This window comes from Bos indicus x Bos taurus, chromosome 6 (assembly GCF_003369695.1).
Source record: "Bos indicus x Bos taurus breed Angus x Brahman F1 hybrid chromosome 6, Bos_hybrid_MaternalHap_v2.0, whole genome shotgun sequence".
Taxonomy (NCBI): Eukaryota; Metazoa; Chordata; class Mammalia; order Artiodactyla; family Bovidae; genus Bos; species Bos indicus x Bos taurus.
Genome location: NC_040081.1, coordinates 110,949,513 through 111,093,691, shown reverse-complemented (window position 1 = coordinate 111,093,691; position 144,179 = coordinate 110,949,513). Strand labels below are relative to the sequence as shown.

At 44.8% G+C, this 144,179-nt stretch overlaps 1 protein-coding gene across 1 annotated transcript; it reads left to right on the top strand.

Moving 5' to 3' along the window:
* Positions 1–83,438: 83,438 nt before the first annotated feature.
* On the top strand, positions 83,439–143,818 carry TAPT1 (transmembrane anterior posterior transformation 1). Its single transcript, XM_027545082.1, has 14 exons — positions 83,439–83,657; positions 96,726–96,856; positions 111,600–111,718; positions 122,270–122,432; positions 125,173–125,308; positions 127,131–127,228; positions 127,413–127,482; positions 131,116–131,196; positions 132,521–132,630; positions 134,034–134,093; positions 134,626–134,694; positions 137,686–137,762; positions 139,687–139,847; positions 142,008–143,818. The coding sequence occupies exons 1-14, from the start codon at positions 83,471–83,473 to the stop codon at positions 142,223–142,225; spliced, it is 1,680 nt and encodes a 559-aa protein (XP_027400883.1). The 5' UTR covers positions 83,439–83,470; the 3' UTR covers positions 142,226–143,818.
* The last annotated feature ends 361 nt before the right edge of the window (positions 143,819–144,179 follow it).

Genomic DNA, 144,179 nt, shown 5'->3' with positions numbered 1-144,179 from the left:
ATAGTATCTCTAGAGCCTTCTTCACCAAATACACTCTGTGTAACTCCTAAGGTCTGATCTTTGCTTTCTCATTGTATATGCAGTGGTTCCTCACCTTTCATCGGTGACATAACCTACAGAGAACAAGTGGTCAGCCATGGACTGTGGTCCTTCTTTCCAGAAAAAAGACACTCATATGACCATCTCCTTCACACACATACTCTCTCTCCTACAAATACACACACACACACTCACACTCACACATTAGTCACTCAGTCGTGTCCGACTCTGTGCGACCCCATGGACTGTAGCCTGCCAGGTTCCTCCGTCCATGGGATTTTCCAGGCAAGAGTACTGAAGTGGGTTGCCATTTCTTCCTCCTATGGGAGCAGCCAAATTCACTTCACAATTCAAAATTCACTGCATATGCTACCAACTCTGGGAAGCCAACCATAATTAGAGAGAATCAAAATTTCCATTTTGTGATCTCTTAAGTCAATTTTTTATTTTTTACCTAAAATATTTCAGACCTCCCACAGTTTTTAACTGACTGTGGGTGTGAGCATGCTAAGCTGCTTCAGTTGCATCCGACTCTTTGTGACCCCATGGACTGTAGCCCTTCAGGCTCCTCTGTCCATGGGATTCTCCAGGCAAGAATACTGGAAGGGGTTGCCATGCCCTCCTCCAGGGGATCTTCCTGACCCAGGGATTGAACCTGTGTCTCCTGCATTGACAGGCAAGTTCTTTACCACTAGCGCCACCTGGGAAGCCCTATAACTGACCCTGTGTGTGTTAGTCCTTTAGTTGTATCTGACTCTTTTGCGACCCCGAGGGCTCTATCCATGGAATTCTCCAGGCAAGATTACTTGAGTAGGTTGCCATTCCCTTCTTCAGGGGATCTTCCCACCCCAGGGATCAAACTCAGGTCTCCCACATCACAGGCAGTCTTGACTGTCTGAGCTACCAGGGAAGATGCTAATTCTTGAGGAAAGAAAGCATGGCCTATTTACTTTTGCAAGCTCCACAAGGATAGAGGGAAGGCAGTTAAGCTTCCCAAGCCTTGGTGCTTCCATACACAGGAATCTGACAACTTCTATAAGTGGGTCTTTGGGAGGGGACTCAACAAGGAGATACATGTGATGCACTTGGCACATTTCCTGGCACACAGTTGGTCAAATATGTTTCTTGAATAAAAGGATTCTTGATTTTGGAAACAAGTAGACTGTCCCTTCTTTCTGTTAAAGTGATTAAGTCCCTAAATGTCAGGAACTGAGCCAGGGACTAAGGATGCAGAGGTGAATCCACATGTTGCTCCAATAGGTCTGATCTTTCAACCTTCTCAGTCAGTACTGAGACACCTCCCTCTGAAGCGCTGCTATATTAGCCATATTTATGAAAGTCAATTATAAAGCATTATTTTGTTTAAGACTGTGCACCTGGCTTTTCACTCCAAGCTGAAAATGAGCATGGGTCATCTGCTGTGGCTGGCTTCAGTCTCATGGCAACAATGGTCTTAACAGCACCTGCAAGTTGTCCCTGATAGAGCAGAAAGAGCACTCAAGTTGGAGGTGGTGGGTCTAACGCCACAAGGCATGTCCTTCTCCTCCAGACCACATTGCCCAGAGAACAATGAACCCACCTTCTGTATTCCTCAAGGCACCTCAACTGTTGATATCCTTCAGTATGTGTGTGCACAGTCACTCAGTCATGTCTGACTCTTTGCACCCCCCTGGACTGTAGCCCACCAGGCTCCTCTGTCCACAGAATTTCCCAGGCAAGAGTGCTGGAGTGGGTTGCCATTTCCTCTTCTAAAGGATCTTCCCGACCCAGGGATAGAAGCCACGTCTCTTGCACCTCCTGCATTGGCAGGCAGATTCTTTGCCACTGTGCCACCTGGAAATCTATTTAGAAGTTCATGTTTCTAATTAAAAGTCTGTTTACAGCCTAAAAAATAATATCTTCCTGAGTTCTGCCATCTTTCCTGCCAGATCACTTCCCAGAATGTTGATCCACTCCCACCTGTTTCTCCACACCCTTGCCATACTTGTCAGACTTCATATTCTGTAACAATCTGATTCTAATCCACCCAACAGGTGCAATGTGGCATCTCATTACCGCTTATTTTTTATTGAAGTATTGTTGATTTTCAATGTTGTGTTCATTACTGCTGTTCAACAAACTGATTCAGTTATACACACATACATATATACGCCTATATATACATTTATTTTTTACATTCTTTTCCATTATGGTTTATCATAAGATATTAAATATAGTTCTTTGTGCTATACAGTAGGAAAGTGAAAGTGAAGTCGTGTCTGACTCTTTGTGACCCCATAGACTGTAGCCCAGGCTCCTCCATCCATGGGATTCTCCAGGCAAGAATACTGCAGTGGGTTGCCATTTCTTGTTGTTTATCCATTCTACATATAAAAGCTTATACTTGCTAACCCCAAGTTCCCGCTCCACCCCTCCTCCAACCCTTTTCCCCTTGGCAACCGCAAATCTAATCCCTATGTCTTGTTTGTTTTGTTTTTGTTCATCTGTGTCATATTTCGCATGTGAGTGATGCCATATGGTAATTTTCTTTCTGTCTGATTGACTTCACTTAGTATGATCATCTCTAGTTGCATCCATGTTGCTGCAAATGGCATTGTTTTGCTCTTTTTTATGGCTGAGTAGTATCCATTGTACATGTACCACATCTTCTTTATCCATTCCTCTACCGGCGGACATTTAGCTTGTTTCCATGTCTCACTGCTGTTTAAATTGGGCGTGTCTATGATGAAGAGTGAGTCTGAACTCTTTTCCATACTTGTGAGCCACTCGAGGTGTCTATTCTGAATCCCTACTCTTTGACCACTGCGTTAGTATTTGTGTCTTTTTGTTGTTCTTGATTTGCCAGAGCACTTTGTGTATACTCGATACTAATTCCATTCAAAAATTCTCCTATTGTTTCATTACCTTGCACGTCTATGTTTCTACATTTCAGTCTCAAACTGTCTAAAAGCTCTCCCTTTGTATATGGTGTGAGGCAGAGATCCCACTCTACTTTTCTCTCTAGTATTAATCCATTTCCCAATATCACCATCTTAAGAACTGGCCCTTTCCCTTTGATATGTCTGTCATTTCTTTCATACATCAAATTCCTAGATATATATGCTGCTGCTGCTGCTGCTGCTAAATTGCTTCGGTTGCGTCCAACTCTGTGTGACCCCATAGATGGAAGCCCACGAGGCTCCCCCATCCCTGGGATTCTCCAGGCAAGAACACCGGAGTGGGTGGCCATTTCCTTCTCCAGTGCATGAAAGTGAAAAGTGAAAGTGAAGTCCATTGTTGAAGTTGGTTATTCCTGCACCAACTCTTTTTGTTACCATATCATGGCTGTATGTCTTCATATTTGCCAAAGAATTCCCCCTTATTTGCTCTTCTTTTAAAAACTTGACTTCCCTGGCAGTCTGGTGGTGAAGATTCCACACTTCCAATGCAGAGGGCAAATGTTCGATTCCTGGTTAGGGAACTAAGATCCCACATGCTATGTGGCATGGCCAAAAATCCAGTTAATTAATTTTTTAAATGGACTTGGCTACTCATAGACTTTTAATAACACCCTCAAGTTTGAGAGACTGCTAACTTGATCAAAAAAAAAATAATAATGCTGAAATTTTAATTGTGTTTAATTCATAGACTGATTTTAGGAGTTTTGACTCCGTTATAATTTCAAGGCATCCCACTTGTGAACATAAGGTCCAGTCACGTTTTCAGGTGTTTAGCTATCTTTTAATAAAAGCTTTAAATTACTCTCTAGTGTTTTGTGCATTCTCTAATAAATTCTTAGAGATGTTACAGATTTATCACTGTTGTGAAAATTGTATTATTTTCCACTATGTTTTCTGGCTTTTATTCCTGGTATAGAGGGACACCGAAATTTGAATAGTCTCTGCTAACATTCCCACTCTCACTAGTTCTAGTGGTTGGTGACTCTGAGGTGCTATGTGGATGCTCACCCCATCCTCCCCATGCCATCTGTACAGGAGGACAGGCTGCAGTCCAGACTCAGGTTGCCTCCTATGCCTCCTAGTGAGGTGAAGGAGGAGAGGGGATGATGCCTCAGGATGCTGAGCCTCTGGTGTTACACGGTCTTCTTAGTCTCCCCCATCAGCCTCCCCACCAGGCAATGCTGGCCTCGGCATTACTAAAACTCTCTTGGGGTTGCCTCAACAAAGGACCACAGTGGGGTGGACTAAGCAACAGAAACATATTGTCTCAGAAATCTGGAGGCTTGAAGTCTGGGATCAAACTATCAACATGGTGGATTCCCTCAAAGACTTGTGAGGGAGAATCTGTCCTGTGCCTCTCCCTGAGCTCCTGGGGGCTAGCTGGCCATCTTTGATGGGTCTCGGCTTGCAGAAGCCTCACCCGCATCTCCGCCTTCACCTTCACGTGGCTTTCTCTTTGTGTGTGTGCCTGTCCCCAGCGTCCCCTCTTTGTGTGGACGGTCGCCATATTGGATTAGGGCTCACTTGCTCCATCCATCTTGACTAATTGCATCTTCAATGACCTTATTTTCAAATAAGGTCACACTCTGAGGTACTAGGGATGAGGACTTCAACATATGAATTTTAAGAAATTCAACCTTTTTACAAAGTCAGCCGATTCTCAAATTTGAGGCTGTTATTAAAAGTCCATGAGTAGGCAAGTCCCTTTAAAAAATTAATCAAGTTGTTTCTTGGACCATGCCACACAGCATGTGGGATCTTAGTTCCCCAAGCAGGGATCGAACACGTCAGCCTTCAAGAACCTTCCTGAGCCCTGAGCTCATCTCCTCCTTGGTATGCAGAGAGGAAAGAAGGTTCGCCCCCACCTCTCATTTTCTCCCCACTCCAGCTATGTGTGGGTGACATTCTTAGTTGTCTCCGGCCAGGGCTGTGCTTGTGCTGCTGGGTTTCTGGTTCCCACTGGCATAAAGCAGAGAAGAGAAAAAGATACACAAGAGAGTATCCTTAGGGCTTCCCTGGTGGCTCACTGGTTAAGAATCCGCCTGCCAATGCAGGGGACGTGGGGTCTATCCCTGGTCTGGGAAGATTCCACATGCCTCGGGGCAACCAAACCCATGAGCCACAACTACTGAGCCCTGGAGCCCTAGAGCATTTGCTGCACAACGAGAGAACCCACTGCAGTGAGAAGCCTGTGCACCATAGCCAGAGGGTGGCCCCTACTCACCACAACTAGAGAAAGCCTGTGGGCAACAGTGAAGAGCCAGCACAGCCAAAAATACATAAATGAAAGAGAGAGACAGAAAGAGAGGATCCTCCATCTAAAGGGCCCCCCCCCCCCATTCTGAGCTGTCGGTTTTCTTCCACAACGTGGCCCAGTCACTGTTTTGTCTGCGGGAGCTGATCAGTTTCCTTCACATTCTCAGGTCCACCACCCTCTTGCTTGCTTCATCCTTGTCAAAGACCACTTTCAAGGCAGGGAGACACAGTCTATGTTAATTTGCCATCTAGTCAGAACCATTTTTTTCTGGGCTCCAAAATCACTGCAGATGGTGATTGCGGCCATGAAATTAAAAGACGCTTACTCCTTGGAAGGAAAGTTAAGACCAACCTAGACAGCATATTAAAAAGCAGAGACATTACTTTGCCAACAAAGGTCTGTCTAGTCAAGGCTATGGTTTTTCCAGTGGTCATGTATGGATGTGAGAGTTGGACCATAAAGAAAACTGAGTGCCTAAGAATTGATGCTTTTGAACTGTGGTGTTGGAGAAGACTCTTGAGAGTCCCTTGGACTGCAAGGACATCCAACCAGTCCGTCCTAAAGGAGATCAGTCCTGGGTTCATTGGAAGGATTGATGTTGAAGCTGAAACTCCAATACTTTGGCCACCTGATGCGAAGAGCTGACTCATCTGAAAAGACCCTGATGCTGGGAAAGATTGAAGGCAGGAGGAGAAGGGGACGACAGAGGATGAGATGGTTGGATGGCATCACCAACTTGATGGCCATGGGTTTGGGTGGACTCCGGGAGTTGGTGATGGACAGGGAGGCCTGGCGTGCTGCGGTTCATGGGGTTGCAAAGAGTCAGACATGACTGAGCGACTGAACTGAACTGAACTGAGTCAGAACCATTCTTTACCTGGAGCTGTTCTCTTGAGACCTGAGTAGACAGCCCAGCCCAGCTGTTCGTTCACCAGTGATTTCCGATTTAGGAAAGGAAAAAAAAAAAAAAAATGGAGCTTTCACAATTCCCACAATAGAAGCACATGGATAGGTAATTAAAGCTAAAGCAAAGTTTTAAACCACATCTTAAAGATTTTTGCTCAAGAAAGACTAAGCATCTATAGAAAAGTTAGGACATTGATAAATGATAGTTTTCCAGGCAGGGTTATTGCTGCAAACAAAAGGATGCTGGGTAAAAGGCCATCAATAGGTTGGTTTTTCTTTCAGCCCTTATTCAGTGGATACTCTGGTTCCTCCTCCTGTTCTCTTGCTGTCCACAGTTGCTGGAACGACAGGGGCCCTGGGGTGGGAGGTAAGATGCTCAGAGCTTCACCTTTGTCACTGAGTCATCTTGAGAGGGTCCTCATCCAGCAACGGGTCAGATTATCAAAGTTCTCACCAAATTTAACATGAAATAGTGTGTTTGTTACGGAGTAAAGATGAGAATGCATTGTGTTTTTGTTAGTTTCTCTGAGAGCTTAAAAAAGCTAAAGCTCCAAGAAATTTTGCTTCAAGTTTCTCTCACCTTTCTGTAGCTCACAGAGAGCTACACAGACCTATTTAAAATGATCTGAAATCAGATTGGTTTTATATAGCCGATGGTAACATGAGATTGGCGTGCCGCGGTCCACGGAGTTGCAAAGAGTCAGACATAACTCGGCCACTGAGCAACAACAACATGAGATTAATAAGGACACCATTTGACTCTAACATCAGGGCTTCCCTGGTGGCTCAAATGGTAAAGAATCTGCCTGCAATGCAGGAGACCTGGGTTCGATCCCTGGGTCGGGAAGATCCCTTGGAGAAGGGAATGGTTACCCACTCCAGTATTCTTTCCTGGAGAATTCCTTGGATAGAGGAGCCCTGTGACTGCCACAGCCCATGGGGTCACAAAGAGTCAGACATGACTGAGCAACTAGCACTGTACATTTCTACTTGGATAAAGAACGAACGTGTTCTGAAAACATCTGAAAGAATGCAAGAAAAAACAAGCACTCTTTTGATTTAAGGAATTGACTTCCAAAATGAAGTGGTTACAGACTCACAAATAAAGAGAAGAAACTAGTGGCTACCAGTGGGGAGAGGGAGGTGGGGGGCAGAAAATAGGGTAAGAATTAAGAGGTGCAAGCTATTATGTATAAGATAAGCTATAAGGAAGGATATGTTGTACAACACAGGGAATACAGCCAGTATTTTCTAGTAACTAAGTGGGGTCTAACCTTTAAAAATTGTGAATCACTATATTGTAGAGCTGCAACTTATCTAATGTTGCACATCAACTATAATTGAAAAAAATGAAGGGATTATAAAATCTTCAAAATGGGTTCTATCTATCCCCCAAGGGCTCAGAGAAGCACTGTGTTCTCTTTTCATGGAAAAATGCCATGTCTCAGAAAACAGACACTAAGAACCCCAGTCCCTTCCGAAGACAGATCATCCACCTCCAATGAGGAAAGTATGCGTATAATGCTATTAACAGTCCTTTTAGATTGGGACTTATGCCTGCCTGGATGCTGTTGTTGTTTCTAATGGACTTTATTTTTAAGAAAAGTTTTAGGTTCACAGAAAAACTGAGCAAAAAGTAGAGAGCTTCCATATGCCCACAGCCTCCCCAATTCTTAACATCCCCCACAAAGGAGCACGTTTGTGAAAATCCATGAACCTTCATGAACTCATCATTATCACCCAAAGTTCGTAACTGAAATCAAAGTTCACTCTAGGTGTTGCACATTCTGTGGATTTAGACACACGTGGGCTTCCGAGGTAGCGCTAGTGGTTAAGAACCAGCCTGCCAATGCAGGAGACTTAAGAGACTCTGGTTCGATCCCTGGGTCAGGAAGATCCCCTGGAGGAGGGAATGGCAACCCCCTCCAGTATTCTTGCCTGGAGAATCCCATGGGGAGAAGAGCCCGGCAGGCTATAGTCCATGGGGTCACAAAGAGTCATACACAACTGAAGCAACTTAGCATGCATGCATAATGACATGTATCCATCATTATAACATCATACAGTCTTCTCCAGTGGCTCAGAGGTAAAGAATCCACCTGCAATGCAGAAAACGCAGGAGATCTAGTTCGATCCCTGGGTTGGGAAGAGCCCCTGGAGGAGGGCATGGCTACTCCGGTACTCTTGCTTGGAGAATCTCATGGACAGAAGAGGCTGGCGGGCTACAGTCCATGGGGTCACAAAGAGGCAGACACAACTGAAGTGACCGAGCGTGCGTGTAGTATTATACAGGGTAGTTTCACGGCTCTAAAAATCCTCTGTGCTCCTCCTGTCCGTCACCCCTCCCCTTCTAATGCTTGTATCTTTTAAATATCAATCAACATTCTTATTTTGCAATAGTTTTAGAGTTTCAGACAAGTTGCAAAGATGTTACACAGAGCTCCTGTACACCCCTCAGCCAGTGTCACTCACTGGAAACGTCTTACATTTTACGCTTGTCAAAACCAAGACCCTGACATTTAACCAAGCTCCAGACTTTATTTGATTTCATCATTAGTTTTTGCTACTATCCTTTATAGTCCCAGATCCGGCTCAGGTGCCGCATTGCATTTAGTTGTCATGTCTTCCTGGTCTCCTCTGGTCTGGGACTTGGTAGCTGTGACCTTGAGAGTCGTAAAAATGTTGATCAAATACCCTATAGAATATCACATAACCTGGGTTTGCCTGTTTGTTTGTTCATTTGTTTTTGTTTTTGTTTTTTTTTTCATTATTAGCCTGAGGCTGTGAGGTGTTTGAACAAACATACGGGTATGAATTAATCTTCTCATTACATCCAATTAAGGGGTGCAGGACACCCAGGTGGCATCGTATCACATGATGTAACTTTTGTTTATTTACAGGTTTCTCCACGGTAAAGGTGCTCTTATTCCCTTGCCCTGTGCTATTCTTTGCCAAGTGTCACTGAGTGTAACCCACTGTCAGTGGTGGGGGAGGTGGGAGAGGAGTGTTTGGCAATTAAACCTTAACTCTCGAAAGGGGGACCATCTACTCATATTATTTGGAACTCTCCTTTATCGCCTGCTCTTTCGATGAGTATGTTCCCTTCTGGCGTGTAGTTCGTCTGTCTTTGCTGTGTGCCAGTCATGTGGGACAGCCAGCTCACACCAACGTGGGAGGGCCTTATTGTCACGTTTTCAGGACTTTCGCAAGCTGGTTGACATACCAGTCTGCAGTCAGTGTGCTGGGGGTATTTACACCACAGACATTGGCCAACACTACAAATCAAGACCCCACCCCACCCCTAGAACTGGTTGTTAAACACCAGCACCCTCCTTTATCATCTGTGTGATCAGATATTATTACGGGCCCTTTATTTCTTTGCTGATTGAAACAGAAAGTGGAGTCGGAAGATGTCCTCATTCTGCCATCCCCCTCCTGCATCAGACACTAGCCCATCGTGTATAGAAAGGCCCAGCTGTACATCTAGGTGACCCATCCACTGTTTGCCTCCATCAATGCATGAAATACACCACTCTTAAGGCTCCCAGCTGGGAAGTTTTTAATACTTGTATTTTTATATACTGTCCTGAATGCACACATGAAGTTTCCAGTCAAAGCAATCCTTATTCTTTACCTACAAAAATAACTGCACCATTCCTCATGCCCCCGTTCTTCCCCCTTCTGGGGTGGTGCAAAATGAGCCTCACAGGCACAAAGGGAGGTGCCCAACCACAGGGGCGGGACGCTGAAAATATATATCTGGGAGTGCATATGCATATTGTTCCCTGTGCTCCAGAGAGAGGGAGAAAAACCTCATTTCTTTAAGGTATATGCTTTTCTTTGGGGGAAACAAGGAGAAAATTCCAGAATTTTTACACTTTGGAATTTAAATAACTATCTCTAGGGTATAGAGAAGACAAACTGAAGTTATAACTAAAAGTCTTCTCCCCCTTTGACGAGTACATACATGGAGAGATAAGCCTCCTAAGGTTCTTCAATCAGTCTTTAACTCCTCAAATTGGTCCTTCAATCCAAGTCCTACATTTCTTTGCTCAGAAAGCCCTAACTAGTAAAAACATAAAGGTATTTTCTCTACTGGCTCACACCATCATCTAGGAGAAGGAAAAGACAGTACAGATTCTAGGTTTATTTAACAAGGACTAAAACAATGGCAGAACTCCTTGGCTGAGCTCAGTCTCTGAAGTCTCACATTTTCTTGTGTTATTATCCAAAACACCATCATTATAGCTTCACCAAAAGAGGCAGCCCCGATTTGTAGAAATCTAAAGATGAACACCTGGGGCTTTCCAGGTGGCGCTAGCGGTAAAGCACCTGCTTGCCAATGCAGGAGACTTTAGAGACACAGGTTCGATCCCTGGGTCGGGAAGATCCCGTAGAGGAGGGCATGGGAATCCACTCCAGTCTTCTTGCCTGGAGAACCCCATGGACAGAAGAGCCTGGTGGGCTGCAGTCCACGGGGTCACAAAGAGTCGGACACGACTGAGCACGCACACCACACATACTGTGTGCCTCTTTGTCTTCAGTCTTGGATCCAAATCACTGACCATAGAGAGTAAAGTCCCAGTAAGTTCTCTGTTACACAATCACATCCCCAAGAGGTTGACTATAGGAAAGATGTCAAACCCTGTGGTCAAATCCCACAGTTGCATTTCCCATGTTTAATAGGATGACTGACTGTGATGTTGCAGCTTCTGTTGCTGTTCTGTTCAGTTGCTCAGTAGTGTCCAGCTCTTTGTGACCACAAGGACTGCAGCACATCAGGCCTCCCTGTCCTTACCTATCTCCCAGAGTTTGCTCAAACTCATGTCCATTGAGTCAGTGAAGCCATCCAACCATCTCATCTTCTGTTGCCTCCTTCTCCTCCTCCCCTCAATCTTTCCCAGCATCAGGGTCTTTTCCAATGAGTCTGCTCTAGAGTGACATTTCAGGCACTCAGTAGCTCTTGAATGAATGAATCAATGGAATCAGTGACAGACTTTATTTTGGGGGGCTCCAAAATCACTGTAAATGATGACTGAAGCCATGAAATTAAAAGACGCCTGCTGCTTGGAAGAAAAGCTTTGACCAACCTAGATAGTTATTAAAAAGCAGAGACATTACTTTGCCAAAAAAGGTCCATCTAGTCAAAGCTATGGTATTTCCAGTAGTCATGTATGGATGTGAGAGTTGAACTATAAAGAAAGCTGAGCACTGAAGTATTGATGCTTTTGAACTGTAGTGTAGGAGAAGACTTTTGAGAGTCCCTTGGACAGCAGGGAGATCCAACCAGTCCATCCTAAAAGAAATCAGTCCTGAATATTCACTGGAAGGACTGATGCTAAAGCTGAAACTCCAATACTTTAGCCACCTGATATGAAGAGCTGAGTCATTAGAAAAGACCCTGATGCTGGGAAAGATTGAAGGCTGCAGAAGAAGATGACAGAGGATGAGATGGTTGGATGGCATCACCGACTCAATGGACATGAATTTGAGTAAACTCCAGGAATTGGTGATGGACAGGGAAGCCTGGTGTGCTGCACTCCATGGGGTCACAAAGAATTGGACATGACTGAGTGACTGAACTGAACTGAACTGAATGAATCAATAAATCAGTCAATCAATCAATCAATTTGACTCTATGTTGGGAACCAAATTAGAGACTGGATTCTGTCTTTTCCTTACATTGGTACTTAATGGATTTTGTAAGGAGGCATTAGTCACCTCTCATCTAGCGCTGATAATAAAGATAAAAAAACAGGCACCCACTAAATACTGGGTAGGGATTATGGTTTAAAACCCTTTAACAGCCCTGTGAAGTAAGTATTATTGTCCTTGTTTTGTAAATGAGGAAATTGAGGCTCAGATACTTTAGTAAAATGACCAAGAACTCTCAGGATATATCTGATTAGTATCCAAGATTTCTCTCTGTATGTTTCTTGACCGAGAACGTGCAGGTTTTAGCTTTTGACTCCAATGTAGGGATGGCATCTGGGTGTGGTTTCACAGAACAACATTTAGGTGGTAGTTTTTGCCTGGAGCGCCATATCAAGGTCAGTGCTGTGATCCCAGGCCAATCGATAGATTATGTCTGCTGTGCCTACCTAAGGGGGAAAGTGGTGGACACATGTACCAGCCCTGATCTAGGCAACTGTTGATACTTTTTCCAGCCAAATTAGAAACTGAGAAAGTCTGTCTTTGGTCTCTCCAGTCTCCCTGCTTCTGCGGCCTCATCCCCTCCTCTTCCTTAGACTGGGTGTCCGGTCTCTCCCTCACTCTGGCTTCGATATGGATCACTTTCATTTGTCTGTAATGACTCTCCCTGTGTGTGTTTGCACTTGGTCTTTAGAGTCTCGGGCTGTTCTACTGAGTGCGAAGTGTGCCTGCCCTAGAATCACAGGGCATTCCTTCCTCCCCCTAGCTGCCTGTGTGATGCTGTAAAACTGACTTAATTTTACTCAGACGATCATAACTCCTGCCAGACCTACTTCTAGCCTTGCCTTGGGAATTAAACAAATTTAATTAATTAAAAGACAATATAAAGTCTTACTATCGGGATGTGACAGCATTTGTCTACTGTGGAAGGAAGTTCCAGACTTCCTGGAGGAGATAGTCTCCCTGACAAGTCCAGTTTCTCAGACCCTCTGCCACTATCCCATGTGGGCTTTGGCTAGTAAATAGCTCTGTGCTTGCATGCTCAGTCATGTAAGAAGACTCTCTGCGATCCCATGGACTGTGGCCCACCAGACTCCTCTAGCCATGGAATTCTCCAGGCCAGAATACTGGATGAATAGCCATTCCCCTCTTCAGGGGATCCCCCCAACCCAGGGATTGAACCCAGGACTCCTGCATTGCAGGTGGATTCTATACCAGCTGAGCCAGAAGGGAAGCCCATGATGTTCAATAAATGTTAAACATTGGAGACGAACTCTTTGCCTTCCCTCTCACTTCTTCCCCATCAGTTGCTTCCAAGACAGCAATTACTTCAGCCACCAAGGTTCTTCAGTCTTGTTCTTTCCCAGAAATTGTTCCAGCAACAGGAAGTGGTGTTGCAGAGTAGGCAAGAGTGTAGTCTTTGGGTTCAAAACCCAGGTCTGCCACTTGTGAGCTCTGTGACCTTGGGCAGGGTTTTGGTTTTTTTTGTTTGTTTGTTTTTGCCACTTTTGAGCCTTGATTTCCTCCTCTGTCAGATAGTATTGTCATCACAGTGTGGTAAGAAATATTATGAACATAATTTGTTCATGTAGTGCCTTGCACATGGTAAGTCGTAAGGATAGTTGATGGTTGCTTATACTCACTAGTCTGTAAGTGCCAAGAAGGCTGGGACTGTGGCTGGCTTTTTCTCCTCTGAACTTCTGATCCTGGGGAAGACTAGCCATCCAAAGTGAATAAATAGCCCCATGAGTGAATAAATGAGACACGATGTATTGGGAAAGTAAGTCCCCCTGCTCCCGAATCATGTTTGCTGTTGTATCTCCACGTTGCTTGTTCCCAGCAAACTGTGGGAAATGAATACATATTTGTTGAATGAATTACTGGCCTTTAATCAAAATGAGTCTCCAATTACATAATGGAGAGCACTGAAAATGAGATTCAATGTAAGAAATTTCATCTTATGGGCCTTTCCGAGATAACCTAGTTCATTAATCTGGATATACTCAATCTTGATGCCCCCTCCATTTGGAAATTATATGCAAATGAAAAACAATGGAAAGTGTGTTAGTTACTCAGTCGTGTCTGACTCTTTGAGACCCCATGGACTATTCAGCCTTCCAGGTTCCTCTCTCCATGGAATTCTCTAGACAAGAATACTGGAGTGAGTAGCCATTCTCTTCTCCAGGGTATCTTCCTGACCCAGGGATCAAACCCGGCTCTCTGCATTGCAGGTGGATTCTTTACCAACTGAGTCACCAGGGAAGCCCACTGTAAATGCAATGCATGTATATTATTTCTTCCTTGCAATAAAAGCATCCTGATGGTAAAATTGTCTTAATAAGTCAAGCTACACTTTCCCCCTCCTTTGGCTTAAATGAACATCTCTGTGATCGCCCCCAAATTTTTATACCTGTATTCAAAAACTTTTCTTTTTACCATCTAATGACATCACTTGCTGTATTTTGTGAAGTTCTCAATCCATGGGGTCGCAAAGAGTCAGACACGGGTGAGTGACTGAGCACAGCACACACAATCTTACCTGAAAGATTTTTTAGATTCATTGCTTATTTCTTCTTTTTATTTGTTTCTCCAGGCCAGAATATTGGGGAGGGTAGCCAGTTTCCTTCTCCAGGGGATCTTCCCAACTCAGGGATCAAACCCAGGTCTCCTACATTTCAGCTGGATTCTTTATCAGCTGGGCCACCAGGGAAGCCCAATATATACATATCCTTTTTTAGATCCTTCTAGGAGAAGGCAATGGCACCCCGCTCCAGTACTCTTGCCTGGAGAATCCCAGGGACGGGGGAGCCTGGTGGGCTTCCGTCTGTGGAGTCACACAGAGTCGGACACGACTGAAGTGACTTAGCAGAGTAGATATTTTTATATCTGAAACATTAGCAAGACAATATATGAAGGGTGATATGACCTGTCACCAACTTTATTATTCATCAATTGAATTGAATTACTGCCAATGGCTTTTTAAATATATTGTTTTTCCTAATATCTAATTTTCTACTATTACTTCTCTTGCTCTAACATAACTGATTTTTCTTTCTCTTTAACTTTCCAGAATCTAGCCCAGTATTTTTCATTGTCTTTCAATTGTTCTGAATTAAAAATAATATTAGTGGTTCTCTTGAATATTTCATGAGAATAGAAAGGAATAATTTATTTATAGTCTCCAATGATCACATTTTGGCTGAAGAGGCAGTCTTTTTTTTTTTGTTTAGGGAAGATTGTTGTCATCATTACCCCTCTGTAATACTTCAAGATGCTTATTATTAATAGACATAAAATTAAATTAAACTTAGCACTCACTGTTCATGCCAAGAACTTTACAATAATCAATGTTATCATCATAACTCATACATGCATATATTTTTTAAGTTTACTAAAGCATTTTCACATTCATGATCAAGTCTACTCAATCTTATAGCTCTGTGAAGTGGGAATCATTTTATTAATTTGGAGATAAGGAACCTGAGGCTCAGAGAAGTTATCCAAGACACAAACAGAGAAGAGCCAATTCTGAGAGCAATTCTAGAACCCACTCCAGTGTTATTCTGTAGGAATACCATGGAAACCGAAGAATGAAGGGAATGTAGAGATTAGCTGATAGAGAAAAAAGCAGCAGCAAACAGACTGGAGTTGTTCATATGCGTTCCACAGGATTTAGCCAGCGCCTACCGAGCTCTATGCCACGTGTGCGCATTGTTGGGATGAAACGGTGAACAAGGCACAGGGTGTCTCTGTTTCCCATGAACTGACTCTCTAATGAAGAAGAGAAACAAATGGGTATTGAGTATTGGAAAGGACCTCTGAGGGCTTCGTATGCAGCTCATTCAATCTGCAGGTAAAGAAACTGAGGTCTTGGGAAGCTAAAAGACTTGTCCAAGATCACAAGGCAAGTTGTCAGAATTCCAGCACAGTAAGCCAAGATTCCTGGTACAGTTCAGTTGCTCAGTCATGTCCAACTCTTTGTGACCCCATGGACTGCAGCATGCCAGACTTCACTGTCCATCACCAATTCCTGGAACTTGCTCAAATTCATGTCCATCGAGTCTGTGATGCCATCCAACCATCTAATCCTCTGTCATCCCCTTCTCCTTCCTTCAATCTTTCCCAGCATCAGGGTCTTTTCCAGTGAGTCAGTTCTTCTCATCAGGTGGCCCGAGTATTGGAGTTTCAGCCTTAGCATCAGTCCTTCCAATGAACACCCAGGACTGATCTCCTTTAGGAATGACTGGTTGGATCTCCTTGCAGTCCAAGGGACTCTCAAGAGTCTTCTCCAACACCACAGTTCAAAAGCATCAATTCTTTGGTGCTCAGTTTTCTTTATGGTCCAACTCTCACATCCATACCTAACTTCCAGTCTAATGGAATATATAGAAATATCATTTTCAAAATTATTGTTGAATAATAGGTCAAAGAAATCAAGGAGATTTGGAAATGGAATTCTGAATTCATCTTCACCATATCTATGGATTATAGCGCATCCATTATCTGCATACTGTTTTGGCTGTTGTCACTGCAACAGCAGAGTTGAGTAGTGGCAGCAGAAACCTAAGGCTTACAAATCTGAAGTACTTACTATTTAGAACTTTATATGAACTCTTGCCCACTCCTGTGGTAGTGGAAAGAACTCCAAGTGGGGGTCAGAAATAATTGCAATGCCATTTCTACCACCTGCTAACTTTGTTATAAAGATAGTCTGGCTTTTCACCTGCCCCACAGCCATTCCTTACTTCTAGTAAATCATCCAGGTAAGGATTTCCCCAGATAAAATCTCTGTGATGGAAGAGTTGCATCACTTAGGAAGGGTTTAACTGTAAATATCTGAGGACCAAACTCAACTGCTTTAGGTAAGAAGGAAAGATACATAGAGGCCCATGGACAGGCAAAGATTCAGGCAGGAGCACATTCAGTGACTCAGTGATGCCATCGAGGACCAAGGATCTTACCATGTCTCCATTCTATGACTCCATTTCACAGATTTCAGCAAGTTCTTCTTAATACTTATCCCCTTTGTGTTTATGTTTTGGTCAGTCGATCAGTTGACCAGCTGTGTCCAACTCTTTGCAACCCCATGGACTGCAGCATGCCAGGCTTCCCCATCGTTCACCATCTCCCAGAGCTTGCTCAGACTCATATCTATTGAATCAGTGATGCCATCCAACCATTTCACTCTCTGTTGTCCTCTTCTCCTCCTGCCCTCAGCCATTTCACTCTCTGTTGTCCTCTTCTCCTCCTGCCCTCAGTCTTTCCCAGCATCAGGGTCTTTTCTAGTGAGTCAGTTCTTTGTATCTCAGGTGACCAAAGTATTGGAGTTTCAGCATCAGTCCTTCCAATGAATATTCAGGACTGATCTCCTTTAGAATGGACTGGTTTGATCTCCTTGCAGACCAAGGGACTCTCAAGAGTCTTCTCCAACACCACAGCTCAAAAGCATCAATTCCTTGGCACTCAGCTTTCTTTATGGTCCAATTCTCACATCCATACATGACTAATGGGAAAACCATAGCTTTGACTAGATGGATCATTGTGTTTATGAGACACAGCCATTTTTTCTTGTAGGAATCACCTCTCTTGACTGACACACTATATCCAGAAGTGTTTTGTAAACTGTTAGGTGCTATACATAGATAAGGAGTTGGATTATTATTGTTGTGTTATTTTATGAGCTCCCTGAAAAAACAAACAAGAAACAGCATTAGGAATAATGAATACAAGCAATGCCTTGACTCTTGAGTGCTTAGGGAAGGAACCCTTCTTGACGTGTAGTGGGGGCTGCTAATTTTCCCACTGGACTCATCTTACAAAACCAAAATTCTCTTCCTGTTAAAAATGCCCCATTTCCCTTCCTTCCAGCTCCCAGCAACCTCCATTCTATTTTCTATTTCTATGATTTTGACTGTCCTACGACTGAGCGACTGAACTGAACTGAAGTAACTCATGTAAGTGGAGTCATACAGTACTTTTTTTCTTTTTGTGACTGATAATTCATTTAGCATAATGTCCTCAACGTTTCTCAATTCTGTAGACCTACCTACAGGTTAAGTAGGTCAGAATGACCTACCTTTTCAAAGCTGAATAATATCCACTGTGTGTATTCACTATGTTTTGTTTATCCATTCACTTGTCTGTGGACGCTGGGGTTACTTCCACATTCTGGCTATTATGATGAGGCTGTTAGAAATATGGGTGTGCAAGGGGCTTTATGATTTGTGAATGTGGACTGTTCCAGTATTGTGATCTCATTTAATTTTCCTGGTTGCCATGTGAGGTGGGGTGGCAAACTGCTCGTCATGCCCCAGTATCCAGTCTCGCTCCTTCCTTAGTAGCAGAACCCTCTCTAGTTTCAAGTGAGCGCGTGGACAACCAAAGTGAAGATGAAAATGTCCCACTCCCCTTGCAGCCAGATGGGGCTGCTTAGGTAACTAAGTTCTCCCCAGTAAGTGTGAACAGAGGTGATTGTGCAGCTTCCAGATAGGCTGTTAAAAGCTAGGGGCCCACCCTCACCTTCCCTTTTTCCTTCTCCTACAGGCTGGAATGCAGATGTGGTGGTGAGCTGCCCTGGATCTTGTGGACACACAGGAATGGGGAGCAGCAGGGAGCCTCAGTCACTGACTTTGGCTGTCCTGTGGAAGGCATAGCCTCCCTGTCTTATGTAAGGCACAGTCTTGGGAGTTTCTGCGAAGGTTGTCAGTGTGCATGGTCAGTCGTGTCCAACTCTGTGCGACCCCATGGACTGCAGCCCTCCAGGCTCCTCTGTCCATGGAATTTTCCAGGCAAGAATAATGCAGTGAGTTGCCATTTCCTCTTCCAGGGCATCTTCCTGACCCAGGGATCGAACCTGGGACTCTTGGGTCTCCTGCATTGGCTGGCAGATTCTTAACCCCTGGGCCACCTGGGAAACCCAAGGTGTTCACCCTGTATCCCAGCTAATACCAATAGGTTACTGTTAGAGCTCTTTCCCAGATGAGGAAACCACTGCTCAAGCAGAATGACTTCCATGCAATCACAGCCAGGAGTGGACCAGAGCTGCCTGGCTCCTCACCTGCTTTCTTTCCCCTGTACCATCCTGTCCCAGATAAACTTTAGGTGATGTGCACGCGTCTGCGACTGTGCTTGTGTTCGCATGAGTGTTGTGTGTGTGTGCATCAATTTAGACTTTTTGTTGAACTAATTTCTAAAAACAGTAAAGCTCTAGACATTAAATAATATTTGTGTGGCTGCATCAGGTCTTTAGTCGCACCGTGAGGGGTCTCTCAGTGCAGCACCTGGACTCACTAGTTGTGGCGTGTGAGACACCAGTTGCAGCACAAAGACTCAGGAGTTGTGATGTGGTGGCTTGGTTTCTGCACCGAGTGTGGAATGTTAGTTCTCTGCACAGGAATTGAACCCATGTCCTCTGCATTACAAGGCAGATTCTTTACCCTGGACCTCCAGAATGAGGGATGAATGAAGTCCCTCAACTGTATCCCGACTCTTTGAGACCCCATAGACTGCAGCTTACCAGGCTTCTCCATCCACGGGATTTTCCAGGCAAGAGTATCAGAGTGGTTTGCCATTTCCTTCTCCAGGGGATCTTCCCGACCCAGGGATCGAACTCAGGTCTCCTGCATTGCAGGCAGACGCTTTACCCTCTGAGCCACTAGGGAAGCTAATTGTTAGGGACCTCCAGGGAAGTCCCTAAGTAATATTTTGATTGCACCCAGGACACTGTGTGGTTCAAAGACATTTTTAAATACAATACTTTTGTAAGGTGAAGTCTAAGTCCCAGTTTTGTTTGGTTTTATTAAGCAAACTCAGATTCTCCTATGCTACATTTGGTTAGGGCAAAGTACACACACAAACACACACCCAGACACATGCACACACACCCAGATACGTAAGCCTCAATTGTCTTGATAGCCCGTCATATTTGCTTGCAGGCTCTGTTGATAATAATGGAGGAGGGAGAGACAGTGGAGAAGACAAGATGCATAATTTGCACTACTGAATTTTTCTATTTTTTTCACTCTATTTTTTTTTAATTAAAAAATTTTTTTTAGTTTATACAATGTTATTTTGGTTTCTCCCGTAAAGCAATGCAAATCAGCCATTATTATACACACATCCCTTTCCTAGCCTCCCTTCCTCCCCTCCCCTCCCCCACGCCACCCTTCCAGGTAATCACAGAACACCAAACTGCACTACTGAATTTTTAAATAAAAGCTCCCCAGACCAATCACATTTGCAACTTAAGTTGTTTTTCTGTTGCTTGAGTGGTTTAGAAACTAAAACACATTTCTCTGATAATGAGTGATGTTGAGCATCTTTTCATGTGTTTGTTAGCCATCTGTATGTCTTTTTTGGAGAAATGTCTATTTAGTTCTTTGGCCCATTTTTTGATTGGGTCGTTTATTTTTCTGGAGTTGAGCTGTAGGAGTTGCTTGTATATTTTTGAGATTAGTTGTTTATCCGTTGCTTCATTTGCTATTATTTTCTCCCATTCTGAAGGCTGTCTTTTCACCTTGCTAATAGTTTCCTTTGATGTGCAGAAGCTTTTAAGGTTAATTAGGTCCCATTTGTTTATTTTTGCTTTTATTTCCAATATTCTGGGAGGTGGGTCATAGAGGATCCTGCTGTGATGTATGTCGGAGAGTGTTTTGCCTATGTTCTCCTCTAGGAGTTTTATAGTTTCTGGTCTTACGTTTAGATCTTTAATCCATTTTGAGTTTATTTTTGTGTATGGTGTTAGAAAGTGGTCCAGTCTGGAAATAGAACTGCCTTATGATCCAGCAACCCCACTGCTGGGCATACACACTGAGGAAACCAGAAGGGAAAGAGACACGTGTACCCCAATGTTCATCGCAGCACTGTTTATAATAGCCAAGACATGGAAGCAACCTAGATGTCCATCAGCAGATGAATGGATAAGAAAGCTGTGGTACATATACACAATGGAGTATTACTCAGCCATTAAAAAGAATACATTTGAATCAGTTCTAATTAGGTGGATGAAACTGGAGCCTATTATACAGAGTGAAGTAAGCCAGAAGGAAAAACATAAATACAGTATACTAACGCATATATATGGAATTTAGAAAGATGGTAACAATAACCCGGTGTACGAGACAGCAAAAGAGACACTGATGTATAGAACAGTCTTATGGACTCTGTGGGAGAGGGAGAGGGTGGGAAGATTTGGGAGAATGGCAATGAAACATGTAAAATATCATGTAGGAAACGAGTTGCCAGTCCAGGTTCGATGCATGATGCTGGATGCTGGGGGCTGGTGCACTGGGACGGCCCAGAGGGATGGTATAGGGAGGGAGGAGGGAGGAGGGTTCAGGATGGGGAGCACATGTATACCTGTGGCGGATTCATTTTGATATTTGGCAAAACTAATACAATTATGTAAAGTTTAAAAATAAAAAAAAAATAAAATAAAATAAAATAAAATTAGAGAAAAGAAACTAAAACACATTTGAAGGAAGATGGGGGAGCAGACTGAAACATTGGTTTCGAACCTCAAATGACCATGAGTTTAGTGGGAGTATATTACTATACTTGCTTAATTCTGCCATCTGGTAAGGTTTTCCATGTGATTAATGAGAGACCATCATACAACATTACCAGAAGGGAAACAATCTCACTCACCAATATAGCTAAACTGTAATTACTATGCAAATGATTTCAGTAAATGTAATAGAAAGGAATCTCTGGTCATTACAGGGCAGACAATTCACAATGCTAATTGGGGTTAGTCTGTTTTCTGAAAGTAAATAATATTAACAGTCAAATAAATCCAAACTAATATTAAGTTTGATTTTGCTTATAATCAAGGAGAATGGCTTGCTTCCAAAATTACATTTCTATTCAGAAGATAAACTATACTTGCTGCAATCTCTAGTAAAAGTACAATGAGTTGGGATTGAAAATACTGGGGAACAAAATCATATGAAGATGAGATTTAGGACTTGAGAAAAATGGTCCTCAGCTGAAAATTTTCAGGCCAGAAGACAGACATGGAAGTGTTATTGTTGTTTGGTCACTAAGTTCTTTTGCGACCCCTACCAGGTTCCTCTGTCGATGGGATTTCCCAGGCAAGAATGCTGGAGTGGGTTGTCATTTCCTCCCCCAGGGAATCTTCCCAACATTGGGGCAGAACCCCCGTCTCCTGCATTGCAAGAGGATTCTTTACCACTGAGCCACCAGGGAGGCCCCAGATGTGGAAATATACAAGCTTTAACTCTCAGAGTTGCTTATATATACTTGGGGTCAGAGAAAATGTCTCAGAACGTGAAGAAAAAAGGGCAAAGAGGAAGAACACTGCTGCTGTCATCCTCTTAGATCTTGTAGTTTCTCCTCAGTCTCTCTCCTGTTACCCAAGTTTAAGTCTTACATCACCACTTACTTGTTCTATGATAATCGTTTTCAGATCTGTCTCTTCCTCTGCCCATTCTCACTTAGTCTTGCCCATCCCATGCTCTGGAAGGGCAGAAGTTCCTTTTCCCCCACAGCTAAAGCCCCACATTTTCTACCTTAGGAGGAGATATCCAAAGGCTCCCTCCATCACAACCTTTCTCTCCCCATCCTGTACGCCCACTGGGACACGGAACCTGAGCTTGGACAATGGGCTCCTTTTCCCGTTGGAGCTCATAGCAATGGAGCCCATCCTTCCAGCTCCAGGCCCCTGTTGCTTGCGCTCCACCACACACAAGGTTTCTGTTTGTAGCCCCTCTCGTTCTGTTTTTAGGGCAGATCCTCCAGCCTCCCTCCCTCTCCCTGATCCACACAACATCCCTCTAACAAATTCTCCTTTTTATATGATCTTAGCCAAAAAAAGAATCCTAACAGATACACTTATCCTAAGAAATTTAAGTCAGATCATCAGAGCATCCAGTGGGGCTCAGGGGCAGGAAGAAGGCAATGATTAGACAGTAAATTAGGGCTGTTTCTTAAGGTTGCTTGTGGTCAGCTTAAATTCAGAAATATCCTGTAAGCAGATGACATCATCAGAAGCAGTGGAGGTCGTGGTTAGGAACCAACCTCCAAACTCAGACCCAGTTGGTTTGAACCTCACTTCCTCCACTTCAGAGCTGCATGACCTTGGACAAGTTGCTTACAAGTAAAAGGCAGGGTGCAGGAATCCATTCCTCCCAGGATTGTTAGGAAAATGGATGAGTTATATGTGTGGAATGCATAGAGCAGAGTCTGATGCCAGCAAGCATGGTAAGCATGTAAAATGTTATTATTAAGGTTTCTGAAAAACAGCTTTGAAAAATAAGATTCAATACACTGACTTGACATCTGTGTACAGAGAGTTAGGTAGCATCCAAAGTCATCCCCCTGGGGCTACAAATATTCCCATGGTATTGCCATGATTCAAGCCTGGGATTTTTCCCTTCAGAATTTCTCCTTTAAAGCCTGCCAAACATAGAAGCCTTGGACTGCAAGGAGATCAGACCAGTCAATCCTAAAGGAAATCAACCCTGAGTATTCACTGGAAGAACTGATGCTGAAGCTCCAATATTTGGGCACCTGATGAGAAGAGCCAACTCTTTGGAAAAGACTCTGATGCTGGGAAAGATTGAAGGCAAAAGGATAAAGGGGGTGGCAAGAGATGAGATGGTTAGATAGCATCACCAACACAGTGGACATTAATCTGACCAAACTCCAGGAGAGAGCGAAAGACAGGGGAAAGACTGGTGTGCTGCAGTCCATGGGGTCGCAAAATCAGACGCAACTTAGCGGCTGAACAATGACAGCATGCATAGATAGGTTTGGTTGCCTTTGTGCCACTTAGAAAGGGATTCCGTTACTAAATACCAAGATAGTAACCGTGAGAATATCCAGCCTATGCCTGACCGTTCTCCCCAGTGGTCACTCATGCCCTGCCAAAAATGTAAATTGCAGAAGTGAGGAATTACGAGTCTTTGTTCTCACAGACCCCTCTGGTTCACGAAAGTGAGTCCTGGGAAACAAGCAGGTGCTTGCCTGACAGCAAAGTATCCAGTCCATGATCACCAAACTCCTTGGTCCCTGATGACCTTCTTAGATAGTTTCTAAGGCACCTGGGTCCCAGGAGATGTCCCTGCCCCTCCCCATTGTTTCACTTCTCCCAGAAGCCCTTGATCAGCACCTGTGTCCTCTGCTTTACCTCCCGGTCCTTCCCCCCAGGCTGGGGTGGGATTACTCTCCAGCCCTGTCCAAAGCGCTCTCAGGCTTTCCAAAGGGAGCTAATCTGATGCACCTTCACTTGAACAAGTTCCCAGGAGCCAGAGCCACCGAGCATTTGAGAGTCCACCAGGGCCTTACTAAGTCCAACCCTCTATACATTTCTGGAATTGAAGGCAGTGGGACACCCTGTACTCTGAACGAGATACTTGAGTTTTCAGCTGCCTGTAAGTCATTGGAAAAGACCCTGATGCTGGGAAAGACTGAAGGCAGGAGGAGAAGGAGACCACAGAGGGTGAGATGGTTGAATAGCATCATTGACTCAATGGACATGAGTTTGAGCAAACTCCAGGAAATACTGAAGGACAGGGAAGCCTTGTGTGCTACAGTCCAGGGGGTCACAGAATCAGACACAACGTAGTCACTGAACAGCAATAAGAGCAGGACATCAAAAAGTCTGTGGACCTCAGTCCCAGACTCCATCGTACACGTGTTTTGCATCCATCTTCCTGCTCAGGATGTCTTGCTTGAGCTGAGGTGGTGGTGGATAGATTCAAGGCACAGGCATATTTCAAGGCAGATCTGAGTCAGACACCAGGGCTTGCCAGGCAGCCCTAGTGGTAAAGAATCTGCCTGCCAGTGCAAGAGATGCAAGAGACTCAGGTTCGATCCCTGGGTAGGGAAGATCCCCTGGAGTAGGAACTGACACCCCACTCCAGTATTCTTGCCTGGAAAATTCCAGGGACAGAGGAACCTGGTGGGCTACAGTCCATGGGGTCCCAGAGTCAGACACGACTGAATGCACACACACACACACACACACTGAGAGAAACAGTGGCCAGTGAGCTGAGGCTGCACTTGCCCGCTCGCATTCTGATCCCCAAAGGTGGTCAGGTTACCAGGTCCTGTCGTGGACACAGTGGTGCTGTCCTTCCCCGGAAGTCCCTACTCTCAGGTGGGCTGCTGGCTCACCAGCAATGCAGGCCTTAAAGACTTTTTCACCCAACTTGTCAGGTTCTTAGATAAAAGTTCATTTGATTCCGTAGAGCTTTAGAGGTAATTACTGTCTCTAATGCCAGCCAGTGCCATGGGTTCCAATTACAGCACCCTAAGTGACAAGTCAAGGCTATGGTTTTTCCAGTAGTCATGTATGGATGTGAGAGTTCAACTATAAAGAAAGCTGAGTGCTGAAGAATTGATGCTTTTGAACTGTGGTGTTGGAGAAGACTCTTGAGAGTCCCTTGGGCTGCAAGGAGATCAAACTAGTCAATTCTAAAAGGAATCAAGCCTGAATATTCATTAGAAGGACTGATGCTGAGGCTGAAACTCCAATACTTTGGCCACCTGATGCAAAGAACTGACTCACTGGAAAAGACCCTGATGCTGGGAAAGATTAAAGGCAGGAGGAAAAGGGGACGACAGAGGATGAGATGGTTGGATAGCATCACCAACTCGATGGACATGAGTTTGAGTAAGCTCTGGGAGTTGGTGATGGACAGGGAGGCCTGGCATGCTGCAGTCCATGGGGTCCCAAAGAGTCAGACATGACTGAGTGACTGAACTAACTAACTAAAATAATGAGAGGCTTGGGAATAAGGGATAGTGACCCCCTCAGTGTAGCCAGGGATGCTTAGAAATAGGGCTACCATAGGACTCATGACAAGCTTCAGGGGAGAAATCTCTGGTGCATAGGAGCAGTCTCTGAAATCAAGGCAGACATGCATGGAGGAGGCCCTCTGACAAGGAAGTTCTGGATTACAGGCCCCCATCACAAGGCTCTGGAGAGGCTTGGCAGCACTTCCTAGGCTGTGCCCAGTGGGTTTCCATGGCGACAGGTTGGCATGGATCTTCCTACATGATTATGGCACAGAGCACCTCATACCTTGCCAGCAAAAGGTGCCAAGTAGTCAACATTCTGAGTTCTGAGTACTGTCGGGTAACAGGATAATGACCTCTCTCCTTAAAATGCTTACTGAGCAGGGTTATTTCAACAGAATGAAACCACCATCCCAAGCCACATGCCAATAGGGATGGGGCAGAGGTTAAATTTTAACTATTTTCCTAATGGCTCAGTGGTCAAGAATCTGCCTGCCAAAGCAGGAGATTTAAGTTTGATCCCTGGGTCAGGAAGCGCCCATGAAGAAGGAAATGGTAACTCACTGCAGTATTCTTGCCTGGAGAACTCCATGGACAGAGGAACCTGGCGGGCTTTAGTGCATAGGGTCACAAAGAGTTGGGCACGACTTAGCGACTAAACAACAATAACAAAAGAGATTAATTTAGGGCTTGAGTAGGAGGAAATTGAGACATTATAAGATACCAGCCTGGCCTCCCTCCTCCTGAAGACAGGGACAAAGTCTCCAACTCACCACTCTGGCTCTAGTACCCAGGACATTTTGGCCCTCGTCTAATGTGGTTGCTCTTCAGTCCCTGTCTTGTCCAGCTCTTTGTGACCCCATGGACTGCAGCATGCCAGTGTCCTCTGTCCTTCGCTGTCTCCCAAAGTTTGCTCAAATTCATGTCCATTGAGTCGGTGATGCCATCCAACCATCTCATCCTCTGTCTTCCCCTTCTCCTCCTGCCTTCAGTCTTTCCCAGCATCAGGGTCTTTTCCAGTGAGTCAGTTCTTCGCATCAAGTGGCCAAAGTATTGGAGTTTCAGCTTCAGCATCAATCCTTCTGATGAACATTCAGGGCTGATTTTCTTTAGGATGGACTGGATGGGTGCCCTTGCCGACAAAGGGACTCATCCAATAGGAGCTAGATAAATACTTGTTCAGGAAGAGCTCTAAAAATGTCTTCAGTGGGAGACTATAGGAGACAGACGTTTTTCCTTCAGTCACTCTGTCTGCTTTTAAGTTGGAACACAGCCACAATCATGATCCTCCTTCCCTCTTATTTTCCTTCCGTAATTTTTTTCTAATCTATTCACAGAGATAATATGTATAGTTAAAAATGAACCAAAATACAAAAGGATTAGATGGTTAGTGACCTCCACTCAAAACAAACCTTGTCAAGTTCAGAATTAAGCAGGAACATGTAGCCACGGTGATCTGTTATCTACTCTGTGTATCTAATCTAAAAAAGCCCATGTCCAACAAGGCTCATTCCAAGATTTTCCGCATGTCTGCTTATCCCCAGAGTAAAATCTGTCCCTATCTGAATCACCAAATCCCCAATGCGGGGGATACAGGTTTGATCCCTGGTCTGGGAGGAGCCCACATGTCACAGAGCAACTAGCAGAGCTCAAGAGCTTAGAGCCTGTGCAGTGTCGGACATGACTGAGCAACTGAACTGAACTGAACTGAAGCTTTCTCACCATTAGCAGAAATATACCCATTTCTCCTTAAAATTCTTTCAGTGTTTTAGAATGTATTTTGAAAACCATGCTGTTAGGTGCAGATGAGTTCAGAACTGTTCGAGTTTCCTGGGGGGGGGGTTGTTTATGGTTACGATCGTCTTTATCTCTACCATTGATTTTACTGCTATGAAAAAGCTAGTACCAATTATTAACACAGCCAGTAATAATTAGATAGTTTTTGTTGTTGTTCAGTCACTCAGCCATGTCCGACTGTTTGTGACCCCATGGACTGCAGCATGCCAGGCTCCTCTGTCTTCCACCATCTCCCAGAGTTTGCTCAGATTCACGTTCATTGAGTCGGTGATGCCATCCAACCACCTCATCCTCTGCCATCACCTTCTCCTCCTGCCTTCAATCTTGCCCAGCATCAGGATCTTTTCCAATGAGTTGGCTCTTTGCCTCAGGTGGCCAAAGTATTGGAGGTTCAGCTTCAGCATCAGTCCTTCCAGGGAATGCTCAGTGTTGATCTCTTTCAGGATTGACTAGCTTGATCTCCTTGCAGTCCAAGGGACTCTCAAGAGTCTTCTTCCACATCGCAATTTGAAAGCATCAATTCTTCGGCACTCAGCCCTTTTTATGGTCCAACTCTCAAATCTGTATGTGACTATTGGAAAAACCATAGTATACTAGTATACTAAATATTAACATGGAATTAAACTAATATAGGCAATTAACAATTACTAGTAACAAAAAGTAGTTATATAATTTTAATAATTAATTGTATGAAATTAATAACTGATCATTAATGGTTAGTAATAGTATAAGACTATGGATATAGTAGTTTTTCTTTTTCTTGGCTTATATAGAAAAAGGTGTTTGGGGAGTCAAAGAGGATGGTGCAGGCTCAACCCCATCAAGCCAGCTGCCAACTGTAGCTCAGCATCTCTCAGCTCCGGACAGCATCTCTGAATAGGAAGGGTAGCTGCTGCTGCTGCTGCTAAGGCGCTTCAGTCGTGTCCGACTCTGTGCAACCCCATAGACAGCAGCCCACCAGGCTCCTCTGTCCCTGGGATTCTCCAGGCAAGAATACTGGAGTGGGTTGCCATTTCCTTCTCCAATGCACGCATGCATGCTAAGTCGCTTCAGTTGTGTACGACTCTATGCGACCCTATGGACAGCAGCCCACCAGACTCCCCTGTCCACAAGATTCTCTAGGCAAGAATACTAGAGTGGGTTGTCATTTCCTTCTCCAAGGAAGGGCAGACACACACCTTTTCCTTGCCTTGCATGACCTGAACAGATGCAGGGTGAGTCCCCACAGGCCGGGTGAAGAAGAGTTTGCTGATAAACACTTCTTCCTTGGCTGCAGACCACCCCAGTGCTCCAGAGCTGAGGTTCCTTCTTCTGACCAGGGTCCTCCTGCCCCTCTGATGGAGCGACATCTCCTCCCCAGCCCAGCTCAGCCCCAGCAAGCTCTCTTATCAAGTCCTGGTGTCCTGATGGCCATCAAGACACTTCAGCCTCATCCCAGCACTGCTGTGAAGACGCTCTGGGGCCAGAGAAAGCCACAGGGCCCATCTAAGTGATGCTTCTTCTCTAAAAAGAGAAAAGTACATGTTTTTAAAGTCTGAGGTCATTTCTAGCAGAGGAGATGCTATGAATCTATGAATGATTGCAATAGGTCACCTGCTTGTCACATATTGGAAACTTCAGATATAAAGTACTTTGCTGAGAAATTAAAGCCCTAGAACTGGGGACCAAATGGTGGGGAGACTGGGAATGATGGGGGGAAGTAGGAACATAAGAATTTACTTACTAGGGTGCAGGCTGGTGCAGCAGGAACACTTTGCTTTAAAGAAACACTCAAAAGAATGATGACTTGTTTTCCCAGGAAATTTCCCTGTTTTTGTGAACCTCCACATCTCTAAAAAATGAAACATGACAATTTTGAAAACAAAGCAAGCTATATGTAAGGCTAAAAGATTGCAAAGATATAACATGCCTTTGAATTTTTTCAAGATTTTGCTTTTTTTGTATTGGGGTATAGCTGATTAACAATGAGGTAGTGTCAGGTAAACAGCCAAGGGACTCAGCCATACATACACATGTATCCATTCTCCCCCAAACTCCCCTCCCATCCAGGCTGCCACATACATTGAGCAGAGTTCCCTGTGCTACACAATAGGTCCTTGTTCATTATCCATTTTAAATATAGCAATGGGTACATGACCTTCCCAACCTCCCTAACTATCCCCTCCCCCTGGAAACAATAAGTTCATTCTCTAAGTCTGTGAGTCTCTTTCTGTTTTGTAAGTAAGTTCATTTGTATCATTCCACCTATTCCACTTAGATTCCACCTTAAATTCCATTTAGATTCCACCTATGAGGGATGTCATATGATATTTTTCCTACTCTGACTTACTTCACTCAGTATGACACTCTACATCCATCCATGTTGCTGCAAATAACCTGCTTTTGAATTTTATTTTAGACCTCCAAGAATCTAACAAAGTAACAATGCTTTTTAAAAAAACTAAGAGCGTTCCTATTATATAGACGCTTCATTTTCTAGGGAATCTCGCCTATGTCAATACTTTCACTCCAAGTGTGGAAGTGAAAGTCTCTCAGTCGCATCCAACACTGCGACCCCATGGGCTGTAGCTCGCCAGACTCCTCTGTCCATGGGATTCTCCAGGCAAGAATATTGGAATGGATAGACATTCCCTTCTCCAAGGACCTTCCTATCTCAGGGATTGAACCCGGGTCTCCAAGAATACTGGAGTGGGTTGCCATGCCCTCCTCCAGGAGATCTTCCCAACCTAGGGATCAAACCAACGTCTTTTATGTCTCCTGCATTGCTAGGCAGGTTCTTTACCACAAGCGCCACTATATAATTTGGGAGAATCACAATACTCACCAAAATTCAGATACAAAAAGCACAAAATTTGAACTCACCCGCACAGCCCTTCTGCTATTTCACTAGGTGGCAGCAAGGAATAACAAATAATGATATCATACAGTAGCAATAAAACTGAAAAGTTACTTTAATAACAAAAGTCAGCTTCTCAAGGATTTCTAAAACAACAGAAAGAACTTCAGTGCTTTTTTAGCTTAACTTGAAATTGGATTTATTAGAGGCATTATTGTAGTCCACACATTCACACATTCTATTTCAGGTAAAAATTCTTGAGACTGAAGTATGATGGAGGAAAAGGGTGGATTCTACGAGGTATCTTTTCCTCATTAATATTTAACCAAAGGAAATAACAATTCACCTCTAAGCAAAGAATCCGCCTGCAATACAGGAGACCTGGGTTCGATCCCTGGGTTGGGAAGATCCCCTGGAGAAGCGAAAGGCTACCAACTCCAGTATTCTGGCCTAGAGAATTCCACGGACTATATGGTCCACAGGGTCACAAAGAGTCGGACACAACTGAGCGACTTTCACTTTCACTTTCTAAGCAAAGAGAGCTGTTGATGGATACCAACACCAGTTATAACGAAACTTTTCTCAAAGTCAGATCTTGGATTTTACTTGGCAATGAATGACCTACAAATGAAAATTGAAATTTTAACTCTAAGAAAACATACCAGCACAAATTAGAAATCTAAGACTGTTGGTAGAAAACTGGCATTCTACAGAGTCAGGGCATGAAGGTGCTTTCTTGACTTCATATGTATACATGTCTGTGTGTGTGTGTAGAATTTCCATATTAAAATTCAAGCTCTTTCATACAAAAATCCAGATTCTTGGCTTCTCTAGAGCCCACAGATCTGCAAACATTGAATCCATATTTTCTCTTTTTTAATTTATTTTTTAATTGCAGTATAATCACTTTGTTTATACCACAATGTGAATCAGCTATGCTGCTACTGCTGCTCAGTTGCTTCAGTCGTGTCCGACTCTATGCGACCCCATAGACGGCAGCCCATCAGGCTCCCCCGTTCCTGGGATTCTCCAGGCAAGAACACTGGAGTGGGTTGCCATTTCCTTCTCCAATGCATGAAAGTGAAAAGTCAAAGTGAAGTCGCTCAGTCGTGTCCGGCTCTTCATGACCCCATGGACTGCAGCCTATCAGGCTCCTCTGCCCATGGGATTTTCCAGGCAAGAGTACTGGAGTGGGGTATACTTATATGCTCTCCATATTTTCACATGCAGCAGAAGGCTGGCATCAAGTGGCAGCCGCCCCCTTTAACCAACTAGGAGCCCTTCAGAGTCTTCCATCTGCTCTGACCCTGGTGTCTGTTTCCTAGCTATGTTAGTTTTCTATTGTTTTGTAACAATGACCACACAAACTTAGAGGCTTAAAACAGCACCCATAGGGCAGCTGACATCTCTGTGGTCAGAAGCCCTGTGGTCAGAAGCCCGGGAACAGCATGACTGCATTTCCTGCTCACAGTCTTAAAAGCTACCGTCTGTGTGCCAGCCAGCCTGCTTTCTCATCCCCTTCCAGACCACGTGGTGGGAGCAGGGACTCAGTCCTGTGTGGTTGTATGCCTACACTTCCCACTTGTCTCTTGGTTCTGAGCAGGAACAGTCTCAAGTCCTGCTGGCCGCCAGCATTCCTTACCACGTGGCCTCGTCCATATTCAAAGGCAGCAAGGGAGCACCCCACCCACGCCCCAGCTCTCCCTCCAGGAGGAGCCCAGCCCCCTTTGAGGCCTCACCTGACTAGGGCTGGCCCACCCAAGTTCTTCTCCTATCCTTGAAGCCAAGTCCCTGTGTGACACAAGCTACTCATGGGGGTGACATCACACCACAGTGACAGTCCCAGGGCTTCTGCAGGCCATGCACACGAACACGAGGCAGGACTCTTAGAACCCTGTCTGCCACACTTGGCTAAATCAGTGTATCGTTCATTATCAAACTTGCACGGGTGTTTTTGTTGTTTGTTTCTTAGAATCGTGTTCACATGGAGCTATTTCCATGACAGGTTTCCAGCAAAAATTGAGAAGATGAAAAAGTGAAGTCCATATAGTTTGAGAACAACAAGACAAATGTTCATACATGTTTCATATCAAAATAACATGGACTTTTTTTAGACTTGGGCCCCATGATTCATCTTTGCTGCCCACCTGGGAGTTTCAGTCTGTGGCCTCTGGCTTAAACTGTACTCAACATCTGTCTCCACTGAAGACATTTGAAGAACCTCTCCAATGCCTCTCATGTGACATCTGGCTCCCCGATTCCACTGCTCCCCTGCTCTTGAGTTTAGGAGCTTCAATCTTCAGGGTTCCCCGAGATGAGAGACTGTGCTTTTTTTCCCTAGTGCTTCTCAAATTCTCTGTGATGAAGAAACTTCCTTCCCCAACCCATCACGCATAGCTCATGACTCAATGAACATGAGTTAGCAAACTCCAGGGGATAGTGAAAGATAAAGAAGCCTGGTGTGCTGCAGTCCGTGTGGTCGAAAGAAGTTGGATACAACTACTTAGCAACTGAAAAATAACAACGACCCACCGCAGACTGACATTTTTAAAAAAAATACTATAGAAATAAAATGAGTTCACTGATGATCTCAGATATTAGAGCAATGTAAAAAGTTGCTGTGAAAAAGTGTGAAAGTGGAAGTTAGCTGCTCAGTCACATCTGACTCTTTGTGACCCCATGCATTGTAGCCTGCCAGGCTCATCTGTCCATGGAATGCTTCAGGCAAGAACACTGGAGTGGGTAGACATTCCCTTCTCCAAGGGATCTTGCCAACCCGGGGATCAAACCTGGGTCTCCTGCATTGCAGGCAGATTCTTTACCATCTGTGCCATCAAGAAAGAAAAAAAAAAAAAATTGCTATAAAAGTTTCCAAATTTTACCTTGTAAGAGACTGTTAGCAGACTACTCACAGAGAGTTACCACCATTGTTAGCACAAGGAGCTAATAATGACCATTCATTAAGCATGTTTTCAGTGTAAATGGAATTACATATACCTAGCATCAAATTGGAGAAGGCAATGGCACCCCACTCCAGTACTGTTGCCCGGAAAATCCCATGGGCAGAGGAGCCTGGTAGGCTGCAGTCCATGGGTCGCACAGAGTCAGACATTGGGCAGAGGAGCCTGGTAGGCTGCAGTCCATGGGTCGCACAGAGTCAGACATGACTGAAGCAACTTAGCAGTACCAGTAGCATCAAATTACATATAGTGCGACAGTTGTGATAGCTATATTTTCTGGTGGAATTATTATGCCAAGTATTGAGTTGGTCAAAAAATTCATTCAAGTTTTTCTACAATGTTACGGAAAACCCAAATGAACTTTTTGGCTGACTCAGCATTTTCCTAGTTCTTTACGTAAATTATCTCCTCTAGTCCTCAAAATCTACCTGTGAAATAGATTCTACTATTATTTCAGAGGTATGAAAACCAGCCCCAGATCCTGTAAATAAGTTGCCCCCTTACACACAGATAGTCCGTGTTCTCAGACACCACACTCGGTGGTCATTCATGGGACCGACATTCATGTGGCCACAAGGAGAGCTGGGGATTGAATGTGATTTTGTGTCAGAGACCAGGGCTCAAACCACAGCCCCTCCAGCTCCCAGGTACAAGACACGGGTTAAATTATTTAGCCTGTCTGAGACTCATTGTCTTCATTAAATTTCAGCATGCTTCTCACTGGGACAAAGGGAGAGAGAGGGTTACATGATGTAATTTGTGTTCAGTTCAGTTCAGTTCAGTTGCTCAGTCATGTCTGACTCTTTGCCACCCCATGAATCGCAGCATACCAGGCCTCCCTGTCCATCACCAACTCCCGGAGTTCACTCAGACTCACGTCCATCGAGTCAGTGATGTCATCTAGCCATCTCATCCCCTGTCTTCCCCTTCTCCTCCTGCCCCCAATCCCTCCCAGCATCAGAGTCTTTTCCAATGAGTCAACTCTTTGCATGAGGTGGCCAAAGTACTGGAGTCTCAGCTTTAGCATCATTCCTTCCAAAGAAATCCCAGGGCTGGTCTCCTTCAGAATGGACTGGTTGGATCTCCTTGCAGTCCAAGGGACTCTCAAGAGTCTTCTCCAACACCCCAGTTCAAAAGCATCAATTCTTTGGCTCTCAGCTTTCTTCACAGTCCAACTCTCACATACATACATGACCACAGGAAAAACCATAGCCTTGACTAGATGGACCTTTGTTGGCAAAGTAATGTCTCTGCTTTTGAATATGCTATCTAGGTTGGTCATAACTTTCCTTCCAAGGAGTAAGCGTCTTTTAATTTCATGGCTGCAGTCACCATCTGCAGTCATTTTGGAGCCCAAAAAAATAAAGTTTGACACTGTTTCCACTGTTTCCCCATCTATTTCCCATGAAGTGATGGGACCGGATGCCATGATCTTTGTTTTCTGAATGTTGAGCTTTAAGCCAACTTTTTCACTCTCCACTTTCACTTTCATCAAGAGGCTTTTGAGTTCCTCTTCACTTTCTGCCATAAGGGTGGTGTCATCTGCATATCTGAGGTTATTGATATTTCTCCCAGCAATCTTGATTCCAGCTTGTGCTTCTTCCAGTCCAGCGTTTCTCATGATGTATTCTGCATATAAGTTAAATAAGCAGGGTGACAATATACAGCCTTGACGTACTCCTTTTCCTATTTGGAACCAGTCTGTTGTTCCATGTCCAATTCTAACTGTTGCTTCCTGACCTGCATACAGCTTTCTCAAGAGGCAGGTCAGGTGGTCTGGTATTCCCATCTCTTTCAGAATTTTCCACAGTTTACTGTAATCCACACAGTCAAAGGTTTTGGCATAGTCAATAAAGCAGAAATAGATGTTTTTCTGGAACTCTCTTGCCTTTTCCATGATCCAGCAGATGTTGGCAATTTGATCTCTAAATGATAAACTTTTCCTAAGCATTAATTACACACACCCTCAGTTTGTAAACCAAGGTATCCATGCTCAGGCTTAGTTGTGTCTGACTCTTTGAGGCCCTTTGGATAGTAACACACTAGGCTTCTCTGTCCATGAGATTTTCCAGGCAGGAAGACTGGAGTGGGTTGCCATTTCCTTCTTCAGAGGATCTTCCTGACCCAGGAATCAAACCCCCATCTCCTATGTCTTGTGTATTGTTGGTAGATTCTTTACCCACTGAGCTGTGTAATATTGTTAAGGTGTACTAGTAGTGATTCTCAATTTTCAAAGGTTATACTCCATTTACAGTTATTATAAAATATTGGCTATAATTTGAATTAGCATTTTCTGTTTTGTTTTTTTTTTTTCAGATTTATACCCAGGAGTGGAATTATTGGTCATATGGTAATTCTATTTTGTTTTTTGTTTTTGTTTTTTTTTGAGAAACCACCATACTATTTTTCCACAGTGGCTGCACTAATTTACACGCCCACCAGCAATGCACAGGGGTTCCCTTTTCTCTACATTCTTGCCACATTTGTTATCTGTGTTCTTTTGGAGGATAGCCATTCCGACAGGTGTGAGGTGATGTATTATTGTGGCTTTAATTTGCATTTTGCTGATGTAATGATGCTGAGCAACTTGTCCTGCGCCTGTTGGCCCTCTGTATGTCTTCTTTGGGAGAGTGTCTATTCAGGTCTTCTTCCCATTCTTAAATTGAGTTGTTTGTTTTACTGATATTGAGTTGCATGAGCTCTTCATATATTTTGTAAATTAACCCCTTATCAGTCAAATCATTAGCAAATATTTTCTCCTATTCAGAAGGCTGTCTGTTTTGTAGATGGTTTCCTTTGCTGTGCAAAAGCTTTTAAGCCTAATTAGGCACCATTTGTTTATTTTTCCTTTTACTTATCTTGCTTTAAGAGACAAGATCCCAAAAATAATGCTACAATTTACATTGGAGAGTGCTCTACCTATATTTCCTTTCAGGAGTTATATGGTTTCTGGTCTTACATTTAGATCTTTAGTGAATTTATTTCTGTGTAGCGTGTGATAAAATGTTCCATTTTCATTCTTTTGCATGTAGCTGTCCAGTTTTCCCAGTACCACTTATTGAAGAGGCTGTCTTTTCTCCATCGTGTGTGCATGCCTCCTTTGTCATTGATTAATTGATCACAGTTATGTGGGTTTATTTCTGGGCTCTCTATGCTGTTCCATTGATCTATGACACACATGAATTTTTAAGGTAACGTTGGCATAGTCTGTAAACAATGTCCTTTGAAAAGTTTCTTTAAAATATCCTGTGTCAGTGAGGGCCAACAGAGTAGAGAGATAACCCAGAGAGGACCTGCATCACTCAGGGCTCTGACAGAGAAACAGAGCCAGCATATTAGACAGACAGACAGACAGACAGATAGGTGGATAGATAGATATTACATACGTTACACATCGTGAGAAATTAGCTCAGGTCATTGCTGGCTAGGCATCAGCTAGGCTGAAGCCATCAGCTAGACTGTCAAAAAGTGTTCCCTCGGGATGCTTGGGTGATGCTGCAATCCACAGGGCCGCAAGTAAAATGTCTTCTTTCTCAAGGAAACCTCAGTTCTGCTCTTAAGACCTTTCAACGGAAGGACCTTGAATCAGATGTACCCACATTATTGATCATCATCTCCTGAAAATCAACTGCTTGTAGCTGTTGATCACATCTATAAAATACCTTCCCAGCAACACCTAAATCAGAGTTTGATGAATAACTGGGTGGTATACCTTAGTTGATACAGAAGACCGACCATCACACTACTGATGGCAAGAATCCATATCGCACTAGAGCTGGGGGGACAGTGGGATGCTGTGGTATCCTAGAGTCCAGATGCTGCGGAAGCATGGTGGGAGCTGCCTGGTAAGAGCTGGGACCACAGAAGACACATCACAGGTGGCAGACCTGCCATGATTGGTGGGCGGAGCCAAAGACAAGGGAGAGAAATACCTGCCCATTCCCCCCTTTCCACCCATGTTTCTCATTGGCCAAAACTTCAGGAAACCAGAAGGCAAAGGGGCCTGGGAAATGTAATTTTCTCTGATGCAAAACAGTCTGGAGGAGTGAAGGGCAATGGGACTGTTGACATTATGTACCTAAACAAGAAAAGAAAAAAAAAAGGACAATGTGTCCCATCCTAGGGAAGGTTAAAATTCAGAAAACACTCCTTGGCTTAAGATAACTTGAAAGACAGCCTCTTCAGAAAACAAAGAATAGCCATGTCATTCTTACCTTTCATTTGTTTAGTAAATATCAAAGTTTTATGTGGTTGGAGATAAGGCCTCAGAAGAGGGACTTGGGTGCAATGCTTAAGAGCCTGGAGTTTTTCCCTGTGGTCTACGTGCCTCCAAGTGTGATGCGAGCACCACTTGCATCTGGATGACCTGTGTAGTTGTAGAAATAAAGATGTCTGAGCCCCATCCCAGACTACTGAGTCAGAACGTATGGAACGGAATACAGAACTGTGCATGCTCATCAAGATTCCCGGGTGATCCTGAGGCAGACTCAAGTTTGAGAATCAGAGTTTCAGGCAAGATGGGGAGCCATAGAGGGGATTAGCAGAGGAGTGTGATGATAAGATTTAAGTTTCAGAAAATAAGAATACAAATAACCAACACTTATTGACCAAAAGACCAAACAGTGTCTTATGTACTTCACATGTGGATTTATTTAACTACTCCAGTGTCTCTGTGAACGATAGCCATTTTTTTGTTGTTGTTCTGAGTACCAAAATGATGAGTAACAGCCAATGAGTGCTTTCCAATTTCAGATAACTAAACCAACATCTGAAGGGGCTGAATCAGAACTTCATTAAACAAACATTATTTGCTCCTGATTTGGGGAAGATAGCGGAACGTGCACCACCAGTTGCAATTGCATGTGGTTTATCTAACCACAAGTTTGAGCACATTCAAATACATCTACAGATAACACCCAGTGGGCACGTGTTCAGTCGTTCAGTCATGCCAGCTCTCTGCAGTCACATGGACTGCAGCTCACCAGGCTCCTCTGTCCGTGGACTCTCCCAGGCAAATATACTGGAGTGGGTTGCCATTTCCTCCTCCAGGGAATCTTCCCAACAAAGGGACTACACCTGAGTCTCCTGCATCTCCTGTGCTGGCAGGAGGGTTCTTTACCATTGAGCCCTCTGGGAAACCCAATACCTAGTGAATTTCTGGCAGTGTAGTAGAGTCCTTTGGTCCCATTATTAACACCTTCCTGCACGCACACTCTTTGCCATGTGACTCCGAAGCGAGCAGGGTGCTCTGTTGCACCCCTTGACCTTGGACTTAATCATGTCACTTCACCAGCAAAAGTTAGTAGCTGTGACAGAAGCAGAGGCTTGAGATAGGGTGCACACTGGGCTTACTCTCTCTTGTGCCGCTGTCATCACGAGTGTGTGCCCTGGCTGGCCAGTTGGAAGATGAGAAGCATGTGGAGTGAACTTCACCCCACCAGCTGCACCAGCATGGCCAGCTGAGGTCTGCCAGTTCACCTTAGACGCGTGGAAAACATATTCTTAGTGTAGACTGCACTACGGTTTCATAATTTCTTGTTACATAGTATAAAATTGGACCATATATAACTCTATCGGCACTACATTTCAATTCTTCATTGCACGGTGGATCAGGAATGACATCTGCCGCATCAGGGAACAAAGGATGTTGCAGCCATCAAGTCATCTCAGGATGGAAACAGGGTGCCCGCCATCAAGCCCACAACCACTGCAGGTATGTACCCTCCCCCAAGGGTGCTCCCTTGGAAACTCAGGAATGTGAAAACACAGGATACTGGCCCCAGAGAGCTGAGGTCCACAAGGAATAATTTCAATGAGTCCAGACTTTTGCATCTTCCCATGTATAGAAAAGCACTAAATTCATTAACTTGAGATATCTCATTTTCTTTAACAGTCATCTTTTGATGTTTCTACCACCTGGTTCTTGTTACAAAACTCCTATATATCCTGGCTCCTCCTTTATCTCTTCTGAGCGGTTCTCTCAGAGCCATCTGAGAGTCCTATCTCCTGGGCTTGAAGTTCTCAGGAAACCTGCCAAATAAAGCACAACTCACAACTTTGATGTTGTGCATTTTTCTTTTCAGTCAATGCTATGCTGGTAAAATTCCTTGTAAACTGTGCTTGGTGAACAGTGCATGTCTCTCTAAAGTGATTGCTTTTTTCTTTAATTTTTCCAACTCTGTATCACCCTAAAACTTTATCCCATGTTTTTACAGGTCATGATCCTAAGAAATGTGGAATGGCCTTCCATTCCAGACACATCTAGGAAGGAACTTAGGGTTCTTGAGGTTAGTGCTAGAGCTGGAGGTAGAGTGAGGCATTCCCACCAAGACAACAACAGGCTCTAAGATCGGAGTTGTGGTGAGGTCAGAGCCTAAAACAAAAAGAATGAAAGTCCAGACACAGAGGATGGAGAGAAACCACAGATTTGAAGAAATGATTGTAGTCCAGCTCTCCAAGGAAAACATTCAGGGATATGGAGATGATTTTAAAGGCAATACCTACATAGAGAACCCTGAGGAATCTAAAAAAACATAACAAAACTGGTAGAACTAATTACATGGAGCTGTCAAGGTTTTAGATACAAGGTCAGCAACCAATTATATTTCTACATATCAGCAACAGACATGAACACCTAAATTCCCAAAATAAGCCATTTTTAATAGCATCAAAAAACACAAACCAGTTAATAGCAAATGGAAATATATGTATATATAGGCTCTGTACCTTGAAAAATACAAAATACTGATGGGAGAAAGTAAAGGAGAGCTAAATTAATGGAGAGCCATATGGACTCAAGGGACATGAGTCTGAGCAAACTCCAGGAGGTAGAGAAGGACAGGGAAGCTGGCGTGCTGCAGTCCATGGGGTCACAAAGTGTCGGACACGACTGAGCGACTGAAAAACAACAACAAAATTCACAGATTAGAATACTCGATATTGTTAAGATGTCAATTCTACACAATCAGAAAAGCAGCAGGCAGTTTTTTTAGAAGACTTACATTCTACAGTTTTTTTGTAAATCTAAATGACTTAAAACTGCCAAAACGATTTTGAAACAGAAGAGTAAAGTTGGAGAACTTACATCGCCTAGTTTCAAAACTTACTGCAAAGCATCAGAAACCAAGACAATGTGAGACTCATACAAAGATAGACACATAAATAAATGGATCAGAAGAGAGAGTTCAGAAACAGATGCCAACAGACACGGCCCATTGATTTTTGCTGAAAACGCCAAGATAAATCAATAGCAATAGTCTTTTCCATAAATGATGTTGAACAACTGAATATCCATTCACAAAAAATTAACCTCAACTCTTAGCTCACTGCATGCATAGAAACCAGTTCAAAATAGACAAGAGGCAGACATAAAAGGGCAAACTACTAAACTTCTATAAAAAAAAAACATGAAAATCTTCCCAACATTGGGGGCTTCTCAGGTAGAATACAGAAGCTTGCGTTATAAAAGAAAAATAATAAATTTGAGTTTTATAAAATTAAAACCTTTTCTTCAAAAGATGCTATTAAGAAAATGTAAGAACAAGCCACAGATGGGGAGAAAATATTTGCAATGAATGTATCTGACAAAGTACTTGAATTCAGAATATACCAAGAATTCTTACAATTGAATAATAGAAGGATAAACACTCAATAAAAACATGCAAAGGCTTAAACAGACACTTCACAGAAGAAGATGATATATGAATACCCAAAAGACAAACAACATCATTAGTCATTAGGTAATGCAGAAAATTAAAAGCCAAAAACAAAATACAGCTATCCATCTATTAGAATGGATAAATTTTAAAATATTGCCAGGAAGAAATGAAGCAATATTGCTGGTAGAAAACAGTTTGGCATTTTCCTATAAAGCCAAACAACACACTTACTTTCTTACTCCTGGGCATGTACCCCCTACCAAATATTCAAATTTATGTCCACACACATGAACGTTCACAGTAGTTTTATTCATAAGAGCCAAACATAGGAAACAACTCAAATGTGTTTATTGAATAAACAGATTGTGGTATATTTGTACAATAATACAGTGCTTCCCTTGTGGCTCAGTGGTGAAGAATCCACCTGCAATGCAGAAGAGCTGGGTTCAATCCCTGGGTCAAGAAGATCACCTGGAGAAGGAAATGACAACCCACTCCAGTATTCTTGCTTGGAGAATCCCATGGACAGAGAAGTCTGGCGGGCTACAGTCCATGGGGTTGCAAAAAGTTGGATACGACTTAGTGACTAAACCACCACCACCATAGACAATAAAATAGCACTGAGGAATAAAAAGGAACAAACTACTGATACATATAATAACATAGATGAATCTCAAACATATGATGCTGAGGAAAAGAAATCAAGCATAAACAAGTTATACTGTCTGCCACCATTTATTTACATAGTCAAAACTAATATGTAATTCCACTCTAGAAAAGGCAGCACTAGTCAATACTAAGTGTCTTGGTCAGCTCAAGTTGCTATAACAAAAATACCATAAACTAGGTGGCTTAAACAACAAACATTTCTCATAGTTCTTGAGGTCAGATAATCCAGGATCAAGGTGAAGACAGATCTGGTGTCTGGTGAGAGCCTTCTTGCTGGTTTACAGAAGCAGATCTTCTCCTTGTATCTTTACATGGTAGAGACAGCAGACAGCTCCATAATAAGGGCACTAACCCCATGGACGGAGGAGCCTGGTAGGCTGCAGTCCACGGGGTCACTAAGAGTCGGACACGACTGAGCGACTTCACTTTCACTTTTCACTTTCATGCATTGGAGAAGGCAATGGCAACCCACTCCAGTATTCTTGCCTGGAGAATCCCAGGGACGGGGGAGCCTAGTGGGCTGCCGTCTATGGGGTCGCAGAGTTGGACACGACTGAGGCGACTTAGCACCATCAAAGACAAAGAGAAGATCTTAAAACCAGTGAGAGAAGAAAGAAATGTATCTTTGTATTATGATAAGCCCCTAAGTTGTCTTATTTCCAGTTTAATATCTCAACCTGCAGCTGTTCCTCAAAGAGCTGCTGTTTGGCCATTTTGGCAGCTCTCTCTTACAGATAGATAAATAACAATAAAAATATTGGTCATACTTCACAGTATGTGGTGGCTAATTTTATTTGTCAGTTTGGCTGGGCCATAATTCCCAGACAGTTGGTCAAGCATTGCTTTTGATGTTTCTCCAAAGGTATTTTTTTGGAGGACAGTAACACTTAAACTGGTGGAGTTGGGGTCAAGCAGATTGCCCTCCACAATGTGGGTGGGCCTCATCCAATCAGTCGAAGGTCCTAATAGAAAAGACTGACCTCACCCATGAAAGAAGGAATGCTACCAGCAGACTGCCTTTGGATTCAAACTACGACTCTTCCCAGGGTCTCCAGCCTACTGGCCTGTTCCATCAGAATTTGGACTCACCAAGCCTCCACAACTGCATAAGCCAATTCCTTAAAATAAGTCTCATAGATTGATGGATAGATAGAAAGAGAAAGAAAGAAAAATAAATATAAAGATTAGACATACATCCAATCCTTTAAAATAAATCTCACAGATCAATAGATGGAAAAATAGATACAAAGATTAGAAATAGAGATTGAAATAGAGGTAGAGACAAATCTTTGGTTCTATTTCTCTGGAGAATCCTGGCTAATACACTTTACAAAAAGTACTTTCACATAAGGTAAGTGAATTATGGAAGTCATTTGTGCTAATCAGCTTACATAGCCTTTTCAAACATCTTTCACTTGGAAAAGAACATAAAGATTTTTGATCTCACTTCCAACTCTCCTAACTATAATTTCCAGACTTCAAACCCCACAGAGGCCACTGACTTCTCAGGATATCTAGTTTATCAATATGGATCTTAAATGAGTTACAGAGGAATATTAAATATCAATTCCTTAATAGCATTTTTATAATATAGTGACTAGAAGTTTGTTTATTCACCAACTTTCCCTCTGATCATCAAATAAAGTGGTGTTTTTCAAATAACGCAGGATTTCTAACATTCCAGTTATACATATTGTTACTCAAGTGGATTTGAAATTCTGCATCGAATCTATAGTTCATGATGAGGAACTTGTCAGGATAAAAATGACTAATAATGGATTATCAGGAGCAGAGAACAGCTATGGATGATGCAATTGGCAACTTGCCCACGTATTCCCAAAACCAGACTGCATTTCACCGATTCCTAAAGGAACACTCACACGCCTCTCCTGATGCTGAGTTCTTGGGGGTCTTTTCTTTGACCTAGTTCTTTGACAGAACATTACTTGCTACTGCTAAGTTGCTTCAGTCGTGTCCGACTCTGTGCGACCCCGTAGATGGCAGCCCACCAGGCTCCCCCATCCCTGGGATCCTCCAGGCAAGAACACTGGAGTGGGTGGCCATTTCCTTCTCCAATGCATGAAAGTGAAAAGTGAAAGTGAAGTCACTCAGTCGTGTCCAACCCTCAGCGACCCCATGGACTGCAGCCTTCCAGGCTCCTCCATCCATGGGATTTTCCAGGCAAGAGTACTGGAGTGGGGTGCCATTGCCGTCTCTGGAACATTACTTAGGTTCAAACAAACCCTAGTTTAGGATGGAAAGTGAATGGGAGAACAGTATAAATGGGATATATTCTCTCTCCTTTCAACTCCAGTTCCCAGAGGGTATAGTTTAGAGCTGCATCAGAACATAGGCAGGCTTTCCGGGTGGTGCCAGTGGTAAAGAAATTGCCTGCTGATGTAGGAGATGTAAGAGACTCAGGTTCAGTCCCAGGGTTGGGAAGATCCCCTGGAGAAGGGCATGGCAACCCACTCCAGTCTTCTTGCCTGGAGAATCCCATGGACAGAAGAGCCTGGAAGGCTACAGCTCATAGGATTGCAGAGTTGGACGCGACTAAACGACTGAGCATGCACACACGCAGAACACAGGCACCAACACAGCTGACCCAGATATTAAATCAGTGAAATGGTTTCCTATAGTGAAAGACAATTTGTTTACAATACTGTTTTCCGGTGTGCAGCATAGTGATTCAATATTTTTATAGATCGTGCTCCCTTTAAAGTTAATACGAAACAATGGCTGTATTTCCCTATGCTGTACAATATATCCTTGTTGCTTATCTATTTTATACACAGCAATTTGTGCCTCTTAATCCCCTACTCCTACCTTGCCCTGCCTCCTTCCCTCCTCCCCAGTGGTATCCAGGAGTTGGTTCTCGATACCTGTGAGTCTGTTTCTGTTTGTCTTACTTCTTGGATTCCACATATAAGTGATAAATACAGTGTTTGCATTTCTCTGTCCAACTTATTTCACTAAGCATAATGCCCTCTAGGTCCATAGCAAAATTGGTTTGTATTTGTTAGAAAATGACTTCTATGCTACACGAACGTCTCTACCCCAGACCTCTATTCTTTTTCTCTGGTTCCTCCTTAGGGCTCCTCCAAGGCTTTCTCACAATCTTTAGCTAAAGGGATAATGCTGGGAAGGGTGGGAGGGCTTGGAACCCTACTCTCTGTAGCTACTGCTGGCAGCCATTCTGACTGATCTACACACACGCTTTACCAATTGCTAAGTATTCTAAATATCATTCCTGGTTGGTTGGGAAAGTTTTGAGCATCTTTCTCTCTCTCTCTTTTATTTATTTTTTTGTCACACAAAGGCTTTTGATTCCTTGACCTATTTTTATTGAGAAAATAAATAATAAAAAGCAGAAGCATTTTTATAACAATCTACACCTTGTAGATTTTCCAATACATTAGCTTATTCAACCATTATTTATTGTCTTACCATGTTCTGCCCTGTAATAGGTATTAAACACAGGTGCGCGCACACACACACAGACACATACACACATCATTTACTCCTCACGACAACCCTGTGACTTGGGTGCTGCTTTAATAACTTCCCCCCAAAATCATGTTAATATCACCTCACATTTTCCCCTGTGCTAGGTGACTAGCTCTATGCTAAGCACTGTGCATGCATTTGCTCACTGAATCTACAATGATATCATGAGATATGTGCTTTTTCTCATCCCCAATACATAGATGAGTCGTCTGGGACCAGAAAAGATTAGGCAAATTCTTAAGGTGCGTGAGCGGCAGCAACAAAGCAGGCACTCTCATCCAGTTTTTCAATCTCAACTTTTCCATTGCCTTCTCCATTGTTCCCTGTCTCCTTGCATTAGGAGTGGATATTGGCAGAAGTCTTGAATAACAGGGCTTGTGTAATTTCTAAATGGCTCAAAGTATCTTGAGCTCTAAGTTTCAGCTTTCGGATTGCCAACTTACAGTTTTCGCATTAGAGAAGGGCCATGTTCACATCAACTAATCTCACTGATCTCTAGATGAAGTCCTGCTTCAGCTACTCAATGGTTCTTGTCTTTAAAGAGTGAGCATTTTGCTGTCCAGTGGAGACTGTTTCTGTGTTTTTCTTTTACACTGTATTTAAGATTCCCTGGCAGCTCAGAGCGTAAAGAATCCACCCACAATGCAGGAGACAAGGGTTTGATCCCTGGGTCTGGAAGATTCCCTGGACAAAGCAAGGCAATCCATACCAGTATTCCTGCCTGGAGAATCCCATGGACAGAGGACCCTGGCAGGCTACAGTCCATGGGGTCGCAAAGAGTCAGACCTGACTGAGCAATTAACACAAGTTTAAAATACTGCGAGTGCAACTTCCTGCAGACATTATAGAGACTTGCTCCATTACTGCCCCCTCCCCACTCTGCCCTGCTCTTTCCTGGTGGAGGATGCTACACCAGAAGGGGACAGGGACTGTGCTGTCGTTTTATCCTTGGCCACTAACCCGGGCTTCGGACATGAGAACATGATAAGTACTGTTTGAACGCAGGAGTAAGTATGAGTGAGTGGTGGTGCTTTTTCAGTGTCCCCAGAAGAGACAATTGTCCTCATCATGACGACCATGTGCTTTTGGACCCCCAGAAAACCTCCACTCCCATCAGGTCAAAACTTGACCATGTCCAGTATATGGCCTCTGGTACATGGTGCTCTCTCTTAAAAATGAAAAAGATACTCTTGGCTGTGCTGGGTCTTTGTTGCTCTGGGTGGGCTTTCTCTAGCTGCAGTGTGCAGGCTGCTCGTGCGGCGGCCTCTCTTGTGGAGTGCAGTCTCTAGGGCACTTGTGCTTCAGTAGTTATATGTGTGGGCCCAGCAGTTGTGGCTGGAGGGATTCAGAGGGCGGGCTCATGAGTTATGGCTCACAGGCTCAGCTGACCTGAGGCCTGTGGGATCTTCCCAGACCCAGAATGGAACCAATGTCCCTTGCATTGCAAGGTGAATTCTCAACCACTGGACCACCAGGGAAGCCCATATGGTGCTCTTTATACAACAAACGTTTAATGAAATTTCCGTTCATTTACTTTACTGGTGTTTGTGCACACATGTCCCACACAAGGTGATATGCTAGATTCTGGGAATACAGTGCTGAAGAAGGTAAGCAAGGCCCCGTCTTCAGGGGGCTCACATGCTTGTTGAGGGCAGGAGACTGAAATGAATACTTCCAAAAACTAATGCAAAAAAAAGAAGGCAGAGGATAATTATCAATTGTATGAAGGGCTATAAAAAAAATAAACAGGAAAGAGACATGGAGACACCAGAAATAGCAATGAGAAGGTGACCTGTGAGTTGAAATGACCTAAAGATGAAAAGGATGTTGTTGTTGTTTAGTCGCTCAGTCGTGTTCAACTCTTTGCCACCGCCTGGACTGCAGCACGCCAGGCTTCCTTGTCCTTCACCATCCCCTGGAGCTTGCTCAAACTCACGTCCACCGGAGATGACCTACCCATGCAAAATGATGGGACGAGAGCCTCCCAGGCAGAGAGAAAACATGGGCAAGTGCCCAGGCTCCTGGGGAACAGAGCAGAGGGGGTGCTGCTGAAGTCCAGTGGGAAATGGGGCAAGGGTAAGAGCAGGAGAAGCCAGGCCTCCCAGGGCTCCAGAGCACACAGTGGGGCTTTTATTTGGAGAGAAATGCAAGATCAATGAAGGGAGTGTCTTCTGCAGTCTGAAGAGGAAAGAATAAAGACAGGAGGTGATGGGGCTTGGACTAAGAAGGGGACGGTAGACAGGGAAAGAAGTGGATGGATTTGAGTTCTACATGAACAAAGTGTATTTGACAAGAGAGGGGACAGAAAGGGACTGGCTTAAGCACCTGAGATGGGGAAAAGTGAGATCGGAACAGGGTTTCCATCAACAGTTTTCATTTCATATATATTATTTTTCCATTACCTATTGAATACCCAAACGGGGCTATCACGTAAGCAGGTGGATATGCAAGCCTTGAGTTCAGGGAGAGAGAAAAGTGCAGGAGAGAGAGAGGAGCCGGGAATATTCAATTCAAATTGATTTCAGGTATCAAGAACAGATGGTGGTGGCCGTTTAGCCACTAAGTCGTGTCCAACTCTTGTGACCCCATGGGCTGTAGCCCGCCAGGTTCCTCTGTCCATGGGATTCTCCAGGCAAGAATACTGGAGTGGGTTGCCATTTCCTTCTCCAGGGGATCTTCCTGACCCAAGAATTGAACCCAGGTCTCCTGCATTGCAGGCAGATTCTTTACCAACTGAGCTATGAGGGAACTCCAAGAACAGATAGATGGTATCAAAATCAAGCCAAGGATCTGCTCTTCAACACTGGTCAGCACCAGGCTAATTCTATGATCCTGAGTAAATAACTTCTTCGTGTCTCTATTTTCTCATCTATAAAATGGGAATAAAAGTACCACTGCTTAGGTTTGCATTGAGGATTAATAAAATAATCCATACCTTGTCAACTGAATGCCCTCTTTGTGGTCACTCAGACATGCGTCTCTATCACACTGTTAAAGTCCTGGACGGCTGTTCCTGCCCTCAGTGCTCAGTTGCCCTCTCAGACAGCTCTGATCAGCCTCCCACCCTCAGGACCCCCAGGCAAGGGGAAGGCCCCAGTCTCATGGTTGGGGGATGTTAATGTCCTCTCCTGGCAGACTTTCCTCCTTTCTAGCTTTGCTTGAGGACCACTCTAATTTGGCTTAAAGGGACAACCCTCCTTTCTCACCCCAGAGAGAAGACCAGAAAAATACTGTAATGCTCTTATACCTAAGAATCCCACTTAAAGCATCATCTAGCTTTATCTTAAATAGTTGAAGGTGGTTGATGGAGTTGATGGAGCTGACAAAGAATCAGTTTCTTCACCTCTCAGTAAATCCTGCAGAAATGTGTCTAGCATTGATCTTTATAACACAGGGAATTTGTCATACATCTTAACTAGCTTTGAATTTTAGCCAGAATTTCTACAGGAAACTTCCCATTTCTCATCATACATATTTTATTTGTAATTTTGTTTCTTAGTGTCAGCTTTATTTGCCTATCACGACCTCCATGCCAATAAATCCTGGCCCATGAACCTGAAGTCTAAAGAGATTCAGGAAGAATAACAGGATAGAATATTGCCTCTCTTTTCTATATGCCTCTGATCTTAGGTTACAAATCCTGAATAAGATATTATACATTCTGTACTATAGGAGAGTACATTAAAAAAGATCATCTGGGTGATGTTTGAGTTTAAGGGAGGGTGATAATTAATTGCTCTTCCTCCTCAGAGTCCAGAAACAATTAAGAAATAGGGTCCAATGCATGGAGGCCAAAGCATTAAATTTACAATTCAGGAAGGCTATGTTGGAGCATGGAGCTCATCCTGTAGCAAATGTAGGCTCCTCCTCCTCAGAAAAGCAGGCCACTACATCCAGCAAGATGAAAACCCATCTTCGAAGTCTATCATACAGAGGCAGGAGCCACGAATGCAAGCTGGTTGTTGAAAGGCAGATCCCAGAGAGACAGTCATATGGCCCATTTGGAAGATTGGGGGAAGCAATCAGATAAGCTTGGACAAACAGACATCCAACTTTCTCTACCTCCCCAATCAAGATGGAGAGAGAAGAGAGAGATACTAAAATTATTCCTTGCCTCCTTTTCCTTCCTTCCTCCTTTAAGGAAAGGCTGGATGAGAGATGAGTGCTCCCTCAAAAAGAAGAACTAAATGCCATTAACATTCACTTGGAAGTGGAAAAACCCTGGGAGGATAGCACTGTCGTGAGGTCATTTGCTCTGAACCTACTAGGTGTGAATTTTTCAGGGGAAGGGGTGCAGGAAGCTTTTCTGCCAGAGAGAGACCATGAGTGAAGGGGAGGGGGAAAGGCAGCTGTCCTCAGGGACAACTGCGTGGTCTAGATGGACTTGAACATCAAGAGCTTCAGTGGGTAACAGAGGGAGACCCTGGAAGGGCCATCTGAACTTGGGTTGGGGAAAATCTTGGTTACAAGCCAAGGATTTGTATATATTCTTTGGTCAGAAATTGGAAGACAGGCAAAGTTTTTGAGTAGGAGAGGAACATAATTATAGCAATGCTTTAAGAAAATTAAGTCAGCCGCAGTTTGGAATATATTATCTGGGGAGAGTTTGGAAGCAGTAAGATAACTGAGAGGCTCAAGTGGAAGCAATGTTAATTAGTGTCATCTTGAGGTGGATGGGGGTGATGGAAGGCACAAGATATGTGCGGTGCGGTGCTTTAGAGTTTACAAAGTTCTTACCCCATTATTTATTACTGTTGATACGGCAATTGTGGGAAGTAAATCACTCAATGGTAGACACACTGCAAGTCAATCAATTTGCATCAGTTAATCTTGATTGAATTAACACCAGGAAAACGCTAAAGGACTTGGTGACTTGACACAGGAAGGAAGGCGAGTGAAGAGGCAAAAATGATTCACAGCCTTCAAGCTAGAATAAGTCATTCATCTGTCAAATATTTATTTAGCTCTTACTATAATGCCAGGAACTGTTCCAGATTCTGGGCTGCAATGAAGAATTTGGTGAACCTTACCCTCAGGGAGCATCTGTACCAGGGATAAGATTACATCAGAAGATGTACAAAGAAATATAAAATGTCATGGGATTAAAGAAACAAAAGTCAGGGTGAGAGTACAGAGGGTGAGAGCATCAGGGAGGTACTTTTTAAGATGTGTGATCAGAGTCCTTTCTGTGGAAGTGACAGAGATCTGGAGGCTAAAAGGGGAGCCAAAGTCTAGGCTAAGGACTTCTGGTCACTGGGCAAAAGAATGATTTGTAGAGGAACAAAAGTGGAAATACAAAGACAAGCAAGAAGGTACAATACACGGGTCCAGGCAAGAGAGGATGATGGCTTGACCTAAAGTGATGTTTTTAGAGAAGACAAAGGACCAGCCAGATTCCCCCAATATATGTTTAGATAAGGTTTCCAGGATCTGTTTTATTCAATGTGATGTAGTATGGAAGAAAAGGAGAGAAATTAGGATGCTTCCCAAGTTTCCACTCTGAGTGGTTGGGTAAATAGTTGTTCCCTTCTCAGATGGAGACTAGTGGGCCAAGGAATCAAGGGCTTTGCTTTGAACCTGTTATCTTTGATCAACTTGCTGAAAATTCAAGTGGACAAGTTGCAAAGGAAGGACATGATTCTGGACTTGCGGGAGATGTCAGGGTTAGAGATCTAAACATCAGATGGCTTTTCCATCACCCAGGAGGGAGACGCTGGCTCTTGTACTCATCCAGCATTTATTAACTACTTACTGTATGTGAAATACTTCTCTAGGCCTTGGGGGTGCAGAGATCAAAGACATTTTCCTTCCCTTCAAAGGGTGCACAGCTTGTCAGGAACACAAATGAGGAAACAGCCAATCAGACTGTAATGTGATAAGTTTCATAACAGGAGTTTCCTATTTCATAACAGGGGTGATACAGGAAACCACAGAGGGGCAGTGGACCCAGGAATTCAAGGAAGCCTTCCTCGAAAAGGTGATGCTCAAGGGAAGTTCTGAAGATTGAAGAAGGGTTGTCTGGGAGAAGAGAAATCCAGGCATAGAAAGAAGGGTTATTCAGGTGGAGGGAACATTGTTAAGAGTGTTGAAGCACAAGATTGCATGGCATGGTCATGCATCTGTGGTTATTATACACGACTGGGAAATCAGGTATTTCTGTGAGGGCAGCAAGAGAAGAGATTGGACAGAGGTGGGTGAGGACAGATCATGAAGACCCCTCTAGGTCATGCTGAGGAGTCTGCCAGGTGGAGAAGAGGACAACCCTAGTCTTAGAAGTGCTGAGTCTGAGATATACACAGGATGTGTCTAGAGGGCAATAGAAAATGGAAGCTCAGACCCCAGAGAAGTTTGGGGCCAGACTCTTACTTTCATTTCTAGCTATGTCTGTAATATTTCAGCCTCTCCCTCACAGAGATCATTGTTGAAGACATTATTGTTGTTTTTGTTGTTCAGTCACTAAGTCTTGTCCAACTCTTTGTGACCTCACGGACTGCAGCACACCAGGCTTCCCTGTCCTTCACCATCTCCCAGAGCTTGCAGATGAGTCCATTGAGTCAGTGATGCCATCTAACCATCTCATCCTCTGTTGTCCCCTTCTTCTGCCCTCAAGACCCAGAATCAGGGTCTTTTCCAATGAGTTGGCTCTTTGAATCAAGTGGTCAAAGTATTGGAGCTTCAGCTTCAGCATCAGTCCTTCCAATGAGTATTCAGGACTGATTTCTTTTAGGACTGACTGGTTGGACCTCCTTGGTGTCCAAGGGACTCTCAAGAGTCTTCTCCAACACCACAGTTCAAAAGCATCAGTTCTTTGGTCAAGCTAAAGAACTTCAACCTTCTTTAGGGTCCAACTGTCACATCCATACATGACTGCTGGAAAAACAACAGCTTTGATTATATGGACCTTTGTCAGCAAAGTAATGTCTCTGATTTTTAACATGCTGTCTAAGTTGGTCATAACCTTTCTTTCACAGAGCAAGCATCTTTTAATTTCATGGCTGCAACCACTGTCTGCAGTGATTTTGGAGCCCAAGAAAATAAAGCCTGTCACTGTTTCCATCTTTTCCCCATCTATTTGCCATGAAGTAATGGGACCAGATGCCTTGATCTTCGTTTTCTGAATGTTGAGTTTTAAGCCAGTTTTTCACTCTCCTCTTTCACCTTCATCAAGAGGCTCTTTAAGACATAGATGTGAACTAAATGTCCAAGAAACAGGGAATGCAGAGAAAAGAGGAGCAGGAAAGGGACAGTTTGTAGGCAATGCCCACAGCTTGAGGACTGGGAGAGGAACAGAGTCAGGATGGAAATCAGGGCCAGAAAGGTCAGGGATGGTCAAGAACTGAAAGGGTACCTCATCAGTGGAGCCAAGTGAGAGGGTAGCAGGCAGGAAGGCCAGGGGTCTCCACAACCGAGGAAATAGCCTGCAAGTGTCAGACATTGTTATCTCTCTTAAGCGGCAGGAGGAAACAAACTAGCGATATTTTTTCCTTCTCTATACAAATTTAAAAGGAGGTTTCTCTTAAAATACTATGTTGCCATAATGACACCTGGTTTCATCTGAAGTTAACTATTCTCAAGCCTAGAGATAACCAATGCCTTTTCCTTATGGGAATGTCTGTCTTAAGCTATGCTAATGTGCTATGCATTTACCCCAGACTCTGTTTTCAAGTCAGTTCCACCTCTTGGCTCAGAACCTACTTGACAAACCAGTATGTTATATTCAGATATTGTTCCCCTAATCCATGTAAATGAAACTATTTGTATGGTGGTCTGCCCTTTTTCAAGATTCAAGTTAATCATTTTATGGCCCAGGATGAACCTTTTGGTGCCAAGATTATCCCAAAATACATCTTATGGGTGAGGGCCCTGGTGCCATTCTGAGTTTTAAGACATTCCTTTCTTTCATTAACAGACTGCTAGTACTTTTGCCTGGAAAATCCCATGGACGGAGGAGCCTGGTAGGCTGCAGTCCATGGGGTTGCTAGCAGTCGGACATGACTGAGCGACTTCTCTTTCACTTTTCACTTTCATGCATTGGAGAAGGAAATGGCAACCCACTCCAGTGTTCTTGCCTGGAGAATCCCAGGGACAGCGGAGCCTGGTGGGCTGCCGTCTATGGGGTCACACAGAGTCGGACACGACTGAAGTGACTTAGCAGTAGCAGCAGCAGCAGTGACTATATAACACCCAGCTGAAGACTAGCAGGGGGGTACTCTTTCTGCCCCCTTCTGATGCCTATGTCAGAAGCTTTCTCTATCTCCTTTATGCTTTAATAAAACTTTATTACACAAAAGCTCTGAGCGATCAAGCCTCATCTCTGGCCCCAGATTGAATTATTCTCCTCCGGAGGCCAAGAATCCCGGCATCTTTCCATTCAGCAACAACTTTTCACAAGGACAGGGGAAGATGCGTGAAGGGGACAGTGGTTGGAAATGCCATATACTGAGCAAGGTTAAGGAAGGTGACATTTGAGGGAATGTCATTCAGTGTGCTGACCAAATGTCCCTCTGTGACCTTTGGGAGAATAATGTAGAGCAGCCAGGCATTAGAGGGACTAGGATTGGGGAGAGAAAGTGAAGGCGGAGAAGGGAGACTTCCAAGCCTCTGATCCTGAGCTCGGCCTAGTTTCCTGCCTGGCAGCGGCCATCTGTATTCAACCTTCATTGACCCTTTTTCCCTGGCTTCCTGTCCTGTCTCTCTGTCTGCTGTCTGCTGTCCCAACAGCACAGCATCTCCTGCCAACAACAATCCCAGCATTCAGCCAATCAGCAAGCTATGAACTGAATCATCAAGTGGACTTCATCCGATAACAGAATAGGTCAAGGATTACCTCGATGACACGTGTGCTGTCCTCGATTCTGAAAAATGATTAGGATCTCTTTGAGGACACCTTCAACCTGGAAAAGTCCACAAGAATCTATGAAGAGTGGTTACTAACCGGGTCCAGAAAGTAGGACATTGTGGGGGGTGGGGACGTTTTTTCATTTCTACTGTATACCCCATTTTATCATTTTAGGTTATTGTCGTTGTTGTCATTGTTTTACAACAAAAATGTGTTAGTTTTGTCATTTTAAACACTTTTGGTAAAAAAAGAAAAACAAATGACATCACCCCCCCCCCCCCACCATGCTTCTAAGCTGCAGAGACACCATTTGGCCAAGACCATCTACATTTCTTCTTCTCTTTGTGTTCTCCTCTCATCAATCTTTGGCAGCTAGAATTAACTCAATGGAAATGTTGGCAAACCCTCCAGTCAGACATTTGTTCTCTTTAACATCATGGCCGTATCAAGATAATTGTTCTCCTGTATCAACTGATATCTAGCATTTAATTAATTGGCTTTGCATATCCAAAAGCCACTTATGCAAATTAAAACGATGACTCTGCTCAAGAAACTGGGAATGATAACCATGGTCATTATGAAAATGAGTGAAGCTAATCAAAGCCCATTGTCATCATTTTCTTTTTAGAGACCAACAGCTGAAACAAGTGGAATCAGGAAAAGAGAAATTGGCCACTTATTCCAAACGCCCACCATTTATAATAATAATGAACGGCACAAATAGCAAACAAATTGAGAACTGCTCCCGTTGAATTCATCAGTTACCAACATGACCGCTTTACCACTCACTACTTGAATTTCTCCCTTCTGTCTCTGGCCCCTTCCCTCTCCCTGGACCACAACAACCTCCTCCCAGACACCACTCTTGTTCCTCTTAGGTATAGTCTCTACACCGGCCACTGGAATGAAGTCCTTAATACCAAAACCAGGCCACCGCCTTGATTAGAACTCTTTAACCCAGAATTAAGCTCTTTATCAGCCATTCAAGATGGCTGGTCTCCTGGCTCCCACCTGTGGATCTTCTGGACTCAGGCTCATGGTGGATCAGCAGAAGCTGCCCACCTGGACTTGGGACTATCCTGTGGCACCCGAATCATTGCCAGACTCTGCTCTGTCTTGTGGGGAACGTCCCTTCGGGGAATTCAGGTGTCCTCTTCTGTCTCAGCACCTTGGTCAGGACCACCACCATCCACTGTAGCAGGTTTCCCTAATTTTAAAATTTAGGGGACTTTGCTGACAAAAGTCCGTATAGTCAAAGCTATGGTGCTTCCAGTAGGCATGAATGGATGTGAGAGTTGGACCTTGAAGAAGGCTGAGCACTGAAGAACTGATGCTTTCAAACTGTGGTGTTGGAGAAGACTCTTGAGAGTCCCTTGGACTGCAAGGAGATCAAGCCAGTCAATCCTAAAGGAAATCAACCCTGAATATTCATGCTGTTCAGGACTGATGCTGAAGCTGAAGCTCCAACACTTTGGCCACCTGATGTGAAGAGTTGACTCACTGGAGAAGACCCTGATGCTGAGAAAGATGTAAGGTAAAAGGAGAAGGAGACAACAGAGGATGAGATGGTTGGATGGCATCACTGACTCAATGGACATGAATTTGAGCAAATTCCGGGAGATGGTGATGGACAGGGAAGCCTGGCGTGTTGCAGTCCATGGGGTCACAAAGAGTCGGTCATGACTTAGAAACTGAACAGCAACATGGTAGCCCAGTGGCTAAGGCTCCACACTCCCAGTGCTGGAAGCCTGGGTTTGATCCCTGGTCAGGGAACTAGATCCCACCTGCTGCAACTGAAGATCCCTCATGCTGAAATGAGGATCAAAGATACTGCATGCCACAACTAAGACCTGGCCCAGCAAAAAAAAAAAAAAAAACAGTTTTGGTGGAAGGGGTTTGGTACCTTACCTCTTCTCTTTTCACAAGTCTTTTGGGATCTTTAGGCAAATACGTCTACTTCCTCCCCAAACCTCTGAAAAATGAGGGAAAGTTTGGCTAAATCACAGGATTTTTTTTTTAAAGCTACTTAGTATGCCATTTCCCAAAGTCAAGGTATACCTCAATTGTTACATTTATATAAAGGATGCAACTCCTATGTGAATTCCTGTGTTCACCTTTAACTAAAAAATTTCAGCACACCAGGTACTCATTATAGATATAAGCAGACACGTACATCTTAAGTCTTATTATCTCTGCTTAGAAAGTGACTTTTCTGAAAACATCTTTTAATAATATCATTGCAGTTTTGTAGGTAGTCTGACACATCATTTCCTGGAGTCAATAGCACTAAGATTAGAGCCTTCTTGACATTAACCAGAAACAAAATGAATGGACTGTCTCAATCAACTGTTAATTACTTATTCTGCCCAAGACTTCTAAAAGAAAGAAGGAAAGAAGCTAGCAATTACAGATTTCTCAGACCATTAATAGGCGCTGTTGCAACAGCATCTGCCTCTATAGCTCTCAATCACACACACACAGAAAAGGGCAATAGCCACGGTTCTTAGGATCAGGTAAGTCTTTGGAAGGCAAAATTTTCAAACTCAGTTTTCAAACTGTTCAAGCTCTTTCACCAAGAATAACCTTGCCTCTTAGAAGACATTACTCAGGTGTCTAGAAAATGGTGACTGCAGAGACAGGACTGTCCACTGAAAAGCTAATGGGAAAAACTTTAGAGATATGATGCTGGACCATCTGATATCAGTAAAACTTTCAGCAGGACCCACAGACATACAGTCAACTAGCAAGCTGTGTTCGTTTTAAAGACCCTTCGATACACAAAAATACAGAGTTGGACACAATTATGTCTTCAAGTCCACCAGCTTTCTGAGTTCATTTATTCTTACAAGGACAAGTTGAAGCAGACAAGGAAGTTATTTCAGGACACCGGGAGTGCTACAATCTCTGGGAGTCATGTTTGGAGCCATCTGAGGTATCTAATCAGGAACAAGGCTGCCAAAGTCAGGCACACGTTCCATCCATTCAGTTTGAGATTATTGAGAGAGGTTAATAAAGCTTTGTGTCTTTCTTCATATTATAGTTTCCTTTTACTCCAAATAATAGACTCTTATCCCATTTTTGTCTTAAGTCTCAGAGGTCAATTTAAAAGGTTTGGGCAGTGATTGTCAGGAGAAATATCAATAACCTCAGATATGCACATGACTCCACCCTAATGGCAGAAAGTAAAGAGGAACTTAAGAGCCTCGTGATGAAAGTGAAAGAGGAGAGTGAAAAAGCTGGCTTAAAACCCAACAGTCAAAAAAGGAAGATCATGGCATCTGGTTCCATCACTTCATGGCAAATAAATGGAGAAACAATGGAAAAAGTGACAGATTATTTTCTTGGGCTGCAGATGGTGACTGCAGCCATGAAATTAAAAGATGATTGCTCCTCGGAAGAAAAGCTGTGACCAACCTAGACAGCATATTAAAAAGTAGAGACAGTACTTTGCTGACAAAGGTCCACCTAGTCAAAGCTATGGTTTTTCCAGTAGTCATGTATGGATGTGAGAGTTGGACTATAAAGAAAGCTGAGCACTGAAGAATTGATATTTTTGAACTGTGGTGTTGGAGAAGACTCTTGAGAGTCCCTTGGACTGCACGGAGAGCAAACCAGTCCATCCTAAAGAAAACCAGTCCTGAATATTCATTGGAAGGACTGATGTTGAAGCTGAGGCTCCAGTACTTTGGCCACCTGATGTGAAGAACTGACTCATTGGAAAAGACCCTGATGCTGGGAAAGATTGAAGAAAGGAGGAGAAGGGGACGACAGAGGATGAGGTGGTTGGATGGCTTCACGGACTCAATGGACATGATTTTGAGTAAACTCTGGGAGTTGGTGCTGGACAGGGAGGCCTGGTGTGCTGCAGTCCATGGGGTTGCAAAGACTTGAACACTACTGAGTGACTGAACTGAACTGAACTTGTCTTTTGGAGCAGCCTCATTTATATGAGTTAAAGTCAACAAAGTCAGGTAAAATTTCTAAATAAATTAGGTAAACTAAGTAGAAAGCATAACACACTGCCATAGTCGATTGCTTCTAGACCTAGACACAGGCATGGCACAGCTCTGGTCTTTTAAACAGATGCTGGATTATCAAAAAATGAATGGCTGATATTTCCCTTTTGCTAAGTTCTCTATCTTCTAAGATCATCATCCTATCAATATCCTAATGGAACTGTCTGGGCCCCATAACACGAATTGATGCTTTCAAATTGTGGTTGCTGGAGAAGACTGGAGAGTCCCTTGGACAGCAAGGAAATCAAATTAGTCCATTCTAAAGGAAATCAGTCCTGAATATTCATTGGAAACACTGATGCTGCAATGAGTCTGCAATACTTTGGCCACCTGATGTGAAGAGTTGACCCACTGGGAAAGACCCTGATGTTGGGAAAGACTGAGGGCAGGAGGAGAAGGGTGTGGCAGAGGATGAGATGGTTAGATAGCATTACCAACTCAATGGACGTGAGTCAGAGCAAACTCTGGGGGATGGTGAAGGACAGGGGAGCCTGGTGTGTTGCAGTCCAGGAGGTCACAAAGTGTTGGACACGTTTAGTGACTGAACAACAACAAACACACCAGGTGCCTTGGGAAACCCCGGCACAGGCATACACATGGAGGTGCCATCTGCACCCACTTAGCACCTCCCATGTCAGTGTCTCCAAGGCGCCTGTGAGGTTATATTTCTAGTCATCAGTATGCCCTCTTAGCTTCCTCCTTCCACTTTGTTGCTCCAGGATCGTGGGCATCCAACCAAAAAGAGCTACATCATCCAGGAGGTTCAGCTTCCACCATCCCTTCTTCAGAGAAGACAGGGACAATGGCTGACCAACACAAGGGTCTGAAACACCGCCCCTTTGCCTGAAGAGGGGACCAGCTCTGTGGTGCAGCGCATGCTCTGAAGCTCCCCATGGGGTCAGGTCCAAGTCAGCCCCCAGGCCACGTCCATGCGGGGTCCCCTCCTCCTTCCCCACTCTTGTCTTCTTACGCTCCTTCTGCGGGGAGCACTCCCTCAAAATATCACAGTCACAGCACCCCCTGCCTCAGGCTGTGCTTCTAAGGACCCAGCCAAACCCAGCTGGGTTTAGCAAACGTTTTCCAGAAGGGGAGTGAGAACCCAACACAGACCAGCAAGGACTCAGGTCTGTGTGTTCCTTGCTGTGTTGCTAAACCAAGGATCCCCAGAAGGAAGCTGCGCAGAGTAGAGAAACTTCTTTCTGCAGGATGATGAGACAAAACCATAACTACTTTCATGGCTTCAGAGATTTTTATTTTGTTTTCTCTTAACTGCCTCCAAGGAAGCGGATGAGCTCAGGAAGGAGAGGCCAGCAAATCCTCAGTATAGGAACCTCCCAGAGTTTGACACTTGTATCAGGGAGTTTCTAGGACCTCTCTGGTGGTCCAGTGATGTGTAAGATTCTGCACTCCAAATGCAGGGGGCCCGGGTTCGACCCCTAGTCAGGGAATCAGACCCCATATTGCCACAACTAAAGATCCCGCGTGTCGCAACAAAGATCGAAGATCCAGTGTGCAGCAACCAAGACCCAGCACAGCCAAATTAACAAACAGATAAATAGGTCCTTGAAAAAGAAAAGTTCTAGAGAAGCATAAAGATGGTGTGGCTGTCAGATTATTTAGCTCCTATAAATCTGCCCTTCACCAGACTCATTCTTCTTGTTGTCTTTGGCAACCACTTTTTCGCACAGAATAAAGCATACTTGCCTCCATTCCGGTAGGGACTGAGACTACTGCTGGGAAGAGGGATGCAGGATGGCGTGAGCGAAGGTGGAAGGTGGTCTGATCCCAGGAAATCCTGTGGGCACCGCAATGCACAGGAAGGGCACGGTTTTCCCCTCCATGGGGCCGGGTAGCCTGGGATGCACACGTGTTCTCCCTGCCGCAGCCACATCAGAGGGACTGACAAGTTGCCAGGAGACTGCAGGAAAGACAGCAGCCCACATGACACAGTGATGAGGAGGAGAAAGTCGGCAAAGGGTTCACTGAGCTCAGGACATCTGATCTGTGCCTGAAGGCTGAGACACAGAGATTAGCCAAGGGAGGCAAGGTGAAAGAAGGCAAGCCCAGCTGAGAGTTCCGGGGGGCAGAGAGGTGACCGCAGGTGGCAGGGGAAGTTCCAGAGAGTCCTGCAGGGCTGCGGCAGGAGATGAGACCAGGAAGAGGGCTTGGAAGCCGCTTGAGAAGGTCCACAGGATTGTGCAAGCAGTTGCCACAGGAAGTGGTCTGCCCAGCCTGGGGGGAACGGATTAGAGAGAAACAGAGAAGGCAGCGAAGTCTGTCAGGAGGCTCTAGAAGTGATCGCCAGTGCTCACCGTGTACTTAGGACATCCCAGGTGCTGTGCCGAGCATCTTCCACACTTTATTTCACTTAATCCTCACAGGGGTTAAATGTGACAAGCCCTGTCATGCATCTCAAACGGCAGGAGGAAACTGAGACCCGGATGCCTAAGTGAGAGGTCCAGGGAGCCAAGGCTGCTAAGCACAGAGCAGTGATGTCAACCTGGGAGTCAGGACCTCCTTGGTGTCCAGTGGTTAAGACTCCAAGCTTCCCATGCAGGGGGCATGGGTTTGATCCCTGCTTAGGGAACTAAAATCCCACACGATGCTCTGCAGAGCCAAAAGCAAACAAAAAACCTGGGATTCTGGCTCCAGAGTCGGCAGGCTTTTCTGCTCGACTCCAGGGGAGAAATGTTTGAGGTTCTGTCTAGGGCAATAAGAACTGGAAGAGAAAAGTGTGGACGTGTTAGTTGCTCAGTTGGGTCCAACTCTTTGCAACCCCATGAACTGTAGCCCGCCAGGTTCCTCTCTCTATGGGATTCTCCAGGCAAGAATACTGGAGAGGGTTGCTATTCCCTTCTTCAGGGGATCTTCCCGATTCAAGCATCAAACCCAGGTCTCCTGTATTGCAGGCAGATTCTTTACCATCTGAGCCACCAGGGAACAGAGAAGGGACAAAACAAATGACATTTGCAGGGTGAAGAAGTGAGACAGAGATCAGCACAGATTACTGAGGTTTCCAGTGAACCAAGGCAAGGATATTCAAATTAATAAGATGGGGAACAGCAGCATCAGGGGTTAAAGTCTACCTGTGAGTGAGATGTGAAGGCTGCAGGGATTGTGGGTCCTGAGATGTGAAGGTTGCAGGGACTGTGGGTCTTACTCCTCTCCCCACCTCCCATCTTCCCACCTGGCACAGTCACACTCGCTCTGACCTTTGCTCTACTGAAACGTCTTCTCAAGGAAGTGCCTGGGACACTGGGACAGATGCCATCAACACACTGAGGCCAGTAAGTGCTCTCTGGCTGGACAGCTCTGATCGTAAATGTCGGGCTTATTCCTGTAGAAGGAGTCAGGAAAAATCAGGGAATGTGCTGGAGAGGAGGCTTCCCGGCACCACGGAAACCCTGACCTGCTTAAGTAGATGACCGTCAGTCCCACCCTCAAGGACAAATTCAAACTTCAAACAGAGCAGTTGTTGTTGTTGCTGTTGTTCAGTGACTAAGTCGAAGCTGGCTCTTGGCCGCCCCATGGACTGCCGCACTCTAGGCCCCTCTGTCCTTCACTATCTCCTAGAGCTTGCTCAAATTCATGTCCCCTGAGTCGGTGATGCCATCCACCCATGTCACCTTCTGTTGCCCTCTTCTCTCCCTGCCCTCAATCCTTCCCAGCATCAGGGTCTTTTCCATTGAGTCAGTTCTTGGCATCAGGTGACCAAAGTATTGGAGCTTCAGCTTCAGCATCAGTCCTTCCAATGAATATTCAGGGTTGATTTCCTTTAGGATGGACTGGTTGGATTTCCTTGCTGTCCAAGGAACATATTGGACCCCTTCCGACCTGGGGGGCTCATCTTCCAGAGTCTTATCTTTTTGCCTTTTCATACTGTTCATGGGGTTCTCACGGCAAGAATCCTGGAGTGGTTTGCCGTTCCCTCCTTCAGCGGACCACGTTTCGTCAGAACTCTCCACCGTGACCCTTCCGTCGTGGGTGGCCCTGCACGGAATGGCTCCTAGCTTCACTGAGTTACACAAGCCCTCTGACCACAACAAGGCTGTGATCCATGAAGGGGAAACAAATCAGGGTCCCCCATTAATTCGGTGCCTGTGGACGGACTGGGGTAGTTCTCAGGGTTCTCTCACAAGACACAAAAGCCACTGGGAAGAGAAAATGCTTTGGAAAGTCAGCTTCTGCAAAAATGTTCTAGTCCCAAGCACTATCTTTTAAAACAATCAAGCATCTCTCTCTCTACCTCTCCATCTATTCCTCCCTCCTGCCTACTAACTCCTAGTGGTTTTACCTAAAGGAATTCACTGACAAAGGGCGAAGGCTATTTATTCACTGTGTCATAACTTATACTAGCAGGGCACGAGACACAATGCAAACCTCCATCCATAGAGGACTTATAAACTGCGATGTTGTTACTGCTGCTGCTGTTCAGTCGCTCAGTTGTGTCTGACTCTTTGCGACTCTAAAGACTATAGCCTGCCAGGCTCCTCTGTCCATGAGATTTCCCAGGCAAGAGTACTGGAGTGGGTTGCCATTTCCTCCTCCAGGGGATCTTCCCATCCCAGGGACGGAACTCACATATCCTCTGTCTCCTGCATTGCAGGAGCCCTCTCTTTACCACTGAGCCACCTGGGAAGCCCATAAACTATGATACATTCTCATAATCCTGTGTATTCAGCCTTGAAGAAAAACGAGATCAATGGCATATGTACCAATATGGAAGCTGAGATAAATGATGTGCAAAAAAGCAAGGTGCAACCCAGCAAGTCATATGCTGTGTTTCCTATATATATTCTTATATTCGCAGAAAGAAATAGTAGAAGGCTACTTGCAGCCACAGCCTGAGTTACCTGCAGACTGCAGAGGCAACAGGGGTGCGGAGCACAGGAGGAAGGCAATGGGGCCCTGAGGATGACTCTCCCCTCTTGACTTTGGAATCACACAAATCTTGTGTTCCAAGAGTAAAACTTAATGTAAAAAAAAAAAAATCTCCTGCAGAAATTAAAAGGAGATATTTTATGAAAGTAAACCCTAGGGAGAAGTCAAAACGTGGTGTATGGCCCCCTGGACAAAACCCCCAAAGTGGGGGTCCGACTGGGGCCCGCCCGTCCTCTCCAAAGGGCTTTCCAAGGATGTCTATAGGACGGGAGGAGGACACAGGCGGGGACAGGCGGGGCTGCATGGAGAAGGGGGCCACATGGCTCAGGAGGAGGGGGCCCAGAGGAAGTGGCAGGAGAGCCGGAAGGGCAGAGCGGCAGGAGCATGACAGCACTCCCCACCCTACCCCTCCGCTGGCCCGCAGGGACTTCCCCCTCCGTAGTGCCAGGACTCTGTCATTCCCCCAGATTGTTTTTAAATCGGAAACATTTTTTTCTAAATATTTAGAAGAGACCCTCTCTGCTATCAGCATTTGGGGCTTGTGGGACAGGACCTTAACTGAAGACAGTGCACTGTGTCTTTGTTTCTCCACGTGTGTCCCACCCTTGGTCTCTGCTCCCATGTCCCCATCAGAGCAGGGAGGTGCCCGTAGGTTTCACTGCCTTGGGGAGCAGATGGGGAGGGTAGACCTCGAATGCTTGTCTGTCCAGCACTCACTGCTCCACCCACTGCACCAGGAAAGAGGGAAGACGAGCGAGAAAATGATGTCTAGGGTCCTGAGAATGAGGGGATCCTGCTAATATGCCAGGAATGGACTGAACATAAAGCCAGGACTCTCCAGGCAAAGCCCAGCCTGAGACCTGTGCTCCAAGCAAGGCAGGGAGACAGTGGCAGGGGGTGGGGGGGCGGGGAGGTGGGGAGCGGCGGGGAGGGGGACGGGTGGCAAAGGAGGAGGGGAGGGCAGGGGGGGCCTTGTGGGGAGACTCACGCCATGTGAAAAGGCTGTGCAGAGCCCCACCTATAAAGACAGGCGGTGAACACTGCCCAGCCCCAGCCCCACCCATTCTCTGGCAGGGAAGGAGGTCAGGAACTCAGACACACGTCAGGAAGAGAGACCACTCTGAGATGGGGTGAGGGTTTCCTCTTCCCAGCAACCTACCGTGGGTCTGGAAGTGAAGTGAAGTTGCTCAGTCGTGTCCAACTCTTTGCAACCTCGTGGACTGTAGCCTACCAGGGTCCTCTGTCCATGGAATTTTCCAGGCAAGAGTACTGGAGTGGGTTGCCATTTCCTTCTCCAGGGCATCTTCCCGACCCAGGGATTGAACCCCGGTCTCCCGCACTACAGGCAGATTGCTTTACCTTCTGAGCCACCATGAAAGCCCAGGGGTCTGGAGTTAGTATTGTGGCTTAGAGGTTAAAGCATCTGCCCGCACTGCGGGAGACCTGGGTTCGATCCCTGGGTCAGGAAGTTCCCCTGGAGAAGGAAATGGCAACCCACTCCAGTATTCATGCCTGGAAAATCCCATGGACCGAGGAGCCTGGTGGGCTACAGTCCACAGGGTCGTAAAGAGTCAGACACGACTGAGCGACTTCACCCAGAACCCACAGATCACTTGCATGCAGGGTTGATCACACACTTTGATTTAGGGGATGAAAGATACGCCCAGTACCTCTGATTCTTTCCAACCTCATTAGACACATGCACGCTACAAGCGGAACTCTGGCTTGGTGCGGGGAAACAAAAGTAGGGTGTCTCTGATTTTCTTTGAGCTTACCCAGCCCCATCCTGACCCACCAGGGGGTCACCCCACACCAGGTGTCTGTGCTAAGACCCAGAGGCAGCGGCATCTCTGTGGGGTTGGGAGGGCAACACGAAGCAAAGGCAGAAGCTGAGAGAACTTGTCAGGGAGGACTCATGATCGCTCGGTCCACCTTTCTTGAATTCAGAACGAAATTCCAAGGAGGTCACACAAACACAGTTGACTCCAGAACAGCCAACAGAAGTGCCCTGTACTTTGTCCTAAAGGCAAAACAACAGCAGAAAAACAAACCAAAGAAAGGTCAGAACGGGGACAGGGTGGGAGGGATGCTAGCTATGAATACAAAGGAAGCGAAGACAGTGAGGGTTCTCCGAAGGCCTGAAGGTGGTAGCTGTGTCAGCTGCTACAGGAGACAAGCTTTCGTGAAGGTAATCACAGTCCTGAAACCTGTTCGACTTCCTGATACCAAGTTAACCTTTGGGTCTGTGTGAACTGGCAGGTGAAATGACACCATGAGGGAAAGAGTGCATTTCATGTGTATCAACGGTGAAACAAGTGAACTCACAAAACAGAAAGAGGCTCACAGACTTAGAAAAGGAGCTTAGGTTGCAGGGCTGGGTGGGGGAAGGGATAGTTAAGGACTTTGGGAAGGTCATGTACACACGGCTATATTTAAAACGGATAACCAACAAGGACCTATTGTATAGCACGTGGAACTCTATTCAATGTCATGCGGCAGCCTGGATGGGAGGGAGGTTGGGGGCGGGGGGAGAATGAATACACGTATATGAAAGGCTGAATCCCTTTGCTGTTTACTTGAAACTATCAAAACATTGTTAATGAGCTATACCTCAATACAAAATTAAAAGTTTAAAGTTTGAAAAAAAAAAAAAGAGTGAATTTCATATGTTCAACTGCTCTCCTAAGATTGCTATTTGTTGTTATTGTTAGTTGCTCAGTCTTAGTCTGACTCTTTTGTGACCCTATGGACTGTAGCCCACCAGGCTCCTCTGCCCAGGGGATTCTCCAGGCAAGAATACTGGGGTGGGTTGCCATTTCCTTCTCCAGGGCATCTTCCTGACCCAGGGATTGAATCCACATCTCCTGTACTGGCAGGAGGATTCTTTATCACTGAGCCACCAGGAAAGCCCAAGATTGATACAGATTCTACAAAAATAATAATAATTAAGGCCATGTACTGGTGTATGCCTCCCAGGTGGCTCAGTGATAAAGAATCCGTCTACCAATGCAGGAGGTGAGGGTTTGATCCCTGCGTTGGGAAGATTCCCGGGAGAAGGAAATGGCAACCCACTCCATTATTCTTGCCTGGAGAACCCCATGGACAGAGGAGACTGGTGGGCTACAGCCCATAGAGTGGTGAAGAGTCAGACGAGACTCAGCAACTGAGCATGAATGTGTGTACACATCTCTGCTGGCTTTTTACCCCGTCCACTTTCACACATTATTGCGACTCACTCACTCATTATTGCAAACTAACTCACCTGCTGGACCGTGAGCTCTGAGAGGGCTAGAACAGTGTGTTTTCATATTTTAACCACACTGTTCACCACAGTGCTCGGTGCAAGTAAGCACCTACTAAGCAGGAAGCAAAGAGATAGCTGGGGGGGCTGGGGGGATCTTGGAGGATGCACAGCAGATATGTGTTGCTTCCTGCCTCCTTTTTTGTGAGGCAACCCAAGTACTGTGCAGTCTGAGAACAAATGGGAGAAGCAGGGATGGGTAGGGTCATAGCACCATGCCCGTGAGCAGCGGTTCTAGGTCGATGTGCTAAACGCCAGCTTGCAAACTAGAAAGCAAGGGTGTCAAAACACGCGTGTGTGCATGCTAAATTGCTTCAGTCGCGTCCAAATCCTTGCGACCCTATGGGACTGTAGCCCGCCAGGCTCCTCTATCCATGGGATTCTCCAGATACTGGAGTGGGTTGCCATTTCCTCCCCCAGGGGATCACCCGATTCAGGGATCAAACCCATGTCTTTTACATCTCCTGCCTGGGTAGGCAGGGTCTTTACCACTAGAACCACCTGGAAAGCCAGGTGGCAGCTGGACATTCACTACAGCAGGTCAAGGCAGACGACAGCACTGTGGGTTTAGAGACAAGAGGTAAAACCCTCTTGGCTAAGGATTTTAAGTGTGAATCAAACAGCGACAGTTGAAGGCAGAGCTCCAGGCCCAGTAAGGCATCGCAATATTAACTGGGACACCAAACTAGACAGGCCAATTGATTTATGATGGTTACATCTCTGGGGGCACTGGGTGGCTGACTCACTGGATACAGAACTTTAGGCAGCGAGACTGATGTCAGATCACACCCCCTGGAAAGGACTGGGGCCTTAACTGTCCTTGGAGATCCTCTTCCAATTCTCCTGCATGTTCATTCTCTTGCTCCAACCCACAGGCCGTTAACCATGCTCAAACCTCTTTTCTGTTTGTTGTTGGCTTAGTCGCTAAGTCATGTCTGACTCCTTTGTGACTTCAAGGGCTTTCCCAGGCAAGAATACTGGAGTGAGTGCCATTTCCTTCTCCAGGGGATCTCCCCAACCCACTGATCAAACTCAAGTCTCCTGGTTGGCAGACAGATTCTTTACCACTGAGCCACAGGGGAAACCCATCTCTCTTCTGTTAAAAGGAAATAAATAAACCAATCAACACATAAGCAAACAAGCTTGCCTTCTTGCAGGCTAGGTTGGCTGGAGGACTTAATCCACTCTCACTCTCACTCCTCTTGTGAGTCCCCCCCCACCCTCCCCCCCACCCACCCACCCACCCACCCTCCCCCCCAACCCTCCCCCCCCAACCCCCTGCTGTGTTTCCTGCTCGTGACAATGAAGGTGTCACTGCTGCTCACGCTAAAGGACAGGTTCACGTGCCTGCTGCACGCCATCTGTGGCGCCCTGGTCACTGACCACTGCTCTTCCTCGACGCGCCTTCCGTGGTGACGCCGTCTGCTGGGTTTCCTCCTGCCTCTCCTCCATGGACCTCTCCTCCGGCTCCTCCAACTTTCTGGAATGCTGGTGCTCTTCCTACTTTTCCTGGGTGCTCTCCAATCATACTGCCTACCCTCCTTGGGAGATGTCACCCATCCCCTTGTCCTCAACACCCGACGCAAATGACACCCAAATCTACATTTGACCCCAATTTCTATCCAAATCTCCATACCTAAATACATATGCTATTTCCTGAACACCCCTCCTTGGCTGTTAGTGGGCTGAAATAGGCCACTTTTATTCTATCATTAGAAGGCAGTTTGATTTGAAGGACCAAAGTGAAGCTGACAAGGGCCAAAATGAAACAGATTTCCCAGGAAGCTCAATGGTAAAGAGTCTGCCTCCGATGCAGGACACACAGGAAACTTGAGTTTGATCTCTGGGTCAGGAAGGTCCCAGCGATGCGTGACATGACAACCCACTCCAGTATTCTTTCCTGGAAGATTTCATGGACAGAGGAGCCTGGTGGGCTACAGTCCATGGAGGGGTCATGAAGAGTCAGACATGACTGAGTGAAGAGTCAGACACGACTGACTGACTGAGCACGGAAAATGAGATGCAAAAAAATTTATGACAGATGAAAAGCTGACTTGAGGATCATATATCATTGCTAAATTTAAAAACCACAATTTTTTTTTCAGAAAACATTGGGTTAGGTTAAAAAAAAAAAAAAAGCAAACCACTGTGGGCAATAGCTAAAGCAGCAAATGGTAAAATATATATATATATAGTTTATAGATTAATGAAAAATCAAAAAGATTTGATTAAAGTTTATGTATATAAAAATTTGGCATGGTAAAAAAAAAAAAAAAAAAAAAGTGGACCTAAAAGGAAACTTGCCATAGAAAAAACTATGATCTATAAAAATTTGACAGTGATGAAGAAAAAGAGGTTGAAAAGTCATGTCTTCCTTATGAAAGGGACATGAGAAAGATTTTATCCTGATGGAAATATTGGTAAGATGAAAATGAAAGTAGAAACCAGTGGAAACAGTTGTAATATGCTGCAGAGAAAGTGGATCAAGGAATTAAATTGCCTCCATGGCATTCACAGAAGTCATCAGTGTTGACATCATCCTAACAGAGGTGTTTACATTCCAGAACAAAACCCAGCAGGGTCTAAATATACAAGAGCTGAAAACGATGAAGTCAAAAATGTCCCACACTCCCTCATGGGCACTTCAAACCCCACAGTTTCCAAACAGGACTCTCTTTTCCTCCCCCACTTACATCCCACATCATTTCTTCTCCCTCACTCCACTCCCCGCCCTCTCACCGTATCTGATCACATCCTGCCTTTTCTGGCTCCTAAAGGAAAAGGAAAGGAAAGTGAAGTTGCTCAGTCGTGTCTGACTCTTTGCAACCCCAAGGACTATAGCCAACCAGGCTCCTCGGTCCACGAGATTCTCCAGGCAAGAGTACTGGAATAGGTTGCCATTTCCTTCTCCAGGGCATCTTCCTAACCCAGGGAACAAACCTGGGTCTCCCGCATTGCAGGCGGATGCTTTGCCATCTGAGCCGCCAGGAAAGCTTTCTTGCTCCTAAATGTCCCTCGATGGGTTCCCATCACTCATCCCCACTATGATTCCTGCTATGGAAGCCACAGCACTTGAGCGCGGCAGCCTCTTAACTGGTCCTCCTGGTTTCTGAGACTATGGTAAACCACTCCCACTCACTGGACGGAGGGAGAGCTTTCTGAATCTCTCATCTGATCACACATTCGTCACAGGTTCCCTCTGCCTCGTGCCTGGCACGATGGGTTTCTACATCTCCATCCTCAACCCTGCATCCACTGGTCAATGACGGCTGTCTCTGTGTCCTGACCTGCCATCTTCTCTCTGATGCAAGAGCAGTTCACGTTATTCCCGTAGACCTCAAATCCAGCTGCCCTCATCCAAACCCAAGAATCGCTGTGCTTGTGAATTCCTACATGTCCTTCAAGAATGACATTCCAGTTGCTTGTTTTCTTGTCCAATAAATCATAAAGTTCTCGGGGGAGAATCATGCCTCATTCACCACTGTATTCTTAGTACAGAGTACAGTGGCCTATGTGTAATAGGAGCCCTCTCTACGTGTTTGTCAAACAGAAGGATGGATCATATTTAATCTTCACAACAATCCTGCACAGCAGACATTACTACCTTTATTGAAGGAAGCACAAAGAAGTCAGGCAACTTGTCCAAGTTTCCACGGAAAGTAAACAGCAGTTAAGGTTAAACCTATAACAGTTTAACCATAAAGTGTACATTCTTTTTATTCCATCATGTACTGTCTCTGTTACAAATTGGGTCTGGTTCCAAATAGGAAAAGGAGTACGTCAAGGCTGTATATTGTCACCCTGCTTATTTAACTTATATGCAGAGTACATCATGAGAAATGCCGGGCTGGATGAAGCACAAGCTGGAATCAAGATTGCCAGGAGAAATATCAATAACCTCAGATATGCAGATGACACCACCTTTATGGCAGAAAGTGAAGAAGAACTTTCTGAAAGTGAAAGAGGGGAGTGAAAAAGCTGGCTTAAAATTCAACATTCAGAAAACTAAGATCATGGCATATGGTCCCATCACTATTTCCCATATGGCAAATAGATGGAGAAACAATGGAAACAGTGAGAGACTTTTTCTTCGGCTCCAAAATCACTACAGATGGTGACTGCAGCCATGAAATCAAAAGATGCATGCTCATTGGAAGAAAAGCTATGACCAACCTAAACAGCATATTAAAAAACAGAGACATTACTTTGCCAACAAAGGTCTAAGTCAAAGCTACAGTTTTTCTAGTAGTCACGTATGGATGTTAGAGTTGGACTCTGAAGAAAGCTGAGCACCAAAGAATTGATGCTTTTGAACTGTGGTATTGCAGAAGACTCTTGACAGTCCCTTGACTGCAAGGAGATCCAACCAGTCCATCCTAAAGGAAATCAGTCCTGACTATACATGTGAAGGACTGATGCTGAAGCTGAAGCTCCAATACTTTGGCCACCTGATGCAAAGAACTGACTCATTGGAAAAGATCCTGATGCTGGGAAAGATTGAAGGCTGGAGGAGAAGGGGACGACAGAGTATGAGATGGTTGGATGGCATCACTGACATGATGGACGTGAATTTGAGAAAGCTCCGGGAGTTGGTGATGGACAGGGAAGCCTGGAGTGCTGCAGTCCGGGGTCACAAAGATTCAGACACAACTGAGTGACTGAACTGACTGAGTGTCTTTGAATTAGATGCAAACAAAATATAGATACGGAGACAATTCCTACAGATATGGTGTTGAGAGTCAACAGGAGAGCAATGCATTGAAAAATGACAGTGTAGGGCTTCCCTGGTGGCCCAGTGGTAAAGAATCCACTTGCCAGTGTTGGAGACACGAGTTCGATCCCTGGTCCGGGAAGATTCCACATACCACAGAACCCGTGTGCCACAACTACTGAGCCTGTGCTTTAGAGCCCATGCTCCACAAGAGAAGCCACTGCCATGCGAAGCCCACGAGCAACAACTGCAGAGAGCCATCACTGAGCCCCAGCTCTCGAAACTTGAAACAGTCTGCACAGCAACGAGGACCCAGCGCAGCCAAGTAAGCAAGTGAAATTACTAAAAATAAATAACAATGCAGTTGCAGGCGCGTGGATAATGGGTACATACAGGAAACAGACTGGCCACGGGGAAAGGGGAGGTTAGGAAAGACTGGGAGGAGGGATATGCCAACTAGGGTTTAAAGGATGACTAAGAGCTTGACTGGCAAAGCTGGGAAGCAAATCCTTAGGCAGATGTAGAAAATGAGTTTTCTCATATACCAGTTGCTGCATCATAATAAGCTTAAGAAATTAATATGCCCTCCGAGTGTTGTTTAGATGACAAAGCACTGAATGCCAGCATTTTGACATTTCAAAATACTGAAGTGATTAAATGTGTAAGAGTAAGTGCCAGAGAAGGTGATTTCTCAGAAGTGTCGGGCACAATGCTGGAAGCCGCTTTCCTGGACACTGCCAGGGTCCTTGGGCAGGCTGTTATGAACACATTTCTTCGTGTCGTGTACCTCGTCAACCTATTCTGCTGTGTTCTAAGTGCTAATTAAAATTGTACACTGCCTGCCAAAGGAAAAGTGCTTATATTAAAACAATAAGAGTCTAAATTAAATGGCTCCAAACAGCCTGATTCCAAGTTGACGTACAGTTCTTACCCCACCCCAGAACTGTTGGGGGGAGAGGGGTAAGACTCAGACATAACATTTACTAGTGTTCTTTCTGATATTTATAATTATTCAAAATAATCTAGAGCTTTAATGTTCCAAAGAGCAACCTCCAAGCTGTCATCCCATTTTATTCTTTCAACAGACTGAAAGATTTGGGGCTTGGAGGTGAAATGTAATATTCTCTATGTAAAGAATACATTGCTTATCATTAAATTGCCCCTGTGATTCTCTGACAAATACCTAATCCTTTGCCTTCTAGCCAAAAAAAACAAAACACATCTTTAAGAAATGTTTGTTCTGTAAACATACTGAGATAAATCCTCAGAAAAAAAGATGTCAGAGATCTCTTCAAGAAGATTAGAGATCCCAAAGGAACATTTCATGCAAAGATGGGCTCGATAAAGACAGAAATGGTATGGGCCTAACAGAAGCAGAAGATATTAAGAAGAGGTGGCAAGAACACACAGAAGAACTGTACAAAAAAGATCTTCACGACCCAGATAATCACGATGGTGTGATCACTGACCTAGAGCCAGACATCCTGGAATGTGAAGAATTTGTTCAGTACGAACAAAGCTAGTGGAGGTGATGGAATTCCAATGGAGCTATTTCAAATCCTGAAAGATGATGCTGTGAAAGTGCTGCACTCAATATGCCAGCAAATTTGGAAAACTCAGCAGTGGCCACAGGACTGGAAAAGGTCAGTTTTCATTCCAATCCCAAAGAAAGGCAATGCCAAAAAATGCTAAACTGCTAACTGCTAAGTCACTTTAGTCGTGTCCAACTCTGTGCGACCCCACAGACGGCAGCCCAACAGGCTCCCCCGTCCCTGGGATTCTCCAGGCAAGAATACTGGAGTGGGCTGCCATTTCCTTCTCCAATGCATGAAAATGAAAAGTGAAAGTGAAGTCACTCAGTCGTGTCCGACTCTTAGCGACCCCATGGACTACAGCCCACCAGGCTCCTCCATCCATGGGATTTTCCAGGCAAGAGTAAAAATGCTCAAAATACCACACAATTGCACTCATCTCACATGCTAGTAAAGTAATGCTCAAAATTCTTCAGGCTTCAGCAATACATGAACCGTGAACTTCCAGATGTTCAACCTGGTTTTAGAAAATGCAGAGGAACCAGAGACCAAATTCCCAACATCTGCTGGATCATGGAAAAGGCAAGAGAGTTCCAGAAAAACATCTATTTCTGCTTTATTGACTATGCCAAAGCCTTTGACTGTGTGGATCACAATAAACTGTGGAAAATTCTGAAAGAGATGGGAATCCCAGACCACTTGACCTGCCTCTTGAGAAATTTGTATGCAGGTCAGGAAGCAACAGTTAGAACTGGACATGGAACAGACTGGTTCCAAATAGGAAAAGGAGTACATCGAGGTTGTATATTGTCACCCTGCTTATTTAACTTACATGCAGAGTACATCATGAGAAATGCTGGGCTAGAAGAAGCACAAGCTGGAATTAAGATTGCCGGGAGAAATATCAATAATCTCAGATATGCAGATGACACCACCCTTATGGCAGAAAGTGAAGAGGAACTAAAAAGCCTCTTGATGAAGGTGAGAGAGGAGAGTGAAAAAGTTGGCGTAAAACTCAATATTCAGAAAACGAAGATCATGGCATCCGGTCCCAACAGTTCATGGGAAATAGATGGGCAAACAGTGGAAACAGTGTCAGACTTTATTTTTTTGGGCTCCAAAATGACTGCAGATGGTGACTGCAGCCATGAAATTAAAAGACGCTTACTCCTTGGAAGGAAAGTTATGACCAACCTAGATAGCATATTGAAAAGCAGAGACATTACTTTGCTAACAAAGGTCCATCTAGTCAAGGCTATGGTTTTTCCTGTGCTCATGTATGGATATGAGAGATGGACTGTGAAGAAAGCTGAGTGCCGAAGAATTGATGCTTTTGAACTGTGGTGTTGGAGAAGACTCTTGAGAGTCCCTTGGACTGCAAGGAGATCCAACCAGTCCATTCTGAAGGAGATCAGCCCTGGGATTTCTTTGGAAGGAATGATGCTAAAGCTGAAACTCCAGTACTTTGGCCACCTCATTCGAAGAGTTGACTCATTGGAAAAGACTCTGATGCTGGGAGGGATTGGGGGCAGGAGGAGAAGGGGACGACAGAAGATGAGATGGCTGGATGGCATCACTGACTCAATGGACGTGAGTCTGAGTGAACTTCAGGAGTTGGTGATGGACAGGGAGGCGTGGTGTGTTGCAATTCATGGGGTCGCAAAGAGTCGGACATGACTGAGCGACTGAACTGAACTGAAAAGTTAACCAGGTGTGAGACTTGGACTTTGAGAATAAGACTTGTTGTTGTTGTTCAGGGGCTAAATCAAGTCCCACTGTTTGCGATCCCACGGACTGTAGCACACCAGGCTCCTCTGTCCTCCACTATTTCCCGGAAAAAAACTTAATACATAGTAAAGGGGGGCTGCCCCGATGGGTCAGTGGTAAAGAATCCACATGCAATACAGGAGACTCGGGTTCGATCCCTGAGTCGGGAGGACCCCCTGAAAGAGGAAATGGCAACCCACTCCATTACTCTTGCCTAGAGAATCCCATGGACAGAGGAGCCTGGTTTAGCTCTGGAAACAACTCAGTCTTGAACCTCTACTCAAACCCTGCATCTTCCTGCCTTGCTCCCTCTGCCCACACTGTTCCATCTCCCCGTTAAGGCCTTTTTAGCCACCTCCCTCTGCCCCGTTTTCCACCTGACAGACACATCTTGCCGGTGAAGTCGCTCAATCGTGTCCGACTCTTTGCGACCCCTTGGACTGTAGCCCACCAGGTTCCTCCATCCATGGGATTTGCCAGGCAAGAATACTGGAGTGGGTTGCTGTTTCCTTCTCCAGGAGATCTTCCTGACCCAGAGGTTGAACTAGGGTCTCCAGCATTGCAGGCAGACTCTTTACCAGCTGAGCCACCAGGGCATCTTCCAAGACCTGTTCAAAAGCCACTTGCTTCTAAACTGTCCTGCCTGCCCCGCCCCCCACCCCCCCCCCCGCCCCCGCCCAGCAGAATTATTCCATCTCCCCTCTGAACTACCACAGCACTTCAGTCATCCCTCTACAGTGATACTTACCACGTGTGTGTGTGTGTGCTTAGTTGCTTCAGCCTTTTTTCTCTTTGCAACACTATGGTCTGTAGCTCAACAGGCTCCTCTGTCTATGGGATTCTCCAGGCAAGAATACTGGAGGGGGTTGCCATACGCTCCTCTAAGGGATCTTCCCGACCCAGGGATCAAACCAGTGTTCCCTGCATTGCAGAGGATTCTTTACTTACTGAGCCACTGTGGCTCCGCCATCAGGGAAGCCCTGATACTTATCATACTGCAATATAATTACTTGCAGACAGGAAATACATGTCATTTGTCTTTGTTACTCTTGGGTTCTGTATAGTAACCGACATCAAACACACTCAACGAATGTTTGCTGGATAGGAAATGCTGAAGTCTGTGGATTAAAGGTAAGCAACTTAAGATAAGCATTATAATTTAGAATAGGGAACTTGACTTCATCAGAAGAAAAATAACATTACAAGCTTTATGCTAAGTCGACATTTAACTTCAACCTAAAATACCCCCAAGAGTATTCATACTTAAAACCTCCTAAGTCTAAAACTGAAAGGAAACTTCAAGAAAATATAGCCCATCCTCTGCTATCAGGTTAAGACCCAGAGCTCATCCCAAGGACTAGTAATGTCTTCAGACTCAGTGAAGCTTTTCCAGCCTACTGCCATCACTTGATGTTAGATTGTAGAATCTTGTCCCATCCTTGTACTAAGTCGCTTCAGTCATGTCTGACCCTTTGCAACGCTATGGACTGCAGCCTGCCAGGCTCCTCTGTCCATAGGATTCTCCAGAAAAGAATACCGGAGTGGGTTGCTAAGCCCTCCTCCAGAGAATTGTCCCAACCCAGGGATCGAACCTGTGTCTCTTACGTCTCCTGCATTTGCAGGCAGGTTGTTTACCTGGGAAGCCAATGGGGAAGCCAGATTGTAAAGTCTGTGCTGTGCTTAGTCACTCAGTCATGTCTAACTCTTTGTGAGCCCATGGACTGTAGCCTACCAGGCTCCTCTGTCCATGGGGATTCTCTAGGCAAGAATACTAGAGTGGTTGCCATGCACTCCTCCAAGGGATCTTCCCAATCCAGGGATTGAACCCAGGTCTCCCACATTGCAGGCGGATTCTTTACCATCTGAACCATCAGGAAAGCCTTTGTAAGGTCTACTTCCAAATAAAGATGCCACCCACTCTGGTACAGAAGCAAAACAGATTGTTTTGAGAAAACCATCAGCTAGCTAGCAATAAATGCTTGCATGGATGAATCCACCTGTGTGTTTATGTAAGTCCCTTAAGAATCAACGGACACTGCCTATCTGAAAGTTTAGTTTAAAAATTACAGATTCTGAAAAAAAGAAAACCACTCCTAATATATTGTTTTTAAAAATACAACTTAACAATCCCCACAAATACAAAGAAAATGATTTGCTTTCAAGGGAGAAGCCAATTATACTACTCTCTATAAAACAGAACATTGTCTATAAAATACCAGTGAAGAGACCATATCGTACCAATTAGGCTTTCTCTATGGAACATTATTACAATGTAAAAAGGAAATAAACGGCCGAAGATTTAGAGTGAATATTAAGTTGCCCAAACTCATCAGAATCAACTTATTTTTGAATCTGTAATTACTTAGTACAAGAATGATTTTATTGTCTGCACTAAGATAAACTGGAAACTATGAAAGAGAATAATAAGCTTGTAAAAATAAACTCAGATTGCATGAAACTGAATAATATCTAGAAAAAGGATATCTAGCTAACCATGTCAGATCATAAACTCCAGAATGATACATATTAAAACTGAATAAAATAATAAAAATAGCTTGCAGGACTAGAAATGAATTTTTATTTGTATATTGTGTTACTACAGAGCTAAGAAAAGGTCAGAGTTAAAGTCAAGAGATGATAAATAATGATCAACATCTGATTTAGCTTGTTTCCTTAGCAATCAGATATTTATGTGTGAATTACCCCTGCCACATTTGTAACCCCAGCATATATCTGTCACTGGTGGGCATAGGCACAAGGCAATGTGAATTAATATTAGTATCACCTTAGGCAAAGCATAATTAAGAGGATAAAACTGTCCCAAGAAAGTAATGCTCAATGCCCAAGAAAGTAAAGCCACAAGACACGTTTTCTTTTTATTGCTGTTTTTAAGAACTAGCTATAATAATGTTTTTCTCCATGAAACTGTACACCTAAGCTAAGGTACTTATTAAGCGTTCATATGGAAGATAAGGAGGTAAAAGTTGTGCAGTATTTGAAATTGATACTAAATTAGAAAAATATCGGAAACCAAAAAAGGATTTTACATATAAACGTAAATTTAGAATATTGAAAAGGAGATTACGACAGATGCTTATAAAAAAGCAATTTGAAAATTCAAGGCCTTAAACTCATACAAATTTCTAAAGCCTGGATAGCAAAAACCCTTTTAAAAAAGGATTATTTTGAAACGCTATTATTTTGGTATCAAAGACCAAAAAGAGATAAATACTTGGGTTTGCACAAGAAGAGGCAAAATTTAAATAATCGATGTTAATAAGAAACAAGGGGTACATTCACTTCTAACTATATCAGAAACAAAGAGGAGAAATGGAAAAAAATATTAGAGTGGAAATACTGATTCATGAGCAGAAGGGAAACTAATTACAAGGGCAGGGCTGCCTGATCACAGCCGAAGGGAACTTAAAAGGGCATGGAAGTCAAGAGAAACTGCACTCAGTTACTCTGATCCAAGAGAGCTCAACTAGAGACACTAAAAGAAACATTGACCTGAATAGCATGTGAGGTCTTCTGACTACCAACTACGACTCGGTAACTGGCCAGAAGAAGCAATAAATAACTCACCACCAGGGAATAATGGAAACAGGACAATAAAAACAAAAACATTCTGAAAGGCAAAATCCAAAAGGGCTACCAACATGAACTAAGAGATAAATCAAATCTTCTCTGCTGCATGATTCCTAAAATTAAAACCTTTGGTAGCTAGAATCCTAATGAAGGATTTTGACAGTTATCAACGGTTCAGTCTGCAAATGGATTCTTGTTAATTAACTGACTAAATGATTAAAACCACTCTAAACACGACACATCTGTTTTTTTAATCGGGATAATGAAAAATGAACAATGTTTTTCCCCTCAAAGAGAGAACTCTGGACTGCACAGTTTGCTAAGCCATCACTATAGTCTCTCCCATCAGTATTTCAGAATTTTCCAGAAATTTAAAATTTCATATGAAACAAACCTTATAACTGATCATGAATAAAAGGTCTCATTAGCCAATAAAATATGGGTTTATGTTCATACACTTTTATTACATAAACAGAACCTACTTTTAGGTCTTCAGAACAGAGTATCTTTTATGAAGCATCTCTTGTAACAAAATACAGTTTTCAGTAGGTCCTGTTTAAAATGGTGTGAGTCCTATATTCTTGTGCCAGAGAAAAGCTTTTAGAAATAAGATTTTGCTCATGAGCATTTTAGTTAAGTTGTACCAGGTACATTAGAATCAAAGGCACATCATTCAATTTCTGCTACATCTCCCAGAAACAAGCTGAGTTGATGTTCTTCAGAAATTCATGGAGTAAAGCCCAGACAGGATAAAACATAAGCGTCAGTCCAAAAATGATTACTGAAGAAAGGAAATATTATTACTGAAACTCAGAGATTCAATAAACTCACATGAATTTACTGCAAAGGCTTGCTCTGGGGCCCATAGTATATTTTATTTCTTTAGAACTTCAGTTGCAAAGCTGCTCGGATTTTTTAAAAACATCAATTCATACATTTTTCTCAGAAAGAAAATGGCAGATGAATTAACTTCAGCACTACATTTTGTGAATTAGATCCATGGTATTTATGGTTTAGAGAATAGAAGTCATGTATTGCTGAAATCAATTTTCAATTGGGAAATGCAGAATTCTTTTCAACTGTACTCTATTCATTGGAGAAGGAAATGGCAACCCACTCCAGTGTTCTTGCCTGGAGAATCCCATGGACGGGGGAGCCTGTGGGCTGCCGTCTATGGGGTCGCACAGAGTCGGACCCGACTGAAGTGACTTAGCAGCAGTACTCTATTTGGTGGTTGAATCTATACTACCAAAATGAATGTTACAGCAGTAATCATCTCAAATACTGGGTTGGGCCAAAAAGTTTGTTTGGGGGTTTTTCGTAAGATGTTTATAACCCAAACGAACTTTTTGGCCAACCCAGTACCTCTTCAGTTGCTGTTCAATGCCACCTTCAAGTGGTATTCTTAGACTTACGTGTGCACAGGTCCAGTATAAGAAATTTACAAAAGTCCTGGGGTTAGGACTGGAAAGGTCAGTGGGAACCATCAGTTCTCACACACAGGGATGAAGAACTGATGCTTACATCATGAAGGGACATTAAAGATAACACACCTTTGATGTGCTATCAACAAAGTTGTGTGCCTGCATGCTCAATCTCTAAGTCGTGTCCGACTCTGTGACCCCATGAACTTTGGCCTGCCACACTCCCCTGTCCATGGGATTTTCCAGACAAGAATACTGGAGTGGGTAGCCATTTCCTTCTCCAGGGGATCTTTCCCGACCCAGGGATGGAACCCACATCTCCTGCATTGGCAGGTGGGTTCTTTACCCACTGAGCCACCAGGGAAGCCTCTATCAATAAAGTTACTGCATTTGAAATCCCTGCATTCAACTTTTAGGCCTGATTACAAAGTAATTCTATAACTAAGGATTTCATACTTTTCTACAAATCTTGAGAGTGTAGGCAAATATCTAGCTTTTTACAATCCAGGGGTCCAAGAATCTGCAAAGGGTTAGGAAGGATTTATCACAAAATTCAACAAAAGGACACCAGGATAATCTAGTGTAATGCTCTACAGGGGAGAAAATGAAACACAGAGATGTCACATGTGTCACCTTAGGTCAAAACACTGATGGGACAGCTAAAGCCCTGGCTTCTCCAGATTCAGGGTCCTTTCAAGTCAGCAAAGCACGTGATGTTTTTGTTACTCGGGAAAAGTATATGGAGCTAATTTCAAACATATTTTAGGGGCAATATACCAGAAATATTATCAAGAGGTAAGTTGCTTCCTACTCAGTCTAAACAAAAGGAAGCATTCAAAGTTAGCACTAAGGAGGAATAAAAAGGAAAATCTTTTTTTGTTTTGTTCTTTTAACTCCTACTATTGTGTAGGTATTGCCCCATTTACTAGTGAAAGATACTAAGAACCAGAGTTTATAGACTCAAAAGAAAATTTTCTGGAGCTTGAATCCATGGTTCACATACAATGTGTTCAATGTATTTTCTATAGTCATAAAATCAGTTATTAAACATTTATTAAAAATGAAGTTGTGATTTATTTTTTAAACTGTATACACTACTCACCCACTTTTCATTCTTTTTAAAAACATTTTGTGTTTTGCTCTTTTGAAAATACAGCAGCTACATGGTAGCTATTACCACCATTAGGTAAAGGCTACACAGTTAATTAAGAATATGTGTAGCACTTTACAAGCTCTTGATTGAATTTACATAATCACTTATGTGTACATATTAAAATATAATTTGAATGTATAAATCCCTTAAGTTTCTCCACTCCTTGAATCGTTTTCTTTCTATATTGTTTATATGTAAAGACTATTCTCAGCTTCTCATTCTTGCCCATCACTTTCCTCTATTGAAACTATTACCCAGCAATGAATTATTTCTTTCACTTGCAGTTAATACAGTGACATGTTAACAGCATACCATCTAATTGTTGAATTAATGTTTTAAGTTCAATTCCTGTAGCTTACTGTCAACCAAATCCTGCTTTTAACTTATACCTTAACTCAAAATGCTTCTTGATGTGTCTTAAATGGTGAGGGTTATCATGTCTTTTTGAACTACTCCTATTATTTCCTAACAGTAGCATTATAAATCTAAGCGTATACCTTTTGTTCTGCAACTGATAAAGAAAACATTGTATTTTAAGTTCTATTTATTGTTCTCAGAGAACTGTTGGTTTTCTATGCTCTATAACTATTTAAGATTATGTGTAACTTGCCTTTTTGATAATACACAATACATATTTGACAATACCCTTTTCCTGGATTCTGAAATTCTGACAATGGGTTGAATGAACACAAATAAACTTTTCACGTACAATAAGATATTTGACTAATTATCAATACCTAGACAAGGAAAGAATAGTGTTAACTGAAAAAGTTAATGTTCATTTCAAAAATGCTTTGTATTTCCTTTTTGGCCATGCTGAGTAGCATGTGGGATCTTATTTCCCAGATCAGGGATTGAATGCAAGCCCCTTGCGTTGGAAGAACAACCACCACAGAAGTCCCTCAAAAATGCTTTTTATCATGTTCCACTTCAAGATGGGTTTGTTTGAAACGGTGCAATTTCATAAAACATCAGAGAAAATAATGTAGCGCCAGTAAAAAGATCCACTTGGTGAAAAGTTTTCAGAGTTCCAGCTTTCCTGCTTCTGGTTAGTTCCTCTGCTGAAACACCTTCACACCTGACCTGGACACAGGACTCCCTCCCTTTGCTGACTATTTTAAAGGACAAAGACGGCCTTTAGAACACCTGGTCTTCTTCAGGCCCTTACAGAACAAGAGAGAAATCCATTCCTACAACTGGCTGCCTTAGGAAACAGACTTTACAATTCTTTCCCTTCCAGTTCCTGTGGAGTTAAAAGCAGGGCCCATCAGTCAGTAAACCTGGTGAGACAGGAATTGGGAACTGACAGCAACAAGCAGTAAAAGCTTCCTTCCTCCTGGACAATCGGTAAAAAATAGAACAGGATGGTTTTACTCTATCAAAAATCAGAGAATAACAGAATTCGAGCCTTAAGGAATCTCAGAGGCCACACAGTTTTCAGTACCTTTTGATTTTCAAAATAAATCTGAAGATTTGACCAGAGCACTTGTTTTTGACTAATTTAACTCAGTTTTGACAGATGTAACCAAAACAAGAGAATTTCGTGGTCACAGGGATGTTTAGAAATGTAATTCTCCCAACAGTTCCGTTTTCTGAAGGATAAGGATGTTCCAAAGACATCAGTTCCTCCTTTCACTGGCGCCCGAGGGCCAGTTCCCATCTACCGGGCCTTCCTGGTCCAGCTAGGTCCCTCACCCCCTACCCCTCGACCTGCTCTTAAATCTGTGAGGCAGCTGTCCTCTCTGCATGGAGCCCAGAACAGCCCACTCTGAGTCTGCAACCAGGTGGGTACCCGCTGGCGCCAACAGAACCCTCAAGGTCTCTGATGAACCACCACGAGGTCGATTTTTGCTCTATTCACAACCCGCTTGTATCTATCAGAGCTTCCCTGGGGGTTCAGACGGTAAAGCGTCTGGCTGCAATGCAGGAGACCCAGGTTCAATCCTTGGGTGGGGAAGATTCCCTGGAGAAGAGCATGGCAACCCACTCCAGTATGCTTGCCTGGAGAATCCCATGGACAGAGGAGCCCGGCGGCCTACAGTAGTCCGTGGGGTCACAAAGAGTCGGACACGGCTTAAGTGACTTCACTTTTCTATTTATCTATCTAGCTCTCCAGTTGAGGTCTAGGGAACTTCCAGACAACTTAACCTTAAGCGAAGAATTCCAGTTTTCCTTAATCAAAAAGGAACCCCCAGGGGCACAGGTTTTAGTTGGCAGACAAGAAACTGACCGGCCACAAAACCCCCCACCCCCATAAACGGAGCGGCCGGCCCCTTCCCGGAGTCTGGAGCATCCTGACTCCCAGCGGCGGCGGCTGGACACCCCGCTCGCTGCGGAGTCACACACGCCCGAGCTGCCTATGGCGGTCACCCCAAGTAAAGAGGGGGCGCCCCGGTGGATGAGCGAGGGCGGCCGAGAGCCGCATCCTAACCCTAACGCCGACAGGCGGCCTTAGGAGGTCCGCGGGCGCGGAAAAAAACAAACGCAAAAACGTAGACAGCACCCGGCTCCTCGGGCGGAGTCCCTGGGCCCGTGCCCTCCCCGCTCCGCACCCCCACCTGTTGGGCAGCATCTCCAGGGCACCTTCTGGCCCAAGTGCTTTGGAAACTGTCAACAACAACAACAACAAAACCCCAGAGGCCCGGGATGCTGACGGGCGAGCCTAACAATGCAGAAGAGCGGGAGCCCGAGGAGCCGACCCGCGGGGGTCGGGGATCATCTGGAGGCCGGGCCGCAGCGCCGCGGCCGTGCCAGCGGTGCCAAGACCGGGCGGGCGGCGGCGCCGGCGCACTCCGGGCACCGAGCCTGCAAAAGGGGCCCCGGGCGAGCAGCCGGCCACCTTGCAGACGGCGGGCAGCGGGCGCAGCAGCAGCGGCCGCCGCCCCGGGGCTCCTCGGCCGACCCTCCGGCCGCCGCCGCCGCGCTCGGCTTGCTCCCGCCGGGGCCCCGACCCGAGCCCCGGTGGCGCTCGCTCTCCCCGGCCGCGCGGCCCGGCGGCATGGAGCCCGGCGCGGCGCGGGAAAGCAGCGCGCGGCACGGGGACGGCAGGAAGAAGATGGCGGCGGCCGTGGCGGCGGCGGCGGCGGCGGCCGCCTCCTCTCACGCGCCGCTGACGCCAATGGCGCGCGCCGGCCGGCGGGCCGCGGATGGCGGCGGCGGCGGCGGCGGCCCGGGCTCCGCTGAGGGGCGGGGCGAGGCGGGAAGGGGGCCGGCCGGAGGCGGAGGCCGGGCCGGCGCCTGGAGGGAGGCGGTGGGGACGGTTTGCTGTGCTCGGAACATGGCGGGCGTCGGCGACGCGGCCGCCCCGAGAGAAGGCGGCGCGGACGGCGCCGAGCGGGATGGCCGCGCTGAGGCGGAGCAGCTGGGCGGCGGCGGTCACGGGCCCCCGCCGGCGCCTCAGCACACGGAGACGCTGGGCTTCTACGAGAGCGACCGGCGGCGGGAGCGGCGCCGCAGCCGCGCAGGTGAGGAGGGCGGGCGGGGAGGCGGGCGGCGCTAGGCCGCGGCCGCGGCGGCGAAGGGCGGCGAGAGGCGCCGCGCGGGACTCCGGCCGCGAGCTCCGGGGGCGGCCGGGGCTTGGTTGGGCGCGCGCGGAGCCGGCGCGGCTCCCGAGGCGCCGCGGCCGCTGACAGGCTCCTCGGGCGGGGCCGCCGGCAGCGCGGAGGCCCCCGGGCGATAAAACGCCCGCCCGGCCAGGTGCGTCCGAGAGACAGAGAGAGGGGTGCAGCGGCCGGGGGCGTTCGTCCCCGCTCCCTTTTCCTGCTGCTTCTGAAAGGTCTTTCTTTAAAACAAACAAACGAAACAAAGCGCCTGGGGTGTCCTCCCGCCTCGATAACGTTGGCGAGCATCTCACCCCCCACCCCCGGCTCGAGGAGCTCAAAACTGAGCAGCGCGAGGCTGGATTTCATTATCTGTGTGCCAAGGTGACTTGTGTTCTGTTTTCAGCGAACTTGAGTCATCCGAACCTGTTAACTTGCTCTCTAAATAATGTGTTCTTCTGCCGCAGATAACGCGGTGGTAATGACAGCGAAGTTTCAGCTCTTCTGCCCAGGGTATAAATATTTAGCACTCCTGCACATGTTACCTGTGAACTTTTCCTAAACCGAAACGTCAGCCACTTTAAAAAAAAAGAAAAGAAAAGGCAGCACTTGCGAATCCTCCTTTCAATGACCGGTTTTTAAGCCTGTTGTTTTAGTATTGTTTCTTTCAGCTGTAGGATTTTATTCTTGTGTTCAGAAAGTTTTTAAAAGTTGCCTTTGTATTCATACTGCAGTTCTGTTATGGGGCTCGAAAGAAGGGAAGACATTGAGGTGTATGTTTCAGTGAATGTAGAGTGATCGTAGCATTTTAATTCCTGCGTAATTCTGAGTTTTGAAAATCAGTGGAGCCATAACTCCCTTTGAATTTCTTCCAACTACAAATTGTTTCAGCTCCACAGTAGGAGCTGCATTAGCCGTTATTCCTGCAGTTCGTGCTAATAAATGTTTAAGTCCTAAGGCTTACTGCATCATTGGCTGTACTTGTGTATGGAAGACTTGAAAGTCCTTTAGTGCTAACTTGGTCTGATCAAGTGAGATGGTGATTGATTTGCTAATTATCAGAGCTAGACATAGGTTAGCTTTTGTAGAGATCTTTATCTTTGAAAAATTAAGTACAGACTGTGCCTTGTTTTGTCTTTCTCAATGGGACCACTTAAAAATTCTCAACTCTGTTTGGTTAAGTTGTCACTTTAAACTTTTGCTTGGGAGAGTGTTTACTTTCTGAATTGGTCAGATCTGAGTAAGACAAAGGATTAAATCTCTCAGCTGTCTGTTTACTTACTTGGACTTGAAAATTAAAAGCACTCTGGTGCAAATAGAGAGCAATGTGGCCAGGTTTCATTGTAATTTTTTGAAATATTTATGAGTTTCAGGAAATCCAACATTATAAATGTTGCTTGCACGCACAAAAAATGAAGTTGTCAGGAGCCTTTTGATGAGCACAGTTGCTGGGACCCTTAGCACCATTTCCGTAGCCCTGCCCAACATCCCTCTGGATACCTGTGACTGTGGACTTCTACAGACTTCATGCCGCCCATGCATTCTTCCTCATCATGGGTTGCTGAGGGTGGTTTACTTAACATGTTTGAAGCTGGACTTTCAACCCAGAGTTGCGGCAAGTCGTTATCAGGGACACACTTCCAGCTCTGGTTGTTGGGGTAGTTAAGTGTTTCCCCAGTTCCATCCGTTCAGTTGAGGTGAGATGTGTGTGGCAGCCCTTGAGGATCAGGACTTAGGTGAGGGTCCCAGGAGATCTCAGCTGGAGTCACCAGCCAGCGTTGTTCTGTCTTGGCCTCCACGTGGGCCCCTTGTCCTCTCTCCCAGGTGTCTGTCCCTCTCTAGTAGGCACACAGCTCTCGCCACTGCCGGAACCCACTCCCTAACACTGATGCTGTTCTGGTCAGACTCTCCTCACTGGAGATTCGAAGCCTTGCAGTCATTCTGAAAGGCCGTGGCCTGCTCGAGTGCCCAGTGCATTCACCCTGACCCTCCAGCATTGCTCCCTTCCGCTGCTCAGCATCCTTTCCTTCCTCTCCCGTCCAGAATTTAGAAAATTCTTCCCTAGGGGCTGCCCTGGGCCAGAGGGCCTTGGAGTGGCACCACCTAGGGTCCTGTGAGCAGCATTTCTTCCTGAGTCAGATGTCTCCCAAGACTGGATGCTTGCACTAAAGGTGTTGCTTTGTCCATTTTTTATATTCCGGCGCTGCCTCTGATACTCTGGTCTTCCCTCCTTTCCTGCCAATTCAGGGCAACCTTTGTCTTGCCTTTTGAAAGTCAGAATTTTAGTGTCTTGGTGGCCTAAAGCATCAGTTAGTTCCAAAGTCTCCGTTATCATTTCTCCCAAGGAATGTAGGACTTGTATAAATTAGATGTTTGTTGGCCTGTCCTAACCATCCAAGATCCTGTAAATGAATATACAGATCAGGTAATTAGCCACACCCTATCAGTCCAAGGAAAATAATTCAGAACATAGTGTTTGAGGTTCCTAGTTTTATTTTGTACTTGTCCGTGTTTATGTATGTGTTTGTAGAATGCATAAGTACGTTAGTTGGTATATATACAGCTACATCAAGGGAAAGCTTTGTTTTTCTCCCTCAAACTCTCGTAATCATTTCATTCACTGAATTCCCTCTGAGTCGTGAGTAGCCTGGTGGTGGGCTGAGACTTTTCTCAGGTCTGGTACTTAAACTGTACCATGGTTAGAAATGCCTAGTTCACGCCTCACTCCCAGTTTCGTTCTCTCTCATGACGGTCGCTGTGTATTTAACCCGCCTTGCCTCACACGGTCCCCTGTCTTGAACTCTGGATGTATTCGTCATCACAGACTGCAGATTCATCTCTTCTTTTTTTCTTCTTAAAAAATATGTATTAATGTGTACACTTAAGAATAGTTAAAATGGTAACATGTATATTTTACTGCAATAAAAATAAATTTAAAAATTAAAACAAAATATGACCAACTTCTATTGTCCTTTTTGCTATAAGACCAGATCATAAGTACATATTGCTGATACTTCCTAGTGATCCAGTGGTTTCAGGACTCTACGCCTTCACTGCCAAAGGCGTGGGTTTGATCCCTGAACAGGGAACTAAGATCCTGCCAGCCAGGAGGTTCCCACCCGCCTCACCAGCACTCCCCCACCCCTCCACCCTGCCAAAAAAAAGCACATGTTGCTATGTGTCCCTGCTTGTTCCCCACCTCACTGCTCTGCAGAAGTTCTAAGTGGTAGAGTTTCTGTATAACCATGTTCCCGTTTAGGAATCTAGGTCCAGCGAGTCAACTTTGGACTAAGCGTTGGGCAATCCATTCTTGGCTTATTTCGGTGGTTGAATTGCTATGTAGACTCTGTGCTTGCCTAATCTACTTGGCTCTGTTTCATAACTCCACCACGAAGTGGTTTAGTATCCGAAGTATTTAAGTTGGCTCTAATAACTGGAGACTTAACAATAGAAGACCTGGTGTAGAATAAACACAGCAGCTACTGGTGAAGATGAAGCAGTGACTATGTAATGCAGGTATTGGAATATGTGTAGGAGCAGGTGTTGCTTATAAAACAAAAGAACTTGGAGTAGGGTATGGGTGAACAGCCAGGTTTCTGACTGTAAATGGCCCCGGTGCCATGGGGCCCATTTCGTTCCTTTCCCATGGCGACTCTTCACTTCTGGAACTTAAACTTGTTACCGCCACTTTTGCTCCTCTTCACTTTCTTTGCATTTTAGACCTCTTGCTTACCTCCATGAGACAGTGGACAGAGCAAGGAAAACTAAAGCCCAGAAAAACCAACTGACGCCTTTTTAGCAGCTCCCACAAAAGATTTCGTCTGGGACTAAGGTTCAGATTCACCATGTCTGTCCTGTTGTGTAACTGAAAATTTAATATGTTAAAATACATTTTCATTTAACCAGTCCTGAGTCGGACACGACTGAGCGACTGAACTGAACTGATCCTCTATAAAATATGTTGCATAGTTATCCTTGTGGCCCGAGAGTTATCCTGATGGATGATTAAAGCCTGTGATTTGGAAAATTATGCCCTAAAGTAAATCAATTTCTCATCTACAAAGAGATCCAGTGGTTTTAGGACTCTACGCCTTCACTGCCAAAGGCGTGGGTTTGATCCCTGAACTGATCCTTAGGCAGTTGTAAAACTGCCTAAGAAATTACCTGGAGTGACCACAACTCTGATACAGATAATGTAAAATTAGCTTCTTTTCTTCTGACAAATGATTGCTTTTCTTTTAAAATTCTCACCTGCTTTATTTAACTAGTACTTGCAAACTAAAAAGCAATGATATGATCTTTGCCCAGGTCAATATCTTGACCTTTTTAAAGATGTTAAGCTTCCATCTGGTTTGCCCTCCGAAATTCAGTCCTAGAAGCTCATTTGGAGCCCATCTTGGGGAATGTTTGCGTGAAAGAGGTCTTTGAAAAGACTATATCATTGACTGTCAAGTTAATGATACTCTGTTCCCATTTTTAGTTCTTTGTAACCTTGTAACCTTGGAAAAAGTCACCCCTCTTTTTGTATCTGTTTTTCCGTCTATAAATTTATGAATATCTTTTCTGTTGTTTACTTCCCAAAAGAGGTTATTTATAAGTAGATTGAGAGCTTTGACAGCTTCAGATCAGATCAGATCGGTCGCTCAGTCGTGTCCGACTCTGCAACCCCATGAATCGCAGCACGCCAGGCCTCCCTGTCCATCACCAACTCCCGGAGTTCACTCAGACTCACGTCCATCGAGTCAGTGATGCCATCCAGCCATCTCATCCCCTGTCCTCCCCTTCTCCTCCTGCCCCCAATCCCTCCCAGCATCAGAGTCTTTTCCAATGAGTCAGCTCTTCACATGAGGTGGCCAAAGTACTGGAGTTTCAGCTTTAGCATCATTCCTTCCAGAGAAATCCCAGGGCTGATCTCCTTCAGAATGGACTGGTTGGATCTCCTTGCAGTCCAAGGGACTCTCAAGAGTCTTCTCCAACACCACAGTTCAAAAGCATCAATTCTTCAGCGCTCAGCCTTCTTCACAGTCCAATTGTCACATTCATACATGACCACAGGAAAAACCATAGCCTTGACTAGACGAACCTTTGTTGGCAAAGTAATATCTCTGCTTTTGAACATGCTATGTAGGTTGGTCATAACTTTCCTTCCAAGGAGTAAGCGTCTTTTAATTTCATGGCTGCAGTCACCATCTGCAGTGATTTTGGAGCCCAGAAAAATAAAGTCTGACACTGTTTCCCCATCTGTTTCCCATGAAGTGGTGGGACCGGATGCCATGATCTTCGTTTTCTGAATGTTGAGCTTTAAGCCCACTTTGTCACTCTCCACTTTCACTTTCATCAAGAAGCTTTTGAGTTCCTCTTCACTTTCTGCCATAAGGGTGGTGTCATCTGCGTATCTGAGGTAATTGATATTTCTCCCGGCAATCTTGATTCCAGCTTGTGTTTCTTCCAGTCCAGCGTTTCTCATGATGTACTCTGCATATAAGTTAAATAAGCAGGGTGACAATATACAGCCTTGACGTACTTCTTTTCCTATTTGGAACCAGTCTGTTGTTCCATGTCCAGTTCTAACTGTTGCTTCCTGACCATATTTGAGTTAGGAAAGCAAGATTGCTATCATTGATCCCTAGTTGGCCTTGTACAAGGGTATGCCTTTGTATTTGTGTAATAAACTTGTAACTAATATCTTAGTGTAACTTTAGTAAAGCCTATTAAGGATCACATTATTTAAGATCATGGAGATTTGCATGTTTCATAGTATTGTCCTAGCAGTTAACCAATATTACTTTCCAATTTTTTAATGGTCCATGCTATTTTAAGAAAGATATATTTGGACATATTACTGAACATGTAAATATATTTATGATTACTCATTACTTCAAATTAATACTTTTTATCCTGAGTTCTTATTTGTCTCTCAGAAGATAATTAATCATAACATGTCTTTGTTCAGGTATGAGGAAGAAGCCATTCATACTGTGGTCTTTGTCAATTTAGGGTAGTGGGTCACAAGCAACTCTGCAGTAGATGTATACTCATTAAAACAATCTGGGCTAACTGATTCAGGTTTATGGTTGATATTATTTTCCCAGTGTTAAATGTTCATGACTGGCAAGGCTCACTTATTCAAATGTAGAAGCTCCTATTTCTATTAAATAGTGAAATACTTCTATTTTACTGAATAATATTTCTTGTTGGTGAGAACTGGATAAATGAGCTAAAATTGGTTGACATCTGAAAAGCTCAAACGGTATTGAGAAAACAATTGGGTTATTTTATTTTGGAAAATAATTTGCACTTACACTATAAAGACAGATGTTTGACATAACAAATGAAAGTCACTCTTGCTAAGAAGGCGTGAAGCCCCGCCGCAGCACGGAGAAAGTGCAGGTCCCGTTGTGTGTGTGCTCAGTTCCCGAGTCATGTCCAGCTCTTTGCGCCCCTGTGGACTGCCGCCCGCCAGCTCCTCTGTCCATGCGAGCTCTGGTCCACTGAACCAGCTGAGTTCTTGAAGAGTGGCAGCCACAGGTCAAAGAGCAGTAGTCATCTTCCTGAATAATTAGCCAGGCAGCCTGCCAGAATTGCAGGACAAGTGAGTTCAGGTACATCCGTATAATGGAGAAAACAGTGTTTAAAACAATAGCAGTAACAAACAGAAACACTGAAACACAGCTATGCTCCAGAGAGGAAGGTTCCAGAACAGAAGTAGAAGGTATATTCAAGAATGTATCCGTGACCAGGAAAAGGTTGGGGGGGCGGCGGGGTGGGGACCAGACGGCAGCAGGACTGCCGCATTGTACCTGAGGAGCTCGGGCCACAGGGCAGCAGAAGCCCCTTCTGCAGTGCGGATCAGAGGCTCCTCCTGGGAGATGGAAGCCAGGCCAGGGCTCGGTCGTCTTCTCTAGAAGGATCGTCAGAGAGATGGATGGTAATTACGATCCAGGGGAGAGTGTGTGTGTGCAGTCGCTCAGCCGTGTCCAGCTGTTTGCAGCTCCAGGGACTGTAGCACGCCATGGTTCCCTGTCCTTCACCATCTCCTGGAGTTTGTTCACATTCATGTCCATCAAGTCGGTGATACTATCTTAACTGTCTCATCCTCTGCTGTCTGCTTCTCCTTTTGCCTTCAGTCTTTCCAGCATCAGGGTCTTTGCCAATGAATCAGCTTGTCGAATCAGTTGGCCAAAGTATTGGAGCTTCAGCATCAGTCCTTCCAATGAATATTCAGGGTGGATTTCCTTTAGGATTGACTAGTTTGATCTCCTTGCAGTCCAAAGAACTCTATGTAGAGTCTTCTCCAGCACCGCAGTTTGCAAGCATCAATTCTTTGGTGCTGGGTTCTATTCCCAACTTGCCTCTTAGCTTTTCAGTGACTTTGGACAAGTCTCTGAAGCTCTATGAGCCTCAGATTCTTGATTTGAAAAACGTGAACACTGTCAACTGTGCCTTTAGCTCTCAGAGTTGTGGTGAGGGTTTGATGAAGTGATGTGTGCAGCACCTTTGTAAGCCACCTCAGTCAGGTGTTACATTTGTGTTAGTCCCTCAGTCGTGTCTGACTCTGTGCCAGGCTCCCCTGTCCATGGAATTCTCCAGGCAAGAATGCTGGAGTGTGTGGCCATTCCTTTCTCCAGGGGATCGTCCCACTCCAGGGATTGAACCCAGGTCTCCTGCATTACAGGCAGGTCTGAGCTACCAGAGAAGCAGAGGACCCTAATTCCTTAAGCAGGGCCAGTCCTTCAGGAGTGTGGCGGGGTGGAGGGGTGTGGTGGACAGGGAGGAGTGTGGGGAGGAGGAGGTAAGAAAGCTTTCCATCTGTCTCACCCATGAAGCTTGGTTCTTTTGTTAGTATTGCTTTAATGTTTCTTTTAAAACTGTTCTCCAACCCATTGCTGCTGCTGCTGCTAAGTCACTTCAGTCGTGTCCGACTCTGTGCAACCCCATAGATGGCAGCCCACCAGGCTCCCCCGTCCCTGGGATTCTCCAGGCAAGAACACTGGAGTGGGTTGCCATTGCCTTTTTTGCTCCAACCCACTAGTATGGTGTTAATGATAGGTAAACCTTACCCTTAGACTCAACTCATTGGGGGCTGGACTTGGGGAAGATCCGGATACATGGTGCTTGGTTTCAGAAAGTTTAAGGGCTGGCAAGGGAGCTGCTTAGTAAACAGTGTAACATCACAGAAGTAAACCCAGGGTGCTGGGAGCACAGAGATGGGGTCGGGGGGTGGTTCCCAGTTTTCCAGAACACAGTGGCCTGTTTACAAAAGCACTAAAGACAATGATAGAATAATCTAGTGCCAGAAGGTACAGGCTTTAGGGATGGACTGCTTGATTTAAATGCTGGCTGTACTGTACGCTTCTTCTGTGACCTTGGAGGCCTCCTTCACTTCTCTGTGCCTCAGTTTCTTCATCTATAAAATGGGCATGATGATAAAGCCTGTCTCGTGGTTATGAGAACTGTGTACTCAAAACATGTTTTATCCTTTAATGCTTGTGTTTACTGTTAAAATTTCCATTGGAGAATCAAAATTGGTATTTACAACTGAAATTCTTGCATTTCTAGAGGTAGAATCCTGATACAGTACTTCTTCACATTTATAATAGAGTTAAAACACCCTCATAGGTTTATATTTTATAATTTTTTAAAACTCGTTTAAGGAAAGTTCCTTAGGTTATATAGTTCGTTAAATGTGCTTGTTAGACATGTTCCCTTTTATCCTTGGAAACAGGGTTGCAGCCGTAGCAGTAAAGGTTAGGTGACCACCAAACGCGGATTGGCTAGTGCTGTGACCATGTGAAGTTACCAGTAAGTAATTCCAGACAGCGTGTCATGATTTGCGGTCTTCACACCCTTTCATACACAGTCGCTCGAACATCCTTTGTGAATGACAAGCAGGTGACAGGTGTTGTAAAACCGCTCCAAGCCTCGGTTTCCCTCTTCTGTGACGTTGAGATCTGTGGGTGGAGCGGGGTCCCAGGACCAGTGGGGACAGAACCGGCGCGGATCCACCCTCATCTGACGGCTCCCCCTGTGCCCTCCTCTGGACCAGGGCAAAACCCTCGCTGTGGAGGAGGCTCCGTCTTCTGTGGGCCCAGGGAGGACACCGGCCCGGAGGATGACTTTCTAAATAAGCAAGGTACAGGGTCGGGCTGCAGCCCGCGGGCCCACCTGGCCTGAGCTTGCCCAGGTTCAGGACCAAAGGAAGAGCCGGGACTCGGCAACAGAGAGACCTCTGTGGTTTGAAAGGGATGAGGGTGGGGGAGGGGGGCTTCCAGGGAGAAGGTGGGGGGGGGGAGCTCTTTGGTTACCAGGGAAACCAGCCGAGGGCCACGCCCCTCCCCGCCGTTTGACCAGTACAGACTAGGGCCGGGGGCAGCTCTGCCGGAAGTTCAGCCCTGCGCCAGGGACACAGTGAAGCAGGCCCTGGTCGGTCAGCCGATGGACAGAGAGCAAGAGGACAGCCGTCTTGAGCGGCCTGACCACACTGACAGCTTATCCCAGCCTTTCGGTTTAATTTGCTTTTCAAAAGATACACTCATGTGACAGCCTGTTTATCTAATCCTTCACACACCGAGATACTAGCTCACGCCCCCCAGCTCCCTTCCCTGCGCTTACTGTGTGTGGACGATGTGCCGGGGCCCTTACTGGCTGTGCCCCTGGGGCGGAGTGCAGGTGCCTGTCGGGGACCGTCCTTTGGATGCTCACTGACCGGATGCTCCAGAGCTCTTCCCTGCTGAGAGCGCCCGCATCTCAGAACACACCTGCCCCAGTCCCGGGCACTGTGCTCGAGAAGCTGCCGCGCTCTGCTTCCGCCGCCTCTCATTTCCGATTCTTGCTCTCCACCACACCCTCCTCTGTGACTGCCTTCCTCTCCTCTGAGCCACTCATTCGTTCAGGGAGCATCGGCTGAGCCCTCTTTAGCGCTGTGTCCCGAGGATGCAGAGGGAAAGAACACCGGAGGAGTGTGTGTGTACCCGGGCTCCAGGGGAAAACCCGGGGAGTCTTCCTGGAGCAGGTGACTCCGCGCGTCCCTCGCCCATAGAGGCTCACCTGTGTGCTCACATGAGTGGACAGAGGGAGCCTACACACAGCGTTTGCCCGCGGTGAGACGTGTTGTAACTAGAGAACAGCGACCTTGACGTTCAGGGGAGGCAGGCATGCTGCGCGGCGGGAAAGAAAGATAAACCGGGCTGAGTTGGCAGGGCTCTGCTGTCGCCTCTGCCAGGGTGTTGACCTTGCTTGGAGGTGCCACGAGCCCCGGAGGGTTTCTGCCGCCAGCCTGTGTGTGTGCCGACCCGGGCCAGGCCAGGTGGGGCCTAGGGGAGCGAGGAGCGGAAGGCGGGCGCTGGTCAGCCTCCACAGTAACCTGGAGAGAGCCGGGAGGACCACATGCAGACGGAGTTCGGAACAAGAGGGCAAGTTTATAAACGTTTTGAGGAGGAGTCATCAGGGCTTGGAAAGGGGACGGGGGGGATGGTCAGAATCGGCCCCCAGCTGCCGGCCTGGAGCCTTGTCACTGGTGAGCCCGGAACTAACGATGGGGCTGCAGTAGTGGGGGTTAATGGGGGAAGGGTGGATTGCAGTTTGCCGGCTAAAGGTGCCTTTGGAAATTCTAGGTGGAATTGCCCACAGGCAGTGGGAAGTAGTCCAGGCTCAGGAGTCAAAAGCGGAAGCTATGGCAGCGTCAGGATTGAGGTGATGGTTTTGACCTTAGACCGCCCCAGCAGAGAATGTGTAGGGAAGAAAGATAAGAAGAATGAAGAAAAGACACCTGGTGACACATGAAACAATATGGCCTTACAGGGTGGCTGGAATTTTACTGTGGCCCTGCTGTGTTGCATGTGTGTGCGTGTGTGTGAAGTCCTCAGTCATATTCGACTCTCTGCAGCCCCACGGGCTGTGGCCCGCCGGGCTCGTCTGTCCATGGGATTCTCCAGGCAAGAGGACAGGAGCGGGTTGCCATGCTCTCCTCCAGGGGATCTTCCCCACCCAGGGATCGAACCCTTGTCTCTGGCGTCTACCTGCATTAACAGGCGGATTCCTGACCCCTTGCCACCTGGAAAGCCCATAAGAAGCAAGAGCACCCAACCAAACCCGCAAACCCTTCAGGATCAGGTGGAGGAAGACCAGGGAGTCTGGTGATGCGCCCTTCGGGGCTCGTGACCCTGCTCGCTGGCGTCAGTGCCAGTTTGTGCCAGTGCAGTTTCTTCTGCTTCCTGAATGTCCCGTTGCTTCCCAGCATTCATTCACTTGAAAGAATTGATATTTATAGATATTCACTAATGAAAGCGTCTCTCTTCTGTCCAGTTGGAAAACCAAACTGTGTTCAAGTCTTAACTGTTTGGTCTTTCTCTTCGGTTTTAGCTGTCCTTGTTTACAGCACAAAACACTCTTTTTTCCCCTCTCCTTCAGGCCGTAGATCTTGTGCTGGATCTAGCCAGCCACCAATGTGTTAGAAAGTTCCGAGCCAGAAGTGTCACTCTGTCCGGATGCGGTTGCCTTGAGGAGCACATGGCGGAGCCCACACCTTGTGTCCGTGGCTTCAGCCGAGGTGTCCTGAGAGCACCATGCCCGCGGTCACTGTGCAGCCTGACCTGCCTCTCTGCCCAGCTGCAGTAGGCCCTGGTCGGGTTCTCCACCTCTTTCAGTCTCCAGGTGGCTTTCATGGTACCACTGACTCTCCAAGTCGATTATGAATCTTGTATTTAAAGAAATCTGTAATTTGGGGGTGGGTGGGACTCTGACTTCTGCACATAAGCAAGCCACTTCACCTGATGTTCAAGGAACTCGCTGTCTGTCCCAGTGCTGGAGGAAGTCAGCTGTTTTAGGCCCACTGGGAGGTAGTAAGTCCACTTCTGAGTCTTCCTAGAGACTCTTCCAGAGTGTTTAGGACTGTACACTTCCCCACCCCCGCAGCCTTTAAATCCTAGCGTCACATAAGACAGAACTCCGCAGGAGGACGCTTGTGAGTGAAATCGACCTTCCTGCTTTGTCATCTGTGGGAGGGAACACCAACATGGGGTTTGGGGAAGGAGCAAGAGGCCAGCTCAGAGCAGAGAGGACACTTTGCAGCCCTTGGTGTCCTGAGTCCGGGAAGAGAGGACGGCCTCCTAGAGAGTGAAGGAGGAAGGGAGGATCTGAGGCCGGGGGCCAAGAGGTCGACCAGGCGGTGGGCTGCCGGGAAGCGTGGCCCACACGGTGGAAACATCAGGATCAGGTAACAACCTTACTTGCCATCCCAGGTCTGCCAGATACAGCCCAGTGGAAAGCGTTCAGCCTCCTCCAGCCTTTCTTTGCTCAGCTGAGATGAGACAACGGAGGGTGAATTTGCATCAGAGGAACGGAAAACAGGTGGACAGGTCCACGGGGAGTGCGGTCTTCAGATGGGGTTGAGGTTCTGTCTTGTGTGACTCACAGTTACCATCGTGTTGGGAAGCCTTCACCTGGGGAAATGGTGTTACTTAGACACTGGCAGCATCTCTGAGGCTAAAGAAGAAGGAAGGATTTGTTCCAGTGTCGAGTGTGTTCTTCCGCCCAGCTCACTCCTGGACTGGAGGAGTGCCTCTCGGGTGACTCAGCTTGTGTGTGTGTGCGCGTGTGTGTGTCTCCGTTTTGTGTGCACTTGGTACCCACTCTGTGTGTGTGTGTGCGTGTGTCTCTGTTAGTATCTTTTCCCCTGCCTTCTACTCTGCGTCAGCCCAGGCCCTCTATCACCTAAGACCCCTCACTAGACTCTCAGAGAACTTCTGACTTATATTCTGGCTTATAGCAATGGCCCCTGGTATATTCCCCTGACATTTGCGGTTTATATCACACAAAAACAGCAGTTTTCTCACTCTCCGCTGATGGCTTATGTGTAGTTCAGTTCTGGGCACCGAAACGTAGATACTTTGTTTTATAACCTTGTTTTACGTCTGTGTTACCTGGGGCGCCAGCTAGCCTTGGAAGTCGCTTGATAAATGCTGTTCTTTTTGTTTTGTCTTTTTTTTCTTGTAGAGCTTTCACTATTCAGGTTCCTCAGCGCTGAACTAACCAGAGGGTACTTCCTTGAACATAATGAGGCCAAGTATACAGAAAGAAGAGAAAGAGTGTACACGTGTATGCGAATACCAAGGGAATTGGAAAAGGTACTGTTATTTTTTTTTAATTACTTGCCATCATTTTGAAAATTATGTCAACATGTTAATTCTATTAAAAACAATTTGAACCGCTTGAGTGGAATTTTTTAAATATTGGGAATAATGTGATCATGAATAATTAGGTGGAATAGGAATTCCCAGATAGGGAGAGTCTTTAAAAAGTGCATTTTTCAGTGTCAGATCCAGTGATCTGTAACTTCGCTATTTATTAAACTTGCTGAATTCCCATTTGAGTCCTCCCTGGTGGCTCAGTGGTAAAGAATCTGCCTCCAATGCAGGAGTCATGGGTTTTATTCCTGGGTCAGGAAGATCCCCTGGAGGAGGAAATAGGTACTCACTCCGAGTCTTCTTGGCTGGAGAATCCTGCAGAGCGAGGAGCCCTTGCCCACCAGGCTCCCCGTCCATGGGACCACAGACGAGCTGGACACTCCTGGCAACTAAACAATACAAGCAATAGTTCCCATTTCTGTCCCATCCAGATAACTTTCTTCAAGGAATTACTCTTTTCTTATCCTTCTAGTTCTCTTCAGTTTGTTTTTCCTAGAATCAGTTTTTTTTTTTTTTCCCATTCAGCACGATATAAATTATTTAATTTCCCCCTTTGTTAAGGTGTCAGTTTCTCAGAAAGCCCTCATTTTTAAAAATGTAAAGGACAGTTTCTTCAAAGAAAATTAGATAGTCTGTTTCACCTTCAACACAGAAAGCATTTCAGTGGGGAATAAACACATAACAACAGCACCGATCCTTCCGTGTGGTGCTCCCTTGATGTCTTCGTGCTCCCTTGATGTGTCCTAGGCCACCAGGACTGATCAGATACAAAGCCAAGGCTGCCCTTTTCCTCTGCATTCACAGAGTTGATGAGTCTGAACCATCTGGAAATTTCTTATAAGAAGGAAAGAGTTAAGTGATAATTCAGCTTTCAGTTCAGTTCAGTCGCTCAGTTGTGTCTGATTCTTTGCAACCCCAGGGGCTGCAGCTGCTAGGCTTCCCTGTCCATCACCAATTCCCAGAGCTTGCTCAAACTCATGTCCATCGAGTCGGTGATGCCACCCACCATCTCATCCTCTGTCATCCCCTTCTCCTCCTGCCTTCAGTCTTTCCCAGTATCAGGGCCTTTTCTAAGGAGTTGTTCGCATCAGGTGGCCAAAGTATTGGAGCTTCAGCATCAGTCCTTCCAGTGAATATTCAGTGCTGATTTCCTTTAGGATTGCCTGGTTTGATCTCCTTGAAGTCCAAGGGACTCTCAAGTCTTCTCCAACACTACAGTTCAAAAATACCAATTCTTCAGCGCTCCGCTTTCTTTATGGTCCAACTTGTACATCCATGGAAGTTTCTTATAAGAAGGAAAGAGTTAAGCAATAATTCAGCTTTATCTATGCTAAAACATGTTTTCATACGTTTTTAAAAACAGAACTTTTGATGTTCGAGTCACTTCCCTGGAATCACAGTTTCTCTTAGAGTTGGTATGGAAGGGTTTAGTTGGTGTGCTTTCTCCGTGGGCTGTAACAACAGGAGGAGCGGTAGACAGTGAGAAGGGAGGGCACGGGCAGTTTGGCCGAGGTTTGTTTATTTCTAACCATCCATCCGTATGGTAGAAGGAGGAGGGTCGCTTGTGAAGAGGTGGGTTGACAGACCTTGTTTTCTTGGGTTTTTGGTGGCAGGTGGCATGCGAGAGCTTTGGGGGGTTCTGTATTGGGGTGAGGTTAGACAGTGGAGGAACCAGCAGACGTTTGGTGCCTTTGGCCAGGGTCCTCAAACACACGTGGCTGTTCCCGTGTCACTGCTTTTCTCTAGGGCTCTGTGCTGGAGCCAAGGCTTGGAGGTAAGGGAGGTGTTTGTGGTGCGGAGTGGGGGGCGGCGGTGCAGCCCTCCTCCCGAGGGCAGCAGCTCCCTTGTTTTGTGTATTAGAGTAGCTTTAAGGAGGAACCTGGCGGGTGACATTTCTTCTGCTTTTTATTTACAGTAATTCTTGTGTCTTTCTTAAAACACCTGAACCTGCTTTTCAAAGCTCGCTTTTTTCTGCCGTGATCAGCCATGGGCTAGAAGTGGAAAGCTGCTGCAGCTAACCTTGCCGGGGGCCTGCCTTCTCTCTGCAGCCTGGATGCTCGTCTACCGCCTGTCTGAGCTGCTGGCCTCCCTCTTTGCTCTGGGCGAGCCCAGAGGGTCGTGTCCACTGTCCACAGGCAGACTTTATGGACTTCAACTAAGGAGGTGTCCTTCTGACCCCTTGTACCACTCCACCTGCGGTAGAAATAACTCACAGTGACAGCAACCCCCCATAACTGTCACCTCATCAGAGGCAGGCTCAGTACACCCATCCTTCTCTTTCCTCATCTGTTGTCATTCAGTCACTAAGTTGTGTCCAACTCTCTGCGACCCCATGGACTGCAACACGCCAGGCTCCTCTGTCCTCCTCTCTCCCAGAGTTTGCTCAGATTCGTGTCCATTGTGTCGGTGATGCCATCCAACTATCTCATCTTCTGCCACCCCCTTCTTTTGCCTTCAGTCTTTCCCAGCATCAGGGTCTTTTCCAATGAGTTGTCTCTTCATGTTAGTGGCCAAAGTTTTGGAACTTCAACTTTAGCATCAGTCCTTCCAGTGAATATTCAAGGATAATTTCTGTTAGGATTGACTGGTTTGATCTCCTTATAGTAAGGGACTCTCGAGAGTCTTCTCCAGCACCACAGTTCTTTTCTTCATTCAGTTCAGTTCAGTTCAGTCGCCAGTCGTGTCCGACTCTTTGCGACCCCATGAATCGCAGCACGCCAGGCCTCCCTGTCCATCACCATCTCCCGGAGTTCACTCAGACTCACGTCCATTGAGTCAGTGATGCCATCCAGCCATCTCATCCTCTGTCGTCCCCTTCTCCTCGTGCCCCCAATCCCTCCCAGCGTCAGAGTCTTTTCCAGTGAGTCAGTTCTTTGCATGAGGTGGCCAAAGTACTGGAGTTTCAGCTTTAGCATCAGTCCTTCCAAAGAACACTCAGGACTGATCTCCTTTAGAATGGACTGGTTGGATCTCCTTGCAGTCCAAGGGACTCTCAAGAGTCTGCTCCAACACCACAGTTCAAAAGCATCAATTCTTCGGCACTCAGCCTTCTTCACAGTCCAACTCTCACATCCATACATGACCACAGAAAAAACCATAGCCTTGACTAGACGAACCTTTGTTGGCAAAGTAATGTTTCTGCTTTTGAATATGCTATCTAGGTTGGTCATAACTTTGCTTCCAAGGAGTAAGCGTCTTTTAATTTCATGGCTGCAGTCACCATCTGCAGTGATTTTGGAGCCCAGAAAAATAAAGTCTGATACTGTTTCCACTGTTTCCCCATCTATTTCCCGTGAAGTGATGGAACCAGATGCCATAATCTTTGTTTTCTGAATGTTGAGCTTTAAGCCAACTTTTTCACTCTCCACTTTCACTTTCATCAAGAGGCTTTTGAGTTCCTCTTCACTTTCTGCCATAAGGGTGGTGTCATCTGCATATCTGAGGTAATTGATATTTCTCCCGGCAATCTTGATTCCAGCTTGTGCTTCTTCCAGTCCAGCATTTCTCATGATGTACTCTGTATATAAGTTAAATAAGCAGGGTGACAATATACAGCCTTGATGTACTCCTTTTCCTATTTGGAACCAGTCTGTTGTTCCATGTCCTGTTCTAGCTGTTGCTTCCTGACCTGCATACAAATTTCTCAAGAGGCAGGTCAAGTGATCTGGGATTCCCATCTCTTTCAGAATTTTCCACAGTTTCTTATGATCCATGCAGCATTGAAATCACAAGCAAGTTTCTGGGTGGATTTCTCACAGAAACTTGTAAGCATTTCATATTTGTCATTGTGAGTTCTAAGTTGTCTTCTGGGAAAATCTCTGCAGGTCTTGATGGGGCTTCAGTATAAACCAGTGTTTTTCAACCTGTGGTCTGTTGTAGGGCCACTAGTAGGTGGGGTAACCCATGCACTAAGTTGTAATCAATGAGGATTTATTCTGTTTAATTGAAGAATAGAAAAAGTATCACATTGCATTCATTGCTTGTACTCAGGGTAAGTGTTTTGTTTTGTTGTTTTTTTTTGGAAACTTCGGTTTCACTTGTACGTGTTTGAAACGTTACTAGCGTGAGAAAAGTTTAGTGGACACCGCTCACACACAGTTGCCATTATGTTCTAATCCTGTTGCCCACGAGAAAGGCTTTGGTTTTAGGCCTATTTAGGACATGTCGATTTAGTCTCTGAGAACAATACTTCAGGTGTTTTACTGCTTAAAATATACAAAGGAATATCATCTTTTTCAGTTTAGAGAAGTTTCTTCTTCTATTAGGTTGGTGCAAAAGTAATTGTGCTTTGGCTCTTTGATATTGGAGTACATTCTTATATAAATGTGGTTATGTTATACCCCATTTTAAGGCTCATTTCTCACTTTATTTTTTTTTCCTAATGACTTACTACTTGCTGTTTGTTTTACATTTATTTTAAGACTATAAAAATGATATTAGAGAAAAAGCAAATTTGAGCAATATTTTTATTCAAATTCAAAGTGGGTCGTAAAGCAGCAGAGACAGTTCACAACATCAGCAGTGCATTTGGCCAAGGAACTGCTAATGAACATATAATGCAGTGGTAATTCAAGAAGTTTTAGAAAGGAGGCGAGAACCTTGAAGATGACGGGCTTAGTGGCTGCCCGTTGGAAGTTAGCAACAACCAATTGAGAGCAATTATCAAGGCAGATTTTCTTACAGCTACATAAGAAGTTGCCAAAGAACTCATTGTCAACCATTCTACATTCATTCAGCATTTGAAGCAAATTGGAAAGGTGAAAAAGCTCGGTAAGTGGCTGCTTCATGAGCTGACTGAAAAATCAAAATAAAATCGTTTTGAAGTGTCGTCTTCTCTCATTCTCTTCAACAACAACGAACCGTTTCTCGATCGGATTGTGATGTGTGACGAAAAGTGGATTTTATACAACCAGTGATGACCAGCTCGGTGGCTAGACCAAGAAGAAGCTCCAAAGCACTTCCCCAAACCAAACTTGCATCAAAAAACAAATGGTCTTGGACACTGGTGGTCTCCTGCCAGTCTGATCCACTCCAGCTTCCTGAATCCTGGCAAAACCACTATATCTGAGAAGTGTGCTCAGCAAATGAATGAGATGCGCTGAAAACTGCCATGCCCGCGGTCAGCACTGGTCAGCACAGCGGGCCCAGTTCTTCTGCACGACAGTGCCCAAGCACACGTTGCAAAACCAAGGCTTCCGAAGTTGAACGAATTGGGCTGCAGAGTTCTGCCTCGTTCGCCATAGTCACCTGATCTCTCGCCAGCCGACTACCACTTCCTCGAGCATTCTGACAGCTTTTTGTAGGGAGAACACGGCCATAGCCAGCAGGAGGCAGAAGATGGCTTCCAAGAGTCCGTTGAATCCTGAAGCATGGATGTTTATTCTACGGGAATAAACAAACATTTCTGTTGGCAAAAATGTGTGGATTGTAATGGTTCCTATTTTGATTAATAAAGATGTGTTTGAGCGTAGTCATAATCTAAAATTCACAGTCCAAAACCACAATTTCTTTTGTATCAACTTAAGACTAAGTGGAGCATAGAGGAAAGCAGACTTAGATTTCAGTTTAATTCCAGGCTTAAATATCTCTCATAACAGCGTGAATTCACTCTGCTGTCCCTAAGGCCTTTATTTGATGTGGGGACGGGGTCCCACTTCAGGCATTTATCGTGAGAGTTGAGAGGCAGTCGAGACGTTTGTGGTAATATAACTTATTTTTATTGGTTACCTTTGTGTTTATTTAATATATAATGCCATACTAATTTTTAAAAAAATGTTCTTGTTACTGTATTTCCACCTAACCTTTGCAGAAAGAGAAACTTGATAATTAAAGAGCATTTTGTGTTTTCAGGGGTTGCAGATACTATAAAGCATGTAATTAATGCTTATTCTTTTAAAGTCAAGAGAAAGGTCAACTCAGCATCTCCAACTGAACCTGTTTAGTGGTTGTTAAAAAGAAAAAAAAAAGACAGGTTTTTTGTGTAATGTTGTCAGTAGATTAACATGTTATACTTGACATTTAATAAAGATGAATTACTTATATATTTAAAGTAGTTTTTCTAGTTATTAGCACATTTTTATGCCTGAACTTCTCAATGTGACGTAAGGATATAAAATTCTGGAGCATTTGTTGACCAGAGGCAACACTTCTTCTTTTCCTCTGCAGTCCTTTCTCCACGCTCCCACATGCGCCAGGGGTTCTTGTCTGGATCTGGTACTAACTGCACATATGCTCCACCTGGGGAGCTCTATTTTTTTCTTCCACACAAGGAGGAAGCTAAACTGCAGTATCTCTGCATCCTGAACTGAGAGCCAGGATAGCAAAGTGGTTGAAGGGCATGAACTCGAAGGCCAGCCTGCCTGAATTTGAATCTTGGCTCCACAGTTTATCAAGTATGAGGCCGTGACCAATTCACTTCTGTTTCTGTATGCCTCAGTGTTCTCATCTGAATGTCAATTACATGGTAAGCCTTCTGTGAGCTTCCTAGATGGCTCAATGGTAAAGAATCCAGGTTGGATCCCTGGGCGGGGAAGATCCCCTGGAGAAGGAAATGGCAACCCACCCAGTACTCCTGCTTGGATAATCCCATAGACGGAGGAGCCTGGCAGGCTACAGTCCATGGGTTCACAGGAGTCGGACATGACTTAGCAACTAAACAAGCGCAAAAGCCTTCTGTAAGTGTTTTAAAATCTTTACAAGTCTCACTTAGCAAATTGGAATGCCCTGCCTGGGAGAACAGGAAAAAGTTTGAAAGATTTCTTGTCCCCTGGTTGCACTGCAGTGACCATTTCATTTGCAGTGGGGATGGCAGTCACCTGGGCTGAGTCCAGCGGGGAGTGGGTGGGAGGGGACTGGTTTTCAAGGTTCTCTGTGTCCCTCTTTGATCTCCAGCTCTACTTCTAACCAGACTGCTTCACTTGCTAATAAAGGGCTCTTCTAACCCTGAAGGGTCATGATTTCTGACACCTGGCCTCTTGGATTGCTGATCTCAGGCGGAAAGAACCTTTAGGAAAAATGTTTTCTTCCCTTTCTCCTTGCAGTCAAGCTATCTGAAAGTGAAGCTTATATCTTTCATGGGGGTTTAGCTGATGGCCACAGAGATAATGCTTGCTCTTTGGAAGAAAAGCTATGACAAACCTAGACAGTGTATTTAAAAGCAAAGACATCACTTTGTGGACAAAGGTCCATATAGTCAAAGCTATGGGTTTTCCAGTAGTCATATATGTATGTAAGCACTGAACCATTAAGAAGACTGAGCATCGAAGAAGTGATTCTTTTGAACTGTAGTGCTAGAGAAAACTCTTAAGAGTCCCTTGAACAGCAGGATCAAACCAGTCCATCCTAAAGGAAATCAACCCTTCATTGGAAGGACTGATGCTGAAGCTCCAATACTTTGGCCACCTCATTTGAAGAGCTGGCTCATTGGAAAAGACCCTGACGCTGGGAAAGATTGAAGACAGGAGGAGAAGGGGGCTACAGAGGATGAGATGGTTGGATGGCATCACTGACTCAATGGACATGAGTTTGAGCAAGTTCCGGGTGTTGGTGATGGACAGGGAGGCCTGGTGTGCTGCAGTCCACAGGGTCAGAAAGAGTCAGACACAACTTAGTGACTGAACAACCAACCACCCGCCCTCATGCAGTTATCTTCTCAGTTTTTGATTTGAGTGCTAGGTTCCAGGCACTTTTACCGTGGGGAAGTACAGAGATAAACATGGGACTAATGAAGGGAATGGCAAGGTGATGAGGAAAAAGAGGTCACTTCTGTACAGTTTAGGGCATACGTGGAGGTGTTGGTTAGTGTTAGTCGCTCCATATTTTCCGACTCTTTGTGACCCCATGGACTGTAGCCCACCAGGCTCCTCTGTCCATGGGATTCTCCAGGCAAGAATACTGGAGTGAGTTGCCATTCCCTTCTCCAGGGGATCTTCCCGACCCAGGGATTGAACCTGGGTCTCCCGTAGTGCAGGCAGATTCTTTACCATCTGAGCCACAGGGAAGTCCATGTGGAGGTGAGGGGTGAGGTATGCTAAGGAGACCCAGAGCTGGGAGGTTGTCAGGAACACAGAGGACAGGCGCACTGAAAGGACAGGCTGGAACCAGGTGACGGAAGGTTAGGCTGAGGGGTTTAGACTGGCATCGGGAGGAAATGAAAACTTTCTCCTCTAGAATACTTTTAGCTGTGTGTATTGTATAACAGAATGGGCTTCCCGGTGGCACAATGGTAAAGAACCCACCTACTGATGCGGGAGACACAGAGAAGAGGCCTGGGTTCTATCCCTGGGTCAGGAAGATCCCCTGGAAAAGGAAATGGCAACCCACTCCAGTATTCTTGCCTGGGAAATCCCTGGTGCGCTACAATCCATTGGGGTTGTAAAGAGTCGGACACGAGTGAGTGAGTGAGCATGAATACCTAACAGTGACTTAAACAAAAAGGTTTTTACAACTTCTAACAAGCCTAGAGCAAGGAGATCTGTTTCCAGCGGATTCATGCGGCCAGCGTGGACTCAAGTCCTTTTTCTCTTTCTCTTTCACCATCACTGGCAGATTGGCTCTTGGTCCCCTTACTGCCTTTCACTAGAAAGATGTCAGCTGCACCTCCGACCTTATATCTGCATTACAGTCAGAGACGAGATGGGCAGCGCCACCTTCTCCACCGACCCTTTCATAATAAAAGCTTCCCCAGTGGTGCCCAGTGTGCCTTCTTCCGCCGATGCCTTGTGGGCCAGGCTGAGCCACACAGCCACCCCGCTGCACGGGGCCTGGGCTGGGGTAGATTAGGCTTTTCCAGCAAAGGGAGAAAGAGATTGAGGGTGATGAGGGGTCATCTGCCCCCTCCAGAGCTCTGCTTCTGAAGCATAGCGATGTTCAGCGAGGACTGGAAATGAAAGAAGCAGGGAGAGGTCAAGACCACTCCAGGTGTGTGCTCTTCAGGTTCAAACCAGTTGATTAATTTACTTCTTTAAGACATCTATCCCTCAAGTTAAACACATGTCAGATGTAGGGGTGATTATTATGAAGACTTTTATCAAAATTACTTTTCTATGGTAACATACATTTATATAGCTTTGCCTATCCTAAGATGTAGAACTAAAGTGAAATCATAATTTTGACTTTTCTTTGCCTTATAATTCTGTGCATTTTGACAGTCCTTTTCATTGTTACCATGCTTTGTACATTATTTATAGAAAATTGAATTCAACTGCTTAGTCTTAAATAGTAACTACTTAGGTCACATCAGGTTGAAGAGATAAGTATGACGGTAGGTACAGAATGTTGTCTTTGGGGCATAGACTATGTTACTGTTGCAAAGGAGAGGTTAGTGCTGCACAGGGGGTCTTGGGGTGGAGATGAACAGCCTCACCTTCTCATCTCAGGTCCACCGATCAAGGCATTGCTTTGGCTTTGACTGTCTTTGTTTGAGATTAGGAGGTTGGACTCGGTCATCTCAGGAGGCCGGCAGTCCATGACCCTGTGAATGAGTTTGCCCACAAGGAGAGGATGTAGCAGCAAGGGAAAGAGTCACAGAAGGTAGATTTGATCTCGCTAGTGGAGGAACTCAGTTCTGCTCTTTTGACAGTCAGACAAGTGATAAACATTTAGGAAAAATAAATCAAAAACTTCTTTCAAAATAGGAACTGAATGAAAATACCATGTAAAGCCTTTTTGTTGCTTTGTAGTGTTGAGGGTATGTTAAGAAGAGGTAGTTGCAGCTGCTGTTTCGCTTTTGTGTCAGTGAGACAGTCCTGAGATGGCATTGTGAAGCTAGCGGAGAGCACTCAGGCGCTCTCATCAAGGTGCTTCCTTCTTTCTGTGCCTGGCAGCAGCTCGTGCCCATCTCTCTCCTCATGGGGGAGCTTTGCTGACCGTTCCTGCCTCCCCGGGGTGCCCACTCCCCAGCCCCTGTCCCCACCCCAGCTCGCACACAGCCCTTATCTTGTCCCCAGCGCACCCAGAGTACATCCTTCATCCAGCCCTTACCGTGCAGTCCTCCTCTTTAGCTTTGAATTCCCTGGGGAAGGGGTCCCTCCCCAGTGACTTCGTATCCCATGTATAGGACTGAGCAAGATGCAGGAGTGGACCCAGAACCTCACACACTGAGACCAGGGGCGGAAAGAAAGCCCTCCTCCTGCTTGACCCCTGCCTCCTGGCTCCCACCCCATAGCAGCGGCCTCTGCTCCAGGCGCTGCTTGGGGGCTGTGGGGGAATGGATACAGAATTGCCAGAGGTGGTTTCTGCAGCTCAAAGAGACATCTTCCAAATCCTTGTGCTGCTTTTAATTGTAATTTTATTTATTTTGAAATTCCAAGTGGCATTAAAAGGAAGGCAGGAGGTTTTGGTCAAAAAAGGAAACATTTTTAAAAGGTGAAGAAACCTTGCTCTGCTCTCCATGGAGAGGGGCCAGCATTTGATTTGTTTTTATTTGTTTTGAGGCTACTAATCTTTCAGATGATCAAGAGCAATAGCAGTAGGTTCAAAATGAGTGTGGTAAGAGCTGGTTGTGGAACTTTTCACTAGCAGGTGATGTTGACCAGTGTTACAGAATCATGGTTGGTTTTCACATTGGAGTTCAGATGTTAAAAACTTAATGGTAAATCCTTTTTTTTTTTTTTTAACATACAAGCCCAAATCCAGTGGCGAGGCTGAGGCTGAGTGGCAGGTGTCATTAGTAGAAATAGTGCTTCAGTCTCAAAGCCACGTCTCCTGCAGACCTGCGGGGGGCTGGCCCTGCCTCTGCCGCTCAGGTACCAGGTGAGCCCCCAAACCTTGCTGCAGAGTTGGGGGCATGGTGATGAGGTCCAGGTGGAGATGAGGCTGGACGGAGGCCAGCGCCCTGCCCTATTGCCCAGTACCTGTGAAAGGCTTCTGAAACCCTTCCACACAAGATCTCCCGTGAGACAGAAAGGCAGGGGACTCTTAGAGCGAGCAATGAATGCTTAGTTAAAAGAGAGAAGGAAGAAATCAAAGCCTGAGTCAGCCCTGGGAAGTTTTCACACAAAACCTCGTATAGCATTTTGTCATCCATCCCCGGGAAAATCCACCAGCTGGAGAAGAGATAAAAGCCTGCAACTGCAGCGTAGGATTTCTTTTTGAAGCATGTTCGTTATGCTTTGGTATCTTTGCATTTTGTTATATTTCATATAATTGGGCTTCCCTGGTGGCTCAGCTGGTAGAGAATCTGCCTGCAGTGCAGAAGACCTGGGTTCGATCCCTGGGTTGGGAAGATCCCCTGGAGAAGAAAATGGCAACCCACTCCAGTACTCTTGCCTGGAGAATCCCATGGACAGAGGACCCCGGTAGGCTACAAGTCCATGGGGTCGCAAAGAGTCAGAAACGACTGAGCAACTTCACTTTTTTTTTTTCATTCATATAATTGCTGGTTCAGAGAGATGACGTATTTGTAAGGCTCCCCCTCCACCACCCCGTAAAGCTCAGACACAGCTAAGGCTAGAGACAGTTATGACTTACACGTACTTATATGTAGTTTACCACCTTCTACACGGTGGGTGAAGTGGGGGTGCAGGGAGCTGGAGCAGGAGAGAAACGGGGGCAGGGCGAGCGAGAGACAGGGACCCGGGCGCACGGTGACGGGACCACCGTCTGCCTGGACGGGTGTTCACCCACGGTCTACAGAGGCGCATCCTAGCAGCATCGTGCTGCTCTGATTTTAGCCACACCACTGTATTCATTTTGACCTTTCAAGTGACATTTAAAGGAGATTTTTGTTTCTGAGAAGGGAAACAGCGGGTGGCATATGACACCAGTCTCTCTGCTTTGTAGTTACACCTTGTACATTTTAGGGACAATTTCATCAGCCATTGCTTAAGACTGCATGACTGCTTTGTGGTTATTTGATCCCAGTGAAAAGTAAATCATAATACTTGTCTGTTTTATCAAGGTGGGCTTCCATGGTGACTCAGGGGTAAAGAATCTGCCTACAGTGAAGACTGAGGTTCAGTCCCTGGGTTGGGGAGATCCACTGGAGAAGGAAATGGCAACCCACTCCAGTACTGTTGCCTATGAAATCCCACGGACAGAGAAGCCTGGCGGGCTACCGCCCATAGGGTCGCAAAGAGTCAGATACGACTGAGCGACTAAGCAACCACAGCAGTCTACAACATTTTATCAAGATGCCAAAGCACACTGCCTCCTATACCTAGCAAAAACTGGGCGTGAGATCTTTTGCTGCGCTCACACGGCCTCAAACCTGCAGGGCCGGGGGGTAGACAGCCGCAGCGCACAGGCCAGCTCCTGCACTCCGACGCTTGGCCCTGGTCCAGAGTCCAGCCGCCAAAACTGTGGCTTCCTGGTGTGCGGAGCAGGCTGACAGGGATGAAGCAGTCAGCACTCAGTGCCACACGCCCAGAGGCCCAAGGACACGGGAGTCCACTTAGCACAGACGCCCAGACCTGGGTCACCAGGTAGATTAAACCAGACGCCCTGGAGCGCAGCGCCCATTAGGGCGCCCAGGATTCATCTCCCTCCCTCAGGGGTAACTGTTCTCAGGATCACATCTTGTTTATTGCCTTTTAAGGACATTTTCTCATTATCGTTTGCAAAGGATTTAAAAGAATGCTGTGCTTTGTGAACAAACGTAACACCTGAGCAGTAGGCGCAGGAGTGGACTCACTTGTTTGCCTTTCTGAGCCTGAAAGGCGTAGCGGTGCTTTCCTGTCCCCCTTGAAGTGTCTGGTCACAGCTGCTTGCTTCCTTCCATTTTCACGTTGTGATCTGTCGTCACCATAGCTCCAGTGGTCCCTGGGTGCTGAGTGTGCAAGGGTCAGGGGATTTTTGCTTCCTGGGCTGATTTAAAATGCGATGGGAAGGCCCTTAGATGTTTGTTACTGGTGCTTGCCATAGATGAGAAGCAATACTAAAACAAGTTTCTCTAAGCCTAAGAAGGATGACTGTTCTCCAACAGAAAGTCCGATTCTTTAAGAGACGATTTCGGTCTGGTCAGAAGACCCAAGATGGAAGGGGCATCACGGTGGTGTCTTCTGAGGCCCCTCCCCTTGCTTGTGCACTCTGTCTGCTCCGTGTCGTATCATCTTCCCTGGGTGTGTCTGCATCCTGACAGCTCCTACAGGGACGCACCAGTCATGCTGGACAAGGGCCATCCTTACGACCCCATTTTAACTTGATTGCCTCTTTAAAGAGCCCCCCACTCCAAATACAGTCACATTCTGAGGTGTGGGGAGGGAGGCCTGTGGTCAGGCCTTCAGCATATAAATTGCGGGGAGGGAATGCAGCTCTTCCAGTAACTTCCAGTGGGTGTTAGCTACTTAGTACATTTCTGTAGGTCAGTTTATTGACTAAGAATACATGGAGTGTTGTGTGTGAGGGTGTGTACATCATACCATGTCTGTGTGTCAAATGTACAGAAAGTCACTCCTCTTGAAATAGTACAGGTTAGCAGCCTGGGTGTGGCTATTTGCTAAGGCATCACAAGATTCTACCCTCCATCTGTGAAATAGTGTTCTTCAGTCGCTAGCTTGTGTCCAACTCTTTGCGACCTAGTGGACTGCAACACTCCAGGCTTCTCTGTTCTCCACTCTGTCCTGGAGTTTGCTCAGACTCATGTCCATTGAGTCGGCGATGCTGTCTAAACATCTCATCCTCTGCCACCCCCTTCTCCTTTTGCTTCAGCATCAGGGTCTTTTCCATTGAGTCCACTTTTCTCATCAGGTGGCCAAAGTATTGGAGCTTCAGCTTCAGTCCTTCCAATGAATGTTCAGGGTTGATTTTCTTTAGGTTTGACTGGTTTGGTCTCCTTGCAGTCCAAGGGACTCTCAAGAGTCTTCTCCAGCACCACAATTTGAAAGCATAAGTTCTTTAACAGTCAGGCTTCTTTATGGTTCAACTCTCACATCCATACATAACTACTGGAAAAACCACAGCTTTGACTATATGGACCTTTATCAGCAGAGTTGCTGCTTTTTAATATACTGTCTAGGTTTGTCATAGCTTTTCTTCCAAGGGGCAAACCTCTTTTAATTTCATGGCTGTAGTCAGGATCTGCAGTGATTTTTCAGCCCAAGAAAATAAAATCTGCCACTGCTTCCACTTTTTCTCTTCTATTTGCCATGAAGTGATGAGAGCATGAAATATGGTCCTAAATGTAACAGATAAAAGTGTACAGTGTCACCCGAAATAGGAAGGATGTGGCAAGTACACGAGAAAGCAGAAGAGATGAAGACATTAACAGCTACTCCTCCAGTTAGGAATAATGACTTCTTTGCACAGCAAGTTCAAGTGTACCTAAAATTGTATTAAAATCAATAATCTCTTTACATTAAATTTAGAGTTTAAGTTTTATCTGAAAGGTTTTCTATAACATCTCTGCAGCTTGAGGAAGTACCCAGAGAGCTACTATGTCAGATGTGGCATAGTTGTGGTTGAGGGTGACTTGTCTTTTGAATAATTGACTTGTGTAGATGGTAAACCAAAGGCTCCGGAAGAAGAACTAGAAGCTTGCATTTTGAAAAGGAATTTTTCATTAGAATATGGCTCATGTACACAAGGAGAACTGTTAACTTGTTATTCCTGTAGCTAAGTTATGAGAAATGAATTTTCTACCAAGTTTAGAAATTCCTTGATTGTTTGAAATTTTCATCTACAATATTTTAAAGAACATTTATTTTGCATTTTGTCTTTCACGTTCTTCTCTCCTTTTAAAATCCAGCTCATGGTTTTTGGAATCTTTCTGTGCCTGGATGCGTTTCTCTATGTGTTCACCCTGCTTCCTGTCAGAGTCTTCCTGGCCCTATTCAGGCTCTTCACCCTGCCTTGCTATGGCCTAAGGTAAGTTTAAGATGATGAACTATTGTAAAGGTTTAAATTATTTTTGCTACTTGTGCTTAATAATCACTTGGATAGATTTTTTTAGAATAGGAATAACTCATTAAGTTTCTTTAATACTTTGGCCCTTAATGCTGTTTATCTTTGTAGTGAATATTATATAATATGCTTATTTAATATTTCTACTTTTTATGTGTACTTTTTTTTTTTTCCAAATAGTTCTGAACAAGAACTTTGTTTTGGCTAGGCGACAAATGTTAATAATGCAGGAGATTGTGTGTGTGTGTGTGTGTGTGTGTGTGTGTGTTTAGTTCTCAGTCGTGTCCAACTCTTTGCAATCCTATGAACTGTAGCCTACCAGGCTCTTCTGTCCATGGAATTCTCCAGGCAAGAATACTGGAGTGGGTAGCCTTTCCCTTCTCCAGGGGATCTTCCTAACCAGGAATCGAACCCAGATCTCCTGCGTTGCAGGCAGATTGTTTACCATCTGAGCCACCAGGGAAGTATAGAAAGGGCCCAGTGTGGAGGGTCAGGACCGACCACATGGCCACTGTGCAGGCTCAGTCTGTACTTTTATTTTCTTCATGTCTCCAGCCTCTTGGGCATCGTCTGTATAAAGTGAGGAGCAGGTTCTAGGCTGGGAAGTGGAGGGGCGGGTAGCATCAGTAGCCCTTACGGAACTCCCCCTACGGGCTGCTCCTCCACCTCATTGGAGAGCCACCGTCTTTGTGGTCTGGCAAGCCTTACCTGCTTACAGGTGAGACCGGTCTCCCTCTGATTTGTGAGAGGGGAAAACCCTGAAAGGCATTTTTCTGGTGGGAAGAACCAGACAGCCTGGCCTAGCAGTGATGAGCTGATGACTCGTGAGCCACTGCCTGACTTCTTTCAGCCTATATCCCCATCCTCAGAAAGCGGGTATTTAGTGCCGGTATCTTTTACTGCAAAGATTGAGAGATGTAAAAAGAATACCCAGTGTAGTGACAGGAACAGATACTAGTTTCCTTCCTTCCTTCTCTTCCAAAACTAGGAACAGGAAGATGAAAACGTAAAGCTTACATGAATCTTGATGCTTTATTGGTCTTGAGGTTAGAGATTGGATTTTACAGTTTTTCCTCCGTACTTGTATCTCCGTGCCTCTACTCTGTGTAGTCCCTCTGTGTAACATTTTTACAGTTCTTAGCACAGTTGCCCAAGTTGCATTTCTAACATTGCGTCACTTTTTTAAATACATTTCATTCCGAAAAGTTTCAGAATACTGAAATGGATAATAATATGTGAAACTTAGCTATGAAGTAGGTGACTCTTCCATGGGTATATTAAATGTATAATTAATAACATTATTATCAATAACCACAGAAACTGAGTTTAATATACAATATATCCAGAATTATAGGTTGTTTTCTTTTCAAAGACTAAAGTCCTGGAAGTTTCTCTTTTAGTAAATGAGTGTGTACTTGGTATTTAGTAAGTACCGAATGACATTCAGCCTTTTTGAAAATGAGCCTTAATCATTTTAGTAAGGAAGAAATCCCTCTGATATAAATTAGAAGAATTTATTTATCATGATATTATGATAAGAGTAAAAACTCCTTTGCAAGATTGCATGGAATAAAACAATTACAAGGATTAAGATCACATTGTTGTTACATGTAACACTTTATACTCTTGTCTTACTCTGCTTTGAGAATGAAAGAATTATGTTTTATATTTTATTAAGTACAATTAATCAAATGGGAAAATCTTTTTTAGGAATTTACCATCAACTTTAAGTGATTCAAGTACTTGCTTTATGCTTTTGGAAGAATTTTTAAGAAGGCCTTATTCATACCAGGAAACCTTTTTGGAAGACATCTGGAACATTCACAAAGCCTCACCTTCTATACCATCCCTATTTCTTTATCACCTTTGGGAGCTCAGTAAAGTCATGGTTATTTCAGTTACCTTTTCAGAAGAGCAGAAAAAAACAAAAATCTAGTAAGACATTACTAAACAGAAGTCTTCATGTGTGATAGTGTAACAAGGATGAACACATGGAAAGCTGGGTAAAGCCAGGTGAGGCTGCCTCATGCCATATATAGATCTTGATGTCTGCTCCATGAGCCAGGTTGCCTCTAAGTTATTCTCAGCTCGGCAGTGTGAGGCACGTTCCTGCTCTAGCTGTCTTTAAGCGTGTTCTGTGTGGCTGTTGGCGCGATGAGGCAAAGGGTCAAAAAGGCTGTGTGACCTAAAGACCCCTTCCTTCTGGAGGGGCTCCTGGGGTGTCTCAAGCCCTCAGTGGATGTTCACAGGATGAGTGACGAAGGGGACTTGCCGTGTTCCCAAGGCCCTCTGTTTCTCGGCTCTTATTTGAAGAGCCGAGTTCTCGATGCGGCAGAGGCATCTAGACTGCGTCTGTGTCCCCTGGGGGAGCAAGGCTCCAAGGTCGCCTAGAGAAGCCCTTTGGTGTTTGTTCTGGAAACGGGGAGAGCTGTTGGAGAGAGCCAGGACGCCTTTAGCCCTCTGCTCCTGGTGGCTTCAGTGGGTCGATGGTCCCTGGAGCCAACCTTTTCTAGACCTTTTCAGATTTTTTTTTTTTAGCCTATAAAATAAAGATGATAGCTTTCATATATTACTCTAAAATACTTTTTAATCTAAATTAATCTGAGTGACATTTTGAAGCAGGATTCACGTCTGTTCTGTTTTCACTCTCTTGCAGCCAGGCCGACACTAGAGGGCAGCCTGTCACCCTGCTGCAAGGCGCCGTGCAGTTTTCCTGGGCAGAGGGGTCTTGCTGCTTCTGCAGTTTGGATCCTCTGAAAAATTACATTTTATGCCGTCACTTATATATATGTATATACCGTGAAGTACAGTTAAAATGGTATAACAGAACATCAGCATTTCTAAGCACTCCATGAGCATAGGCAGATCATACAGAATATGAAGACTCTGCCTCCCTGTCTCAGCGCCTTAAGTGTGCTTTATCAGAATGGAGTACTTGGCTGACAGTAACATGGGCTGCAGTCCATATTTTCTTTGAGCAATTTAGAAAGCAAAGTCTTCTGAGCATTATTTTCTTAAAGCACCTAACTTGAAATATTTGAAACTTAAAATATAATGTAAAAAATTGTATTACCAAAACTATTGTTAATACTAAGTCTAAAACCTTTCAGATATTTTAAGAGTATATGAATACATTTTCTCTTTTAGAAAATTATTAATCAGACAAGTTTTGCCTTCTTTTTCTTCCAACATTCTATTCTGTTCAGGATTATTTGATTTTTCTTTCCTGTGGCTGTATCATGTTCCATCTTTTTCAGCAAGCAAAAAGTGCTCTTTCCTTCAGTCTGACTTAATTTTTTCGAAGAGTTAAGAAATGAAAAAGATCAGCAAAGAGGTCAATTGTATTTTTTTCTATTTCCTTTTTCTCACACTCCTGTGTTTTAGTTTCCTTTCTGTTAAAAAAAAAAAAAAAAAAAAGTTAGGGACTTCCTGGTAGTCCAGTGGTTAAGATCCCACGCTTCCAGTGCCAGGGCACAGGTTTGATCCCTGGTCAGGGAACTAAAACTCACCTGCCTCTAGCTGCAGCCCAAAACAAACAAACAAAGTTATTGTCTTCCTAGTCTCTTAGTTCTTAGAAATTATACCCAAAGAGTTGGGGAGGGAGGAGAAAGGATATTTGTCAAAGTGCTTAAGATGCTGGCATGAACACAGCAGCAGTTCGCAGGCCCTGGTGCTATGTTGTTGGCGTCCGACAGTGGCCGAGGGCTGGCACGGCCCTCCTTTCAGAAATGGGATCGGTGCTCTCACCTCCTGTACGTGCAGTCACATCTGGCAGTCACATTTGTGGGGTCTGTGGAAGCTGACAGTCTCCCAGGTTTTCTGCTTTAGAATGGACTCTTTGAACCCACTTCTGAATCTTCCATAAACCGGCCACAGGGTTTGGCTTGGAGGTTTTATCGGCCCTGACACAAAGCTGACTCGCTGCTTTTCATTCATTCTGAGGCCACTCCGCAGCCCTTAAGGAGGCTGGCCTGTATTGTGGCTGCTCCGCTGGCGGGCACTTTGCCAGCCTCTGACCCTGTGAAAATATTTTTTTTATTTTGAGATGTTGGCAGGGTAATTTTTCTTGACTCTGTAGTTGTATGCACGTTATCTGCAAAGGGTGCACTGCTTCCATAAAATGTTTACACCCACCCTTAGCAATTTCAAGAACACTTAGGTGAAAATTATCGCTAACGAATTAACAATCTTGAAAAATCTTTGCCCTTACATACCTTCTTGTAGGTTAAAATAAATGCATGCAGGTTCTCTAAAAGCCTATTGATTTATGTATTTCTTCCCTCTTTCTCAGGTAGGGTAGTATAATTTTGGAAAAACATTTGAGAAAATTCTTGAATTAGGATAATTTTTTAAATGATGAGATGAAAATGAGAATTAAGTTTTGGTTTATTATATGAGATGTCTTTGTTTCTTTAAAGAATGAAAGTATTTTGTTTTTAGAAAAGTAGACTGTTCTACAGTAGCTACATTATGCTAAATGTAGCATAATGTGCTTTATGCTAAAGAGGTATCCAGTGTTATTTTTCCGAACTTATAGAATAAATAAATAATAACAGTTGTATGTGTATTTCTAATTTACCTGGCATTTTTATGAATCCTTTTTCCCCCTCCAAGCTGTGACTTCATCTTGTGTTTTAGAACCCTCAGTCTTGCTTGCGTTAGAAGGTGAGCAAAGTTGTAGAGAAAAACGATACTATCTGGTGCCAAGAACTGCTGGTTTTGAAAACTTTGCTGTGATATTTTAGATAGCAGTGAGTGTAGGTGAGGTTTAAGGTAAATGCTGGAGTATTCTTCTTTTAACTATTAGAGCAAGTGAAATGCGTGCGAGTAAATTTTACTGATTCTCCCCCTGGCTTTAAGCATATCTCTTATTGGAAGCTTCAGGTAGCTTTCTGTTTTTGAGGCAGTGGTAATTTACCCCACAGAAATCTCTCTCATCTGAAGAATTAGGAATTTCAGATGCTCGAGCGTTTCTTAACCCGTTGGGTTTCCTCCCCCTGCCTTACCTCCTCCAAGGTAGTTCTCCCTGAAATGAACTTCACACAAGAACATGCACACATATGAGATTTTTCCTCTTTTTAGACAGAAGCCTTAATTTCGACCTGAGTGATTTGTGCTACCCCTGTCATGCTCGCATCACTTCTCCGGGAATCAGGGCCGGCCGTCATTGCCCCTCCCCGGCAGGGCCTCCGTGCTGGCTCGTAGAGAGCAGGGTCTCGTCAGAGGGTCTTCCCACCTCAGGTGCCGTCCCCTCCTCCTCCTCACCTTGGCGCGCTCAGTAGCGCAGCGACATTACAACGTTCTCTCTCTCTTTCTCTCTCGTAAATCAGACCGAAGGGAGGAGCACTCTCACTTCCTTTGTAGAGTGGAATGTGGTGTCACAGGGACTCCTCGTGGTGAGTAAACCCTGATTTTCCTTCTATTCTCTTGGCCAAATTGACATCAGTACAAACAGATATTGATTATACTGAGAGACAGACATGACTGCTCGGAGATGGGCGTCTCGGAAGGTGAGAGGCAGACAGGACTGCTCGGAGATGGACGCCTCGGAAGATGAGAAGCAGACATGACTGCTCGGAGATGGGCGCCTCGGAAGGAGCGAGCCTCCTCATCCTGCCGTGGTGACAGCTTTGTCCACATTTGTGCAGGAGTTGAGCAGAATCTCCCCTCACCTGGGAAGATCACTTGATAAAATGAACTTCAGTTGCACGTGTTGTCTAGGTTTGACATCAAGTCCTTCACTCCCCACGCCACATCAGTTCCTTCACCTGAGCTTAAGTTCCTTCGGTGTGAGCGGTTTTTATTTTGCATCATCCAAGCACCAAACATAGCTTCATCAAGCCAGTGCTTTTTTTCCTAGTATAGTTTGGAATCATTTTAAAGCCCAAGAAACACTTTAGTCATTCAGTTTAAGCATTTGTAATTAATTTTTCTACTGTCTGTTGCAAAAACTTAAGGTGTTCAATTTTCAGTCTTCTAAGTAAGGAAAACCTCTTAATCTCAATAGTTTATTGCAGTTTACTTTAAAATTAGAAAATGACTTCTCTTTCAAAAATGGACACCATTTTTGACTTTTCACATTTTTCCAATAGTCCTTTGTATTTCTTCATTCTTTCAGTCATACCATGAGCAGCTAGAAGCATTAAGAGGGAAAGAAAGATAGCTCCAGCCTGTGTATTTTGTGATGAAGTGCCTCGCGCTGGTGCCTTGGCATGTTCGAACAGCGATTTGAACATGAAGTAGGCACAGGTTACCCTGGTCTCGTGGTCACGGGCTCTGCCACCTCTTTCCTGGTCTTCCTGTTCACTTGTCAGCTCACGCTTCAGTCTTAGTGAGCTGAGCACCTCCTGCTGCACAGGGTGAGGAAAACCCTGCCACTGACCATCTTCGTCTGCTCCATCATTCTGTTCCCCAAGAGTGCCCTTGAAGCAACGGGGTCCTTTACTGGGTAAATGTGCAAATCCAGGGAAAGTATTTGAATGACCAAAAGATAAAATTTAGAAATGCAGAAAGTTTAATTTCCGCAAGCGTGGCTTGACCTGAAAGTTTTAAATGATTTTAGGTTCTGTTGAATTTCTTGGTTAATAGTACTTGTCTTGTGATAACTGATAGCCAAGCTATAAATTAGATTAGCAGGTTTTTCACTTTGTCCAGCAGCTTCCTCCATTTGTTTATGTGTTTGTGTGGGATTTTCAGCATTTGCAAAATGAATTGTGAGTAGCTGCTGTTTAATAGGCATTTATAAGGAAGAGGTTCACCCTGAAAGCATTACTCAGGAACCAGTTCAAAGCTGATCGGCAGGGCTGGTGGATAAGCTTCCTCTGGAGTTGGAAACGCATATCACACGGTCATCCACAAGTGTCCTGCAGAGAAGGAAACAGAGACCGGAGCTGGCCCAGGTTGTTTTCACCAGGTGAACTCACTCTGGGTTCGATCTTACTTCAGAGAGGCTGTGATGCCACCTTAGAATTATTTTTCTTCAGTTTTTGCAGCTTTCCTTTTTCACTTGCAGGGACATTTATATGATAGCAGTATCCTTTGTTTCTGAACAGTTCTGCTTCTTTTATTTTTTATTTGAATAAATCTCTTTAATTTTTAAAATCAGTCATCTCCATAGCAACCAGTTATGATGTACTCAATGGAACATTTCCACCAAAGCAGAGAGTGCACAGAAAGCAGCGGATCCAGTGGAAACAGTCCTTTTTTCCCCCTCTTTCTTTTTAGAAACAAAGAGCAAAAATTGTAGCTATATTTGGTATTTAGCATAGTCATTTTTCCAAATGAGATGACAGTACAGTGATAAATTATACAGTATTAAATTATGCTGAAAGATCAAACATGCTGAGTTGCTGATTCCTGTGCGTTTAAAAAGTTCTTTTAAAGAAATGTCTAGAATAGTAGGCAGGAGTGAGAAATTGCCCTCTGGAGCCAGAGGCCAAGAGTCAGATCCTGGCTCTGCCACTTGTTAATCCCAACTGCAGCTGCAGGCACGTTCCTGATGCCCTTCGGGAGATTAGGGTGGTGATGGTCCCTTCCTCTTAGGGTCTCATAGGGTTTCTGTGGAAGCTGAAGGAGAGAACGTACAAAGTGCCTAGAGGGGCCTGCCACACGGGGCCTGGGGATTGTGGCGTGTTTCTACAGTGCTTCTGCATTTTCCCGACCGGGTTTAATCCTGGGCAGCAGAAAGCTAAGTTAGAGTTGTTTATGCTAGATTTTGAACTTAGTATCGTCTTGGTTTAAGCAGTGGAGTATTATATTATTTGAGGTTATAGCTTTTCAATGTTTGATTCAGTTCAGTCACTCAGTCATGTCCAACTCTTTGCAACCCCATGTACTGTAGCCCACCAGGCTCCTCCATTCATGGAATTCTCCAGGCAAGAATACTGGAGGGGGTTGCCATGCCCTCCTCCAGGGGATCTGCCTGACCCAGGGATCGAACCCAGGTTTCCTGCATTGCAGGCAGACTCTTTGCAGCTGAGCCACCAGGGAAGCCCGTTCCTTCTTAGAGAATATACTAACTCATTGTTCCATTGTTGCAAATGCTTATAAAGAGACACAACTGAACATATATGTGTTAAAAGTCCCTTCATCTCTTAAAGAACTTTGGCTGAGACCAGTTATGCCATTCTATCCTAAAAGCTCTACAGATTTCTGCTTTAACTAGTTACCTAAAACCTTTTGGTACTTAATGCAGATTCACTAATGCCATCCTGCGTTTCATTCCTGTCATGTTCTTTCATTCATAAAGCACAGCCTCCAGCGCTTAAACAGAAGGCCGCGGGCGATGTGTGCGTTTCAGTGTGTGCCCGTCTGTGCCCGCACTTCTGCGGGGACGCGGGCAGGCGCTCCTGGCTGATGCTTCATTTGTGCCCCAGCCGCTCGGGGGGACAGACAGTCCAGGGGCCCAAGAGTGTCCGCGTGTCTCCTTTTCTCATGGTTTGCATTAGAAATGTTTACCTCCAGCTCTTGACAAATACTTATCTCGGCGTGGGGGGAGGGGGCAGCGAATTCCCTTGAGAGTTGCACAGCCCTTGGCAGAGTTCTGTGCTCTGGGCTCAGTGTCCGAACTAAGACATAGCTCACTTCAGATTTCATGGGGAAAAACAGGGCCGCGTCTGCGGGGAGAGAGAAGAGCATTGGAGACAGAAAGGGACAGAGAAGTGATGGTAGAGATATATCAGCCTTGTCCTGGAGGCAGTTTTCCCCAAGATTTGAACTTTCACTGCAGAGAAGAACTCCCCTCAGTCTCTTGCGCTTGTCTCAAGGCCCCGGGGTGTGACCTGGACCGTCCTGACCCATCTCTGCATCTAAGCTCGTTGGTTCAGCCCAGGGTCATCCCCTGCTGGCCCTCCCTGGCCGCAGTCTTCACAGAGTCTGCCTCTTCGGGGCGTTGGTCGGGCACGGCGCTCTGGGCAGCGGTTACCTGTCCTTCTGAACCCAGCAAAGATCTTTGCAAGAAAAGCACCCCTGATCTGAATGTGTCCGAGGGCTCAGCAGGAGTTTAGGGAGTAGGTAGCCAAGGAACAGCCAGTAAGTGAAAGTTCAGGATGCTGGCGGCCCTTCGAAAGTGAGCCCACCCTTTAGTAGGAGCCAAAGTGCCATCACAGCGGTGGAAGTGAAGAGGTTCTGCGTCTCCTGATGCAGATCTTCGGGCTTTCTGTTGATTGCACAGAATGTAAAAGCTGCCAAGGCAGGGGGCTGAGTGTTTTCCATCTTGAGGAGTCGGCCTGCAGTAGACTGGGAGAAAGTACCTTTCCATTCCAGTCACAGGAACTTTACGTGCCATGATAGACATCTTAATTTCTTCTTTTGTAATGTATTTTTTCCCTGTATCTTAGGAATACATTTCCATTCACAATTTAGGTTTAGTTCTTTGTACTCTGACCTCGGAAGTATAGAATGATTCTGCTCATTAATTAGGGAAAAAAACCATCATCAGCACTTGAGCCCCTGAGGGTTGGGGTACCAGCCCCACGTGCACTGGCCAGCCTGCCATGTCCACGGTCCCTCTGTGTCCAGGACTCCTCTCTGTCTGTGGTTCCTCAACCAACCACAGGTCTCAACCAACCGCAGGTCACATAGTGCTGAAGTACGTATTGATTGGAAAAAATCCACGTATAAGTGGACCCGTACAGTTCAAACCATGTTATTCAAGGGGCAACTGTATTTCCAACTCATGTTCCAGAGGGCTAATGTTTGTAATATAACAACCATCCTACAAACTAGTAAGAAGAAGATACGAGGAGAGAATTCACAGAAAGTATAGATAAATACATAAAGAAGATGTCAGTGTTCTAGTGAGAGAAATCAACAGTGAAACTACTGGGTTGAATTTCTCACCAGTGGCATTAGCCAGTGTCCCTCAATGGATGCACGTGAGCTTCCGGGCGTCTGGTGCACGTGTAAATTGGTGCAGCGCCTGCAGAGGGCAGCACAGGTATCACCAGAAGGATAGGTGAACGTAAATAACACGAGGTTCCAGTTTTGAGGCTTTATCCTATAGACGTGTGTTCACTTACGAGGTATGACGTATTACATCATGGTTTATAGCTGCAAAGGGCTGGAAAATGTTGGTCTTATGTTAAATTATGATGCGTCCACGCAGTGGAACACCGTGCTGTCTATAACAACTGATGAAGGAAAATAGCGTAAAACGCTATCCCTGGGTCAGAAGGGCCGCGCCCGTGGGGTCCCGGGATCCTGATGAGCTGGGAGGCCTGTGTCCTCATTGTGGAAACCCATTGCTTCTGGGCGCTCGGCCAGCAGCCACCTGCCCTCTGTGGTCACTCATTAAGGTTCCCACTTCCTCTCATTGTAATTCTGGTCTAGTATCTTTATATTCGCTACCTGGGCAGGAGACTTGCTACTGTTGAGTAGTCAGCATAACTTTGCTCCTTAACGTGAAGTTTTTGTTTGCGGTTCCCTTTGTTTGCCACTGCCTATCCCATAAAGATGATTTATTCAAGAGCGCGGAAGGCGAGCCTCGCCTTCTTCATTACTGCTCATCTGTTTCAGGGACAGACGTGTGCTTCAGCCCGCCCAGGTGTGTGACGTCCTGAAGGGGGTCATCTTGGTCATCTGCTACTGCATGATGCACTACGTGGACTACTCCATGATGTACCACCTGATCCGGGGGCAGTCGGTCATCAAGCTGTACATCATCTACAACATGCTCGAGGTGAGTCCGGCAGGCCCGGCCCACGGCACACAGCGTCCCGCACAGGACACCCTCCCGCCAGCTCTGCCAGTGGCACCTCCAGCCTCGGCTTCGTACCGTCAGGGGTGGCCTTGTGAGAACGCATATTCTGATTTAGAATCCCTCTAACAAGATGGTGCCTGTGCGCCCAGGACACGCTGGGGCAGCCAGTCCACAGGGCATCATGTGTCCTCCGGTGGGGACGAGGGCGACCAGCCACCTAGACATTTTGGAGTCAGTGCCCCCTTGAGAGTGTAAACTGTCAGATGACAGGGGAGTATTTTCCCGATTCATTGGAAACCCATGTGTGTTTTTTGTTAGAACTTTAAATCTTATGAAGAGATTTTTAGGATTATGTGTTTATTGGCTATAGTAGATTTATATTTTAAATTGCTTTTAAATTTTCACACAGAACAAGTAAACGATTTCCCAGTTTCTCTAAGTATTTAACACTTTTAATACAATATGTCTTCAAAGTACACTACACTTTAAAGTAGTCATCCTGTGAAAAATCTGCATTTATGTAAAAAATAAACAGTTATACAAAGTGCAAAATAAAAAGCCACTTTGCTTTATAGGCAGAATCTTAAGGTTTTTTTTAAATAGTAAACTAACCTGAGTTATATCATTAACCTTTAAGACTCAGTTTGCACTTTTCTGTACTACTTTTTGGGGACACCAGTAAGGTCTCCCTGTCTCTTAGATTCAGTTCAGTTCAGTTTAGTCGCTCAGTCATGTCCAACTCTTTGCAACCCCATGGACTGCAGCATGTCAGGCTTCCCTGTCCATCACCAACTCCTGGCACCTACTCAAACTCAAGTCCATCAAGTTGGTGATGCCATCCAACCATCTCATCCTCTGTCATCCCCTTCTCCTGCCTTCAATCTTTCCCAGCATCAGAGTCTTTTCCAGTGAGTCAGTTCTTCTCATCAGGTGGCCCGAGTATTGGAGTTTCAGCCTCAGCATCAGTCCTTCCAATGAACATTCAGGACTGATCTCCTTTAGGATGGACTGGCTGAATCTCCTTGCAGTCCAAGGGACTCTCAGGAGTCTTCTCCAACACCACAGTTCAAAAGCATCAATTCTTTGGCATCCAGCTTTCTTTGTAGTCCAACACTCACATCTATATGTGACTACTGGAAAAACCATAGCTTTGACTAGATGGACCTTTGTGGGCAAAGTCATGTCTGCAGTGGGTTTTCCTGACGCGTGGTGGACACGTGGGGCTATGTGGAACTGCTGGCCGCTCTGCTCTGCCACTGCCTAGGTGTGATAGGTGGGGACTTCCCATCTCTTCACAAAACCATGCACTCTAGCCATCCTGGTTGCTCTTAAATTCATCGACTGAGATGAGTTGGAACCACACCCCAGCTTCCTGGTGCAGGCTCGTTGCCGCACACCTGCTTTGCCGGGTCAGGTGAGATGCCGGCAGTGGGCTTGCCTGGGTTTGTGAAGCAGAGTAGCCGTCCTGTGCTCCCCTCCCTCCCATCAAATAAAAGCCCAGGCCTCCTGTCCCCTCTGGCCATGTGGGTAGGTCTCCTTGTCAGGTCCCACTGCCTCCTCCCTGGGGGGATTGCAGCTGACCAGGCTTCTTCCTCCCCGCAAAACTTAAGATAGGTGCCTCCTGTTGCACAACGCCTCCCACAAGCTGCTGCTGTTGCTGTTATCAGGAAGTAGCCAAGCGGGAGGATCCATGAATTGCTGATCCCGGTGGTTTAAATACTCATTCACTCTGTAGACTACAGTTGATGATATAGTTGAAGCGCAGTGAAGCAGAGTCCAAGCTCTAGTCTAGAGATAATGCCCTCCAGTCCTGGTTATCTGCACATGCGCCCAGCTGCTGAGTGACTGCTCTTTAGCTTGTCATCTGTGAGATGGAGACATTAGAAGAATCACAAGGTTTCCAGGAGACAGAAAATAGAAGGAGCTTAGCACAAGCCAGGCATCTGGTGGGAGCTCCCTCAATGGTAGCTATCATTTCTTCATTTGGCAAATGTTTAATCAACACTTCCTGGATGCTGAGATCCCAAAGAGCCCCAGGTGGACAAGCCTAGTCCCCTGGCTAATATTCCACAGGTGGGAGAGAGGCAGTAATAAATACCATGATGAAGAGGAACAGGGTGATGCTTTAGAGACCGCAGGAGCCAAAGGTTGGATAGGCCAGGAACGTCCTGTCTCAGAATGTGACATTCCAACTGAATCCTGAATGATAGCCCTCCTTTTTTTCTTTTTTATGTGCTTCTCTTTATTGTACTATATTCATGGAGATCAGTACTTGAAAATGTCTTCCAGGAATAAATTTGCTTATTGTATTCTTATAGGATAAACTTCAAACAAATCACAGCTATTGTTACTTACCAATATTAGGTATGAGGAGAATGGGTCAAATCATATATTTGTCCTTAAAAGTTTGAGTCCTGAATTTAAATTCAAAGACTTAAAACCAGAAGAACTATGATTTTGATGTGTCCTCTCCGTTTTATTTTTATGACTAAGATTTTTCTAGTTACACACATGGCTAGTTAGACAAATTCTAGTTCAGTTAGTACAGCCCTTGGGCGCTCCACTTGTGTCAGAGAATAAGGAAATGTGAACGATTAAGTAAACAAAGATCCTGTCTCTTCTGGAGCTCATCCCCTCCGGTGTTCGTGTTGCCTCTGAATTTTAATAAGATATACCAATGGCATAGTAAGAAACACGTTCCCTTACTTTTTCTCTTTAGGTAGCAGACCGCCTGTTTTCCTCATTTGGGCAAGATATATTAGACGCTCTGTACTGGACAGCGACAGAGCCCAAGGAGCGGAGGAGGGCCCACATCGGGGTGGCCCCCCACTTCTTCATGGCGGTCCTCTATGTCTGTATCCTTTCAGGCTGCTCGGAGATGCACATTTAACATCATCCTGTTCACTTAGCTGTTTCTCAGACTTAGAGAGGGGTGTGTGTGCGTGTGTGTGTGTGTGTGTGTGTGCGTGTGTGTGTATCCTAAAGATTAACGTGAAATGTCTACTTTCTTTTGAGAAATTGACTATAATAGTCTGCTTAGTCCTTGAACAACACAGGGACTAATCCAAGTATGGGGCTTCTCTGGGTGCTCAATGGTAAAGAATCCACCCACCAGCGCAGGAGACAAAGAAAATGCAGGTCTGATCCCTGTGTCAGGAAGATCCCCTGGAGATGGAATTGGCACCCCACTCCAGTACTCTTACCTGGGAAATCCCATGGACAGAGGAGCCTGGCGGGCTACAGTCCATAGGGTTGCAAAGAGTCAGACACGACTTAGCAACCAAATAGCAGCAGCAGCAGTCCGGGTACCAGTTATAACCAGTCTCTGTATCCGAGGGTTCGGCCAACAACAGACCATTTAACACTGTAGTATTTTACTATTGAAAATCACATGTGTGTAAGTGGACCCATGCAGTTCACACCCATGTTGCTCAGGGGTCAACTCTAACTGTAAATTAAAGAGTCTCATGTGTGCATGCCCCTTGAAACTGCTAGAAACTGGTTATAAGGAAGGATTTTAGAATAAAGGGGTAGTTATATTTATACATACTTCAAATTTATATAGATCTATATAGCTTTTTCGTACTTACATTAGAATTTTATAAAGCTGCCTTTAAACCTATGAATTCTTTGTTATAACCTTCAGCTGAGAATGTATGCAGTTCTTCAATAAAAAATAAATGAAAAATAAAATGTATACAGTTCATCTAGAAGTAAAATTTGAAATTAGCTGGGGAGGAATTCTAGAGGTTTTCTTTCCCCCTCCCTCACCTCCATCGAAAAGCTTTTCTTTTGGAGAATAAGTATTTTACTATGTAACACAGTGTGCACACGTGTGTGTACTATGCATGCCTGTGTGTTTACATGCATGTGCACACTCACACTCGTTTCATATGGGAGCAGGACGGATTCAAAGGAATGTGTCGCCTGGTTTTTGTTTTGTCCTGTCTTTGAAAGAGCAAGGCTTAAAAGAACTGGGTTAACATCCGGAAAGTTAAGGGACTGTATGGGGAGAATGTCTGTGGTGAGTGAAAGATTGTTTCAGACACAGTGGAGTAAAAAGTTACTGTTCTCATTTAAGCTCTTCCATGGAATTTAAACTCTTCCACAGGCGATATAATTCTGCAGCTCATGAATGTCTTCAGAACTGGCATCTGAAGAAGAATCTTAATTACCAGACGTTTCTGACTCCTGCATTCCCCATCCCCCGATGAAAACCAGAGAGGAAACCAGTTCCAGAAAGGAAACCAGTTCCAGACTGACTCTCACTTTATGTTCTTTTCTGTTTTAGAATGTATATATCTAAGTCTCTTCTTTCAGGATTTACCATAATGTATTCCATTATGTAATAAACTTTTCTGAGATCCCGTTTCCCAGGCATCGTGCCAAATGCCAAAGCTCCAGAAAGAACAAGACGGCTGTCCTCCAGAACTCGCCGTCTAAGTGGTTGGATCGTTTCCGCTTTTGTTTGTTCTGTAGTTTGTTTCATGGGTTTCTTATCCCATCAAATTTGTATCAACTAGGGAAATTGCAAAGATAACTACTTATGTAGGGCATGATTTAGAAAGCATAGTCGTATTTTTCCCCATTTTAAACTTCTGAGATTTTACTAACATTACTGTAAATATAAACTGGAACCAGAATTCAGTTTTCCCCTTGACATCACTTAACTGCCAGTTCTGCACGCCATCCTTATAATGGTTCAAGCAACCACCCTCAACGTGGCTTTTAACTCACACAACAAGTCCCTGCTGACTATCATGATGTCCAATAACGTAAGTATGAGGTTCTACTTTACATTTTTGAGGTTGTGTGGGTACTTTAACAGCAGTATTCTAGATGGGAGAAAATTGTTTTTTTCCTTAATTGTTATTTATTCTCTGGGAAGTTTAATATATAGCATGTCACTTTTTTAAACTGTGGTAATAATAAAGATGACTTTTGTGTTTTCTCTTTCAGTTTGTCGAAATTAAAGGAAGTGTTTTCAAGAAGTTCGAAAAGAACAATCTTTTTCAAATGTCAAATAGCGGTATGTACAATCAGCTTCTGCTTGAAGCTTTATGCAGAGTTACTGCGTAATTCATTTTGAAACTCTTAATGTCACGTTTCCAACAGGCCACTGTTCCTCTGACTTAAAGCTGTGTTTTCTCTTAACTCTCTCAACATCTTTACCATGTTTTCTGTATTTTGGTTGTCGTGATCTTGAGGATGTTTAATATAATCAATAATTACAGACATTTGCATAGTACTTTACCATACTTTCATACGATGGTGGAGTATGGTGCCACACTTTACTATACTATAGCACAAGGTGCTATACAGATGCCCGTAGTTAGTTAGTATCTTATCTTCCTAACTCAAATTTCTTGGAAGCTGCTGGTATTACTCCATTTTACAGATGTGTAAACTGAAATACAGAGAAAATGATCTGACTCGCTCAAGGTCACCCACTTAGCCACTGAGAGAAGAATTATGATGAAAAGCCTCAGATGGGCTCTTAGGTCTCAGCTTTCTCAGTTAGACTTACTGCCTCCTTCCTAATTCTACAGAGTGTGAGCGCACAAAATTTATCCCAGAAACATCGTCTTAACGTAGTTTTCACAATCAGAACAGCAGTGTCTTCGTTCTCAAGGTGTGGCCCACGGATCCCTGGATAGGAGTCTGCAAAGTCAAGACTGTTCTTGTGAAGATGTCATGTATCTCGTTCACCATGTTGCCATCTGCACCGTGGTGGCAAATGGGGGTGAAAAAGCCACGGAGAGACCACCAGGCGCCCACCGGAATGTCCGGTCCAGTGGCTGCGCTGAGGGCCAGCGTGAGAGGCTGCAGCCTCTCCGGGACCCCTTAGGGGGCTTCCTCCAGCCCCGCACGGTCACCTGCCCTGTCGCCCAGCAGCAGGAACATGGTTTCACGAGAGGACTTGTGCGAGAATGGTTATGGCAACCTTATTCACAGCCCCAACTTAGAAACAACCCAGACCCTCCTGTTCAGAGGAAAGCAGACACGTAAATGCCAGTGTATCTGCACTGCGAACACTGCTCAGCAGGTAGAACCGCTGTGTTTTCGACTGTATAGAGGAGTCGCAAAAGCTTTATGCCGAGTGAAAAGAGGCCAGACATAAATAAGTACATGCTGTGTGATTTCATATTTATGAGGTTTGTGATCATAATTTATGATAATGGAAATCAAACAGTGATTGCCTATGGGGGTGGGGATTGGCTAGGAGGGGGTGTGCAGGAACTTACTGCAATGATGGAACTGTTCGTGTTTTAGTTACGGGAGTGCTGGCAGAGCTTATATGTTCATCAGAACCCATCAAATTCTACATTTAAAACTTCGCATGTGTGTAATTTTGCCTCTGTGTTAGGCAAGGAAAGTAATGGCACGTGATTATATTGAAGCAGAGGAACGTTTGGAATTACAGGAGATTTGATAGGCAGGGAATAAAAAGAACTCACGAGAAACTTTCGGCCGTTCTGTGGAGCAGGGATAAAACCTTCGACTTCAAAGCTATGAGAGGCAGTACGAGCTTGTGTCTTTCTGTGCAGTGATGCTCTTTCAAACGTGTGCTGCCAAGCTCTGTGAATTTGAAATGGAAGAGGAAGGGGAGAGACAGGAGGGAAGCTGAGATAGGATTTCTTCTTCTGTGGAGGCAACTATAAGACTTTTCACTTGTAGCAGAAATCATGCTGTTTTTAGCCTTATTACTTAATAGCCTGATTTGAATAGGCACTCTTTGTAGAGCTGTAAACTAGGCATGCAAGTCTTTTTAACATTTTAACAGTTTTTAATCTTTATTGTGTGGAGGAGATTGTGAACAATTTTCAACCTTATCACCAATGCTGCTGCTACTGCTGCTGCAAAGTCGCTTCAGTCGTGTCCGACTCTGTGCGACCCTGTAGATGGCAGCCCACCAGGCTCCGCCATCCCTGGGATTCTCCAATATGTTGAGATAATTAATGTCCCCTTTCCTTTCTTTTAGAAACAAGTCCCCAGAATTATAACGTCTTAGCTTAGAAAGATTAGGAATTTAGTATTTCAGTTTTAAGAAAGCTCTGAAAACAATGGCATATTGATCAAGCAATGCATGTGAGTTTAGAAGGAATTCAAGAGTATATTATAGCTTAAAATGGTTGGTAATCACCATGAGAAGTCCTGCCTTTTGTTAGAGGTGGAATAGCTCATGTTACAGTACAGTGTGGTCTGCCTTGTGCTGCCTTCTATCTCGCTTCAAGTTTTACAAGAGAGTAACTTTACCTAAGGTAGCCGTAAAGCCCATTCCCACACAAGAAAAAGAAAAATCTCTCCTAGAGAGAGATGCCACATAGGTGGGATCAAATTCAGTACCTTGCGCAAGTTTAATGTTAAAAACCTGGTTTGGAAACTTTAGAGCAACTTTATCCCTTTCATTTTATTGCCTGACTGCATTTTTCTTTTGGGGACTTGTCCGAGGACACATGAAATAGAGTTTAGTTAATAAAATCCAACTTTTTAACTTTTGGTCCTTTCTTCCACTTCATGTCAGTGTAAGCCCCAGCTGAGTATGGAATCTAGGCCTTTCTGACTTGGGTTCTTAAAATGAAGAGTTTTATATGGTTTTTAACCCACTGACATTGTGAACTGTACATTCAGAAAGATCCTGCAGGCATTACATTGGTGTGAAGCAAGGTTCCAGCTCAGGGTGATTCTGTTTAAGTCTCTTAACATAAGCCTGTGTACCTGCATTCATTTGAATAACTGTTGGAAATAAAATAGTACTTCACATTTAAAATGTGATTGTAAATATATTAAAGCATATCCCTGTTAGTGGTAACTTAGAAAAAGAAGATTAATAATTTGAATATCAAAAATACTTTTAAAGCATTCATCACCAGTGTTTTTAAGTTCCTTAATAACGATTAAGAGAAAACATTCCCATTTTGGTAGAAGTTTCACTTTTTAATTAACGTAAGAGTTCACCCCAAGTCAGACAGATTTATTTCATTCCATTTCCTGATTACATAGTATCTTAGATGCTGATAAGAAGATAACAGCTTAAAAAGTGAACTGTATTAACTAGCCCTTAGCAGGAATTTAGTTCTTTGCTTTTATTAAATTCATTCAGACTAAGCTCAGAATACTTAGTAATTAATGTGAATATCATCATGAAACCTAATTTTTGGCTTATCTTATTCCCCTAAGTTCCTTTAGTAATGCTGTTGGCTTTGTTAGCTAGCTAAAGGAGTCATCCGGTTGGTTCTTGTGTTCCAGACCTGAAATATTTACCGGATCGGAAGCAGTCTGGGAAGCAGGGGTTTTATGTTACCCAAAGTCTTGTATTTTACTCTCTGTTTCTATTTTTTTCTTCTTTTGTAAAATAAAAACAGTTTCCTTATGTCCCCAAAGACCACTGGAGGAATTTGACTATGTCTGACCAGATTGATGGTTTGAACATTTTTTGAAGTTTGTAGAGAACTGGCATTTCTGTAGGATTATATTGGTGAAAGAAGTAAATGGCTTGCCAGTATAGCACCACCCTATAAATAAAATATTTATTTCACAGACATTATCACTGTAATATAATTTCATCATACTCTGACTCAAAAGAAAATTATTTTGGATACATACTATAATATTATTATTTATATACACTCTACTATTTTTATGTTAAACTTTTTTTCAGATATTAAGGAACGATTCACAAATTATGTGCTTTTGCTAATAGTATGTCTGAGAAACATGGAGCAGTTTTCTTGGAATCCAGGTAAGGAAGTCTTTACAATTATGGTGCCTTTCAATTTTACTCTTGAGTGAAAAATCATTCTCTTCCATGGAATAAAATGAGTACGCAGGAAAGTGCAGGAAACTCCAGAAGGCTTTAGCTGGTCCACTCTTCACATGTAGGATGGGTTGACTGTGCTCTCTATGGGGTGGTAGGAGCTAGACCCCCCACAGTAGTCTTTGGCCCAGCATGGAACCAGTGATAAAGAACCTGCCTGCCAATGCAGGAGACACAGGTTCGATTCCTGGGTGGGGAAGATCCCCGGAGTAGGAAATGGCAGCCCACTCCATTGTTCTTGCCTGGAGAATCCCATGGACAGAGGAGCCTGGCGGGCCACAGTCCGTGGGGTCGCAGAGTCAGACACGGCTAAGCGTGCACAGTTCCCACGGGCCATGCAGCATCACTGGAGCCACGCACCCAGTGGCCCTGCTGAGCATTGCAGCATAGACATTTTTCTCTCTCGCAGACGAGGAAACTGGAACTTGTTAATAGACCATTTCCAGCGTCAGGTAGCCAGTCAGTGGCGGAGCTAAGTGTCGAAAGAGGTCGAGGTGCCCTGGCTAAAGCTCAGCACCACGTGAGACAGGCGGAGACCTCCTTCCCGGTCAGCAGGCAGAGCCCCAGCCCTGCGCCCTCCACCCGCAGCCAGCTGCCCCAGGCCGGGATTGCCGCTGGTCCCTGCCAGCATTTCTGATCTTCCTGCTCTGTGCCCTCGTATATCCTCCTTCAAGGCCTAAGCAGGTTATCCTGATGTCTGCATTTGTTAGTCAGGCACTTGGTACTGAGTTCACGTTTTAATAAACATGGTAAAGATGAGCAAATTTGGCAGGTTACCTCTGTATGACGGTGAAATAAAGGATGGATCAGTATCGTTGAATCTTAGTGATGAAAGAGAGAAAAACAGTTCAGTTGACTTTAGCACCTTGTCCTCCTGGTTACCCACTGTCACACCGAGGCAGCACCAGAGGCTTAGACGGAGCTTCCTCACTCACCATCCCACATCGTCCTGTGGCTCTCCTGGCTTCAGGGAGAAGCCGGGCTCCGCTAACCCCGGCACCCGCCTCAAGGCTTCCTCTGTACCCAGCACAGAGTAAGCACTTGTTGAATGACTTAGCCTTCATCCTGAAAAGATAGGACTCTTCCTGATAATTAATTCTATGCCGCTTCTCTCTCCATTATCACTTGTTGGAAATGCTCTAGTTTTGCCCCATGGAGAGTGCACTTTCTTCTGGTAGCCTGTGATAGGATGTTAGGATTCTGTTCAAATTACGAGATGTAATCGTCTCTCTTCTCCCCTACTTTATAGATCATCTCTGGGTGTTATTTCCAGATGTCTGTATGGTGGTCGCATCAGAAATTGCTGTGGATATTGTAAAACATGCTTTTATCACAAAGTTCAATGACATCACGGCAGATGTATGTATTTTAATAGGCAATTCAATGTTTGGTGTTGACTTCTGATTAAGTATCATAAGGTTGTAGGATAGCAAGTTAAATTTACTGAATTTATGAATACGGTAGAAAAGAACTACATTTTTAAAGTTAGAATTATAATTTTAAATTTCTAAAAATGATTTTGCTGCCAAAAGTACATTTTTTCAATATTAAATAGTTCTGCTTCTGTACTTTTGGATAGAGGTATAGACTGATCAGTAGTTGAAATCAGGGTGTCACTAAAACCATTATAAACTGTTAATACCATCATAACCTGTCTTGTTAAACTTTTAAAAGTCACATTGTTCCTATTTAAAACATTAGATACAAAAACTTCTATCTTTGACTAGATTGTTTAGTATTTTATATTTTAAAGTTGATTTTCTTTTCTCTTGTGATTATTAATAGGTTTTTGGTAAGTCCTAGAAGACAAACACCGTATATTTTTCTACTGAAAACATTTGTTGGAACTTTGAGCAATTTGCTTTGTCACAGCCAGGCATTTTGTAGCGTTTCCAAAAATAGAAATGTGGCTGTAGGCTTGATGTAAACAAAATGAGGCCTACTCGCTGAGCCATCCCACCAGTCGAGTTTTCAAGAGCAATGCTCATTCCTCCCCCAGGCCCAAAATGAATGGTAATTCACCAATATCTCAATTTGGTTTGGGTTGTGCATGCTTATTGTCATATTTTAAAAGGCAAAGACTTAAAATGCAATGCAGTGCAGCTGCTACAATCGATGATGGGATTATGGCATTTCTGAATGTTTTAATATCCTTGAATAAAAGATGATCACGCAGTTTCTGGCAAAGGCCGGATACGACAATTTCACCCTTTACTCTCTTGGCTTCCTTTTCATGGGACATTTTCTCAGCAGCGCAAGTCAAAACTAATAGCCTTGATTCAAATATTTAGTGTTTTGTAGTGGAAATGACAGTTTACAAGTGCTTTCAGGACTACTGTGTTCTCCAACTCAGCTTAATATCGTACTTAGCATTCACTCTTCTAAGAAGACATCATTATCATTAGACGTACAGTAATAATTTTTAAAACTGTTCATTTAATTTAAATTTTCAGAATTATTTTCCGTGCCTTGCACTACTTAAAATAGCCACTCTTCCTAAAAGTCTAAACTCTCAACAACCATAATCATTAAATATTTATCCTTCTTTAAAGAAACCTTTAAAAGGCCTTGAACCTATCAAGGGGAATTGAGGCTCTTTTTCACTCTTATTGTAGGTGAACAAATAGGGAAAAACTACCCAGAGGTCACTTGGTTATTAGCACCTCCTTCCTGGCTAGATATTGAACATTTTATCTACAAAGTAAATCTTTCCATGTTCTGTATTTGCACTGTAGTACTTAACACCTCATTCTTGTCTTTAGGTTTACAGCGAATATAGAGCCAGCCTTGCTTTTGACCTTGTTAGCAGTCGACAGAAAAATGTAAGCATTATATATATATATAGAAAAGGCATAATCTGAAGTGAACAGTGGTTTAATTAATTAATAATTAATTTTTTGAACAATAGTTTAATGTAGCATGGGATATTAATTACAGGAAAGCTAGGTAAACTACCTTATTTCTGTTCTTGACACTAAATGTTTACAAAATAATAAAAATAATGCTAATACTTATTACATAGGGTACGATTTCTACAGCATTGTAACAGTTATGCAACTTTGTATTTTAAACTTCTTATGAACATTTAGATCACTTCATTGTTTTACTAAATTTCAGTATAGGTACTAGGGTCTCTTCTTACTCACAGTCTCACCTGTTGAGAATATTTGCTGGTGATGAGTGAATTGTACTTTTTTTTTTTAAGTTTGAAACATTTATTATTTTAATTAAGATAACAATAAGAAACATTACATGTGAGCACAGACAGCATTCCTGTACCTGATTTTTCTGATGAATTCTGCTTTTTAACTGCTTATTAAATCCCATAAATCCCTTTCTCTTCTCTCTGTCCAGGCGTATACTGACTATAGTGACTCTGTGGCCCGGAGAATGGGGTTCATTCCGCTCCCACTGGCTGTTTTAGTAAGTCCATACGCTTTTTATGATGAGATGACCGTCATTAAAGAATATAAATAAATGGATTATCAATCAGTTTGTTCTAAAATGACTTGATAGTAAAATTAAAGGTCCATGACTTAGAAGGAAATTTTGTTTTAAATTATAATATTTCCCTTTTGGATTTTGAGCCATTTAATGGATAAAAGATGTTAAGGCGTATTTTACATGATAGCTTTCCTAACAATGAGAATATTCATTTTTGCTTATTCATTTGGCAGTGATTTTTCTTTTTGAATGGAAATACCTAGTGATAGGCGTTGAGTGGCCACTGTAACACATATTGGTGGAAGTATAAGTTGATCCAACATTTCTAAAGAGCCCTGTGACCAGTATTATGCTTTGATGAAGTAATTCCAGTTCTAGGAATTTCTCCTAAGAAAACAGTCATGAAAGTCAAATGGTGATTTATAGGAAAGGTTATGCACTGCAGTAGCATTTATAGTAGTAAAAATTTGGCAACAGATGAAATAGATTAAATAAATACAGTATGCTCAAATGAAAAAGTATTCTGTATTCATTATAACTTAAATTTTTTTCCAAAGTTTTTACAAGGGAATTTTCTGCTGTTATACACAGGAAATATCATATATATTTTTAAATAATGGCACTGAAACTCGATTAAAAATATTAGTCATCAACTTCTGATATTTTAATGAATTGCTCAGAACAGCCTTGCAAATAGTTACTGTAATATTTAATTAGGGCTCTAATAATGTTAATTATGAAGATTTTGCTGGCTGCACTTATATTTTGTTGCATTCCTTTTTGGCTAACTTCTCACATCAAAACAAATGCAGCTGTCTTTTCATTGAAGGACATCTGAAGTTTTCCAAAGACGCAAAGTCTCATGGAAATGAAGAGATGTATAAAGACGTTTTGGTCATACTAACTGTATTTTTTACCAGCTTGCCTAACTTTTTTTTAGAGGATGAATGATTAATAGATTTAATGTTATTTAAACTTCAGCAGGACTCCCCAGATAAACACTTCTAAATGTTTTCAGTTGTGTTAGTACCTTGTTTTTATTATGTACAAATATGGCTTTCTTTTGCTTAGTGAAAGGAACACCTAGAATTTTGGAAAAACAGAAAATTCTGAAGAGTGAAATTATTTGTTAATGGTTTAAGAGATTGATAAAATAGAATTTAAGATTTTTCCTATGTTTTCTGCAACTGGAAAAAGGATACATACAGTGTGAGAATAAACCTAGGCTGCTTTTTTTTTTTAAGGATTAGTTAAGTGGCTGGATTAAAATGTGGCCCTGCTTTGCCAAATAGTAATTTGTCTAGTAACTTATTTACCAAAAAGTTCTGATCATAATTAGTATGAATTTTTAAAATTAATATCTTTAGATTTTTCATCAATCTTTATTTTTTAAGTGAGTCTTTATGGTTGTTATATTAGAAGATTTAAGTTTAGTTAATACTTGATTAGCAGAACACTTCTGGGAAATCTCCTGTAGTTTCAAAGGAGATTATGGAGCTACGTGCAGACCCGGGAGATTTTCTTCTGCACTGTTTTTCTCACTGAGCACCAGAGTGACAGCAGGGCTTTGGCAGAAATCTAGGGCCCCTGAGGAATAAACTGAGGCCTCAGTAACCAAGCCAATTCCTGCATTAAGGCCAAGAGTAGCAGTGTTTCCTTGTAAATGTTACTTTGAGTCCTAGAATGAGTTCATATCCAAGAAAAGTAGATCATATTAAGGTCTCAGGGAAATTAGACTTGGGACATACGTATCTTAAAGTTACCTAATAATATACTGGGTAAAAACGAAGTCATTGAAAGCTCCATTTGCTTTTCATATTTCTGAACAAAATTCTGGAACCATATTACTTTCTGTCACAAATGTTTGATGGCAGGTCATTTCCCCGTTAGAGACTGAGACAGACGTTTTATTAAATATATGTGACAGTTCATTCTGTCTAGCTCCTCCCAGTTGCTCTTTTATTAAAAGCATTTTAAAAATATCATTTGAAATGTTCTTGTGTTATTTATTTAATGGAGACTCTTCCATTTGAGGATGACGTTACTGGATAAGGTTGGTTATTTTCCCTGATTTTCTGTTTTCACGTAGCAGTCCCCACGTACCCTAATATATGGGTACATTAAGCTGAACCTATAACATGTGTAAATGCTTTTCAGTGACAGATCCCATCAGATTTATTCAGCAAATGTCCAGAGATAGTGCTGTTACTCTTATGTTTTTGTGAGATAAGTAAGAAAATATAAGATCCCCTGGAGGAGGGCATGGCAGCCCACTCCAGTATTCTTACCTGGAGAATCCCATGGACAGAGGAGCCCAGCAGGCAACAGTCCATAGCATGCAAAGAGTCAGACACGACTGAAGCAACTTAGCAGCCGTAACTCTCCAAAAGAGAAATTTTCTGGCCTTTAAGTAATTAGTTTCGTGATAGTATTTAGTTTTGTTAAACAGTACACGCCTCCTGAGGGTTCCCCTTTCTCTCTCGCTCAGCAAGTCCTCGGGGCTCTTAGGGAGTCAGAGAACAAAGGACGGGAAGAGCAGGGAAGAGGGAGACGCCGCCAAGCGCTTCCAGCCCCGTGCGGGCGCGTGCAGCAAGATGAGTCCGTCTATGTGTTCCACAACAGTTTTTATTTTTAAACTTAACTAATTTGCATCTCTGTTAAGTACAGGCAAACATGATAGTCACGAGCTGGGTGCAGTGTCTGACTTTAGAGTCAGCCGTTGAATTTGGCATTAGCGGGCATTTTAGATTTGCCCAAAGAATCTAAATCTACCATAAAAGGTTCCACAAGCAGCCAGGTTCTGATGTGAATCGACACGTCCTAGAACTGCTTTCTTGGGTTTAGACAGAGGCCACAGGAAGGTGCCCAGAGTGTTAAAATCGGCGTGGAGAAACCTTCTTTTAAATATTATCCGATAACTCTGTTGTGTTTTGTTTATGTGATTCGTTGTTTCGGTTTGTTTCTGGCTAGCTCATCAGAGTGGTGACGAGTTCAGTTAAGGTGCAAGGAATCCTGTCTTATGCCTGCGTCATCCTCTTCTATTTGGGGTAAGATGAACTGTTCTTTAATACGTTTTTGGCTATACAGTAAAGTGTAACTGCAAAGTGCTTCCCAGGTGGCGCTGGTGGTAAAGAACCTGCCTGCCAGTGCAGGAGACGTAAAGTGATGCGGGTTTGATCCCTGAGTCGGGAAGATTCCCCTGGAGGAGGACATGAGCCACTGCAGTATTCTTGCCTGGAGAATCCCATGGACAGAGGAACCTGGCAGGCCACAGTCCTTAGGGTCGCACAGAGTCGGACACGACTGAAGTGACTTCACACACACACACACACACACACACAAGTGCACAATGTGGTAGAAGTTAACAGCAACCAGGTCACAGCTGTCCTGGGATCTCCCTTGACAGCGTGTGTCCCCAGATGTATTTGTGACTCAGTTAAATTCTGGCTAAATTAAATATGCTATCTGGCAGAAGTATTGATGGCACTTTAGATTGTATTTTAATCTTTTAATGAAATCACTTACTTATAGTCCTCCTTATTTAAGGCTTAAGTTTCACCCATGTTTTCTTTTTATGATAAAATTTGCCATTACAATCAAATGTTGTTCTGTGTTTTAAAAAATGTTTTTTTCGACTATGTTTGCCACACTAATTATTAAGCACACTCTAGCCCTTGTCAGACAGTAAAGAATCTGCCTGTAATACTTGAGATAATAATGGGTTCAATCCCTGGGTTGGGAAGATCCCCTGAAGAAGGAAATGGCAACCCACTCTAGTATTCTCGCCTGGGAAATCCCATGGACAGAGAAGCTACAGTCCATGGGATCACGAAGAGTCAGATACCACTGAGCACACGTGCGCGCGCGCGCGCGCGCGCGCACACACACACACACACACACACACACACACACATCAATGTGAAGAGTTTTCTGTTTTTGTTTTTTCAGAATTTTTACCAAATTTATTTCAAATGCCTAAAAATATTATGTACCTTTTGGCCCAGAAATCCCACTTCTGTAATAATAGAAGCAGCATGTTAGAAGTAACCTAAGTAACCCAAAATTGAAGGCTTTGGGGGGCTCTGTTATATGATGGCCACCACAGTGAAGTTTTGTGATCCCGTCACGGTCAGCTCACTGAGGAGCACCGGTGGGTCGGGAGAATGTTCCGGATGTATTGTCATTTACAGCAGTGGTGGTCATACAGCAGAACTGGTTGGCATTTCTGTGTGCCCAGCACTGTTCTGCAGAGAAGGCAATGGCAGCCCACTCCAGTGTTCTTGCCTGGAGAATCCCAGGGACGGGGGAGCCTGGTGGGCTGCTGTCTGTGGGGTCGCAGAGTCAGACACGACTGAAGCGACTCAGCAGCAGCAGCAGCGTTCCAAGTGTCTTACCGAAATCACCCCTTTATGGATTAACTTGTTAGGAAATTCACTGAGATCCACACAGTCCTGAGCAGTGGAGTCAGGACTTGAACCCACACGCTCAGCCCCCAGAGTCTCTGCTCCGGCTGTAAGCGCCAATCCCCCACCACCTTCTTAAGGACACCCGGTTTCTGGAGAGTGAGAGGTACAAATAGATATCTGTTCAGAGCACAGATGACTGCAGGTTCGTACTCCAGATGTCGTGTGGTCTGCACGGCAGTGGGGTGCTCTAAGTTTTGTTGTTGGTTTCCATCTGCGTTTGCTAAATGTCTTTGTTTTGTAGTAAGACAGTCCATGTTAGACAATTTAGCACCAGGTAAGACTTCTAAGTATAATTTGTTCTTATAATGAAACCAAGGAGTTTTTTCAAAAATGCTTCCCTGGGGTAAAGAAGCCTCCAGAAACTCAGGGTTTGCATGAGGAACTGGTCCTGTGGCCCCCGGGTGGCCCTCCATCCCTTCATCTCCCCTTCTCACCGAGCTGGGGGTGGCTGGGCCCCATGTGCAGAGACGGACCCCAGCACGTGGTGGTTTCTTCCTGGTTTTAGGTTGATCTCCCTGAAAGTCCTGAACAGCATTGTCCTGCTGGGGAAGTCCTGCCAGTACGTGAAGGAGGCCAAAATGGAAGATAAGTTGTTTAACCCTCCCCCGGCCAGCGCTCCCGGCAAACCGTCCAGTAAATCACAAAACAAGTGTAAATCCTCCCAAGGTGGGTTTGGCTCTCTGTTTATCACCTCTGTGAATCATTACCTAAAGAACCAGTTGTCTGAACGCTCCATGATAAAAAATCACCGTTGAGCAGCACTTTAAAGACCAGATTTTGCTTTGCTCAGCTGTGGATTTCTCGCGTTTATGCTGAGATCTCATCACAGGCGCCCCTGGGGAAGAGCTCCGAGCCTTTTCTGTTTGTCCCTTGTGCAGTCGGTGGTCATTGGGCACCTGGTACCTTGCGGGCCCAGGGATAGCTGGGCTGCAGACAAGACGGTCAGGGGGAGAGCAGGTGGGTGTGCACCGTGTCGTCGGGGACAGAGAAGCAGGGGGAGAGCAGGTGGGTGTGCACCATGTCGTCGGGGACAGAGAAGCAGGCTTGCGGGAGGACAGGTGGGTGTGCACCGTGTCGTCGGGGAGAGGGAAGCAGGCTTGCGGGAGGACACGTTGGGTGGGGCTTCCCAGCTGTGAGGGCCTGGGGTGCAGGCTGCACATGCAGAGGCTTCAGGCAGGGGCAGCAACAGCCAAGGAGGCCAGAGGGCCCCGACCCCAGGGGAGAGGGACTGGGGGGTCTGAGAGCCCTGACCCCAGGGGAGAGGGACCGGGGGTGGAGGGTGCTGAAAGCCCCGACCCCAGGGGAGAGGGACGAGGCGGGGCCGAGGGCCCCAACCCCGGGGGAGAGGGACTGGGTGGGGGAGTGGGGTGGCAAGAGGCTGCCCAGGGCTCCTGTGGCTCTCGTGAGCGCCTCGGCTTCTGCCGCGTGGGAAGGGGCCGTTGGAGAGAGGGGGGCCGGGATACAGGGTCACTCTCAGTCTCTGTGGGAAATAGACTCGGGAAGGTGAGCCCAGGAGTGGAGGCCAGCGGGGAAACGCCCAGCTCGGCGCACAGGTCACTGTGGGAACGGCGGGAGAACAGACTCCAGGTGCATCACCAGGAGCACAGGGCTTGCTGGTGAGGTCATGCCCTGGAGAGAGCACTTAAGGATGGTCCCAGGATTTCTGGCCTGGAAGATTTGCAAGAATGACTGGGGCTTAATTGTTGTCAGTGGACGGCAGTTCCACGTCCACATGAGTATTTATTCAGATGACTTTCAGTTTAAACGATTTACTCTTCCGTGCCTGTGCCAGGCGGTATATGAGACACTGGAGCTACAGAGGTAAATAAATCAAGCTTTGGGACCTCACAGACTGACAGAGGAGACAGCAAGAGAGGCTGATCCAGATCGGAGAGCAGTGGGGTTATAGAGGGGACGGGAGGAGGGGGTCCTTCCTGGAGCTGGTGAGGCCTGAACTGAATCCCAAAGTGCGAGAAGGAGTAGGACCTGGTGTGCGGGTGGAGCTCGTCAGGAAGGGGACCTGCGGGGGTCCACAGTGAGGCGGCAGAGCAGAGACACGGGTCAGTGCCCAAGCGCGGCATGTGCCCATGAAGGGGCAGGAGGTGAGCCCGCAGGTGGGGCCGCGACAGGGCGGAGGGGTGCCAAGCGCGGTGCCGTGCTCCTTTCTCCATCGTGGCCCTGTGTGTGTCCGCGCCCGTCCAGTCCTCCGTCTTAACCAGGCACCATTTGTGGGGTGTCACTCTTAGCCCGATGACGCTGCTCAGGTAAGGGCTGCATGTACGATTCAGAGATGGGTGGGTCCAGGCCCCCAGACTCTGGATCCCCATGGCCGTTTGGGGTTTTGTTCATTGGTGTGTTTTTAATCTCCGATCTGAACTTCCTGGAGGTAAAATGCCGACTCTAACTACCGTGACCACACACGAGAGGCGGAGTGGTCTCGAGTCTGCTCAGCCCTGCTGTCCTGGGTGGGCGTCAGTGTTCAGGTCCACAGCAGTCTTCTTAGGGCCTGCTTGTGTAGGAAGACGCTGCGACACAGGAGTCCTGATTTTCCCCACATCCGCTAACAGTGCCATTTTTGGGCCATAGTCCACATTACACTGTCATATACAATCTTGGATGAGAAAACGGAAATAGTATAGCCTCTTGAGTTTCACTGTAAGCTATAGGGTTTATACAGCATGCTGTTAATATTAGGCTATGATTTGCTTTATCCGAAAGCACGGACAGTCGACCCTTTTTTTTCAGTCCCACTGTATCGGAAAGCTTGTGGTTATGGTAGGCTGGCGGGACACCCTTTTCTGATTGAACGGATCTGTTTTTCCGCAGAAGAAACCCTGTCTGCCTCAGTCACCAGCCAGCCCACTCATCAGAAAGAAAATGCGATCCCGCTGCTTGTGACGAGCAGCTCTGATCAGCTTCTGACCACCCCGGATGGCGATGAGAAGGACATAACACAGGAGAACTCGGAACTGAAACACAGGTCCTCAAAGAAAGATCTGTTAGAGGTAGACAGGTTCACAATTTGTGGAAATCGAATTGACTGAATTCCGGAGCTCCGGGTGCCAAAGACGCAGTCCCGGGGCCCCAGAGGTGGTGCCCCCTGGACGGACAGATGCTGAAGACGGCACTTAAATATTTATTTAAGAACTTAACTTATTGACGGAAAGCAAATCTTAGTGTCCTTCTTCTGGTCACGTGGTCTGGCTGAAAGTCAGGTCACACAAGGCAGCCAGCAGTGACCTCCAGCCTCGAGCCCTTGGACAGATGGATGGCTCAGGAAGGGTCCCTCCTGCTTGGAGAAGCTGCAGAGTCACCTTGGGGCCCGCGGGAGCGACCCCACCACCCCCTCCGCTCCGTCACTCTGTGCTTCCAGAGGGTGGGATTCCACCTCGAGTCTTCCTTGGCGTCGGGATGCGCTGGAGACGGTGGAGTTCTCACACGATGCTCCATTTCCAGCCTCATTCTGTTCCCACAGTTTTCAAACTTCATCTGCCAAAGCATTAAAAAAAAAAGATAACGATAATTAAACTTAAGATAAATGTTCTTACCACCAGAATACTCTTCGAAGATGTATCTGAATTAATCAGAATAAAAAGCTACCTTAAATGAGACATGATGGATAGTAGCATTTTATAGAGGGAAAGAAAAACAAACCCTTAAGCCAGTTTATTTAAAAAATATGAATGAATGAAGGTTTGCATCACAGAAAATGTTTCCTAATTTTTCAGCTTTACTCTTCACGGCCAAACATGAGCTGTGTATTGTGTAATTGCAGTGGATAAAATAGGAATTCCCCGACAGAAAGGCACTTTTATACTGAGAAAAGCAGAGCACTATTCATTTTCAGGTAGAGTTAACTGGTTTCCCTTTCAAATTGATTGCTTCTTAAGTTGTTACCGTTAAAAAGGTTTGGTGTTAAACAGGCTGAGGAACCATCAGAGGACAAAATTCAAAGGTATCCACTTAACTGGGTTTTTCAAGTCCCAGTTTTAAAGTCAGCCTTGTGTGGGTGGGGCATCATCTTGCTCGGGCTCCTAGAAAGAACTGGTCTGCCCGTCTGTCTCTCTGTCTGTGTGCCCACACCTGGCCCGGATCTGTGCTCTGGAGGTGGGCAGGCTGTGTGGGGAAAAGGAAAGGAGGCGTTTGGGGTGTGCGGGTGGCCGTCTCGGTGTGGACAGGGGCTTGTGTGGGGAGCAGCCAAATGGTGCTTCTTGGTTTTGTTTGAGATCAAGATTCCATTTCTGTTTAATTACCAGTCTATGGCCCACATCACAGGACAAGTTCTTTTCCACCACATTTTATCTTGAGGAGCCTTTCTGCATTTTTATAAAGATTTTCCAGGGTCTAATTTCAGAATGTCCGGATGTTGCCTTTAACTGTTAACTTCGTTTGATGTTTTCATTTGAAGTTCAGCTCCTGTGCTGATATTCCCCGCATGTGGTACGGCAGAAGGTAAATTTTAGCTCATTTGTCTTATCTCCTGGGTGAAACATAAAGTAGGCTTTAATGCTTTGACTCGTTCCTCTGAAAAATAAAAACAAATTTTAATGTTGCATTAAAGCTAAAGGAATCTGAAGATGATTGTTCACATAAGAAAGAAAAAGGAAATAATACAGAAATGCTTTTGGGAAACTAGGAAGTACTTTAAGTTAAAAATGAAAGACTTGAAATTGCTTTGTGTATGTTTCAGTGAAGGCCCATATTAGAATTATTATTGTGTTATTGTTTTTCCACCTTCTCTTCACCACCATAAGGAATAGTGTCCACGAGGAATGGAAATAGCTTGGGGAAACCTTTGCCAAACAAAGTCCTGATCAGAACAAAAATATGATGTGGGTATATCTTTCAGTTCAGCTTGAATGATTCTGTAACTATGCTGTCATTTGGGGAAGTTTTTTTTTTTTTGCAGAATATATTGGGAGTTTGGACTGATGTTCATTTCCTCTGTTAAAATGGCATTCAGTACTAATTTTATAAGTGCATCTTGTGTGAAACTCA

What these genes read in the sequence shown, in the direction of transcription:
- TAPT1 (XM_027545082.1), top strand. Translation starts at nt 83,471, where the DNA reads ATGGCGGGCGTCGGCGACGCGGCCGCCCCGAGAGAAGGCGGCGCGGAC. An exon ending in TCATCTACAACATGCTCGAG is followed by an intron (nt 122,433 to 125,172) that starts GTGAGTCCGGCA and finishes TTTTCTCTTTAG; the next exon opens with GTAGCAGACCGCCTGTTTTC. An exon ending in CTATCATGATGTCCAATAAC is followed by an intron (nt 127,229 to 127,412) that starts GTAAGTATGAGG and finishes TTTCTCTTTCAG; the next exon opens with TTTGTCGAAATTAAAGGAAG.